The sequence below is a fragment of the Xiphophorus hellerii genome, chromosome 23 (assembly GCF_003331165.1).
Source record: "Xiphophorus hellerii strain 12219 chromosome 23, Xiphophorus_hellerii-4.1, whole genome shotgun sequence".
NCBI lineage: Eukaryota > Metazoa > Chordata > Actinopteri > Cyprinodontiformes > Poeciliidae > Xiphophorus > Xiphophorus hellerii.
The window spans coordinates 23436091-23579544 of NC_045694.1; the positions used below are offsets into that span (position 1 = coordinate 23436091).

General features: G+C 39.6%; 6 protein-coding genes across 9 annotated transcripts; 3 read left to right on the plus strand and 3 right to left on the minus strand.

The window, feature by feature from the left end:
- Positions 1 to 217: 217 nt before the first annotated feature.
- On the minus strand, positions 218 to 13935 carry lonrf4 (LON peptidase N-terminal domain and ring finger 4). Its single transcript, XM_032554719.1, has 12 exons — positions 12760 to 13935; positions 9089 to 9207; positions 7589 to 7711; positions 7305 to 7472; positions 7100 to 7217; positions 6894 to 6969; positions 6544 to 6658; positions 5066 to 5187; positions 4078 to 4236; positions 3489 to 3651; positions 3237 to 3386; positions 218 to 1989 (listed from the first exon to the last, which is right to left on the minus strand). Exons 1-12 carry the CDS (start codon positions 13055 to 13057, stop codon positions 1840 to 1842), a joined length of 1761 nt encoding a protein of 586 aa, XP_032410610.1. The 5' UTR covers positions 13058 to 13935; the 3' UTR covers positions 218 to 1839.
- A 708-nt stretch (positions 13936 to 14643) lies between these two features.
- med7 (mediator complex subunit 7) lies at positions 14644 to 16958 on the minus strand. 2 transcript variants are annotated; one of them, XM_032554720.1, is made up of 2 exons: positions 16807 to 16958; positions 14644 to 15621 (listed from the first exon to the last, which is right to left on the minus strand). In XM_032554720.1, the coding sequence occupies exon 2, from the start codon at positions 15610 to 15612 to the stop codon at positions 14848 to 14850; it is 765 nt and encodes a 254-aa protein (XP_032410611.1). In that variant the 5' UTR covers positions 15613 to 15621; positions 16807 to 16958; the 3' UTR covers positions 14644 to 14847. The 2 variants fall into 2 exon arrangements, with proteins under 2 accessions (XP_032410611.1, XP_032410612.1); XM_032554721.1 differs by having other exon boundaries at positions 16812 to 16945.
- Positions 16959 to 18873: 1915 nt separating this feature from the next.
- itk (IL2 inducible T cell kinase) lies at positions 18874 to 29804 on the plus strand. 2 transcript variants are annotated; one of them, XM_032554717.1, is made up of 17 exons: positions 18874 to 19102; positions 19248 to 19352; positions 19441 to 19522; positions 19636 to 19761; positions 22607 to 22644; positions 23075 to 23226; positions 23327 to 23392; positions 23507 to 23561; positions 24027 to 24106; positions 24661 to 24803; positions 24961 to 25035; positions 26590 to 26758; positions 26879 to 27095; positions 27180 to 27244; positions 27351 to 27469; positions 29285 to 29442; positions 29530 to 29804. In XM_032554717.1, the coding sequence occupies exons 1-17, from the start codon at positions 18965 to 18967 to the stop codon at positions 29593 to 29595; spliced, it is 1854 nt and encodes a 617-aa protein (XP_032410608.1). In that variant the 5' UTR covers positions 18874 to 18964; the 3' UTR covers positions 29596 to 29804. The 2 variants fall into 2 exon arrangements, with proteins under 2 accessions (XP_032410608.1, XP_032410609.1); XM_032554718.1 differs by having other exon boundaries at positions 19001 to 19106.
- A 1975-nt stretch (positions 29805 to 31779) lies between these two features.
- cyfip2 (cytoplasmic FMR1 interacting protein 2) lies at positions 31780 to 58131 on the plus strand. 2 transcript variants are annotated; one of them, XM_032554876.1, is made up of 30 exons: positions 31788 to 31996; positions 38341 to 38490; positions 38577 to 38666; positions 39979 to 40056; positions 40565 to 40666; positions 41445 to 41626; positions 41736 to 41832; positions 43340 to 43468; positions 44138 to 44242; positions 44361 to 44449; positions 44553 to 44790; positions 44973 to 45125; positions 46071 to 46210; positions 46309 to 46456; positions 46725 to 46878; positions 47037 to 47193; positions 47281 to 47377; positions 47459 to 47535; positions 47613 to 47721; positions 47813 to 47932; positions 48009 to 48208; positions 48295 to 48382; positions 48479 to 48622; positions 48778 to 48868; positions 51482 to 51612; positions 53799 to 53871; positions 53993 to 54087; positions 54201 to 54439; positions 56028 to 56175; positions 57086 to 58131. In XM_032554876.1, the coding sequence occupies exons 2-30, from the start codon at positions 38374 to 38376 to the stop codon at positions 57251 to 57253; spliced, it is 3759 nt and encodes a 1252-aa protein (XP_032410767.1). In that variant the 5' UTR covers positions 31788 to 31996; positions 38341 to 38373; the 3' UTR covers positions 57254 to 58131. The 2 variants fall into 2 exon arrangements, with proteins under 2 accessions (XP_032410768.1, XP_032410767.1); XM_032554877.1 differs by lacking the exons at positions 53799 to 53871; positions 53993 to 54087; positions 54201 to 54439; positions 56028 to 56175; positions 57086 to 58131 and adding an exon at positions 51884 to 53784 and having other exon boundaries at positions 31780 to 31996.
- Positions 58132 to 59432: 1301 nt separating this feature from the next.
- On the plus strand, positions 59433 to 68563 carry hmmr (hyaluronan-mediated motility receptor (RHAMM)). Its single transcript, XM_032555721.1, has 20 exons — positions 59433 to 59593; positions 59841 to 59939; positions 60034 to 60119; positions 60215 to 60292; positions 60431 to 60619; positions 60712 to 60798; positions 60911 to 61022; positions 61405 to 61470; positions 61638 to 61711; positions 61797 to 61867; positions 62406 to 62773; positions 62864 to 63012; positions 63100 to 63335; positions 63920 to 64033; positions 64163 to 64363; positions 65069 to 65782; positions 65894 to 65966; positions 66152 to 66328; positions 68008 to 68170; positions 68270 to 68563. The coding sequence occupies exons 1-20, from the start codon at positions 59548 to 59550 to the stop codon at positions 68284 to 68286; spliced, it is 3120 nt and encodes a 1039-aa protein (XP_032411612.1). The 5' UTR covers positions 59433 to 59547; the 3' UTR covers positions 68287 to 68563.
- Positions 68389 to 70281, minus strand: insb (preproinsulin b). The gene is made up of 2 exons (XM_032555722.1): positions 70083 to 70281; positions 68389 to 69004 (listed from the first exon to the last, which is right to left on the minus strand). Exons 1-2 carry the CDS (start codon positions 70270 to 70272, stop codon positions 68859 to 68861), a joined length of 336 nt encoding a protein of 111 aa, XP_032411613.1. The 5' UTR covers positions 70273 to 70281; the 3' UTR covers positions 68389 to 68858.
- Between the last annotated feature and the right edge of the window lie 73173 nt (positions 70282 to 143454).

A 143454-nucleotide genomic window follows, 5' to 3' on the forward strand; every position in this document is an offset into this window, starting at 1 on the left:
GAGTACTGAACTGAAGTACTGAAATAAATTTATATTTTGAAGATATTCTAACAAACTAAGATGCACCTGTTTAGTGAAACATCACAATACAAGTGGAGGAGACACAAAAAAGGACTTGTTTATCATTCTGAATATTTGAATTATCTGTCCCTTTTTGCATTAGATTAGCATTTATCAGGAAGATTTCCTAACACAGACATTAGAGATGAGACCCGAGTCACCACTGGTGGGCTCCATATCCATCAGTTTATCCTCCTGAGGAATATTTCAAGCAGCAAAGAACCCCCTTTTATCCACAGCTATAAATACATTACCATACAAGCTTAGCGCCACCTGTCAGTTGAAGAAACTGCCATCAATAAGAAAGTTAGCTGGACTTTGCCGGACTGCTTCAAGTGTTATGTCTGCCGTCATTCACTGCCCCACCATGCGAAAAGGCATCTTTACATGAGTCCGTGACACAATAACAACTTCGAAGCATTCAACACAGAAATTTCTATGGCACGTATATGAAAGTGAAAAAATAAGAATAAAACCCAGTTATGCCCGTAGTTGTTAGTAAATTAACTTAACAGCTTTAACATTCCATGGAATGTAGCACTAGAGCGAACAGAAAATACCAAACAGTTCACCTCTTAAGTATTGTAGACCCCCCCCTAAGACTTCATCCAGGTCTCCTGATAACGTGGAACTCAAAGGCACCACAGCTGGTGGTGGAGGATGAGCCGGACCAACGCAGAGGTCGGAGCAAAGGGCCAGAGGTAGGCGCCGCGTCCGTCGTGGGTGTCCCCTCGTCGTTGGGGACGCGGACTTCAACTGGAGCATTTTATCCAAACTGCTTGACGACTGTCCCTGCGCAAGATGTGTTGGCACAGTTTTGTGTGCTATAACAGTAGCTGATATCAGTGCTGACAACACGGTATGATGACTTAAGAACAAAGAGCGGGGGACAAAAAAAACCATATTTACACCTAATGCAAACACACACAAGGCTATTTTCTTGTCGACCTGTTCTCACACTAAAAAAAACACGCTTGTTACACTTTTTATTTGCCGATCCAATCTACACATTAGTAAATAAAAAAGGTTGTCTATGGTAAAATGCTGAGCAGCAGCAGTTTTTGTGGATTAGGAAACAAAATCGTCCACCTGCTGTTGTGTAAGAGAATCCGTTGTTATTGCGATATTTTCATGCAAATAGGTCTTTTTAAACTCTTTCTTTGTATAAAATTAGCCATGTTCAATGACTACCAAGGCCAATAGATCAGACAAGTATTGCCTGTTTCAAAGAACGATATTGGGTTATCAAAAACGATCATCATGGCCCTCAAAGAAATCCTCTCCAGATAATGTGTGCCATATACAGTATGTTCGTTATCTCCACCTGTAGCTAAGTTAATGCAAAGAGTCTTCTCCTAACAGGCTAAACAGGCTTTTTTTAGATTCTTTGTTTTTGTAGTGAGGAGAGAGAAAACTCACCCAGTCTCCATCTGTAGCACATTTGGAAACGTGACCTGGTTTAAACTCCCCATGTATAACAACCTTTAATGACCCGAAAAAAAAGAGTTGTCTTTGGTGAACCCCAAAGTTCTTACTGATACAAAAGTATTTAAAGATCTATTTGCAATATCAAACAGCAGAAATTCCAAGTCTGCAATGAGTTCTCTAGTCAAATCCTTAGGTTTCTCCTTATGGCCAGGTTGGACTTTAAAACCGTCCCCTTGTTTAGGTCAATTCCGAACCCCGTGGTGAGTTGTGCACTTGTGCGTGAATGCGCTGGTTTCACTTTACGTGCGTGTCATGTTGAACCCTAGGTAGGCTGCGGTTGTGCTCCGGGTTCTAGCTCTGAGAAAAGTACTCCAGGACGAGGCGGAGGTGTCCCAGGCGGTCCTTGAGAGAGGTCAGTGACAGGAAGGTGGTTTGATAGGCGGGGTCCAGCTGAAGCACCGACAGGAGCCACCAGCACCAGGCCGGACCGTTAGTCGAGACCTAAACAAAGATGATAACGTTAAAAAAAGATGTTTCCAAACATGATAGTTGTGGAATGAAATAAATACTAGAGATGCACCAAAGCGTTCGCTGGTGACCAGAACTGAGCAATTCACTCATAACCGATCTCGACGACGACAAGCCAAGCTAACTTTGTTGTCAAGCTCATCATTCCTAAATGGCAACACGTCATGCTAGCTATTCACCGTAGAAGATATTGTTGAAGAAAAAAAAACCTCTCACAATTGGAAAAGTGTTAATGAAGTCAGAAGAAAAGTAAAGATTTTAAGAAGCTATTCAAAAGGAAGCGACTTTCTGTAAATATGTCAGCTGTTCATAAAGAACCAACCATAAGTGGAAAACAGGAAGGCTAAATGTATAACAGCAAAGTTCTTCTGTTTGAATAACTAAATATACTGATTTTATAAATATTACAAAGTCAGAATCTACAATCTCTCAGATGCAAACATAGAAACTATTGTTCATGGTTACTAATTCTAGTTGAGATAAACGCTGATATTGGAACTTCATGATTAGAGTCAGTTTGAAAATATTATGACTTCTCTTTCTCACAAACACATAGTTTAAAGTCTTGAGAAAGGCTAGAGAAATATTTTATGCCGTGTGTAAAAAAAATATTTTCCCCAAATCTCAAAATGGGTGAAAAAAGTGGATTTTGTTCATCATAAAGTTCTGACATATCTTCAATATTTCACTTTAAAAGCAATCCGTGTTTTTAAATAGCGCATGTGTTTGAGGAACAAGGGTGTGGAATTCACAGTGTCAGGATGGAGGATATTGCTTTGACTGTGGCCTCAGTGTCTCATTTTATTTTTTTTTACATATTTAAGGATCAACTGATCAGCCAGAAATAACTATTCAATGCTCTTAAGAGTCTACAAATGTTCAGATAAATATTAGACAAATTATTTTTGAATTTAAGTGAAGTTTTTCTTTCCAGTTTCAAGCATGGCATTGAATGAATCTTTGTGTGCCTTGCCATGCACCTTGCGCAGTTGCTGCAATATTTGAGTAGCAGTTGCACATCTATCGTCCTCGTCAGAACATAATCAAAAGTCTATCACTTCTACCTCCTGTATATTTTAGCTTCATCATCTCTTCACTTGATGTTTGAGGTGTGTCACTGCCGGCGTGAGAAATTTTTAAATTCTTGCTCTTAGTGGGGTTTTTCTATACCCACCAGAAGCAGGTGAATTGATGTTTTAGAGCTGTGTTATGGCACAAACCTGAATGTCTGCCTCCTTATCTGGCATGCTGCCATGCTGTCTGTTTATGTGCTCGCGGCTGCGGCTGCCCACGCGCTGATACCAGTCCTGGGCCTGCTGGTACACACTGTCATGAAGACGCTGCAAAAGCTCCAGCTCGCTACCGTCCACCTGACGCACACAGAGAACACCGAAGATATTCAGCAGGAGCTGAGACAGAAATCCGGTTCTCAGTGTTTGAATTCACTTGCATGTCCGGGAGAATTTCCTGACCTTGACGTCCTCCAGGTACTCGATGTCGGCCGTGTGATAGCCGTCCCTCTGACCTCTTTTGAGCACTCTGAATCTGCTGCCGCCCACGGTTTCAACGTAAGATCGCCCGTCAGGCAGCCGCTCCATGTCGAGGATCTCCAGCATACAGCCGTAGTCGGCGAAACTGAGGAACATGTGCAGCTTTAAAATAAAATACATGTTTCTATCTCACACTGCATATCTAATCTAAGACTGGATACATAAAAACTAGATTAGATTTCATATTTATTGACGAAATGCGATTTATTCTTTTTCAACTTACTCAAAATGTAATAGTGAACTATGATGCAATACATGTAATATAAGTACTGTACATTCCAATCTAAATGACTGCTTCTTTCAATGATTTTCTTGTCCCTCATTGTGTTGATGGTGGGGGTTGTTGCCCGGTTACAATTTATATTTAACTAGATTCATGGAAAAGTGAACTATTTTTGTGTTTTCTTAACCATTTCATCAGATCAAGGTTTGAAGTGGTGGCATACAAGTAGGCTAGTGAAGGTAGCCATATTTTAACGCGGCTGAACTATGATAGCATGTGCTGTGATACCCTTTGCCATGCTCATAGCTGCACATCCCAAACTTCTTGGTGCCGGTCTCCATGCAGCGGCGCATCATCAGCCGGTAACGAGGCTCAAAGATGTGCAGTGGGCACGGCACTCCAGGGAAGGCCACCGTACAGACAAATATGGGGATGTCCTTGGTAAGGCTACAAGAGAGAAAGGGGAAAGGAGGGGAAACTTATTGAAAATTCTGAGTACGCGCTCTCTCAAAAGAATAGACCCAAGCCCCTAATAAAACGTCAGATTTTTACAAATGACAATCATTTAAAAACTTGTCATGCATTTAATTGGACAAATATTCTGTAATATTTGAATGAAAAAGAAACATTGAAAATGCACCAACCTGTTTGCAGAAGTAAGCACAATCGTAACCTAATGCTAATACTTTCTTAATCCACTTCATGATTGAAAATCCTAACTTATCCTTCTTCAGATGGAATCATCTAAAAGCATCTCTCATCTTTTGTTGATAACGAACTCTATATTACAAAAGTCATTCAAAGCTATCAATTTGTGTGTACATCTCATGGCTCCACGTGTTTTCTGTTACATTTAGTTCTGCACTCTTGCTAGGACTTTCTGTGCAGTTTAGGTATTCCTGAGCTTGTTGTTTGTGCAACAAGCTCAGTTTGATTGTTTGAATGTTTCGGCAAACTACGGCTTTAGCTAAACGATGTAAACAACTAAAGGTCGAAAGAGATGCTACAAGGAAAGCTGAAACTTCTTTCTGGTAAATCAGATTCAGTAGTCTTAATGGTAGGCGTGTACACAAGAAGATGCTTCAACAAAGAGCCAATAAGTGGAGCTACCAGATCGTCACAACATTTTATTTTTACTTTCTTTTTTTTTTTTAAATGTAAAAATAGATTTGGATATTTTTCAGTTGAATAACAGAATATGTCAAATTAAAAGTGGGAGTGGTTTTTATGGCAACAATGTAGTAATTTAATCAAACAATCTTAGCCAGTTGCCTACTTGGAAAGTTCAGCCATCTCTGCATCGTGAACCGTTTTCCTTTCAGCCAACTGAGAGGGGAAAAGTTGCTCCATGATCTCCTGCAGAAGAGTTGTGGGGTTGTACTTTCGGTTTTTTAAGTACTATGGAGAGAGAAAAAAAGAGACACAGTTATTGTTGATAAAACTGCAATGATACCATAAAACTATTACAATTAACTTTTTTTTCTTTGTTTTTCTAGCTTTAATAGGTACAATAAATCATTCTCATCATGTTTAACAGTGAGCAATTACTTTTGAATTGAATTCAGTTGACCTTTAACCTTTTTGTGACTTGGAAAATAGTGACTTTATTGCTACATTCACAATGACACTGAGCTGTTACTTATTTAAAGAAAAATAAAGACAATTCTAGACTTAGGGTTAGGATAATGCATGGTGACTTTCCTCATATTCCCACTAGGTGGCAGTATGCCATGTTGAACTTCAAATTTATTTTAGTTGAGAAAAAACTTGAGCTCTGCATGGCGTTAATCAAGGGTGGACTGAGTTATTTTCCATCTGTTAGAAACCAGTAATTTGTAGCACGCAAATGACAAATGTTGAAAGAATATTCATGTAAATTCTTCATCTGTCTATCTAAACTGAATATATTATGTATCTATTTTTTTTTCAAATATATTTGATCAGGGACAAGACAAAATAATATGACATTCAAAAAGTCCTTAGGCTAAAAGCTAGTCCACAGGCCCAGTCTGTAGGGTATAGAAGTTAACTTTTAAACTTTTAACACAAAGAACCCGTTTTAAGACTGATAAAAGGAAAATCCCATAAAATTAATGAAGTTAACAACCTCTATAAATAGCTGAGCAATGTGAGTTTTGCAAGTTTCATTGTTCACATGTTTGAATTTGGGTTTCTTTTAAAAGACTGTCCAAATGGGCGTGCTGTGGTGGCGTAGGGGATAGCGCGACCCACGTTTGGAGGCCTCGAGTCCTCGACGCGGGTTCGATTCCCACACCCGGCAACATTTGCCACATGTCTTCCCCCTTTCCTGTCAGCCTACTTTCATATAAGGGACAGTAAAGCCCACAAAAGACCCCCTGGAGGGAAAAAAAAAAAGACTGTCCAAATGATGTTTCATCTGTGATCTTACAGCATCTATGATCTATTTATGGATTTGCTTCAAAATTCCCTCTGGGACGAAATTATTAACACATTTAAAGGTCTGTTTCATGAAAAGCCAAATGTTGAAAAGGCATCCAAGCAGGAGAGAGTATACATTTTCTGGATTTTACAATTTTCTGGCTTTTTATGTGACTGTGTTTTCAAGCGATTGTGTGATTTTTACGAGTAAAGTACAGAGTGAGGCAAAAACCATGAGGAAATCTCATAAAGTAGAGATCTTTATGAGGTGCACATACAGGATATAAACACCATTTGGACTTAATTGCAAGAAGAAAAATAAAAAATAAAAACCATTTTTCATTCATTGGTTACCTCTTGCAACGGCTGTTTGCAGAGTGGACACCGTACGTTGTGGTCCAGACTCCTCTCGATGCAGTTTTTGCAGAAAGTGTGACCACAGGGTGTTGTGACAGGCTCAAAAAACAGCCTGCAAATGACAGAGTGGCAGACACAAGACCTAGTTAAATACAGCTCAGCAGAGGACGAAGGGTTACGCTACTAATACTATTGCTTTTACGTTTGTTTACAGACTGTGAGGTAGCCAAACATTAACCAGGGAGAGGGAGGGTGAGAACGGAATCAGCCGGAGGTAGGTCTCCAGGAGAGACAAACTACACGCAGAGATGCATTATGGATTACAGGTAGCTTAGGAGGACACTGACCTTATGCAGAGAGGGCACTCAAAGTCTGACACGGTGAGCACAGCCAGCGTTTCCTCTCTGTGCGCTTGACTTTCACCTAAGACCGACAGAAAGTTGTAAGAAGTTAATTTAAAGGATGAAAAATTTGTTCCACAGTTATTTCAAACCAACACTGACAAGAGGTCTAGTGAAAATCATCATACGTCTCTGGCTGTGCCTCAGCTTACCTCTACCTTGGCATTCGTCCTTCCTCATCATCATTTCCTCGTCTTCCTCGGCAGCAGGCAGGAAGGAAACAGCTTGGCAGAGGCTGAGGCAGCACTCGGTACCTGCGTCATGCTTCATCTTGGAGCCAGAAACGACACGCACTCTCATTAGGCCAGGGTTGATTTTAACATTTATTTTGTCTCAACAGCTAAATATCGCCTTCACCTTGTGTGCTTCTCTCCTGTCTACGTTTGGGTGCTTGGCTTCTCCTTGTGTCGGCGCCTGAGAGCCACTGAGGGTGGTGATGGGGCAGGGATCTGTCAAGAACTCGGAAACCAGCTGCAGAATGCATGGCACCTCCTCCGGCACGGCTATCCCCTCTACCTGCAGAACCTATCATTTTGGGTTAAATAGTAAAAACAGGGGTGCATTTCTATAGCACTGCAGTAGCTTAGAGATTTCACGTCTTTAGTTCCTTATGGAAAATCTAACTTGAAATGCAAGCGAACCTTCTTGATCTGGCTCTTTGCAGGAACAAAGTCAGCTTGGAGTTTTAGGCAACGGTGGAACTGGATCAGGGCTTCCTTCTGCTGACCCATTTCCAGCAGTACATTTCCTTTACGAAAAAAGCCCTGCGCAAACAGAGCAGAACAGAACAATCAGCGCAATCAGTTTTCTGGAGGAATTCACTTGTTTTTTGGTGGTGTTTTTTGGAAAAATGTCCTTGTATTTGTATGAGTTCAGCTCCCACGGCGCTTACTTTACAGTAAGCACGAGATAAGTCCCAGTAGAGTTGCTATGGTAGAACAGATTAATGTCATTAATGTTGTAGAGAAATAAATATGTGTCCTCACGCAACCATAGTGATACAGGAGTTAAAAGAAGTGATCCTTGTCCTAATTATCCACTAGAAAAACAGGAAGTCGTGGGTTAAAAATCTGAAGTTCCGACAAACTCAGATTCACTTTAACATGAAGTATAAATTGTAATAAAAAAAATAAAAAAAAGGTTGAATACCAACATTTTTACCTGTGTTACAATTATTTCTTAAATAAATGCATTCTTTTGTCCCACAGTGCAAATGCACTTAAATTAAAGGCTGGATTTTCATGTTACTACAAAGAAGTAAATGTTATTTTAAGCATATTTGTGCATCTTAACCATGACTGCTAACATTTTTTCTTTCTATCGGTATGTGTTATAATGCCCCAGATAAATGCACATTATTCAAGTTTATCGTAAAATGTTTTTCTTCCTGATCATAAGTCCTGTCTGATCTGCATTGCCCGACGCTGTCAGTTGAACTGCTGATGATGTGAAATCTAATGTGACATAACGAATAAAACCAAACAAGTTATATACCGCGTACGTAGTTTTCAGCGATTCTGCACACCAGCACAGAATTATTAAGTTATGACACAAGTAGCTGTTTGCATAACGCTGAGTGTGATGTAACCTTAATAAAAGCAGCAAAAAAATAAATGAAAAAAACGGCTCTCAATGGAATTGCTTAGAGCTCTGGGGTAAAAAGAGAAGAGGGAATGAGCACTTTTCTGGTTACGTGTCATTGCATTTATGTAACAAAACCAAATGTTTTGGGTTACATTCAGGAAACACACACTGTGGCAATTTTATCATGGATGGCTAGATACAAATGAGACGAAATTTCATAGAGGAATCTATTGTAAGCTGTTAAAACATTAACTATTATGATCAAATTAGTGTTGTTAGGCGCTTAGTGTGGAAGTGTAACTTCCTGCTGTGCATGCACATTAAGTTACGAGAATATAATCAAAATGCTGCCAGTTAAATATTTTAACTGGCAGCTACTAATTGACAGCAGGGGAACTGAACTCAGCGTAACACAACATAGTCAGATATGAGAATGTTCTTTACACTCTCACTCTGGTTAAGCCACAATAACCAGCTGTCTGGCTACTATTTCGTTACATAGACGAAACTGAAAACATCTGATGATAATGTGTGGAGAAAGAGGGCTTATTTCTCACTTCTGTCCAGTTGGGTTGAAGGCAGCAGAGGTAGTCGAGGTCCGTCAGAGCATCGGAGAACCGCAGCAGGCCCAGGTTAGCTTCAGCTCTGAACAACTTCAAACTCTGATTGTCCGGGACTAGGAGGGAGCGGGGAGGAAGCAGACAGGAGCATGCATCAGTCGGAACAAGTGGCAACAGATACTAGCAACATGAGTCATGCGGCAACATCTGCACAGTTCTTAAATTAGACTGCCAGATGTGACTTGTAAGCAAGTCAATTTACGCTCTATTAGTAGGAGGAATTTTTTTAAGGATTAAATCTGTTATCCAGCTGTGGATTTTCACAGTGATCTATTTTTCTTTAAACAAATCTACACTGTCAATAAAAACCCAGGCAGGCAGTGAATCGTGGATTTACACTGAAATATTTCAAATGATACATAAAGCAGACTAAGAAAAGAAGCTCAGAGCAATCTGGCTCATTTGCATATAGCTTCTGAAGCATTGAAGTTGCATTAGAACAACCTTACGTATTGTGTACGACTCCAAAGACACTCCGATGGCCCTATGAATTCAGTCATAAATGGCATTATTCTAATTCCCAGTACCGGTAGTCTAATTTTAGATTAATTATATTCAGCGGTAGTTGGTCCACAGGGAGCGCTAGGGCCCTCTCAAATGTGGAGAGAAAAAAAAAATCTAATAATGTATATACTTTTTAAAAAACAAATGCATTACCAAGGTCAGTTCTCCTTATTTACCCAGTAATTTCCACCAAGTGACTCTCATTCATTATTTATAGAGCTAAATAGCCAATTACTTCTGGTTGCTCTAGGAAAGTAATAAATATTCAGCCGATCAGCATATTTGAATTAAATGTCTTTGGGCCACTGGAAATTTTGCCCGTGCTACAGAAACTGCAGGAAAGTTCTGAATTGCTTTGGTGATAAAGTCGATGACGGCGAAAACGGCAGTCGAGGGGAAGTTGTTTCTGTTCATCAGCTGCTATCTTTCTTTTCTTGTTTTTTTTGTTGTTGTTGCTGATAATCAGTTATGAACATTGCTGTGGTTTACATCATTCTAAAGCTGCTCTGGATAAATATTCCTAAGATTCATTTATTTTTAATAGTTAAGAATGACAACGTTGCCCTTTTAGATTTTCTGCTGCTCTTACAATGTTAATGTTTGCTGGGTAAGATGACCATTCTGACGTGGTATTGTATAAGAAGGACCTGAAGTCCTGTTTGCTGACTCAGAATGTGTGAACGTAAATCTGAAAGAGTTCGCTGAGCGCCTCGCTATCAGAAAAATCCAGAGAGGTTATCTGGTGTTGTGGTTTCAACAGAATCCAAGTCCTTCTGATGTCTTTTTTCTTTTATTGTAGCTGTTACTATTTCATTCTATACCGGTGTGTTTTAGTTGTTTTAGGTGGGAAGACTTCTGCTATCTGGTGTCGTTGGCTGATTATCAGAAGTTCGCTTTTGATAGAATTTATTCTGTTGCTTGTTCAGAGTTATACTTCTAGACAATCGTACATTAGATTAGCTTCTTCACAAATATCACACGTTTTGCAAGTTACTGAACAGACTTTTCACTTACATAATGTAACCCTTCGGGTCATTTCATTCAGGATTCAAAACATTTTTGGTTTTTGCAGCAACCGATCACAGAATCCGACCAATGAGATGCTTGCTTGATAATTGACAAGTGATTGAAGGAAGAAAATTATAAGGTTGGCATTTACCATAAATTTAAAATTACATTTGAATTTAGGTTTGGCTTTAAAAAAAATGCAAAGCTGTTATTTGTTTGACATGTAAAGATCTTTTTTTTAAATAAAATGCAATGTTTTTATTGTCTTTGTTCGATTTCCTATTTTAAAAAATATTGGATTGCCTTGTGTATGAATGGTGCTATAATAATAAATTTGGCTTTTAAACATGGAGATCATTTTTAGGAATAGAGTTAGATACCAGGAGAGGAAGAAAACATCAATAAGACATGGAAATTGTAATCAAACATGCTGAACCTCAATAATTGAATAACTTTGCTTGAAATAATCACTAGAGCTCATTTCTCTGTAGATCAAATAATGAAATCTGACCATTTCCATTTTCTTCAACAAATATTTCTGACTGTTGCAGCTTATACATTTTTGTTGCAGCCATCCAAAATATAAGGAACTGCCTTTGAATGAGGAGTTAGGATAAAAACATTCACATAAAAAAATATGAGTACAAATGGACGTGTCAGAAGGACCTCTGCTCCGGAGCCTTGTGTAATCTCTCTACATGATCTTTCCCCTCCCAAGCATAATTTTGGGAGGGGAGGTTTTTAAGTTTGTTAAAAAATAATTAATAAAGCAGCAAAACAAATAGAAAAACTGACTGACTACTGCATAGTAGCTTTAATACACATGTTACACCAATTTGTAGAGTGTCTGTTACCTAAAACTGTTACACAAGTGCTGTTTATATAGAGCAGAGTGTCACAAACACTGACTCAGTGCATGGAAATGCCATTGCTTTTAAAAACAAAGAGAGAGAAACAGGTTCAACCATAAGCCTTCAAGAAACGATGCAAAACGATGCATGAATGTGAACAGGCATCATTGCATAACATTACATGATAGTGGACCATGTGTGGGAGATGTATTTAATAGGCCTGGCAGGGTCTGCATGGCACAGTGGCATGTAGACCCTGCCACAAACTATTGCTCTCCAATCCCTGGGTGCCCGACAGAAAGAAGATATCTGGGGCAGAAGTTGTCTATTTTAGATTTCATGTAGTCTCATGCACCAAATCAGGTCAACAGCAGAGGATGAGCAAGTGTACGCAGGATGGTGCAGGTTTTAGCAAAAAATATTCCACATCCTGTAGAAAAATGTCAACGTTGGATGTTTTTTGTTAGTTTTTGGTTTTGATGGAGGAAAATGGGAACAGATATGCCTCCTCAACTTGTGCCAAATGTTGTGATTGCAAGTCATCTGCTCTCTTCGCTTCTGACAGCATTTGTCACAGCGTGTGCGACTGACAAGGACAGATGGGAAGGGAAAAATGTTAAATGTGACTGCCGCATCAACACTTGAGCTAGACTAAAAGTTAAGAGTTTTTTTAATGTGCTTATTTCCTACATTAATAGTCTTTGACCTGTACACCGTTCAATTATTATACATTCGGCCTTAGCTTGCAAAAGACTCCAAGCCTAATTTGATTTAGAGCCCCACTTCCGATTTGTCGGCACATGAGCGTGTAAAGTAAAAAAATAAATAAATACATTTTAAAAGCAGCTGTATATGTTGGATTAGAGGTGTAGGCACCCCATATACAGAGGCCGCTAGTCCTCAACATGCGGGTTGTGTTTCTCTGCCTGTTTTCTGTCTAAATACTGGATATGAATGCTTAAAGTCTATAAAAAAATAAAACAAAATTGTGTTAATGAAACCAATCTTCAATGCCTATAGCAACAAATACAATTTTGCATAGGAAGCCAAGCGCTCTTGAGGGCCCTCTACTGGCTCGGAGTCCACAAGCAATGACTTATTTTGTTTATATTTGAGGCCGGCTCGTTATGTAGCTAAAAGTCTATCTCTGTGGTCCACATTCAGACACTTGACATGTACGTTATGCAGCAGTGATCTATAAAAAAAAACAAAAACGCGCATACCAGTCTCTATGCGTTCCCTTACCTAAGTGCAGCCCCTCATTGGCCATGCGTAAAGCTTCCGGGAACTCGTTCGCTTTGAGCTTCTCCTGGATGTGGCACTTCACTCTCGTCTCGTCGGGCCAGCACTTTTCGATGACCCCGATGAGCAGAACGTTGTTCTTGGTGCTCCTCGCCTCCTTTTGTTTCAGCCTCTCTTTGCACAGCGGGCATTTGGAGGGGAGGTAGCCCCCCACGCACCTCCGGCAGAACGTGTGGCCGCACGGAACGGTCACCGGCTCGCACATTGGGAAGAGGCAGTGCGGGCACTCCAGCAGATCCATGAGTCAAACCTGCGTTTCTGAACGATGCAGCGCGGGGAGAGTTTCAAGCTTTGTCCGTCAAAGCGAACCCAAAGGGGGCGGGAGACCAAGGAGGGGGTCAATATTGCACAGTGCTTTCAAGTAACATACCGACGACCAGCGAACAGACTGGTTTGTGAGTCCCCCCTCCTCAAGAGCTCACCTTTTAGATTCACTTTTCAAACCGAAGCTATTCATTGACATTGTCTTTTCGAACATTTGGCGAGTCTTTGGTTCGGCTCGAGCAGCATCTTCCCTTTCTCAGACAGTTTAAATGGACACCGCAACTCCCAGTGCGACGCACCGCTCGCCTCGACGCTCCAAACTCCAAACAGCACCGAGCCAACCGGACCGAACAGCTGGGTCAATAAAAGCGCACATTTACTGTTTCCTTCCCTTACTCAGGTGTCTCTGTCCGTTTGTAACCTCTGTAGCAACGTATCCACAGCCACGAAGCTCAGTTACTGTGTAACCCCATTACGTTACATAAATAAAAGTCACGTGACGCCGCAGCAGGCTTCGCGATTGGAGGAGAGCACCGCTTTCAGCCCTGTTGTGAAACCCAAGGATCCCGTGTTTCATAACCCGTTTTTTGCGACTAAAGTCCTTTTTTTTTTTTTCTAATTCGAAATACTATAAACTTCTGCTTTATAGAAGCGCCATGTCGCGTTTAAAGCCACTGTGGAGTTTCATGATTCAAAAAAAGCTCAGAATTGCTACATTAACTTGACATAGTGAAGGGAATCCCAGCAGAAGACAACGACATCCTGCCAGATCATGACATCAACCTACTTGTTTGCTCTTTGATTTTCTAAACACTCAGTAGACAGGAGAAAGCACAAATATCTATGATTAAGCATATCACGTGTATGTTCTTTTTTTCCATTGCATATTTTAGTCTTCATTCGATGATGAATAAAAATAGATTTTTTTTATATTTTACTGTGACTAATTTCTGATCTTTGTATCGTTTCACCTGGATCCAGATGTTGTCATATTTGGATTTTCTTGTAGGAACTACAGGGGTACAAAATCTCTGAGTTGATAAACATAAACTTTTTTTTGGTGTCACCGGTCAGGGTCATTGAAGCTTTAAATGCGAAAGTCAAAAGCAGATTTCTAACCTCTCCCCCGATTTATTTTCCCTCCATATTTGCAAAAGAGCACCAGAAAACCTCCTCGGTCACAATGCAACGTATTTGCACGATTGCAAAGCTTTCCGTTTTTATTCTCCACAGATTCAGACCCGTTATGACTCACCATGCAGATTCATCCTCTGAGATCTTTCTCCTGTGCGCGGTGTGATGAGTGCAAGCAACCTTTCATAACACATGAACACATGAAGAAAACTTGCAGTCGCTTTTCCAAAAAAACGAGCATTTCTCTCAACAGCGGCGGTGTGAAATAAACGCCGGGCCACACAGGCAGCAAGAAAAGCGAGTTGCACGCAATAGGCGTGCAGGAACTGACCTTAAGGTGACTTCACTGAATTACATGACATGCAAGTCATGGTAAGAGAGATAATACACCTTTATGTAGGTCGCTGTATCAAACTGTTGTGACAGGAGTGAACAGCAGTTGGGAATTTATTGAGTCTCACAGGAAAATAAACCTTGAAACTGAGAACATTAACTATCTATCTACAGATTCCAATTCTCTAAGTGAACATAATCTTTGCAAATAAAAACTAGAGAATGCAAGAAATATCTCACAGAAGTAAAGACATGATTCGAGAGTACAAAAAGAAACAAGAAAACTTAAAACTGTCTATTTTAAGCTATTTCATCGATTATACTACACATGGCGGCATCCTTGTCCCATGTTTTGTCCCTTTTTAAACTAGTAGTGTTTTTGTCCAGCATGCCGGCTGCCATGCAGCTGGAACCCGTTTCCTCCACGTCCATTGGTTCGCTTTTCAGCATGGGGGCCTGTCCAGAAGAACAACCAAAACTGGGCCCCGCAGACGAACTCTTAGTCCCGCCACAAGAGACATCCGGACCCTCCGACTGGGGCAAGTCGTCAGGTAGGGAGGCGAGGCACCCCTGGATCATCTCCACCACTCTTTCCAGATGTTTCTGGAACCTTTCGGCCGTCTCCAGCCTCTGCCTCTTCTGCACCTCCATCATCACCCTTAGCGTCTCCCTGGCTTGGTGGGGCCGGTACTCGTTAATCAGGTGGTGCATATGGACAAACAGAAGCTTTATGTCTTCCAGCTTCTCCTCCCGCTTTATGCTGCCCGGGCTTTTTATGAGGATGTCCAGCAAGTCCAGGAAGTTCACAAGAATGGACATGTTCAGCTTCTTGAGCTCCCGCTTGTGGTCAAACTGCATAGGGTGAAGCCTCTCGATGCCCTGGCTCTCCAGGGGACGGATGATGAGGTCGTCGCACTGGAACTGGTTGCCAAACATCATGTAATGGTCCCTGATGGGCGGCGGTGGCTTGGGGGCCAGGCCTTTGCGGATGTTTTCATCTGTGTACTCTTTGATGTACTGCGTCGGCGGCGGAGGAAGGGCGCTGACCTGCTGCGGTTCACCCATGATGTCAACCTGAACAACAAAGCCACAAAGACGACACGTGTCGATTCGAAAGGCTTATTTCAGACATTCCTTCCATTTTGTGTGAGCAGCTTCACTTGAAAGTATCGATGGATATTTTTGTCTTTTTGTCCCCATTTAACATGGATGTGTTTAAAATGCTTTTCTAATGCATTCTATTAAATTAATCCTCAAAGAAAGCCATTACTGCAACAATTTCACAAGCTGTTCTATTACTAACATGAATGTTTGTTGCAAAGAACATGACGTTGATTGCACTTTACTGTGGTTTTATGTAACAGATATAAAGTACCACATAATTAAGTCGAGCTAAAAAAATACAGAGTCTTCTACACACACACACATATATATATATATATATATATATGAACTTTTTGCACGAAGTACCATGTTGGGTTTTTTTTCAATTAAATGGGAGTTGTTTTTTTCCCTTTTTATCTGCTCAGCCATTAATTAGGCATTCAACATTTTTTTTTTTTTTTTTATCTAGTTTTAACCGTTTTTCCTTTGAGTTTTCATGAAACACAAACATAATATTTACACAAAATTAAAGCACATATAAGGAGTATATTTTTATAGTTAATAGTTTGCACAGGTGGTTTTTTGCAACTCAATGGATAGTAGTAGTTTTTCAAGTGGCTGTTAAAAATTTCATAAACAGATATTGTGGTTGCAAAACATGAACCATTTTAATTTCCCACATCTCTGAATTTCTAAAAAAAGATGCTAAATAAAAGTACAGCAGCAGTCTCACACTAACTAATCCATATTGCCAAGTAAGAAAAGCTTTCTAGTTTAGAGGTGCAATTACAGCTTTTCACATAGTACATAACAGTATAATGTACAAAATTTCTAATTACTTGCATTACCCGTCGGCGGTTTAATATTAGAATTACACAAAACTGCCTTATCTTCGATAACTGAAGCAAGCCACATGATCTACACGTTTTAACAAGAGTCTACAAAGCCATACTGTTGTTTATACATTAAAAGAAACTTGGTTGTAGAATATCATTGCGACCTCTCCGAGAGGATGCTAACATTAGACGCTAAAACTTTTGACTGAAACCCATCAAACGGTACAGTCACAACTAGCTTCGGCTAAATAGCTATATCCTTTAAGTAAAAATAAAGCGAACTACTTAAAAAGGTAAGTAAAAATATGTTTCTACGCACCTTACCAGCGACTCCTCAGTAGTGTGAGAGTTGAATACAGATTTTAAACGACCTAGAATATCTTTCAACCATTAGCCCTGAGCTAGCTAAGCTGCCTAGCTCCTAGCAGAGCACAACGGCCGTTTCGATTCACACTCTATTGGCTGAACTGAGCTCGTGACAGTTTCCAGAGCGCGGATTGGACAGTGGCTGAAGGAAGGGAGAAATGAACGTTGATTTGGATGGTTTGTGAATCAGAATCCATTACTGCAGTGCAAGCCGTGTGTTGTCATGTATTTATGAAGCTTATTTGACTTTTAAATAAAGTTATGAGGAAACCTCCTTCCGAGGAAGAATAAAAAGTACTGAGAAATGTATTTTTAGACCATGATTAGGAATAATAATTAAAAAAACAACTAATACTATATATAATTTTATTAGTTGAGTGCACTAAAAGCGTACGTTTCATTACAGTCTCTTTTCTTAATTAATTAAAAAATACAATGTATGATATTTACCTTAAAACCTCCTTTCTTGTTCACATAACACAAACGTCCATAGTGTGTTTTATATAACTTCCTTAATAATGTGTGTTTCTCACTCCAGAGAATAAATGCAAATATTGTTTATTTTTAGCCAGTGCAACAACACCAGCCACAGTGGTACCCTTGCAAAAAGTGTAAAAAGCATTTTATAAATCATATTTAATTCCAGAGGCATAATTTAAGACTAAAGAGTAAAGAAATGTTCAAATATATATTTTTTATCTGTGATTTGTCTCTGAATAAAAGAGAGCTCAAAAATAATTGCATAATGTTAACTTTGGCCTCTTATTAAACAAAAAAAAAATCAACAAAGATGTGGATTCTAAGGATTTCAAAGTGAGGGTTCAGACACCCTAGCCTCTTCTATGCTCTGAAACATATTCAGAATGCAGCTTATTGTAACTATCAGTCTGTCATTTTATTCTGAGGAAAGTTTGCCCCACTCATCACTTTTTGACATGCTCCAGTAAAGCATCCCCAAACCATGACACGCCCACCTCCATGCTTCACAGTTGGCATAAGATAGCTTTCCTGGAACGCTGCATCAAGTTTATACCAAGCACACTATGTCCAGATAATTCAGTTTTACACTCATCATTCCGAAGGACGTTATTCAAAAAGTCCTGGCACTTTTATTTACAAACTTGTATCTCAGATTCATCCAATTTTTTTTTTTTTTTTGCCATGATTGTCATTGTAAAGTTGAAAATCACTCGTGGGCCACAAAAATTCTTAGTATTGTCTTAAAATCAAAATGCAAAAATCATTTCAGTGTCCAATTTACTTTACTTTTATATTCTCCACAACAAACCAACGATGCCATATAGTAGTAAAATAAAGGTGTCTAATAGTTTAGGAAATTAATCTGTAAACCAAAACATTCAAAACATAAAAGTTTTGTACATTTGAGCTACCTAAAGAAATACATAATTTCTCAGATTTTTGCGGTGTCGGTTATTTTATATAGTGCTTTAGACAATTTTTTTAGTCTGTGCTTAGCAATAAGAATGCAACATGAATGACTCATATTTCTAAAACACTTGCAGAGCAGCACTGTCCCAATGATGTGATATGCCTCCTTTTTCCTACTTTGCAGGAAGTGTTATTGATTTATATAATTTTTTTGTTAGTTTTAAAATGATTTATTTACAACTATTTTTGCTGAAACTGATATTAAAATATCCAATGTCCAATTGTTATAATTTTTACACCCTGACAAACACGGACACAAACACACACAAATAGTTGTGTAACATGTGATTTACACAGACAAACTATTTCTGCCCTGCTTAAGAAATATCACCATTAACATGCTTGTTTTTTGGTGGTGATTATTCCCTAAATACATTTAAAGAGTTAGTTTTCGGTTTAGCATTTCAGAAAATATTTCCTTTCAACACATGTAAGTAAAAGTGCATGCGTATGTGTGTTGTGTGTCATTTTGTACAATCTATTTGATGCCGCAAGGATGTGGTTGACTGCGTGCTGCAGCTTCATGCCGGAAGCTCCACGCATCTAGAAAGTTATCATCCACAACTTTTTTTTTTTTCTCCTGTCGCTGCGAGGCACACTGAAACTCAAACCCATGACAAAACCATCCAGTGTTGCGCGCTGCGTTCTTCGAAGCTGTTAAAATGTTCCCCAGGGTGATTTTGAAGGGAACTATGATTAAAAAATCTCAACAAAAGAAAAGAACGTCACCGAGTAACTACAAAGAGAGGTTCTTTGTGCTAGATACTCAAGACCTGAAGTATTCTGAACGTCGTCCCGGGGTAAGTCCTCACTTGACTTCATTTTCACATTGACATCAAGGGGGCTTGGTGTGGAAATGTAGTATTTTGAATGCCAGTCGCGATTTCAATGGCTTGCACCAGACGATGTATGCTGCGCATAACGCGGAGAGCAATGTTCTTTCAGAAAAAACCCATGCTGAAAGGTTGCATCGAACTGTCCAGGATTAAGTGTGTGGAGATCGTGTTGAGTGACGCCCCTATACCATGCAACTACAAGTACCCCTTTCAGGTAAATGCAGTAATTTCACAAATATACACTGCGTGTATTATATGCAAAAGTTAAAAAAAAAGAAAAAAACACCCTGATGTCTTTGCAGGTTTTTCATGACAATTATTACCTCTACATATTTGCGCCAGACAACGACTGCCGTCAGCGATGGGTCCGAGCTCTTAAAGAGGGTAATTTATGTCTCCACTGACAAATAGTCACAAATTAGAATGGCACAAATTCATTCAAATTTGGTACTTGACAGCTGCTTGCAATGGGTTTTGTTTTTTCCTACTTAATGCAGAGACGAAGCACAACAGCTTGGTTCCAAAGTTCCACCCAAACTTCTGGATGGAAGGAAAATGGAGGTGCTGCCAGCAAAATGAGAAACTGGCGTCGGGCTGTCAACTCTACGACCCTGAGGGTTACGGTTCGTTTTTGTTTCTTTTTCACCTCCTTGTTAAATGCACGTTTTCGACAAGGCGTTACATAACTGTTTTAAACACGAACACATAAACAGATAATAAATAATAAGCTTCAGAAAAAATAATAACAATTTTCTGTGAGCTTTTGAACGTGTGATTAAATGCAGTGGCTTGAACTTTTCTCTACATTTTGCCCCATTACAACAACAAACCTCAACATTAGAACATTTGGCCGTGCGTGAAACCTATCTGAAGATCAAAATAAGCAGTAATCGATGATGCAAAGAGCTTCTGACATTCTGTCTCCAGGACATTTATGGCTACACAGTATGTAGGCTTTATAGAAATGAGGAAAGTAGAAAGTCGCTGTTGAAAAAAGGCCATGGGAAGTCATGTTTGCAGTTTGCCTCAGGTGATGTAGGTGAATCAGCAAAACATTTGGTCCCATGAGATCAGAAATACTGTTTTTGGTTGACATGCACAACGTAATGCATGTCGGAAAACTTAAGCTGGTTTGCAATGTCTGATTATGCCCCATCTTAGACATGATCTGTAATTGTGAAGGGAAATAATTTGTCATGAACTCGAATTGGTGGTCTCTGGTCAGTCTGCGACGAATATATCAACCCCTGATTTAGCTCTCTCTCCAATCAAAGGTGACTTATGGCAAATGTAAAAGCAGTGTCAAAAATGTTTTTGTAAAATTTTGCATTATAGAGGCTGCTTTAGCCAAGGTCTGTGCTCTTTTGCCCAGGCATGAGTTTTTGAATTGTCCTGCTTTTCAGAGTCCAAGTCTGGATTCATCTGTTTTCATTTACTGGTCACATCTGCACGTACATGATTTTCAATAATCACCTAAGCGCTGCCAACTTATCGACTTTGTTGATATATTTGGCAACTTTTAAGATAAAAAAAATGGGTATCAGCCAACATTGATCAGGCAGATCACAATCTCCAGGAAACTGCAATCATTGCACCCGTAATCATATCTAGCTTGCAAAATGTGACATGTTTATTTCCTGTACAACATTTGCTGGACTTAGCTCCCTAAGCTCTATATTTATTCTGTAAAAAAAATAAATAAATAAATAAAAAAATGGAGGTTGGAGCAGGATGCTGTAGGGGAAGTTCATTTGTTCCAGCACAGACTGGATAGCTGGTTAGTTTATCAGTAGAATAATACAAATAAATAAATGAAAACTTTTAGGAGTAGTTGTTCTGCACATGTGTAATAGTATCATAATATTACAGTATTATAATGTTAATTACAGTTCTGGCTCCTCAACCCACTGTGACAACTCCACTGAATGAAGAACAAGCTTGCTTTTAACAAAAAAAAAGCATCAGGTTGCAGATAGTTTAAGTGAGATTTGTCATTTGCATAAAAGGTTAATTGTTGGTAACGCTTTATTTGACGGGTTGTGAATAAGACTGTCGTGACACCGTCATAAACATAACATAACGCCTGTCACGTACATGAGTAAGTCTTCATGAATATTTATGACTGTTGTCATAAAGTGTCATTCGGTAAATCATGACACTTTTAGTACAAAGTTGACATTATTGAAAATGTCAACTTTGAATAATGTCAAATTTATGATCTGACATAAATTTGTTATAAAAGTATTACTGATTAAACTTTAGCTTTAATAACATAAAGCTACATAGTTTTTAAAGTTTAATCAGTAATACTTTTATAACAAAATTTATGTCAGATCATGATTTCTTGGTTAATGTCAAGTTGTCATAACAAAGACAGTTTGAATAATGTCAATTTTGTACTAAAAGTGTGATGATTTATTGAATGACACTTTATGACAACAGTCATAAATATTCATGAAGACTTACATGTTACATGTTCATGTCATGTTTATGACGTTGTCATGACAGTCTTATTCACAACCCGTCAAAGTGTTACCAAATTGTTATATTGTCATTTCCTATCTGCTGAGTCTGTTGGAGGTGAAGTGAAGATACAGCAAACATTACATATTCTCCCTGGAAGTACTTTACCTTGTTTTTGTTTTTTAAGGTTTTATTGGCTCTAGTGGCCTTTATTTGAAAGTAGTTTGACAGGAAACAGGGTAATGAGAGAGGGGGAAGAGATGCGGCAAATGTTGCCAGGCGGGGAATCGAACCTGCGACCACCCCCACGAGGACTGAAGCCTCAATACGTGGGTCGTATTGCAGCACCAATACCTTGTTTTAACATGTATACATTACTTAGTTTCATAAGTTTTAGATAAAATATATATATTGGAAAAATTGTTTCTTTTGCCTGAAATAGTTCATTTGTAATCACATCAATTATTTTTATTCTTTTAGTTTAATTTTTAAAAATAACTGAATTTAAACATAACTTTTTCTTTTTGTATGTCTAATTACATATTTTTTCAATATTGAATCAAACGTTCTGATCAGTTACTTAGTTTTTGAGTAGGCATTTTACCAGATACTTTATACTCTTAATTGGAGTAATTTCTCAAATGACTTCTTTTAACCTTTAGATGAATAATATATGTCGAACTAGCGTCACTCTTACTTAAGTACATTTCTTGAAGAGCAGCTGTGGGAGCCTGAGTGTAGCGTCGACGCATTAGGGTTTAGAATTTGGACTGTGATCTTTAAAAAAATAAAATAAAATAATTATCTGCCACTTTGTGTTCCTTTGTCATGAAAAAAATGTAAATTAAAGTTAGCAGAAGTATGTGGTTAAAATGTGACAAAGTAATTGCAAGAACTTCCGCAACAAAAATTCCATTAATTTGATCTTTCTTGCTTACATATTTCCTTTCCAGAAAGTCCTGTTTTGAATTTTCAGCTAATGTGAGATGTCTTGTGTCCCCACAGCTTCTAAAAAGCCTCTTCCTCAGCTACCGGATCCAGAGGTATCACTCTCTAAAGCTTACCTGTGCTCCGAATATTGTTCAAAAGGGTGTCGGGTCAAAAAAATAGTGCAGAACTTGTTGAGTTTTTTTTTCGTTTGTTTCTGTTAACTCTAGTTTGTCAGTTCACATTAGTTGTTTATAATCCAGCTATTTTCACATCTCATCTAATCAATGATAGGAGGGCACGCTCTGCAATGACTTTTACGTGTGCATGCTACTCAGTGAGTTATCTTTTATTGCTCGCATTATGTGATTGCTGGGCTTTTTCCTGTATGTACAGATCTAAAGTTCACCTCAGAAGTAGCGAATCAGTAGCTAAACAAACCTTCTTTCACTTCGAACTGTTTGATAAATTCTCGCTCATTTTACCAGAATTTTCTTTTGATTCGAAGGCACCGCGCTGACGCTTAGCTCGTCTTCTCTTGGGCAGATGGGGCTGAATGATTCAGGAGATCAGATGGTCATCGCTCTGCAAGACTACGCACCGCAGAGAGACGATGATTTGCCTCTTCAGAAAGACCAGGAGTATCGGCTGATCAACAGCTCCCACTCAGACTGGTGGACTGTGCAGGATGACAGGGGGTAGGGCTTCATCATGAGGCCACAGCCCTCTTGTGCGTGTGTTTGTTCTTTAAACTCAATTTTCATGGACTTCTTTTTGTTTCCTTGACCCCTGAAACAGAAACGCGGGGTTTGTGCCAAGCACGTTTGTAGCTGAGAAAAACGGCAAGAACTTTGAGCGATTTGAGTGAGTTCACTTTTCCTCCCTCTGCCCACTTTGGCCGCAAAATATGTCTGTGTAAGTCCTCGTTTGCTCTTTGTATAACCAGTTTGGGTCATATCATCCTGTCCTTTTCTGCAGATGGTACAATAAACACATCAGCAGATGGGAGGCAGAGGAATTGCTGTTGAAAGAGGTGAAAAGTTGGCAAAATTTGACGTCAGAAAAAAAGTCACTTGTTTTCTAAATAATACCTAATCTCGATAAGCAACATGTTGCTCCTGCTCGGTTTGGGGGAGAAGGGGGGGAATGCACTTTTGTTGTGACTGTGCCACCTACAGCAATTTTGCTTTTGCAAAATTAACGCACCTGCAAACTGACAGTCTGACAAGACAGTGGGACATGAAAAAATTCTCACAACCACAGTGTTTCCTCCAATGTTGAATTTCCTGCCGCCGATTGCTTCGCTGTGCTTTGCAAGCGGAAGGGGGGAACAAAAAAAAAACCAACAAAAAACTGTCCATCGCCATCTTCAACATCTGCTTCTCAAAGAACTGGAAGTGTCATCCGAGCTGGAGACAGAATTTAAAAAGCACGATTTGGACCGTTTTGGGTTGGGCATGGTGTGAACTTTCATGTGATTTTGATGTTTTGTGCTCAGGGAAAAGAAGGTGCGTTCATGGTGCGTGACTCAAGACAGGTGGGGGTCTACACGGTGTCAGTTTTCACAAAAGCTCCTGGGTAAATTAACTCTCTTGTTATTATTTATTCATTTTACTGTAGTTTCCAAATATGGCAATTTGTTCATTGAAGTGCTTTAAAATATATCTGCCTCCTTAGTTGTCAGACTTGGGGGGGTTTTTTGGTTTTGCTCAAATGTTTCAGATCATTAAACATTGTTTTGTTGTTGTTGAAGGTGAAACTATTGCATCTCAAATAGATGTAAGTCCAGACTTTGATTAGGCCAGTCTCAAACCTTACTATTTTTAAACCAGTCAGAGGTGGACTTGATACTTAAAGTCCTCAACTGTTGGTGGAGCATTGTAATTTAGGATGTTCTGGTGTTGAGATCAGGAAATGAATGAAATCATAATTTAAGCACTACTTTTTGTTCTCAATTTGTCACTGTATGACAATAAGATTTGTTTGATGATCTAAAACAATTTAAGTTTGGCAAAAAAAAAAATCCAGTAATGCAAGAAATTAGTGAAGGGGCAACTACTTTTTCATGGCACTATGCAGAAAGCATGGTAGGTGTATACTATCGTTTGTGTTGAAACGTTTGTCATGCTTAGGTCTAATGGAGAGAAGAACCCCAGAGTGAAACATTACCAAATAAGACGGACAGACACGGAGAAGAAAGCGTTTTACTTGGCAGAGAAGTACCTGTTCAGCACCATTCCTGAGCTGATCAATTACCACCAACACAATGCTGCTGGTAAGCATCTGCTCTGATATTCGTTGCTGACATACAAGGAGGAATTTGTCATTACATAAGTTAGCGAGGCAAAAATCTATGACTCAGGGTAAAATGTACATGCCTCTCAAAATTGTTGTTGCCTAACTCTGATGGGTGCAAATCGTTTCCCTGGCAGGTCTGATAACGAGACTGAGACACGCCGTCTCTAAAGGAGAGCACAGTTCACAGGAAACTGCTGGCCACTTAACAGGTTGGATGATGTGCCGTTGCATAAACTTAACCTGAACTCAGTGACCGTCCTCTACTGCCAAAATGTGTGGATTTTGCTGACCTCTTGTGGTTTATTCAAAGGACGGCACTCCAACAGTTGATCTGTGCTTGGGTTTTGCTAGATTTGCAGGCATGCTGGAGCAAAGTGGTCTTTCGTGTTCTCTACCAGATTTTATTTGTCTGCTCTTTCCTATTATTTCATTCTGACAAAATGAAAGCTTGTTCACTTAAATATGCGTGAACACGTATAAAACAATGAGGTACTTGTGGAGGGAAAATGACAAAAACTCTGTTTGAGATTTCCAAAATTTTCAACTCATAAGATCTGAATAGAAATAAAATTCAACAGGATTTTGCTGAACTACATTCATCTGAACCGGGTTTGTTGAAGCAGGGAGACATTTAAAACATGCAGGGCTGTGAGCCTTTGAAACCAGAGTTGAAGTCTGGCTTTATTGTGACTTCTAAATAGAAATAATTTTTTACATGTTTTTTTACATGTTCTCCTACTAAATTTAAGATCTAAAACACTAGAATCAAATCATATTTAGAGCTTAATTCAGCCATTTGCCTTTCTGGCCAATTTGTCATCTTTGTACCACCATTTCTTGACTATAAAAACACAATTTTGTCACAGTTTATCTATCATATTATTCCAACATATTTACCACTTTTTTACCTTGTATGTAAAAAACTGCAGTTAAAGCAATTTTTTTGCAGAAAGGTGAAGGACTGAAATGACCAAAACACACTTTCTTCATAATGTTTTTGTGTAAAACTATGTTACCGTTTAACTAGACAGCTGGGTAACTCATGACTTTTTTTTTTTTACTTGTGAGCAGGCTTTATAATGTCTCACCTATATAAACTTTGCATAGTTTAGTCATTTGCTATTATTTTGAAGTCTTGCTTTTTTTTTTTGTAAGACTTGAAAGTGGGCTTTTACACATAAAGACGAACTCAGACAAAAACATAATCTGTCCAGCCTTGGTTTAGGAGTACATGCAACTTGGTCTTAAAAAGTTACCTGGGCAAAAGCTTTCTTCTTGTGACATGTTCCACAAATGTGTTTTAAAATTAGTGTACTTAATACACCGGCAAATTCTGCGGTGGAAGTGGATTTCTCAAGAGTTCTTCGCCTGAGGTCTTGTGACGTATAAAATGTTGTAGCCAGAATCTGTTCTTGTTCTTTGCACCTGAAATGAAAAAATACATTTCTAGGGCCTCGTAATTTCTGTCCTCATAACGGACACTAAGTAATATGTATTTCCCCTGCTTCACTTTATAAAATTAGAAGAAAAAAAACAACCCCAAAGAAAGAAACATTGACCTTTAATCACTTTACAAGATCACACTGTTAAAGAAAAGCCTGACAACCTGGTAGGAAAGCGAAAATAAACCCCCAAAACTTACATTTAATTGTCGTCTAATGACTAGAAACAAGATTTTTGTAAACATACATGGAGTTATGCATTACGTACGTGAACAGCATCATTAGTGCAGTTCTTCATCACCTGTTTGGTGATCTCAACAGATCAATGGGAGATAGACCCGGAGGAGCTGAACCTGGGTCAGGAGATCGGCAGTGGCCAGTTCGGACTGGTGTTGGAGGGGAAATGGAAGGACAGGAAGGTGGCGGTGAAGATGGTTAGAGAGGACTGCATGACTGACGAGGACTTTAAAGAAGAGGCAAAGGTTATGATGTAAGTATAACCTTTGCTTGACTTGGGTGTGCCATTAAAGTAGTCATCTGACCTGTGTGCGTGCGTGCGTGTGTGTGTGTGTGGGGGGGGGTGTGGGTGTGTGTGTGTGTGCTTCAACAGGAGGTTGTCTCACTGTAAGCTCGTGCAGCTGTACGGCGTGTGCACCCAACGCTCCCCCATGTGTCTGGTGTTCGAATACATGGAGAGCGGCTGTTTGTCAGCTTATTTGCGGGAGAAGAAAGGCCGTTTGTCTCAGGATCTGATGCTGGGAATGTGCCTGGATGTCAGCGAGGGGATGGCTTACCTGGAGAGCTCCAACTTCATCCACAGAGATCTGGTGCGCCAAAGGAAAAATCGAGTTTTCTGGCTCTTTTGTATCCCATTGGCGTTTCAAGAATTTCTTATGTCTTTGCTTTTACAGGCTGCAAGGAACTGTCTTGTCACAAAAAACAACGAGGTGAAAGTGTCTGATTTTGGCATGACCAGGTGGGCTGCTGTCATAGTTGCTGAAACTCCTTTGCTGTATCATTGTACAGTGTGTGTATAATGCTGTCTTTTTTCTTTTTTTTTGTCCACCTATTGTGCGTTGAAGGTTTGTTCTTGATGATCAATACACGAGCTCCCAAGGCTCCAAGTTCCCTGTCAAGTGGTCAGCTCCAGAGGTCATCAAATACTCAAAGTTCAGCAGCAAGTCTGACATCTGGTCATTTGGTGTGTGGTCTATTGCTCAACCTTTCAGTTTTGTTCTTGTATTTTTTAGGCTGACTATTTTTAAGCGTCAGAACGTCTCTTCTACCACTTTTTGCAGCCTTCAAAGCAGTTTTGCAGGTTATTTGACTGTAGATCAAATTAACATCTTCTTTTTTTTTTTACTGGTTGCACATATTTTACATATTATTCAATGTAAGACCAAACTGCAAGTTAAATAGGACACAAGATACGTTTCCTTCGAAGGTCCATAAGAAAAGGTGAGTCAATAAAGCAATAGAAAGTACATTTCTTTCTGAAATACAAATAGTATTAATATTGTTAGCAATTTGGCATTTATCCTGCTAAAAGGTTAAGAAATCATAGAATCACTTTGGGAACATGAGAGCGTTTTTACCAATTCTATAAACCATTAATTTTAATTAATTAATTGAAACTCTACTAAAGGAAAACAGATTCATTCAGACTTTTTCTCCAGGTCTGGTGGTTCATTTAGTCAAAGCTTGGAATTATTTGTGGTAAACAGCTGTATTCTGTTTACCACAGAATACAGCTGTTATTCTTTAAAAAAGGGAAGTCTTCTATATGAACTCACATTTCCTAACATGCAAATTACAAAGATGAAAGTGTTGTGCAATGTCAGCAGGTTTTGTGGAATCAGCGGTAAAACTATTAGGACTTTACTTGTCATGCAGACCAACACAACTCTGGATCAGCATGGATGAAAAAAAGAATATGCAATAGCTCCCATTAAGACAGCCTGACTCCGGCATAACGAGGATTATTGGACAAATGTTCACACAGACATATGCGATCTTTCAAGATCATTGTACAAAATATTTGTTTGGAACATCGAGCATGTTTTTTTGTTTTGTTTTTTTTTTTATTAATGAAAGTTTGTTTCAAAATAGAAGGCATAAGATGTCCCCAATCTTGAAAGAAAATCATGACTGGTGTTTGGCAAAACACAAGTAGGGAAAATATAGAGCTTCTGGGGGAAGTTTTTAAAAAATATATATTTTCACGGTTTTTGCAAGAACAAATCTGAGTGCCTGTAATTGTTCTTGTTATGGTGTTTGTCAAGAGCTACTATATGACATATCCTAGCCCTTTACATTGCCTCAGAAAAAGAACAAAGATGTCCTAAAACAGGGGTCTTCAAATTTAGCCATTTGGTTTAAGTGTGTCCCTGATTCAACGCACTTAAATCAAATGGTTGAATTACCTCCTCATATGGAGTCAAGTTTTCCAAACTCCTATTAATGACATCGTTAATGACTTAGGTGTGTTGAAGCAGAGACACATGTAAAAGTTTGGAAAAGGCCTGGATTTGGAGATGCCTGTCCTTAAGTGCTAACAGGGGTTATGTCAGAAAAAGAAAATATTAAGTGCTCTGATGTCATTGCGACAAACTGATGCGAAGTGGGTAGAAGATTGCCAATGAGTCACCATTTGTAACATACGCTTCTCCTCTAGTCATGTAGCTCAGTGTTTCCAACGCAACACAGAATGCAATCTCTCCTTCCCACCGTCCATTTAGGATTTTGCCGTTTTCTGTTATATAATCAAGAACTGACAACTTCTCTAATAGAATTGAAATTATCCAAAAAAATAATAGTAATAATAATTGGGATGGACTAAATTAGGAAGACAGGAAGATAGACAACCACATCATCAGCATATAAGGATATCTTGTGAACCAAATGTCCCAACTGTACACAAACTTTGTGTTATAATTGTATTTGTTAGGGGATATGTGGCAAATATGAGTAACTTGAGTAACTTAACCCTTGACTGTGGCTGTTAAACCATTAACAGGTGTACTCATGTGGGAGATTTACAATGAAGGACGTCTTCCCTACGAGAACCGGACTAACGCAGAGGTCGTGGAGTCCCTAAATGCAGGCTTGAGGCTCCTGAAGCCCCGTCTGGCCCCAAACGCGGTCTATTCGCTGATGGAGTGGTGCTGGAAGGAGGTAGGAATGAGTCCAGTAAAACAACTGCCAAATCACACAAACCGTACAAGTTCAGAGCTCTCGTTGGTAATCGTTTGTGTTTTTCAGAAACCAGAAGATCGTCCGTCCTTTGCTGTTCTCCTGCATGAACTGGCTGCCTTGTCTGACCTCTGAACCAAGTGAAGATTTGAGAATATGTTTAAACACATTTGTTTTATTTATTTATTTATTTATTTTGTCCTGGGTTGCGAAAAGGTTTGTGACGTAAATGTAATTATGAATCAAAAATTTACTTTTGTAGATTTTGCACTTTATTTTCATTTTAACTTTGTAAACCACTCTGAGAAGTCTAATAAGGTTGACCAATAAAGATAAACATAATATTTATTCTGTGGTTACTGAACAGTCAGGATTATTTTGATAAAGAATTTAACATTGCCTTTGTTTCCATTAGTTTGTGGGTAAATTTTACACAAGGCACTCTATGGCCAGAAGGAATACATGATCCTTACAGAAACCGCTCCAGGGTCTCTCCTCCCAATGGGACATGACCAGAAATGGACATTTTCTGCCGTCGCGATCAGATGACTCCATTAAAGGAGCCTCTTGAGCTATTTCTTCACCACATGACCTTTTTTACATCAGTTCTGCATCTGTAACCACAAAAGGCTAGTTCAATTCAGCTTTGTCTGTTCCTATATGGAGAAACAGTGACAAGTCTAAATAAACAACAAGAAAAGAGGATATAGATTGCCACTGAATATTCAGTTTCATTCGTCATGTCAGGCAGGAAATTACTCACTTCTAACCCACTCACCTCTCTACAGTGTTCGCGGTCAAAGCTGGTTCTGTCCTGTGAACTGCACGCAGCGATAATGTGGCCCTGGCATTCAGCAAAAAAGAAAAAAATAATAATTAAAAACCAAGAGCTTAAAAACTGAAGCAGGAGCAAAAAAACAAAACAAAAGACAAAGGAACCAGGTGAAGTAATCAGAGGAAATGTGGAACAGCTGTGGCAGAATGAAAGCAGGGAAGCTGAGGCTGAGACTCAAAGGGGCAAAAGGTTGGAAACTGAAACGTGCAAGGAACAAAACACGGGAGTGAGCAAAGCGACACAAAGGACTTAAGTGATATTGCAGCACCTTAGAGACAAAAAAAAAAAAATCTATCAAAGGGTTTCTGTTTACTTCTAACAAAATTTCGGTCAACAAAATAAAAAAAAGATAAAAGAAATAAAAACAAGTAAAAGAGAAAACAAGATGTACCAGAATCAATTCAAAAAGGAGCAGGAAGAAGTTTCAAGTTATTAACTCAGATCCCCTTACCCTATAAATCATCTGTGCATTATATGGTTCTGTATAAAGAAAATCCTAATATACAATGTATATTGATACACAATCACTAAACTGCAGCAATATACATTATAATGACACTATATACATAATCAACATTACAATAAATATATCATTACCTAACAAATGATTGTTGTAGATAAGCTTTATATATATATATATATATATATATATATATATATATATATATATATATATATATATATATATATATATATATATATATACTGTTATATATATAAAAAACACTACACCTTTGTGAGCTCGCCCTCCCATGTGGACCAACTTCCATAAGAGAGGTACTTTAGCTTATTAGAGGCAATTGTTGGCTGCCTGGAAACCACCGAGATGACTTCAGATGACTGTAAAACATGTAACCGCTTCTTTAGATTTATATATATATGTATGTGTGTGTGTGTGTGGGGGGGGGGGGGGGGGGGGGGTGAGAAAAATGCACTTTGGATGTAGAAAGCTATCTTAATCCTAATTTTTCTTTGAAAGAGGAGAGGTCTGGTTTATTTGGGAACTTTGTTGGGTTTGCATGTTTATTTTTTTTTGGTGGTTTGTTTTTACCGCAATCATTAGATATTTCTAATTTTCGTAGCCGACAGAAGGTGTAAGTTAACCCCAATTTAATTGCATTTAGCAGAAGAGGGTCAGAGGGCGTTAGATATGAGTTAACAGTCATAAATAAATGTCAGTCAGATTCTGCTCCAGGTTCTATACAATGTTGAGTCAGCTTCGGACATCAGTAACACCATAAAACCTTTAGTGTTATATCTACTTCTAGATTGAAGGTAACCACAAGCCAAAAACAACTAGAGAAGAATGTGAACCAGTATGGGGGGAGGGAACGTGTCTTCATTTCCTCTTTAACAAATGTTCAAACAGTCAGACTTTATATTTTTGCGATGAAAACTAAATGTTCCCACAAACGAGAGTGAGAACGCGAGATCAGCGTGTCTGGGGCCCCTCATCATCCATCGCCCCACTGTGACTGTCCCTTTAAGAATATGCACTTGCAGCCATTTTCTGCTCTTTGTGTAGGGTGGATTAGCACTGGGGCTGGTACTGAGCGAAACTAGAGCATCAATCGGCACAGAAAACGGAGGAGCAGGAACAGAATCGCAAACCCAGGAATCGTCGGCTTGCCGTCGCAGACCGCGACACCGCCCGCCCGCTCGCCCGCCTGTTCGTCGGCCAGACGGACATGCAATTTTCAGGTACGTGAGAAACGGAGCGATGGATGCAGAGGAAGATGAACGGGGGCTGGGGATGTGCGCTGGGTAGTGATGATGGCTGGAGACTGGAGTGGCTGTTTTTCAACACACCCCACCACCACCACCAACCCCTCACTCCGTGTTTGCTTTCTGCTTCTTCCTCGCCGCTCCGTGCGCGGAGGGAAAACATAAACCGACCCGCAGCCGGAGATGGAGGCGCGGATTTTTACGGTTACATGAACGGGATCCCCCCCCCACACACACACACACTCTCCTCTCTCTCCGTTAGCCTACATCGGCATCGTAGCTCTCACGCTGAGATGGGTGGGGTGAGGAGAGGGTTCCCGTGCAGCAAGTGCGCTCATGAATGATGGAGCACGTAAAGGCTAAACGACACCCTCCAGAGCTGGAAACAGCTCGAAGCGTTATGGAGTCCTCCGGATGTCTCGATTACGCATTCTCTACTCTCGATCACCTTTTAAATTTGATATCATTTCATGAATATTACATGCAATTGTAATGGCTTTACATGCAAACTCTGGCTTGTTCCCTCCACCCTCCTCCTCCTCCTCCGGCTGATCTCTTCAACCACCAGGCCGTACAATGCAGATGCTTTCAGGGCCATCACGCCCGGTGTTCGGGCCTGTGAACAGACAAGGTTCACCTGGCCTACTTCCGTATCATATAAACGCGTACATGAACTCGGCTGCTGCTTTTTACTTTATTTTAATTTTTTCATCCTACTGCCTGTGAATCTGCCTCTTATGCAAACCCTCCGAGCTGTAAACAAGCACTGTGTAAAGAGAGAGGAGCTGCAAATGCTTCTAGGCTTATTGTGGTGCATGCAAAAAAAAACACTCATGAGCTTTTCTTATTGATTCCAGTGGGGAAATTTAATCGCCATGGCAACACAAACAGGTAAAATAACGAGGAAAGTAGTAAAACACAATACTGAGAACAGCTCAGTATAATTGACATTGCATGTAAAATTACTCTTTTGTTGGTAAAATGGCTAACTGTGGGCAATGCTATGATGATATTTATCATATTAATAATAATAAAAACTCTAGTGATAGTAAGAATAATAAACAAAATTTATAATAGCTGGTCAAACAACCAGTTAGATTGCAACAGCCCATTCAATTTAGCTGCACAGATGTGATGGCGTTAACTTTCTGAGGTTCAAACCGAGCATAGGAATGTCAAAGAATGGAGATTGAAGTGACTTTAAACGTGTGATGATTGTTAACCCGTCACCCTACGATACCAGAATTTGGTGTTAAAAACATGAACGCTTGGATTCCTCGTTCCTTGTATCTGTCCTGGCGGTATAATGGTGCAAAGGATATTTTTTCTGCCATATTTTAGGGGACTTTGTACCATTAACAATTATTTAAATGTCACAATCTACCTGAGTGCTTATGCTGGTCGTATATTTGGCTGATCTCCATCCAAGTCCATGTATTAATTTAATTATAAAATAAATTTACCTCTCAGTCCAAATGTTATTTTAGCAGCAACAGGGCTAATTTCTGGTTTTTGATTAAAATCAAAATCAATGTGACTGAGATATTTTTATCTTTAACCTTTGTAAGACTACAATCACATTATCACGTTTCTACTCAAAATTATCATGCATTACTGACAATAATCAGTATTAGTGATTTTAGGTAAATTGAGAGGCAAAATGGATAAGTGATATGTCATTGATATGAAAACTATCCAAAATAAAAGGGAAGGAGACGTGTATATATATATATATATCATCGGTTGTAGTTGTTCCTGTTCCTGCTACTGTAAATAGAGCAAGTGGAACAAATTAAAAAACTTCTGCAAAATGACTGTGAGGATCAAATGTTTTAATGTCACCGTACCAGTTTTACGAAGCGGACCGTCACGGAGGCTGAGCTTATCCCGGTTACTCAAGTGATGTTCATCGATCGGAAAATGGCAGATCATGACAACATGGGGGCGCAGCTTGTCTTTCCCATGTCAGTGGGGCATGTGAAACATCCGGGGCAGACCAGAGTCCTGTACCTGCTTCCACTCTGCACACCACTCAGATGTTGATGTGATATGAGGAATCATCTGCTGGTTTTTCTTAAATACTCACTTCCTTTCAGGACGATGGGGTCATGCTCTGTTTAGTGCATGACTGCGTGTATATGCAGAGCTAGCCTTGAGGCGAGCGGGGTATCCCATTAAGGGGAGTGACACTACTGGCACTGACACACTTTTTCCCAGCAAAGCAGATGACTGTCAAATAGTCAACCAGAACATACAGCGGAGTTCCTTTCCCACCCCGACTCGTATTCAGTCTCTCGCTCTTTTTTTTGTGTGTGTTACTGTTACCTTACACAAGGTCTTGATATAACCTTAGTCACAGCGTCAGCTTGTCTGTGGTTGAAGAAATGGTGTTACTTTTACACCATTTTAAACATCAATCTAGTCGGTGAGATTTCTGGTTAGAAACTCGCTCTTTCTGTTGTCTGCTTTAGCTGTTCTTGCGTGATGCAGGCTGAGTTTTGTTACCAAGAGCCTGGAGGGGAATGAAGGGGCCCTTCTTCTTTTATAGGAATGTACATGCACACTGAGATGCACAGACACTAACTATTGAGCACAGTCTGGTATAGGGTGGGAAAGTTTATTCAGCCAAGCCAGGGTTTAGGCTGTGTCTGAATCCCCAAGCACAGATGGGACTTTGGTATCACTGAGGGTGTTTGTCAGCTGGACAAATAGTGCCTGGAGCTAGCTGCATGATACATGCTTTACTTTGTGTAATCTGTGGATAGTCAAATATAACTATGTAAAGTCTTAAAAGACACTGACAGTCTCTTTTAGTTTGCGTTAAAGGAGGAGTATTTTGTAAAAACAACCTTTTTGGACTTTACTTCATGTTGTATTGGTATTCCCTCCTCAAAAATATACCTGGAGTGTTGCCTTGATTCTTTCATGTCATGTGTGAGAAATCCTTTAATCTCCCGTCGGAACCATTCAGCTGTGCAAAACGCCTGGGTGGGCCAAGCGGCGGCTTCGAGGTCAAAGCTCCTCCTCGGAGCTGCAGTTTTCACGCTACAGAGTGTCCACCTCACAGAACAGCCCCCCCCCCTGCGACTCCCACACTCGGCTCCTGCAGACTAGCCAGCAGCAATTAGCAAACACCAGGTGGAACTGTGCATCAGCTGAGCTCATCATACGAGCTACTTACAGCTAAAACGGGCTGTCAAAGGGCTCATGGAGGAGCAATGTTTTGATACTTCCTGAAGGCAGAGTTTTTTAAAGAGACGGAGGCCCAATTTTAAGGCGTTAAATTACAAATCTAAATGTCTCTTAAGTGATATTTGATAGTCACTCCATCCTCAATTCTCACTCCTACAGTGAGATTAGAGACTGCCTTCAAAATGTGGGAGGGTGGAATGGCCTGCCCCCACTCCTGCCCTGACCCCCACTGAACAAGTGTTGATTGATTTGGATGTCGTCCCACAGCAGTGTGCGACCAAGCTGGTGACCAGCATGAGGAGAAGATCATCCCAAGCTATTGAAGGTCTGTGCAGATCTCCAACAGGCCGCAAAGGCAATTGTTTGTTAAATGGATAAACTGTTAATTTGCTCATTAAGACTTTAGTCGTCTGAACCAATAATCTACAGACCAAAAGAATCAAGCAGAATAAGCTTGATGGCGATAACCCCAACATCAACTGTGCTCCTTTAAAATTCACACACAGACATTTATATTTTTGTGTGTGTGTGATTCAAAAGATAAAACGAAGACATAGACGTTAGCTTACATCACAATCTACTCCCATCCCTGTAATGTTGGGCCTAATCTTTATGCAAATGAGCGCATCTCTCCCACTGGTACTTGAATGACTCAGTCATCTGGTTTTCGGCTCTGAACCACGTGGTTTACTTTGGCGTTTTACCCTTTGTGTTTGTGAGGTTTGACAGTTTGACTTGACAGGAAACTCCACCTACCTCCCATTAGCTTCGCTTGCCGATCATTCGTAGACATGCGCATAAGGGCGCGACCGACAACGTTGGCCACAGTGTGATGTAATATTCTCGTTGAGAAACACATCAAAAGACCTTCTTGAATATTTTCTGGGTCCTGTAAAGTTGCTTGTCAGCTGACTTTGATCTTTTTTTTTTTTGCCCTTCCTCTTTTTCTTTTCTTTGTGGTTTACCTCCTGACCCTCTGGCTCTCTTTGGACCCGGCCTTGAATATTAAGCTGATTATCAGCACTGTCTGCTCGGTCAGGCAAAAAAAAAAAAAAAAACCCACAGTGACATGTGATAAATGTGGGATGATTGCCAGAATGATAATTTGTTTCTTTTGTTGTACTTGGTTTTGTAGATGCTAAGAGTTAACTATAGCTGTGTGAAGACATGGTTATGTTTCCATATTTGTATAACACTCAATATTTACTGTAGGTGACAGAAACGCAGCTTGCTAAGGGTTTCAAACAAAAGAAAAAAAACCCCCACATTTGTCAGCGGGTCCGAAGAGCTTTGTGCGATGGGTGCGTTCAAATGTCATTCGTTGTCAGAGCCTTCCTCGCCTCTGTCAGATTATTGACATTTCCAGGTTCTGGCATTTCAAGAAGGACTTTATTTAACCACACAAGCCCAACGGGTAGGCATAAAAGGAAACGGCGAGGGGCCTCTTCCCCTTTTCTTGCTGCCCTGGCATGTTTGTCTGGTGTTGCCATAAAGTCAGGGAGGAAGGCGTGCAGGTGCAGGATGAACAGACAGCTGGAGGCCTGCGCAGTGCGTGAACGTCTCACAAAACGGAAATGAAGCCGTCTAGACATGTCAGGGGGAAATCTTGTGTGACTGAGAAGCGTCGTCTCTGCATATCTTCAGAACGGGAATAATGTTGTCCTTTTGATCCGTCAATCAAATGCCTCCAGTCTTGTTTTAAACAGTTTGAACAGCGGATGTGTGTTTTTAACTTTGTGTGTTTATAAAGCAATACTTAGAACCGCTTCATAACCATGAAGCTTCACTTCATGGTTATGAAGTAAAGATTAAGAGAGTTGCTCTTAATTTTGATTTTTAATCATTTGCGCTTTTGATAGTCTTCCAAATATAACCTACAATTTTCCCCTTCCTTATCAGAAGGGAGATGAGACGCAGGAAGTGAGCTAATCAGTAAACATTGTGGTGGATGAGAGACTTTTGACTAATTTTGATATGGATTCTAAATAGAGACAGACTGATCAGAATGGCCAGTAGTTTCTGATCTCCACTGTTTACTAGACCTATCAATTATTTTAGCAATCAACCTATCAGTTTGGTTTTTTTTGGCCGTGTGTGCTCCGGTGGCCAAGCGATGACATTTCATTGCCAATTTCACTTATGTGTCTTTGTGCAATTACAATATAATAAGTCTAAGTTTGATGATTAATTGATTAATCTGATTTTAAGAAATGGGCACATTCTGCTGATTTGTCATTTAGCCACATAATCCTCCTTTATATAATATTAGAAAGACATTAAACAATGCAAATAAGCAGTTCAGTTTTCTTTTAAATAAGAAAATAAACATTCTACTGTCTAAATTGCAACCGCATAGCATTTCTTTGGATTTGTAGGAGAGTATGCAGCTAAAAAAGCACTTCTGACATCAGCGTGTGAACACCTCAACCCTTTCTGCTTGACTTAACATCAGCACTGTTCAGACAGTTTAATCCTTTGATTGTTTTTTTGGATTAACCAATTAATAACCAAATTGCGAAAAATGCTGAATTTGAACCATTTGAATCTAATTCTATCTTGAATGTAAAATGTATATATTTATTTGCAACTTTGTGGGCGAATATTTCAAAAATTGATTCGACTTGATTTTTTTCGATTAGTCTGATTAATCAAACTCTACTTTCCTACCCTTCTTCAGATGAGCCATCATTATTTTTTTTTTACATTAGGAGCTTGCTGCATGTCGTGTGAGAGAGTAGTTGCTGTTAAAATCTGTTTTACTCAAGACCAGCAGATGCGAAATGCCATGTTAAATTGGCTGGAGAATCTTGTATTGGAAACTGATTGGTGCGGGTAGCATTACAAAATCACCTCTCTCTGTGTTTTTCCTAGCAAATGCAGACTCTTACTTTTTGATAATAAAGCCGCCAGAGGTTTGAGAGTGTGGAAGTTTGCTTTCTGGAGGGTGGATTTTATCCAGATTAAATTACAATTTACAACAAAAATGGACAACGAGTGGAAAAGCCGACTGCGACACGATGTTCCGTCTGAAGCTAGCTTGACTTTACACACTTGCTTTAAAGTACATCTGCTTCCCCAATTCGTCTTTGCAGTCCGCTCACATACCTACTTCAGTGTTTCCCTCTCAGACCTAGGTGTTGTTTGAGTGACGCCTTGTTACCATGACAACCCACGTGACGTTGGAGGATGCTCTGTCCAACGTGGACCTGCTGGAGGAGCTGCCTCTGCCGGACCAGCAGCCATGCATCGAGCCGCCCCCCTCCTCCATCATGTACCAGGTACTCCCTCGACTGTTTCTCGCTATGATCCTCCTGCTACTTCACACCGTGTCTATAACTCGACTCCGTTGTCTTCTTTTCTGCAGGCTAACTTTGACACCAACTTTGAAGACAGGAATGCCTTTGTGACCGGCATAGCCCGTTACATAGAGCAAGCCACAGTCCACTCCAGCATGGTGAGTTTAAGTGTTCTGCTACAAAAAATAATTTAGGGTGTCCACACTGCCTTACAAAGTCTGACATTTGTGTGTCCAAAATTTAGGTCTTAAAACGTCTTAAATTCGTTAAGAAAATGCACGTTGGCCTTAAATTTGATAATCACAGTTCTTAAATTTTGTTGTGGCAGGACTATTTGTTTAATGTAGGATTTAAAAAAAAAATTTTGTGGGACTTCTCTGTCAGGCAAAAGTTTGAGCTGCACGCAAACATCTTTCTGTCGCTCGAAGCGGTTGAGGCTAACTGCAACCAGCTGCTAATGTACCCCAGCTAGCTAGTTTTTTTTGCCTCAATCTTGGGCACAAAGCTGGGTTCACAGCTTTTGTTATGCTTGATTGTATTGCAGCGAGTTCCCCCAACTATTCCCAAACTGACAGTTTTTTCTGTCTTAAATTGAAAGTGGCATTAAAAAGTCTTAAATTTTATTTGTTGAACCCTGCAGATACCCTGTAATAACAGAAACAGGTTCTGACCTGCTGGCAGCCTTATTTCTTTTTTAAAAAATATTAAAATAACTGTGCTTCAGATTTAATAGTTTCTGTTCCTGTTTTCATGAACACAAAGCCCTCTGTGGGAAACAGCCTCACACTCGCAAAGGGAGCCTTGGTTTACTTGAACTGAGCATCATTTGGCACGTTTGTCCTCCTTTGGCTCATCCTGTTTCAGAACACACATGCACAAAACACACAGACGCTCACAAAGACACACTTCCCACTCACAAGTTGGTGAATTAGTAGTGCAACGGACCGCTAAGGCTCTCCCACCCCCCAATTGCAGAATGAATGGAGAATGTGATTTGACTAGCAATGAGGAGAGAAGTGGAGATTTATTTAACTTTACTTACTTGATCAGGAAGTGGAAATGAGGTTGAAGACTGTCAGGATGTGAAAACCCACGTACTTTTAAGAGAGGAAGCGATCTAACCTTGTTAAAATATTCATTACGAATGGGAACAAGTGACTCAGCTGATGGGTTTGACATAATGCCAAGTTGTTTGGTAGCTTTGTAGACAAATTGTTAAAAGTAAAATCACAAAAAACAACACATTCTATCGGGACTTTATGTGATACGCCAACGGAATGTGGTTTATAATTGCAAAGCAAATGGGAAAACTTCAGATTTCTATTTAAATAAATAAATAAGAATATGGACATTTTTGCAAGGCAGTGTAACCAGCCTTGCGCCGTCACTTATTTAATCAGAAGTGACGGTGCGGTTGCTTTGTATTAAATTAAATTTGCTGTTTTCTTTCTTTTTCCTCTGTTTGTGCAGAATGAGATGCTGGAGGAAGGGCATGAATATGCGGTGATGCTTTACACCTGGAGAAGCTGTTCCAGAGCCATTCCTCAGGTAAAAAAAAAAGATAAGAAAAAAAAAGAAAGTGAGCTCACTTCACACGATGAACCTCCAGAACCACATTTGGTCTGCAAAAATAAAAACAAAGCACGTGTTGCTGGGCTTATTGGGCACTCAAAACATTATTAAATCATGTCGTAACATGAGCATTCACCTTTCACACTTTGTACCATTTGGTGGCTGAATCAGAAACTTAGTTGCCAGCTGTGAGCTCAGGATCGGCCTTAACATATTTTGGGACAACACACCAGTGTTGAAAACCGGCGTATTGGCTTTTGGAAAGAAAACACTTTCCACATCACAGTTTACAGATACTTGAAAGACATTATTAAATATGAACATAATTGTATTTTAATCACAGAAAACCCCCCATAAATGTTTAACTAATGTTTACTAGAGAATAGTTTCGCTTTTTTCTTCTTTTCTTTTTAGATTTAAAGGAAGCTGCTTACCTGAACTCTGAAGCCAAGCTTGAATAATGGCGCCATCTTGTGTTTGTTAGGTGAAATGCAACGAGCAGCCCAACAGAGTGGAGATCTATGAGAAAACGGTGGAGGTGCTGGAGCCTGAAGTGACCAAGCTCATGAAGTTCATGTACTTCCAGGTGAGTTAGAGGCTCCGGTCTGATGTTCACATGAACCAATACAGAACAGTGGAGATAGTGTTGTTGTTAATTTAAAGGGAAACTGTCTCCCAAATGTATTAAAATAGTAATAAAAGAGAGTTATTTTGAACGGATGTTTTTACAGATTGATCCAGGTCAGGGGTGGCCTCACCTTTTTGCAGATTTTCAAAAAGCAGCACAGAAGTGTAAACAGTTGCACATCCAAATAAGTTTTTATCAACTGCTGGTGACATTAGTCGTTGCCGCCGAACAATAAAATGCGGCACACCAGAAATGCAATCTGTTCTACACAAACAGAGCACAGTAATGAAAACTGGATTGTCATAATATTGCATCCCACGCTCTCTGTGACTTTTCAGCCTCTCTGGGATGATTGTCTGTGTTGGACTCTACTGCAGTGATTAGCATATAAAGTGTGCATTCAGGAGCGTTGTCAATAAATGACAGATATTGCTTTCCAAACTGTTCGTGGCAGTATAATTGTTCCTCAGACTGATATTTTGATTATGCTGCATTGTGCAGTCTTTATTTAGAGTTCAATATATTCTTAAAAGTCAATATACTCTCTCAGTGGCTCTTTTTAGCATCAGCCTGCATTGCTGAACACACAAAATGCTAATGGAGCTGCCCAAGCTGCTGCTGCCGTTTCAAAATAAAAGCGCTGTTTTCCGGTTTTGTGTGCAGAATTAAAACTGAATGCATGTTTAAGTTCAAAACTCCCCTTCGGGACGCAGGCTGATGTTTTGTGTTTTCACAGCGGAAAGCCATAGAGCGCTTCTGCAGCGAGGTGAAGCGTCTGTGCCACGCTGAGCGGAGGAAAGACTTCGTGTCAGAGGCCTACCTGCTCACGCTGGGGAAATTTATCAACATGTTTGCGGTGCTGGACGAACTCAAGAACATGAAGTGTAGCGTGAAGAACGATCACTCTGCCTACAAACGGTACCGTCTGACGTATAACTGTCGTTATGTTAGCCGTGGGTCTGTTTTAGAGTGGTTTTTCTTTCAGTGAAAAAAAAAACGACGTTGTTCTCTTTTGCTGCCACTTAAGGGCAGCTCAGTTCTTGAGGAAGATGGCCGACCCTCAGTCCATCCAGGAGTCCCAGAATCTCTCCATGTTTTTAGCCAACCACAACAGGATCACTCAGGTTAGTGAGCGGCCTTTATTCATCATCTTCTGGGTGTCGATTTAAAAAATACAACTGGGGTTTTGGTGCAAAAGAAATGCTGTTGTTCAATACTACAAGAACATAAAATCTCACCAAGTCGTTTTGGCCTAGTTTCTAGTGGAAATATATCACTATACTTTAAAAAAAAAAAAAATCCAAAACTTAACTTGCAAGACATTTTTCAACAAAAATATTGGAGCTTGTTTTAAGTCAAGAATTATTTAATATCAATGAAAAAGTTTTAGATCCACTGGCAGAGACTTTGTGTTTTTGCAGCAACATTTGGCCTAGAGCGTACTCCAGATGGGGAAAAAACAATCTTTATTTAAATCTGTCATAATAATAAACCATCTGACCTGCTAAAACTTAAATTTAATAATGTCGAAACCCACTGGCAATAGAAAGCAGATAAAGGAAGACCTCATATTGGTGCTCTGCACTATAGCAGGTCTGAAAATTAAACAGCGCTCCGCAAATCAAGTTATCCTCTGCCTAAAAACTAGAAGAAAGCAGAGAAAAGGTCTTCAGGTCCTCACTCCAGAAGTTTATTATTTAATTTGAAAAGTTCAGGTCTGAAAAATAAATCTATGTTAAATTAGTTTTTACTTTCCCTCCAACCATTCTCAGCTGTACAAGAGTGGAAATAAGTAGTGTCTGTTGAACAATATTTGGGATTTGGAATAATAATATCTTAATTCAACAACCTTAAGCATCGGATGAATGAATAAAACTTGGAGGCGTGTGTAGAAATTTTGGTGAAGCGCTATTGCATAGTAACGACTGTGTCAGGTCATCTTTGAGTTTAATGATAGGATGAACGAGGTTGAGTATAAGTAGCAAAAGGGCAGATATTTTATAGTTTGCTGGAAATGCAGATTCAGAAACTTCAAATCATTCGAGAAGCCATGACAAGTGGTACATAGGGCCCCCAGGTACCAAGACGTGAACAAACATGGGTCCCTAAAAACGTTCAGGGTTTGATAAATGTCAAAACAGCAAAAGAAGGTTTCTGGTTGTATTGCCATTTTGGGAAAGGGGAATTCTGTGACTAGGTGAGCGAAGAATAGATCGATTTCTGAAAGTTTAAAAACAACCACCTTCTGTAAGGAAACACAAAATGTATTTTAGATCTCAACTTTACCTAAAACAAAAAATGATATCATTCGCTAAGCGGTTCATATGTATGAACTGTTTTTCATTCCATACATATAATATGTATTATATACATATTTGACTGTGGACTGACCTCTAAAACAGCAGGACTTGCGAAACGATGCAGTGACGTCACAGAAGTCGCTTAGTGAGTTTAAAGGTTCCTCAAAATGAGAAACACATCAACGTTTTGTGCATTTATTTCATTTCCCTTTGAGATCAATAAAATTCTTCTGCACAAGAAAATAAATACTTGTTCTGGGAATTAGCCTGTTTTTTTTTCTGGTTAGCATCTGATGCCTTTTCTGCTGTTTTTTTTTTTTCCTCCCCATAGTGCCTGCACCAACAGCTGGAGGTGATTCCAGGTTACGAGGAGCTTCTGGCCGACATCGTCAACATCTGCGTGGACTATTACGAAAACAAAATGTATTTGACGCCCAGTGAGAAACACATGCTGCTAAAGGTACTTCTTCATCTGCTTCCAACTAGGGCTGCGACTTACCATTATTATAGCCATTGATTATTCTATCGATTATTCTGTCAATTATTCTTTCAGTTATTCTGATGATTAATCGGATAAAAAGAAAACACGGCACATTTTACAGATTTTTCAGCTCAGCCCTTTCTGCTTAACTAGACATCAATACAGCGCAGAGCTAATCTGATTATTTTTTGATTATTGTTATTTTTTAAATAATTGGATAGCACAAGATGCTTAATGGAAGATTTGTTTTTACTGGATTTGAATCAGTTGAAGCTAAAACTGCCACATGAGGATTTCTTTTTATTCAATTTTACTTTTATTCTTTTTTTTTATTTACAGACAAAGTTATTATTATTGTTATTATTATTTTAAATGCAAGATATATGTGTAGTGCAGTTTTGACTTAATTACTGCTCTGAGTGTGTTCTTTCACAAAACAGCCTTTTTTGAGTCTACAGACTCCAGTAAATCATTTATCTATTACGAAATTAGTTGACGATTATTTCAATAATCGATTGATCCGATTAACTGTTTCGGCCCTGTTTCAAGCCTGTAACAAACATCATGAAACCGTCTAATCTCAAGCCTTCTGAGGCTTTTTTTTTTTTTCTTTGCATTTTGAACACGTCTCTTCCTAATGTTTGCCAGGTTATGGGTTTTGGCCTCTACCTGATGGACGGGAATGTCAGTAATATCTACAAACTAGACGCCAAAAAGAGGATCAACCTGAGCAAGATCGACAAGTTCTTCAAAGTAAGAATGTTTGGTGTTTTTGCTGGGGGTTTTTTTTTTTAGCTCGTCTCAGATGCAGAAACATGTCCAAATGTCTGTGTGGCAGAGGGTAAGATGTTCACTTGATGTGTTTACTCAGCTTCAAGTCGTGCCTCTATTTGGAGACATGCAGATCGAGTTGTCACGCTACATAGAGACGAGCGCTCACTACGAAGAAAACAAGTCCAGGCAAGACCGTACCGCCAACGAAACGAGACAAAAGTTACAGCTTCCCGTTGGCCTCGTTCAAAAATCCCATCTGCTCTTGCGTTTCCTTTTCCTCCATGCCCAGGTGGACGTGTACCCAGAGCAGCATCTCGCCGCAGTACAACCTGTGCGAGCAGATGGTGCAGATCAGGGACGACCACATCCGCTTCATCTCGGAGCTGGCGCGCTACAGCAACAGCGAGGTGGTGACGGGCTCGGGCCTGGACAGCCAGAAGTCGGACGAGGAGTACAGGGAGCTATTCGACCTGGCTCTGAGGGGCCTGCAGCTGCTGTCCAAGTGGAGCACGCACGTCATGGAAGTCGTGAGTGAAGAACCGGGAGGGGGGGGAATCGATGGCGTGTTCCACCGCAGGCAGAGAGAATTGCTTTTTTCTACCCAAATGTCGATATGTGTGTATTTTGAGACATTAGCTTCGTTTTGGTGGGGTTTTTTTTACCATTGATCTTTCCGACTTTGACAAAAGCATGGTTTTGTCTCCCGCAGTACTCCTGGAAGCTGGTGCACCCCACAGACAAGTTCTGCAACAAGGACTGTCCTGGCACGGCGGAGGAGTACGAGCGAGCCACACGCTACAATTACACCAGTGAGGAGAAGTTTGCCCTGGTTGAGGTTATTGCCATGATCAAAGGGCTGCAGGTAAATGTTTGGAAATCATATCTGTAAGCCAGGGGTCTGCAACCTGCAGTTCAGGAGACACAACTGGCTCTTTGGACCTTCTGCAGCTTAGAACTTAAAAACTTTGACTAAAAATGATGAAGAAAAGCTTAAAAAAATAGATCTAATAACACATGCATATTTCTGCTATTCCATGGAACTATAAACACCAGTCATTTTTCTTTAGGCCTATTTTTCTTGTTGCCAGGCTGGGAACTATGCAATTATCAACAACCCATATAAGAAAATGTAGGCATCATCTTTTTGAGAAAGCTTTATGTTATTCTTTATGAAAAACTAAGCTTGTGAATAAAATGGTTGCTCTTTAAAGTTTACAGCAGATTTCCTGAAGTAGATATTTATCAAAAACCATAAAATGTCTTTTTTCTAAAAGATTCGGTAATATTTGCAGCTCTAAAATCGGTTTATTTAGCTGGACTGAGGGCAAAAATGACTCCTTGGATTGTTAAGGAACCAGATCCCTGCTATAAAAAGTGCCTTGCAAAACTACTCATCCCCATTGAATGTTGTTGCATTTTGTCAAGTTGCAACCACAAAGCAACCTGTTTTGCTGGGTGCTTTTGCAATGCACTGTCTTTCAAGACATACAAATAAAAATATTACTAAATCAGCATTTTTGTTTATCCTCTCTGAGTAGATCATTTGTAAAACCAGCTTTCACATACAAGCTAATTCCACACACAAATAGCCAATATTCTGCATATTTCAGTTTGATTCTTAATTTAAAAAAAAAACGTATATCTTTTACTCCACTTCATAATCATGCATTACTTTGCTCAGAAAATCCCAGAAAAATACTCCAAAATTTGTGGTTGTTATGACAACAAGCCAAAACAGATCAAATAAGCTGAGTTTGGGGTCAGGAGTCTTCAGCGGCAATATGATTCTGTGTCTTGTACTGTGCAGGTTCTGATGGGTCGCATGGAGTCCGTCTTCAATCAGGCCATCAGGAACACGATCTACGCGGCGCTGCAGGACTTCGCTCAGGTTACCCTCCGGGAGCCGCTGCGCCAAGCCGTACGCAAGAAGAAGAATGTTCTCATCAGGTTCCTGAAACGACAAAATCAATACCTCTTCTAACGACTCTGAACAATAATTCAGCAAATAAACTGTTCTATCTGCACCAACTCCTTTTTTTCCGTAGTGTCCTGCAGGCCATTCGAAAGACTGTCTGTGACTGGGAGGGAGGAAGAGAGCCGCCAAATGACCCCTGCTTGAGGGGAGAGAAAGACCCGAAGGGTGGGTTTGACATCAAGGTGCCTCGTCGAGCAGTGGGACCCTCCAGTACACAGGTGAAGAAGATTCGTCTCTATTATTTTTTTGGAACGTCTTTATCTGCTGGCTCTACCCTGCGATAAAACAAAGCATTCTCAGAAGATCAGTAGGATGTAGGATGTCACTTGCTAGATTATTCTTGGCCCAATTTGGGAATTCCTCAAAGCTCTAAGAACTGCAGTGCCGTGTGCATGGCAGAAGGCAAGACAAGCTTTTTTATCTGAATCAAGAGGAAAAAAAAACATAGTTGGACAGATTTTTTTTAAATGTGTGTTTTTTCTGCAGCTCTACATGGTACGCACCATGCTGGAGTCATTAATAGCTGACAAGAGTGGATCTAAGAAAACTCTTCGCAGCAGCCTTGATGGACCCATAGTGGTGGCCATAGAGGACTTCCACAAGCATTCCTTCTTCTTCACACACCTGCTTAACTTCAGTGGTGAGTTGAAAGCACAGTGTAGACTTTAAACAGGCCATTATTTTAGGACGTATGTCTTTGCTCTTTTATATTTTTGACAAAAGTTTCCACCAAAGGTTTTTTCGGCCAACATTTAGTAACCCCTCTCTGTTCTGTCGTCTTCTCCTTCTGCTGAACAGAGGCCCTGCAGCAGTGCTGTGACCTGTCCCAGCTGTGGTTCAGGGAGTTCTTCCTGGAGCTCACCATGGGCCGCAGAATCCAGTTCCCCATCGAGATGTCCATGCCCTGGATCCTAACCGACCACATCCTGGAGACCAAGGAGCCCTCCATGATGGAGTAAGACGAGCTCACTGTTGCACTCAGCTCCAGCCTGTCTTTTGGAAATAAGCCGGTAATAACAACTTCCACCCCTTCCTCTTCTAGATACGTTCTGTATCCTCTAGACTTGTACAACGACAGTGGCTATTATGCTCTGACCAAGTTCAAGAAGCAGTTCCTGTACGACGAAATCGAAGCCGAGGTAAGGGGCAACGGCAAAAGATCTAAATCCAGACAAATCGGTAAAGACTCCAAACCTTCATTGACTTTTGCCTCTTCTTAGGTAAACCTCTGCTTTGATCAGTTTGTGTACAAGTTGGCAGACCAGATATTTGCCTACTACAAAGCAATGGCCGGAAGGTAATATTAACAGCACTTCATAAAGATCCGACAATCTTTGTAAGCTTCCCCTAAATACATTTAGGTCTTCTCTACAGTGTCCTCCTAGACAAGCGCTTCAGAGCGGAGTGTAAAAACTACGGCGTCATCATTCCGTACCCACCGTCGAACCGCTACGAGACGCTGCTCAAGCAGAGACACGTACAGGTACGTGGAAATCGAAGATGCGTTGCTCTTACGTCGGACGGCAATTGTTCATTTTGAGCCTGATTTACCAGTTTGACTGTGCATCTTTCAGCTTTTGGGCCGATCAATTGATCTGAACCGCCTGATCACCCAGAGGATCTCAGCCGCCATGTACAAGTCGTTAGACCATGCCATCAGCCGCTTTGAGAGTGAGGACCTCACGTCCATAGTGGTAAGAAAGCTGAGAGAAGTTTGCTCGTTGCTCTTGCATCATGCCTTCTCACGCCACTCCCTTAACATCTGGCCAGGAGTTGGAATGGCTGCTGGAGATCAACAGGCTGACCCACCGGCTGCTGTCCAAGCACATGACCCTGGACAGCTTCGACGCCATGTTCCGCGAGGCCAACCACAACGTTTCGGCCCCCTACGGACGAATCACTCTCCACGTCTTCTGGGAGCTCAACTTTGATTTCCTCCCGAACTACTGCTACAACGGATCCACGAATCGGTCGGTTTACTCGCACATCTCTTCAGATTTCTTATTGGCTTCCACCTCTCTGTGTTTAACTTTTTTTTCCCCCCCTCTCTTCTCAGCTTTGTACGCACAGCTATTCCCTTCACCCAGGAGCCTCAAAGAGACAAACCAGCCAATGTGCAGCCTTATTACCTGTATGGGTCCAAGGTAGGTTGACGTTCCGTTTTGTTTTGGCTGTGTTCAGAAGAAAGTAGCTGAGACTTACATTGTCTTTTGTCTCTCTCTCTTTGCTTTTCTTCTCAGCCTCTGAACATTGCCTACTCCCACATATACAGCTCCTACAGAAACTTTGTCGGCCCGCCTCATTTTAAGACCATCTGCCGCCTCCTCGGTTACCAAGGCATCGCTGTAGTGATGGAGGAGCTACTCAAGATTGTCAAAAGCCTGGTATTTTATCTTCTTTGTTTTTTCTCCACGCTTACAAACACATCTCTTCCCCCTCAATGTTCTGGGTTCTAAAGCTTATTACCCTCTTCTTTCTGTGCACTCTCTGTATTCTTTTTCCTGCTGTCGTCTATAAATCTCCTCTTGTCACTTTGCAGTTACAGGGCACCATTCTGCAGTATGTAAAAACTTTGATAGAAGTCATGCCCAAGATCTGCCGTCTGCCACGCCATGAGTATGGCTCCCCAGGTGAGCTGAATTAGCTGTAACCAGTGGCGGTTTTTGATGAGGGCAATATGGCTCACCGTCCAGGGCGCCACCCCATCAGGGGGAGGCGTGTGTACTTGAGTGTTCAGTCAACAGGGAGTGGGACTCTGTGTTGTCACAAAAAATATGGTCAGACACAACTTCAGTTTTATGAAAACTTTCTTAAACAGACTGTTCCCTGCGGACAATTATAAAAATTGAAAAAAATGCTTTATCCTTAGAGTTTCTTTCTGGAGCATAATTGGATAATTTGTTACATAACTACATTTTTTATGTAGTTATGTAACAACTACATAAAAAAGCAGTTGTTACTACATTTTTAAACCTGCTTAAACCATACTTTAAACCTGCAAAGTACTTGCAGGTTTACTTTGCAAACCTGCAAGTATTCCCAAGTGTCAAAGAGGTAAACAAACTTAAAATAAGCAATGAAAACAAGACGTTTTAAAGCTTTATGAAGCGAGTGCCTGGTTTATTGTGAAACGTGCAGACAGTGAATGGAAGCAGCTGAAAGTCTCTATTTTATAAATATATAATAAATCCAGGTGGTTTACTGTTGAGAGTTTAATTGCATAATTGTAATATTGTAGTTGTCAAATGTTTATTCCAAAGACACATGCTACTTGAACTCTATAAGGTTGTATTGTGGTCTCACTCCAACTTATTATCATCCGCTACATGTGTAACATGTGTACCTATCATCCGCTACATGTGTAACATGTAGCGGATGATAGGTAGGTAAATAGGTAATAGGTAAAATGCTCCTGCTGCCGTCAAACTCTCTTGTTCACTCATATTATCTCATTGTCTCGGCTACCTACTTTTGCATAACCAACATCCACATCTACCTTGGTGGTTTGACTGCTGACTTCTCGAGAGCTAGCTGCCCTCCCAGTGACTGTATTTATATTTTTGATCCATCATCACTACACATATGATTGTGCTACTTTTGTAAAGACCCGAGGCCTGCCTCTGAAGTTCTTTTCTGTCAGATGAGTTCACTTTGAAACCTGCTTTTACAAACAGAAAAGGTTTATTGTGATCAAATCTAAATCTAAGGATTTGGCCCCAAAGTATGACAGAATTTGCTACTTAGGCGATACTCTTATGAGATTAGGTCGTTACTTTGACAAACATAATATCCATTGAAGTAAAAAATAATTTAGTCTTTTTTGTTCAGCACAAAACCATATGCATATGCTTACTCAGAATGTGTTATTCAACATCTCCTGGTGTTACATCTTAGTATTATTCCTGACCTGCTTCCATGTCTTTATCTAGACTTCTAGTGCAGATGTCAGTCAGATGGATTATCCGTATAAGGATTTAGTAATCTGTAGATTACTGATGTTCCTCACCTCGAGCTCCTGAACTTACCTCACAGCTTATGATGTTATTGCCATTTGTTAATGATCCTTTTGCCTCTGATGCTCTCTCTAAATGTGGGTCAGAACAGCCGTACGAACCGGTTGACATCATCCCGATTTAACCCGGAAATACCTGATTAACAGGCGGCTCGTGAGGTTACACTAGACACATCATGATTAGAAATACCTTATAGTGTTGAGTAATATACGGTGCTGCAAAAAAACATATTTGGCCTCTTAGATATTTCTTCTACTTTTCTCTTTTAGTCCTACTACAATATTTCAGATGAAAATAAATAATGGAGACAGAGATAAATGGACCAAATACAAAACCCAGTGTTTCAGTGATCATCTCAGTTAAGAGAAAAAAGTTTTCAAACAAAACCTGGAATTATCTTTAATTAGTCATACTTTTTGATTCGGTTTCACTAATTATTCCGAGATCTGCAGAATCAGTACATCTGTTAAAAAGAGCCAGCTTACAACATGAAGTAGGCAAAAAGACCTAAAAAGAAAATCAATTTTCTACAACTTGATACAAAAACAAAATCAGTAACAGGTGAATAACAAAGTAATTGAAGTATATATTATTTTGGAAGAAGTTTTGAAGCAATTTTGGGTTCAAAATTTTGAACCCAAGACTTTGTTGCTGCAAGGCACCAGCCCTGATGTTTTATTTTTGATATTTTATTCATGAAATTTATTTTTTATTGACACTTAGGAGAATTTAGAGACCATTTGACCTAACAGTCATATGAATTCAGACAGAGCACCAGAGAACAAAGGAGATGATTGTTGATTTTAGGAGGAACAGGATTAAATCAAACCCAATTTCCATCATGGGAGAAGAAGTGGAGGTGGTTGAAGAATATAAACACCTCAGTGTTCATCTGGACAACAGACTGGACCGAGACGCAACAGTGAAGCGTCTATAAGAATGGACAGAGCAGACTGGAGGAAGCTAAGATCCTTCAAGGTTTGACAGTCATTGTGGTTGATGGCTGATATCCATCGCCTGTATCTTTCCTTATTAAAAATTAGCAATAAAATTACAAGTTTGGTTTCTATCCTTGTTTGTTTATGCAGCCAACCACGCAGCATCCCATGACCATTTTTAAATTGAAATCAACTAAATAGAAGCGATTTTAGACAGGTTGTTTTTTGACTGGCTTTAATGCAGATTTCCTAAAGGTTTCGTGAATGCATTTTCTCCTTCCTGCCATTTCAGGCATCCTGGAGTTCTTCCACCACCAGCTCAAGGACATCATTGAATACGCCGAGCTGAAGACGGATGTCTTCCAGAGCTTAAGGGAGGTCGGAAACGCCATCCTCTTCTGCCTGCTCATCGAGCAAGCTCTGGTAAGGCATTTCCGTCGCCTGCCTCCACCTCCCTCTAGCTAATCTGCTGTAATGACTTCCTCGTGTGCTCTCCCCAACTCTTCTTGTGATTACCTGTGCCGGGTGCCTGGAGGTTTCTGCTCGGTTTATAACGTCGACTGTCTCCGTGTAAATCAAATGATGCGATCGAAAACTGTCAGGCTTCTGGGTGTGTTTGCTGTTTGATCTTTGATGGGGGTTTTTTGTCTGAAACACAACTCTATTTTTCATTACACGCTGGCAACTACCACAGGTGGTAAGGATTTAGATTTTGTTGATATTAAAATAACACAGAGACCATTTTTGTTTAATTTATTAATCACTTATTATTTTTTTAACATATTAATTAATTTGATTCATTTTATTGCACATATAACTTCATTTCCAATCAGCCATGGAAAAAAAAGGACTGAGATTTTCATAATCTACAACAAAGTGAAAATGTTTAGGGCATGCATCATGACCTTGTTTGTCCTTGTAAACGGGCTTATAATCACAAGGCTTAAAATCTCAATGTCTTTGTCTTCCATGGAGGAGGTGACTCCATTCTTCTGGTTGGTTGTTGACTCAGTCTTGTGTTTTAATTCTTCAGTCCTTTCATGCCTTGTTACTCATGTTTTTCTCAGTATGATTTCACCCCTTCTGTGTGACCGCACTGACTCAGTGTGTGTGTGTGTGTGTGTTGCTTTGGATGGTATCCGAGTGAGTTGGTTTGTTTGTGTGGGTGTCTGATTTTCATCGTTGCATGACTCTCTTCTCATCCACTACAAGATGTCACTTTGTCGCATTTAGTTTAATTGCCGTCACTAACAGTCACCTTCACTTTAGTGTTGTCTTACGTATTGTTGTAACCTCACATTGAGTATTACAATAAATCATTGTATATTCATTTAGTGGTTAAAAATTACAGCTTTTTAGGGTGTTTTCGGTAGACTCTGTTTGACTGAGGAACAAAATTGCAAACAGCTGTTACATTTTTTTCAGCTGGTGCGGTTCGGTTTCACACTGCACCATGTCAAACGAGCTGAACCAATTGAAAAACCTGTTCACCCTCTCGCCTGTAGTGGCGCTGCCCCAAGAACCACTGGGAAAAAAAGAACAACATAAAAACCTCTGAGCAAGACACTGAGCACAACACCAAAAAGTATCATTTTTACAAAATGACCTATGTCACAAATATTGGCACCCCTGCTATCGAATGTGTACAAATCTACTTTTGCCAACAGGGCAGCACTTAGGATGTTAAGTCCATTTGAATCGAACTCCAGTTTGTTTGCCTAGAAAGCCTGGCTGCTTTGGGGAGGTGTGACTGAGTAATCGAACTCTGATGCAGACCAGAAAAACAAACTCTGGTCTGCCTACAAACCTTGGTCTCGACTTGGTTGAAGTGACCTCTGGAACTGGAAACTAACATAAGCAGAAAGTGGACAATAGCACAGGGTATTATGGGCAAATATAACCAAAATAAACGCAAGAGTCTGGCGCTAGCAGAAATCATAGGTTGTGGTCTTTTGCTAAAGACTACAAAGAAATCCTAAAAACTCTAAAATATGACGCCACTACATTTTTGTTACCATCTTGTGAAGAGGGAAGTTGTCTTCTTTCGAGGTTTACGTGTCGTTTTTTTCAGTAGTTCTTGTAGCGCTACCACAGGCGAGATGGAGAAAAGGTAGAAAGCGAATTGCACCAGATGTAAGTATAATATGTGTTTCAATGTTGGTCCCCAATCAAAGCGAGTCTGCCCGATTACCGGGTATGAAAACACCCTTAGTCTCTTATGGCCTTTCACAAGGATAAAAGTAGAGAAGAGCAATTTGGATTTGCAATACTATCTGCATGTTTTCAGTAAGTGACAATAAAAAGTATTTTAAGAAAATAATCAGTCATTTTGGCATTACATCTATCACTACATAGAGATACAAACTCATAATTCTCTAAAAAGAAAGCATACACATTATCAAATAACCTGACTGCAAATAACCTGTTAAAAAACATGAGTTATTGGGGGGAAAAAAACATCCACATGTAGTATATGTTAATAATTTAGTTAAACTAAAATACATTTTAAAAAACGTTGGCTGTCTGGATCCAGGGTAAGGCTGTCAGAGAAGCAAAGTGAGTTTAATTTGTGGCTTAAAATTTCCTATTACATTTTGCTTGACCCTTAGTCCCAGGAGGAAGTGTGTGACCTGCTTCATGCTGCCCCCTTCCAGAACATTCTTCCTAGAGTCTACATCAAAGGTAGACTGAAATTTCAGATGACTCACGGTTTTCCAAATTTGGGGAGATTACTCCTGCAGTGTGTGGATGGCCACTCAGAGCTCTACTTCTTCTGTAACTTTCGGTGCTCTGTGACACTCAGAGGGGGAGCGACTGGAGGTGAGGATGAAGAGGCTGGAAGCGAAGTACGCCCCTCTTCACCTTGTGCCTCTCATCGAGAGGCTGGGAACTCCTCAGGTCAGTGTAATCCCTTTTTGTCTGGGCTGAAACAAATTTTTTTTTTCTACAAATGTGTGTATTTCCATCCATTTTTTAAAAAGAAAGTTCTTTTTCTTCTCTTTAAACTCTAGCAAATAGCCATCGCGAGGGAGGGGGACCTGCTGACCAAAGAGCGCCTCTGCTGCGGCCTCTCCATGTTCGAGGTCATCCTGACGCGCATTCGCAGCTTCCTGCAGGACGCCGTATGGCGCGGACCCCCGCCCACCAACGGCGTGATGCACGTGGACGAGTGCATGGAGTTCCATCGCCTGTGGAGCGCCATGCAGTTTGTCTACTGCATCCCCGTCGGCACACACGAGTTCACAGCGGAGTGAGTAGCATCTGGCCGACATCTGCGCAGCACTTTGAAGAGTTTTGCTTCCAGGTGGGAGCTGTCAGGAACATGAGCTGCTAATTGTGATAATGTGAAGGAACTTTAATGGTAGAAGTTGTTGCATAAAGATCAAGGGCGCGGTTTTTCACGCTGACATAGCAGTCGGCCTGCTGTGTGTGCCCAAAGTAGGAGCAGAGGTCCAGACAATTGGAAGATTCAGTCAAAAATGACAGATTGTTGTCAGACTGTATTAGAGGGAAAATCTAAGGCAAAGTTTATTCTGAGCAATCAAATTATCTGCATTAACAGCTAGAAATTAGATTTAAATTTAGATGAAAGATCATTTTGTAAGGGTGGCTTCCAGCGTGAATCCTGCAGTAAACATGTTGCGAATGCATAAAAATAAATAAATTCTAAAGTCTCTTTATTCTGTTTTCGCAAACACTCACTTAAGCTTCATCATGGCATCAAGTCATGGCATTTTAATATAGAGCAATCTCGCATCATTAGATTACATTACTAAACAGGAGAGCACAGCTGAAAGCTGAGAAAATAGATTGATTTTACTAGCTCCATAGTACCTTCTGTTTGGAAGAAAATGCTCTGATAATAGTATTTACATAAATTGTTTAAAATCTGCATAGCTTTTTTTTTAAGTTACAATGTCCACGTAAAGATTTTTTTTTTTTTCCATGATATGTCTTTGTATAATTGTTTTAATTGATTTAGCTGGATATCTTTATTGCTCCAGAAGTGGGATTTCTTTTAACAAGCTGTCTTCTTGCTCTGCCAAATCCTGTGACAGTTACAAGAACATCCTGTCTCTAAAAAAAAAAGCACGCTTGTAGCTGTATTTTTTTAAAGATGTAAAAAAATAAATAAATAATTTATAATAAGTTAACCTGGAACTTTTAAATCCAACTCTGTTAGCTGTGAAGCAGTGTGTTGCTGTGTGTTGAGAGAACATGCATCTGCTATATGACTAAGAATGTAACACTTTTTGCTTAGCTTTATAAAACTGAGGTAGTCCGAAGAAGCTTTCTGCATGGCACTGGTTAACTCAGAGGACTTGCCTAATAGTCTAAGCACTGGTATGTTTCTCTGTAATCTAAATGATACCAGACGTCCTTAACTACTGCGTTTAAAATGTCTGTCCTTGTACAAAGAGCTCTAACTCCCCAGAGGGTGAACTATAACAAACCATCTGGTGTGCCAGGTTAGGAAGACGGGTCTCAGGCTGTGCTGAGAATGAATGTTTTTAGAGCCACTTTTGTTTTTGATGCATTTTCCCTCCTTCCTTCCTTCAGTTATGTGCTTTCTTTGGTCTATTTCATGAAACAGAGAAAGTAAAGTACTGATTGATGTGCATCAGAGAGCGGATCAGCCCGAGGCGAGCGGATGTGTTCAAACAGGCCTTCAAAAATCCATTCAAACCGGTCAATGCAGAAATGCTGGCGAAATATTTTTATTCATAGGCAACTGTCAGGCTCAGAGGCGAGACGTTGTGAACACAGTTTGTACGCACTCGGGATCGCATTAGTTTGCAGAAACTCATCTTGTGTTTTGTGTGCACCTTTCCTTCCAGGCAATGCTTCGGGGATGGGCTGAACTGGGCGGGCTGCGCCATCATCGTGCTGCTCGGACAGCAGCGCCGCTTCGACCTCTTCGACTTTTGCTACCACCTGCTCAAAGTCCAAAGGCAGGACGGCAAAGACGAGATCATCAAGAATGTGGTGAGTGCACGCCATCCACGGCTTTAGAGGGCTTGTAAATGCACACTGTATTCTTCAGATTTTATTTGTTAGATATTTTTTTAAATCATGTATCCTTTACCATCCTCTTCACTATTATTCTCCACATAGTTGTGATGTATCACATAAAATTGCAAACATAAAATAAAATTGCCCGCCTTGTATCTATCTATCTTCAGGGTTTGCAAATTATTAAACTACCAAACAGTGATTTTAGTTGCCTGGAATTCCTACTTAATAACTGTATTATGTATTATGCTGTATTATAAAAGAAAAACAGTGAGAATGTGTTTTTTTTTCTTGTCTTTATGTTGGGAACCTTCAGCTTTTTTATAATAACAGCAGAGACGATGTGCAAGAGAGCAGTAGCTGAAAAACAGCATCTTATTAATACTTAGGCAAATGTTCTTAACTTCTTCTTTCACATTAGCTTTAGTATCTTACATTAGCGATTAGCGCTGCTAGCATTACATCACCGTCAGTCTCCACGTGTCTATAGATACTTACCTTAATTTTGTTTCCAAGGCTGCCAGAATTTCCAAATCCAGCCTGACCTGCTCAGAACATAAAGAAGAGCAACTTTACAGCCTTCCTGTTATTTGATCAAAGTATTGCTCTCTCTCACCCTCTCGAAGCCTGACTTATAGCTTGACATGTCTTAGAAAATATAGTTTACTTTTAAAAAACTTATTTCATCTCTGTGTTTCCTCTGACTTCATATTTAAACACCTTGCTAATTCTCAAAAACATTTAACTTTGAGACTTCTTGGATTGTAAAATAAATAATACAATTTTCTCCCATTATTAGTGACAAAAAGCAAAAAAGTTCCAAGGGATATAAATGCTTTATTATTCAAGACCACCACTTGTGCTTTATTGTTTTCCTCCGCAGCCACTGAAGAAGATGGCAGACCGCATCAGAAAGTACCAGATCCTCAACAATGAGATATTCGCCATCCTCAATAAGTACATGAAGGCGGTGGAGACAGACAGTTCCACTGTGGAGCACGTTCGCTGTTTCCAGCCCCCTATACACCAGTCCCTAGCTACCACCTGTTGAAAAGGAAGAGCCTTGAAAAGATAGACATACTCTAAAAACATACTCTCTCCCATACGCACATACGTACATGCATACATTCCCTCCTTCAGCTGTGATGCTAAACTCTGCCTCACCACAGCAGCTTTCAGAATCCACTGACAAATTCATTTAAAATGCGACTGTCTTTACATGCTGAGGTGAAGTGGACCAGAGCAGAAGTTGAACTGTACATTCACATCTTTTTTTTTTTTTATTTTATTTTAGATTATTTTTCGTGTGGCTCTCACTCTCGGATTCATGCATGCCTTCTATTATTTTAGCTGCTGAGTTTTGCATTGGACCACCGACGTATTGGATGGATTAAAGTAAAAAAAGAAAAAAAAAAAACTGAATCTGAAACAAAAAAATCTGCAATGAAATTTAAACGCAGTGCTTATTCAAACTAGATTGCTAAACTAAACCGGTCTGAATCCATTCACTCATCTGTCTGCATCCATCTCACGGGGTCTACCGGGATTCTTCTACCGGGATTCTTCTGATCGACCCAATCATTACTCCTTTCACACTTTGCCTGCCTTCTTTGATTTGCAGTATTCACCTTTGCCTCCTAACAATCCAGCTTTGTTTGCTGCAAGTTCCACTGTAAAATTTCACTGTTTGGAGAAAAAAAAAAAAAGAAAAAGACAAGTGAAGTGTTGAGTGTTGTAATAGTCCTTGTTTTAAACTGTTATTAATACTTTTAGTTGACACATTCTTGGTATAATACTTGCCTATCTGCTATTGACTGGAAACCTCAATTGTTATTTTAACCCCTTCCTTTGTTAGTTGGAAAGATTTTTTATATTCTGTAAATGAACTTGGTGATATTATTTACAATTTTGAAAAGAGATATTCATCTGAAAAAAAAAAAAGGTTTGCGTTTTTTAATGAAAAAATACTGAAGAAACAAGACCAGACAAATACCTCTAGGCTGTATGAAGATCAACCTGTTTTAAGTGTGAGTGGATGAGCAGACGCATTAAATACACTGTTACAATAAAGGAAAAATAAAATCTTAACTAAAACTGAATTAAAGGGCAGTCTTCTATATAGAGTCAGTATTTACTATTGTTGAACTTTTGGTTTACCTTAGCAGTGTTATTAAAATATGCAAATTCCCACTTTTGTTTCATATAAAGGAAAAAGACAAATGATTCAGAATGACCACTTCTCAAACAGCCATGTGATCTGTTTCTGCTCCGTTTTGACAGAAGAAAGTTTCTTTTGTAAAACCCAGTGTCTTTTTATTCTATTTATTCAACTTATTGTTCATTTAAAGGTTAATCTAGTTAAAAATTAAGGTACCAATGTATCATGTCTAAACTTCAGCATGGCAGATGTAATTTATTGTCATCGGTGGCTCCATTTGTGACATGAGGCTTTGTTTATGATATGGTTGTACAAGTGAAAATGTTTTGAAGTAAAACAACAACAAAAAAAAATGGATAAAGGAATATAAAGTGTACAACAATGGTCCTGCAAAAGGATTTGAACTTATGTTGTATTTCCATGAAATAAAAATGTTTAACTTAAAAAAAAATCTTTAAGTGTGCTTTTTTGTTCTGTACGGCTTTACATGTCAGAAAATATGACACTGACATTTGTCTTTGCGTTGGAAAAGTGTTCAGACAAATTTAATTTGTGGTTAAAAAAAAAAACAAAGGACATATATCAACTATTTTATTTAACAGCTGAACATTCTGGCTTTTTAACACTGTGTAGATAAAGTAAAAAGGAATACATTAGGACCGGTTTAATTGTGCAAGTTTGGTTTCAGCTGAAAATGCTTGCACCACTTTCTAAGTGGTGCAAGAAAAATCAATAGAAAAATCAATCAATAAAAAATCACCTGGGATCAGTCAACTGCTGTGTTATGTTACTATGACATACTTTATGTCACAGTGTAGCTGATTTCAAAGTTCTAAAACGACAGAGATACTAAAAACACTCGGTGAATCTATAATGTTTTCTACTATATTTAATTTATTACGGTATGTTTAAAATGCCAGTTTGTTTTGTTTTGAGTTGTTCCGTTCGTTGAGCCAGTTTTTCCTTCCGAGGATTTGGGACCGATTGGCTGTTGACCAACGTGCGTCATCCAGTAGTTTAATTCCTATTGGACACGCAGGCGGAGGCTTACGTCCGACGTCGTTTTGAAAATTCAGCGGCGGAGCTGTGGCGTCTGTTGTTTATTTTGCCGCTGTCGGAGCTGCTCGGCGTTGTTTTTCGAGGGCTGTTTGAATTTTCTAAGCTCTAACACAAAGTGGAATAAAAACATGTCATTTTCAAGAGCCCCTTTGAAGAGATTCAACGAGCACATAGGTGAGTGACTTAAAAAAAAAAACCCTCAAAGTGCTAGCAGCGGCTGGTGGGGGAATTATCCACTTAGGTTGTTTAATGCTAAGTAGCTTAGCTGAAATACGTAGCTAAGGGTTAGCGTTAGGGTAGTAGGGCTAATCAAATATTAAAATGATCCGGGTATGCGTGCTGTCTTGTTAAGTTAATTGTTGGATTAAAACGAAACTCCGATTCAAGGCTTACAGCAGCTAAACTGTAATGTTGTTTGTAGGGTGCGCCCCTCCACCGGGGTCCTATGATATTAAGTCGGAGGATGTGAAAGGAGCTGCTTCCTTTAACAAATCTGACAGATTCAGAGCCACCAGGGCAGGTATGTTGATCTCGTGCACACACTTTGACCATAGATGGTGTATCTGAAGCTGAAAGATTATTTTGTGACACTTATTTTCTTCATTTGTGTCCAGCTGCTGGAGCTGATCTACTGCCTCCATCGCCTTCCAGAGGCGTCTTCATCTCTCCTGTCCGCAGGACTTTGTCAGTCGATGGACTTGTAAGTTTAGTTACTTGAACTTCTTCTACTGAAACTGAGAGGGATCTTTACTGTCTTTAGAATATAATTTCGTGCTCTTTTCTAATTTTACACAGACTACAGGGTCAAGTGACAAAAGAGAGGGGAATGGCATGACATTTGAGAAGAAGCAGCTGAAACTGTTGGAAAAAGAGGTACGCTTTATGAACTAAGCATTTCTGAATGAATGTAAAAGTGTTTCAGTGGTTTTTCTTTTTTGTTTTTGTTTTTTTTGGCCTCTAGCATACCATCAGTACTGTCCAAATCAAAACTTTAGACAAATCTGTTTACAGATCCGCTCGCTGGTTCAGCAGCGAGGAGAGCAGGACCGCCGTTTGCTGGCCCTGGAAGATGACCTGAAGAAGTCTGAGGCCAAGCTGCTTGCTGCGGTTAGAGAGAAGACGGGGCTCTCTGCCAGCGTCGTCACGCTGGCAAGACAACGAGCCGAGCTCAAGAAAGTCAACGAGTTCCTGAAAAACAAGGTGCGGTTTTTGCCTCGGCACTTGTAACTCCTCAAGTTGTGAGGAATTTTTAAACGCTGCTGCATGAAAGATGTCATCTCATCTTTATTTAGGTTTCCGCTGATGCTACTAAAAAGAGAATAAATTCCCTCACAATGGAGCTGATGGAAGCTAGGAATAACCTGGATGTTAAAAATCAAGTATTGCCACGTTCTATACTGGTTTTAATGGCAGTAAAAGCTGCTGAATGTTTTTTTTTTGACTACATGTAGGTGCACTGATACATTTTTTTAAAATTTTGGTTACATCCAGGAGTTAAGTCTTCTACAAGTTAACACTGAAGGCCAGCTGAAGGTGATGGAAACTGACCTCCAAGCTGCTAGGACTACAGTCTCTACTTTGCAGGATAGGAATAAAGATCTGGGTAAGATCTATTACCATGGAGACAGATGCATCAATCAGAAGCCACTTTCTGATAGCTGGTTTTTGCAAAGCTTTGATCTGTTGATGAACATTTTTGCCTCTTTCATTTTCCTTTTAAGTACAATATTATGAGAATGTCTAAAAATGCGTTAATTTTTTTTCCCTGCTATTAATTATTCATATTAGGAATCACACCACATGTCTGAGAGACATATGGTGTGAACAATATGATTGTGGAGTTGACAACTTTACTTAGCTTTAGCGTCTAGCAATCTGTTTGGTTAGCAAGGCTAGCATTCAGGTTCTTTCTACATCCCTAAGTGTTGCTGGAATTTCCAACATTTTTCGGTTAAACTTTTTCTTTTCTTTTTTTTTTTAAATAGAGGATCTGCATGAAGTGACAAAAAGCCGGAACGTGGAGCTTGAGAATGAAAAGGAGAGGTTAAATGGTAAGTGTCCCTCCATCTGGAAAAAAAAAAAAAATCATTTTGTCAACAATGCAAGGCGGTTTAAGATGCATATTAACACTTTAGTTGCAAAGATAACATAAGCTGCATGCACTATTTTGTTCAGAGTTTTCTGTGCAAACTCTGTAAGCACTAACTTTGTTTTTCAGGTGAGATTCAGGAGCTGAGAGAGGAGGTCAGGGTACTCCAGGAGTACTTGGATGCAGCTAATGACCAGATTCAGGTTTGATCTATAGATACAAGAGGAAGTCTGACTTTATCACATCTGTGTTGTAAAAGGCATAAAGACAATGTTCATGTGTTTGCAGGACCTCCGTTTGCAGATACAAGAGAAGACACAAGAAGATGATGTCGTTGGTTCCAAAGGAGAGAAACTTAAGTAATTAAAAATTCCTTTCATTTTCTCTTTTTAAAAAAAAATCTATATTGTAAGACTTCAACAGCACATTCCTTACTAGGCCTGTGGTTAAAAAAAAAACAATATATATATTTTTTAACCACAATAAATCATTTAATCGCATGATGAACTAGAAGCGCGATAATTTCCAGTTGGACAACAGTTGTTAAGGAGATGCTCCCCTTTAATGTCATTGAAAAGCCAGCTTTTTGAGAAACGCTGCAAACAATTGACACCCAACACAAAGTAGTTAGCTTCCACTGCCTGTCAATTTTGCTTGTTTTCCCCAAGACAAATGATTATTTTCTGAAATGCCATTTTAGTTAAGAAGACTTCATAATCTATTTTAATTGTTGTCGTTTTAGTTCTGTTGGTTATGTAAAATGGTTTGCAGTTCCAGTGTTAAATGAAAATAGTCTTAAAATGATAGTATTATCATTGCCACAATAATTCCTGGGACAATTTATCGTCCAGCAAAATTGCTCTTGACAAGCCTCCTCATGGCACTTGCCCCCCACAGGCATCTAGAGACGGAATTGGAGCAGAGAACAGGAGCGCTTCAAACCACGCAAGATTTGCTGAAGCAAAAGGAGGAGGAGGCTAACAAATTCCAGCAGGAGCTGCAGACATCCAAGGATGCTTTGTGGGATGTGGAAAAGATGTTGGAGTACGAAAATCTGGAGCTCCAATCTGCACAAAAGTCGGTCATTGACATGGAGAAGCAAATGAAGTTGGCCCGCCAAGAAGTTGAGGACTCTCAGACGACCGTCCGTCAGCAAGAGGCCGAGCTTACCCGGCTGAGGGAGGTGCTCAGGAGGACGGAGAGGGAACTCGACGAGAGGGTAGCGCATCTTGAACAGAAGTGTCTGCTCTCTGATGAAGAGAGAAGTACGTTCATCTCCTCCTGATGCCCAATGTCTCGTAGGGTTATACAAAGCTTCGCAGTTTGTGTGAGAGGAATATCTTATTTGGTTTCAGGTAAGGCTCAGGAGGAAGGGTTCAGGAAAGTAGAGCAGCTGAAGAACGAGCTGATCGTCTTACAGCAAGCTAAACGAGATGAAAGGAAGAGACAGATCCAGCTTGAGCAAGAACACACAGCACTCACAGAGGAGCTGGCCAAAGAAAAGGTTATATAAACATTAACCTCTTATATAGATCATACACCGAATGACTGCTAGCTCTGTAGTAAACGTCTGTTCTGTTGACATCTGCAGGCTCTGGTGGACTCTCTGACTGTGCTCGTGGAGAAGGAAAGGGAAGAGACTGAAGAGCAAATGAGACAGCTAAAAGAGGAAATGGAGGAGGTGCTGGGGGAGCTGGCTGTGATGGAGGAGCAGGAGCAGATACGGCTGGAGGGGGCTCAGAAGAGTCAGGAGGCCCTTCAGAGCCTGCAGCGGGACAAAGAGGAGCTGGCGAATCAGCTGAGGGATGCAGAAGCCCTTCTGGAAGGGTGGGTGAACAACAGCCAGAGACGATGCTATGATATAAGCCAAAGATCTGTAGCACAGGTTAGACATGAAAAGTTTGAAAATCAAAAGTAGGGTTGAGCAAAGGGTACCTGAGGCTATTTCCACTAACTGCAGCAATTTTTAAACTGATCATTTTCATAGTTTCCAGAGCATTAGTCGCATGGAGAGAACAAAAATAAGTCGCAGGATCAAACAAAATATGAAAAAAGTGCAACTTATCAGTCAGAAAATGTGGTAACTTCCCTTTTCTGTTTTGCCAATAATCGTCCACATATCCATTCTATTTATTATCTTTGAAAGAGCGTTTTGTTTTTTTGTGCCAAGAAATCAATCCGTTTCGCGGTTCGACTCAGCATGTCGTCCACATATGGGCGTTCATTTCTGTTTTAGAGAGTCGAGGCTTAAAAAGTCTTATCATAAAAGTGCGTTTTTATCTGCTCTGCCGCTTTGAAACTGTTGGAAATCTTTGATTGTGATTTAGTTTCATACTTTCTTGGGTTTTTCCTGCACTCTGGCTTGATTAAGATTTACTCCTTAACAATCTATTCCCCTCTGCCTTTGCTAGGAGCAGTGATGTGGCAGCGATGAAAGCGATGCATCTTGCAGCAGTGAGTGAACTCCAAGAGGCATGTAACAACTCACAGAGAAAGATCGAGGATTTTGTCACGGAGCTGGAAAGGTGAGCTCCTCCCGAGTGTCGGCATTTCCTGGTGTTCCTTTGCTTTAAAGTCACTTTGATTTATGTTGCCTTTAAACTTTAAGTTCTGTCGGCATCCCGGCTTCACAGAGTGCTTGTCTTCCTTTTCAGCACCAGAGAGGCTCTAAAGGAAGCTAAAGGAAGACAGAGAGAACTGGAAGCGGAGGTGGGGAGAGTGACCTGCCAGCTGAAGGAGGCGATGGACAAAATGGTTGAACAGAAAGAGGAAGAGATCAATAGAGTGAGGGGGTGGACGGACGAGCAACAGGAGAGACTGCAGGCTGAAGCAAAATCAAAGGAAGAGAGTTTAAGGTATACTCAAAACTACGGCTTGGCAACATTGCGTAAAAATAAAATCTCCGATTTTTTTCCATGCCAGATATATATATTTTTGCTTTCCTTTCTAAAAGTTAGAAGAGACAAATGCTTTCAAAAAGTGGCTTTTATTTCAGTCATCCCTTCTGTGAGCTGTACGACTCAGTCTTGGGGCCAGACTACAAGAATTTGTAATTATGAGAATATATATGAGCAGAATAAAGACGCAGTTTTGCCAGAAGAAAGTCTTAAAATTGCAAGAAAAATCTTGTTTTGATTAGTGGGGGAAAAAAGCTTCTGGAATTATTAAAATGTGACGTAAACAGCTCAGTTCATGTGAATCTTTCTTCAAAATAAACTCAGTCGTTTGTACAATCATTTCAACATACCGTACTACTACAGATAATAATTTGACGCGTTAAAAGATGACATATTTCCTTGTCTGTAAACCATTACCAAAGTGTGACTTCATTTTGATTTCTTTATGTTGGAGTTCTCCTAAAATTACAACTTCATCCTCCTAATATCACTCTGAACTATGAAAACCTAAGGAGTGCATTGGGAGAAAAAACAATTGCCTTCAAAAATTTGACTGACAAAATCAATTTATCGCCCAGCCCTACTTACCACATTGCTATGGTTCTGCTAAACTGACTAGTACCAACTCTTTTTTTTTTTTACTTGATTTGTTTCATCTTTTAGGGTGTTGCATGAGGTTCAAACTTGCCTTGCTCAAAAAGAAGAGGAGGTGAAGGCCGCGCAGGCAAGCCATGCAGCTCAACTCGACCTGCTTCAGAAGGAGCTACAGGCGCAGATAAGCGCAAAGGAAGACGCGCTGAGACTTTTAGAGGAACAGAGACTGAGTTTTTCTGAGAGGGAGAAGTCCCAGAAACTGTTGGAAGACCTTAGTTGGCAAAAAGAAGAAATGTCTCAGCAACTCCAAAAGGAAAGAGAAGAGAAATTAAAAATCCACGTGGCCCTTCAGGAGGAAAAACTAGTGTTTGAGGCTGAGCGGAACAACCACGAGCAGGTCAGGTCAGAGGTGCTTAAACTACAAGCTGACTTGGAGATGCTAGACCAGGAAAGGAGGACTCTGCTGTCGGAAGTAGAACTTAAAAAGGACTTCAGCCATGCGCTCGAGAATCGGCTGAGCGCCGCTGAGCGGGACAGAGATCAGTTTCAGTCTCGCCTGGACGACGTCGAACGAGAAAACGCCGGCCTGCGGGCCCAATTAGACCGCTCGCGGGAGAAAGCGGCGGCTCTGGAGCACGAGTTGGACAAGCAGCAGCAGCAGGACGGCGGCGCTCTGAGGGAGCAGCTGGAGGTACTGACTCAGGAGAAGGTCACTCTGCAGTGGGAAATGGAGGAGCAGCGACAGGAACTCCAAAGACAATTAGCAGAAGCGCAGGAGAAGAGGTGAGCGGTAATGAATATTTCTCTCTGATGTGGAGCTTTTTTTTTCTTTTCTTTTTCTTTTTTTTTTTTTTAAATCTGCAGTTTTGTAGCTAATCACGCCTATCTTTGAAGCTCCCCGCGCTCCGAGATGGAGCGCTGGAAGAAACAATATGAGGAACTGTTCGTCAAAGTCAAGCCCTTCCAGGTCAGCTGATTTTTTTTTAATATATAATTTTTTCATTTAGCAAAAGAACCGTTCTGGACGTACGCAAAAACAGACAAGAAAAACTTGCCGTTTTCGTGGCACGGGGGTTACTCCTCGTCAGTTTTTGTATCTGCAGATGTTAATTTGTCAAACTAAATAATACTTGTGTTGGCGCGTTCCCACAGGAGCAGCTTAACGCATTTGCAGCGGAGCGAGATGCGCTGCTTAATGAGAACGGAGCGAACCAGGAAGAATTAAACAAATTAGCCGACGCTTACGCTTCCCTCCTGGGGCACCAGAACCAGAAGCAGAAGATCAAACATGTGATGAAGCTCAAAGATGAAAATATCTCTCTGAAACAGGTAAAATGGTAGAGCAGCGCTGCCTCTCCCAAAAAGGGCATTTTTTTATTCCCTTTGGTCTGTTTTTTGATCATAAAGGGGCATTTAAAAATTCAGAATATTGCTGAAAAGCTTATCGTTCAACTTAAGAGCTTAAACTCTTGTTACATTGATCGATTCAAAGGCTATATCTGGGGGTAAGTGTTTATTTCTCCTGATTTATACATTTGTTTCATAGAGGAAACTTTGTATATCTGCGATATACTCAAGTTTTGGTTTGGATGGCATCACTAATTTTTATTCGGGAATGGTTAATTCGGTGAAATCAACAGCTGTGACCCATAGAATTAATGCATCTGTCCCTGCAGATATGCTGGTGTATCAGATTTTTCTTCCACTCAACTTTCAATTAATGTTCTTGGATACAGCACATTGTAATCTTGCCATATCTGGCTTACCCTCCTATTGGTGATAACATCCTGTCACCAATTGGTGCGGTCAAGGGTGGCAAGTGAGGCAGAGCCTCACCTGTCATAATGGAAAAATGATCATTTATGTTGTTATTTTCACCCTGTAGTTTGTACTGTAAAGTATTCTTTTTATTTAGATTAACCAATTTTGATTATTCTTTCTTCAAAATTGTTGAATTTTCTTAATTTTCCATTCAAATGCTCGGAAGCGCAGCAGGCGAGCTGAGCCTCACCGGGGATTGAGCAACTGCCATTATATGAAAGCATGTTCCTCCTGTTTGTACGTCGCCAATAAAGTGGTTAAAAACATTTACTATATGAACTGATTTTCCATAATTTAGCTTATGTATATAATGTACAGAGTTTTTTGTCACTAACTGTGTGTATACCGTGTATCGTGTGCTGAGGAGCGATCAGAAACGGCAGAGAACTTATTCGAGGTGAGGCAGGCAGTTCTCCTGCCTCATGGCAGGGGGCGCTCATAATCACAGACATCGTGACTCCACAACTGCAGAGTAAGAGGCAGTAACGGCGAGCTAGCCGTACAGTAAAGTCAAGTGCAGCGATATATTTATAGTTTTCTCCTCGTACCACAGCAGACACTTATTAATAAAAGCAAAAATAAGCATTAAGCCTTAAAACCATACTACTGCAACAGACTGAACGTTCTGCTCTTTGTATGGAAGATATTTCAGTTTTTTTAGGAGCGTTGTTGTCAGTTGCTATGGCAACGAGTCTGCGTGTAGCCTGACCAATGCAAAGAATTAGAAAGACGTGGTTTTGAGTTGTACTTTAACTTTGAGTTGTACAGCGCAAAATTAATAATGCCTACATTTCCAAGTTTCATTGAGTTAACAGAATTATTCTACGGCGGCCGCGCTGCTATCCATGACGTAAGCTTTTTGCCCTCCAGCTGTTGTCCGCAGGCGCGAAATTTCCTTCTGTAAACGATAACATGTTTACATAAGGTGGTCCACATTTGTATATCTAATTATGATTAAGTCAGTGCCTCACCGCACGTCACTGGTGTATAAATTTCTGAGAAACTCCGTTTATTAGCTAGAATCCATAAATCATAAAAATCTAAAGTAATGTATGCTTAAAATGCATTACTCTTACTTAATGAGTTGCTTTAAAAGAGTTCTCTTTTGATTTGAAATGATGGGAATCAACTTTTCAATGGTATTTTGACACATCGAGCCGCATCTACATGCCTCTCCTGTTTTGTAGGAAGTTTCCAAGCTTCGTTCCCTTGTGAGCCGCCAGAAGAGCGATGTGGACCAGCTGAGAGCAAAGCTGCCCGGCGCTCGTCGTCACAGGTTTGATCCCAGCAAGGCCTTCCAGAACAACAAGGAAAACATTCAGACTGAAACAAATGATCCTCTTGGAGAAGGTGAGCTCCAAGCTGCTCTCTACTCGCTCGGTTTTTGTTTTGCCGTGACTGCTGGTTTCTGATCCTAAGTTTTTTTTTTGTTTGTTTGTTTCGTCTTAGGAAACCACAAAGAATAGTGGAGTTGAAGAATGGAAAGCGAAAAGGAAAGACATGTTACTAGTTTTGTTTCTCTGCAATGTTCTTAAAATGTAATCATAGTTTCAACAGGTTTTTTGTTCAAGTGGATGCAAGATGTGTCTGAATTGGATAACCGAGCTCCAAACATAAATGAAATGTACATAAAATGTATCTTTTTATGTACATATGTAGTTTTTATTGTAGCGGGGTCCTCTTTAAATATGGTGGCTGTAAATGTTTACTTTGTAAATAAAGATTTTTTTTTTTTAATCCTTCGCACCATTGTATTTGTGATTCATTCACTTCAGGGTTTTTGCTTGCCTCATCTTTGCCATGTCGCTCCTCAGCCAGTAGAGGGCACTCCAGGACCGCAGCCGTCGGCTGCAGCCCGCTTTTCACCGACACCAGCTGACATAGAACACACATTCCATCATTGCAGAGAGGAGCCTCGGGTTATGGGTCATGACGCTTTATTTCCTTCACTTGATAAGACATAGCCAGCGAGAGTCGGGGACAGAAATTGACTTCCGGACCTCTTTACAAGCTATGAGTAGTGCTAGTTGCGGAGTGGTCAGTTGCAGTAGTCCTCCAGGTGGTGAATGCTGCACGGCTTGTGGCAGCACTGCTCCACGATGCCTCTCTTCACCTTGGGCTCGTCACGGGCAGACAGAACCCTCCACAGCCGCTCCTCCACTCTGGCCCTTTTCGCCAGGAACCCTTTGAAGTAGAGAAAGTTCCCATACCTCCGCATTAAAATCCCGCTGCGCTCGAGCCAAAAAAAAAAGAAGCTGAAAACACTATTACTGTTAAGACTCTCATGGAAAGTCGACATGTAGAAAAATATTGATTGCAGCAATCCATTTAGCCTTGTTAGTTTCTGCCTCAACAGTGAGGGGGGGGGGGCGTATGAGAAAAAACGATGACGCACCAGCAGAAGCATAGCATAACTGATGCACCCTGATGTTAGCTTCAAAGCATCAGCAGAACGTTTGAGGTGGAAGATCTAAATAATGTGTTTAGGGAATAGCTTAATGAGGAATGTTGGGATTTCACAGGATTTGTGATGAATGGATTTGTCACATAACAGAAGTTTAAAGCGATCCTAAACCAATTGCATGTCTTTATAAAAGAAGCTGCAGAATGACTTAATGATGGCCTGGACCATTGGTTACATTCAGTTCAGTGAAGTTTTCTGCATGTTGTCGCCTTCAAAAATAAAATAAAGAAACATCTTTCCTCCAGCCATCAAATGTGGCCCTTTCTTACTATTAAGCTTCAGCTTTTCAATACAGTGTGGGTGAACAAAGCCAGACTGGGGGGTCGTAAGGCAAAGTCGTGCTGTTAATTTCCGAACTCCCGCCACGAAAGGAAGCAGACAAACTTACTTTCTGCAAATCAGAAGTAATACTTTAAAAAAGAAAAGAAAAAAAAATCTTCCCAGAGTTGAGGGGTAGTTTTCAAGTGAGATTCTGTGACCAGGTACCTTCCCTGGTGAAGGTATTGACCTTACATGCCACACCTTTCAGATTTATACTTGTATAGCATTTTAAAGATTGCATCCTTTTAAAATGCCGATCTTTGTTTATGTTTTATTATTTATTAAAGTTTATTGTGAAGTTAAATACAAAAACTGCTCTTGGAGTAAAAATGATCATTTAAATTTTAAATGTTTAAATGAAGAAACTTACAGCAACATGACATCTTTCTGCTGCACATAAGGGAACTTTACATTGGAACTAACTATTACATAACCGAACCTCACTACAACCAAACCACCTCTTAGATGCGTCCGTACCAAGCAGATTTTCCAGGTCCCGCTTGTGGGCTCGGTTCGGACTGTAGTAAAATCCTCGCTCCCCACAAATGAAGTAGAGGGCGTCGACCAGGTGAGAGCCACACAGGTGCTGGTTTGGGGCCAACGAGGCCCCTGGAGAGTGGAGCACAAGCAGAAACAGCATGGAGAATATCCATGGTATCCTGGCCATAGAGGAGGGGGGACCACTTGGACAGAGAACAAAAAGGAAATAATTAAAACAATAGAAATTAGGTTTCAACAGTGCAATAGTGAATCCACATATCCACTTATAATTCATGGGCTGAAGAGAAAATAAAGTGTTGATTAAACCTAATTATAGTTTTTTTTCACTCACTTTATTCCTCGCGAAACTGAAAAATATTTTGCCAGGAGTCTGTCACATTCTTTCAGGTTAACCAGGCTTCTAGCAGAGCATAATAGCACACAAAAAACAGAATGGCATGCCAATGCAAATACCACACTTCAAAGCGGGCAGAGAACAATGTAAGCATAGTTTTTGTTAGCTGATATCAAAGGAATGCTTTAATGAGATCTTAGAGACCAGCTATTGCATCGCATTAGTCAAAAATCTTATTGTGCATGCTAATGGAAGATCTTCAAAAGTTCAGACAAAAGCAGCATTTTAGGCACACCTGCTTTTTATGAGTATTGTCATAAATGGAAACGGTACTAAATATAAATCACCTGGGGGAAAAATGGTATTTTTACTTTCGATATATAAAAAAGGAGAAAATAAAGTATTCTGAATGACTCCAGACTTTTAAATTTAGGATGATTTTATTTTTCCAGCATCACAGTGAATCTGAGCACATGTCTTAGCTAAAGAGTGACTTCATGTTTGGGTAACAGAAAAGTGTGGGCAGTTATCTCAAATCATTTTGAGATTTGGAGGTCTGTGGTCAAGACAAATATTTTCCACACGTGGAATGTTGAAACTTCATCTAAAGATTTTAAAGCTGCGCGAGAAAGAAATCTCAATTTTGTGAATGTCCATAGCCCGTCATATTGACGGTGTAGATTTTTGATAGTTTTGAAGTCAAATGTCCAAAAAATGTGTTAGGAGATGTCATATTGATACAAAAAAATATATATAATTAAAAAAGATTAAGGAATTTGAGTCTGGAAACGCATAAGAACCATGTAATGTCTTTGAATAGGGAATTTTTTGCATCAAGAAAAGAATTTATTAAATTGCCAAAAAAGACTGTATTAAAGTCACATAAAAAAAATCATCTTTTTTTTCTACCTTTCTTTCTTTTACTTCCTTGGTTTTTCTTTCTTTTTCATGCCATTTAGATCACTTTTATTAACATCTAAAAATAAAAAAAAAACATAACATCATCAAAATTCTCCATGTCTCATTTGTTTCTTAAGGTTGGTACCCTCAGTGCCGTCTGGCTGTTTTAGTGGTCATTAGTTGAAATGGTTTGTCAAAAAATCCACAAAAATGCAATTGAAGTTCTTAGTTAAATGCCACGTGTGATTGATTTGTCTCACAGGTTTAAAGTTCGGCTCCTTTTTCAAGGTGAAAACCGTATCCAGCAGTCATTTAGAAACTATATAGACCTTTTGTGGACATCTTGTAGTATGCTGCAGATTATTGGATGTAAAATGAATCAATTTTAGTGTCTTTAACAATGTACTTGTGCCAGGCATTAGAAAATTGGCGGAGCACTTTATCAGGTCCGCCACTCCTCTATTCCTTTTGGCTGCGCGCCATTCTCCTTGGCACAGCAGATTGGTTGAATTATAGATCCCGTCCATGCTCCGCTTTTATGTTCATCCTGGTTATTATAAGTATAAATCTTGACAGCTAAAATCTTGAGGGAACAGAGGGAAAGCTCTCTTACCTGTGTTGTAGGAGGCGGTAGAGCAGCTGGTGGTCACGGATGAAAAGGGCCTGGATTGCAAGGTGCAGAGAACATCTCTACTTGGCCACCTTCCCCCTTTTTAACGCTCCACCTCCACCTGGCCTTTGCTAACCACAGCAAAAAGTCAAAGGTCATCTCATTAACACCTTGACCTGTAAGCACTCTTGATCTGCTCTGCTCTGCTCTGGCACCACGTCATTTAATTGACTTGCGGACCAACTGGATCACCTCGAGGACCCAGCCACACAGAATGATACCCATCTCACATCCCCTGCTGCGTAGTGGCCTCACTGGCACTGTTCAAAAGCTCACAAACACCATATGTCACACTGTGATCACACAGAGTAGATTAGAAGACTTTGAAGCTTATCATTGATCAGCGGTGTTGTGTTTAATCAGTCGATTTATTTTGTTTTCCTTATGTTTCGTAGGGGGGATCAAGCTGTGGTGAACAATTTCAACATTGTTAACTCACCGGTATTATAATCTGTCAAAATCAGTCACAGTGATCTTTATCATACGTTGAAGTTTTTTTTTTTCTTTTCTTTTTTTTTTAAGTTATCATGATTAACATTTTACAATGACCACTGCTGAAATGACTATAGTTTAGTTACTTGTACATAGAAAAACACTTTTTGAATAAAGCAAGATAAAAACAGAGATGGCGATGCCACCTAGAACTATAACCACAGGCTAAAAGGAGAAAATTAATGACTAGTGAATTGAACTCTTAAAACACTAATTAAAAATCTAACATTTATTAAAAGTTTAATAGCCTCCCTGCAGATTACAGGGTTTAACACAGTAAGTCTGAGTTCTACTGCCAGATTAACATTCAAACATTAATTTGATAAGTTTAACAAAGAAAGGAGAAAAATTCAAAGTTTCTTCCACCTTTGGTCCTTTAACTTTTGACACTAGAACCACTGCATAGAACGGAGGGGGAAAAAAAGCATGGCTCACAAGATCAGTTTTCCCGCTCACTGAACTAACTGGATCATTTCATGTGCTCGTTTCTCACAGTACCATCTCTGAGCTCTACTAACAGGGAAATTTTAACCATAAACCATCCAGTTTTTCCACATGTCAAGTGTAAACTTTGAGACAGCAAGACTTGCATTGGAACACCATTCCAATGCAAGTCTTGTTGGTTTATCACTTTGGAATAAGAACACGGTTCAATGTAACTAAGGAAAGTTACAAAGTGACACACACAAATCCCAGATTGTATAGAAAAAAAAATCTTTCACAAGCTTTAAAGGAAATTTCTTTGGATATAGCGCACAACGCGAGGAGTCATGGCGAGTGGCTGGTCAAAAAAACTAAGGTGGACTTGGAGTAACATGAGAGATATGTCAAATTAGAAAAACTAACTATAATACACTATTATGGTAGCCAGTGTGCTATCTCATCCCTAGGGATATGTTGTTACATTCAAAGTTTTAAACATGTAACCATTCTGTCGAATAAAAAAACCAGCCCATAATATTTTTTTTTCCTTTTTAACTAATCCATATTTAAAATTTAGATTGTCAGTTATTTTCAATACTTTCATCAATACTTTTTTAAGCTAGAACCCGACAACATTTTCAAGTGACCTGGGGGACTAAATGGTTTCTTCAATGCAACAGGCTGCTTTGAGGAAGGCATTACATAATTGTCAGTGTGGGCTGTAATGATGTGCTATATGATAATCATTATATAGCACATTTTCCCTTCAGATAATGCCTGATGCATCCCTCAGAGCTGCGAGCGCTGACCATAGAGAGCCTGGATTTAACATGCAACAGGAACACTACAGAAGAAAAAAAATGGAGTTCTTAATTGCGTATCTTTTTAACTCAGCTTCCAGGCAGCAGCTGCTCTTGATAATTTCAGCGCATCTCCTGGTGGGTGAGCAAATTTAGATGAAAGTTGACATACTGTATAATTTCTTGCAAATGATGAGTCAATCCCTGAGGTAAGGCGCTGCAGCACTGCATTGTACCAATATTTCTTTGCCTTTGACTTTTAGTGGAACTTTTTTGAGAACAGAACCTGGAGGGCACTCCGGAAACAGAATTGTGTTTATTTGTATAATTAAAAAAGCAGAGTTAATATTGAAAAGTTTGTATTTTAAAAAAAAAAAAAAAAATCACAAGTCAGCAGGAAACTACTTTCTTAATCAATGAGACAAATGGACAAGTTGTCTCAGGGATGCGCTTTATGGCCTAAGGCAGTGAGAGTGAACACTACAACTCATCCGAAACAACTAAATCTGTAACATTGCAAAACAACTGTTTATTTGCACTTAGTTTTTTTTATTGTTCTTAGCTTTATTTCATTTTATCTATGCCCATTAGTTTAGCCATGTTGTCTTTTGATACTCATTTTCCTGTTATTATATTATACCAAAGGATAATTGATTAAATAAAGATTCTTAATCTTGATCTGGACAATGTTTTTTAAAATTTTTTATCAATCTGGAATGTTCCAGCCCAGGTTTGACAAGTCTATATATTTTAGGTTTTTTGCTTGTCTAATTCTAAGTTGGTTGTAATGAAGAAAAAAAAACATAAGACAAAAACATAAAGGAGCCCTCTCATTTTATCAATTCATAAACAAAACAATAAATACATCTCAAACAGCATTTTAAAGACTCAACATATTTCAGATCTGGAGCAAGAGGTGAATAAAGACAATCCAGGTACATTGAAAACCTGTGAAACAACACTATCTATTTTTGTGAGTCGCTAACTTTAGCTCATTAGCAGCTAATGGGTAGTACAGAAAAAGTAATAGTGGTAGAGGCTAAAATTAAATGTTGCCTGACTGCCAAATAGGAAGTCTTTATTGGTCTAGTCTGTCAACACAATAGGAACACTTAAGAACTACTGAAAAATATGAGTATAGAAGACAAATATAGGGTCTTCAAACACTTTTATGTCAGGAAATCATGATAGCTCACACTCCATCAGACAAAGTGAAAGGCTGGCAGTAACTAGAGATGTTGTTTCGTGAGACAGACTGTACTTTTCCAAAACAAATTGTGCTTAATATTGCAAAATCTTGAGCCACGAGATCTTGTTACACTCCTTCTGTTGTTATATAGACTGGCTAAAAATGATACACCTCCTTTAGCTTTTTCAAGCAGTCAAATAGGCTATGCTAAAGGCCGAGTTCAATTTCCTTCATAGAAAATTCTGCTTACATTGCTAACAGTGACCCTGTAGTCTCTGCTGGACCATCTGGTGAATTAAACAATGACGGTGGCTGGAGTGAGTGACAACAATTCCCTTCAGTCCATACAAATGTTGTCAGACTCGATAGGAAAATTATGTCAGGCCCCGTCTTGTATTCTCAGTACTGAAATCTAACTGCTCCCGCCTGCCTGTGTTGTTGTTTTTTTTTTTTAGAATAATGTGACTTGCATGATTTTCTTGAATTTGTTTGTTCTATTATTCAGCTGGATAAGTATGCTCCAAGCAAAATTTCCTCTGTTGAGACATTTGAATCTCATTTGCTCTCGATAAAATAGCCTCTCTTACATTTTTTACATTTATTATTTTTTTCCATTGAATATTGGGGGGAGGTCGGTGGAAAATCAGTGCTCGCTCTTTCCCCAGACACTTATACTCCAGCGGTTCTCAGGGTCTTTCTACAAGGGAAAAAAAAAATCCAGGTCTTCACAAGGGGCATCCTCAGGGTTTGGCATTTAGGTTGCCTGGAAGGCATCCTACTCAAACGCTCGAAGTACCTCAGCTGACTCCCAGAGCTATGGCCGCTATGGTCTTCAAGTGCTTTTGGCTAACTAAATTGTACTTTCTTAAGGGTTAGACCAAACATCCATTGCAGAAAACCCCTTTTAAACACTACAATTCCAATTACCACAAAGAAACTAACAGCAAACCATAGGCTAGTTAGCTGTCCGGGGGTACACTTTGCAACTGACTCAATCCTACATGCACAAAGTGACTGTTGAAAACTGAAGAATGAAAGTTCTGGACGCAACAAAGAATTACATTACAATCACCAGTTCATCACAGGACAACAGGGAGACACATGGCGGCTGTTCATGCACGATACAGTCATATGCATAATTTTGATTCGCCAGTTGACTTAATGATTAGGTTTTGTACTGTGAGAGGAGGCTGGAGTGCCTGAAGAAACCTCAGCATGCATCAAGACAAAATGTATAAGGCCCAAGCCAGTATTTGAACCCAGGACCTTCTTGCTGCTAGGCTATAGTTCTCAGGTGATTTTTGGAAAAAGAATAAATGTGGTTAAAATAGAGCTTCCTCTGTAGGCTGAATTTATAATTAGGGTGAAAAAGTCATTTTGAACATTTAAGACTCTCCAGTATTCCTTAAGCCATAATCTCTAAAACCTTTTATGTTGGCCATTGCTGTCCTGTGGGTACAGCTCAGTTAGGGAGTGTGATTGGTCTGCAAGAATTGCTTAAGTTCGTGACAAAGTGAAACATTAATCTGAAAGTGAGAATGCAAAGCAGAACATTAAAGTTTGGACTCCATAAAGAAGCTTTAGCTCACCGCAGAAGGCAGGTGAAGCAGTTTGTCTATCCTGCAGCAGGTAAACGACAGCGGGAGGCAGGGAGGTCTATCAGAACCAGCTAATGACATAGCATCCTCAGAGGAAAAAATAAAAGAAGTAGGTGGGAAAGAGGAGGCTAACCACCACCACCACCACCATCTTGACACTCTGATTTCAGAAGGTGTTAAATGTAGAACCAGAAAAGAAAAAAGAGAAAAAGCCCGACCTTGCTGTGCTTTTAAACACATTTCTTAGGGAATTGGGGCAAAGCGGCGAGAGATGCGAACAACAGGCACATCCTTTCAGGCTGGGTCACGTGGCTGCTTCAAACATGCACATCAAATAGCACAGAACAGGCAGCCACCCTAGTCACGCCGAGACAGACAGGCGTTGGGTGGAAAGTCGGATGGCTCCCTAAGGTGAGAGTTACGTAACTCCTCTTCCAACTGCAGTCGAGGAGATAAAAGAGAGTGCGGAGTTCAGTCTGCAGAGGTGGTGTTAATCTGCACTGATAGAGGGCCTTTTTACCCTTGTAATTATCCAAGACTTTCCGAGGGTAGAAACTGAAGAGACTTAGAACATCAAAAAAGAAAAAAAAGAAATCATTGACTGACAGTGCATGCAACAGAAACAGCCCGGGTCATTATGTTTTGATGTGAGAGTTTGAACTGTAGGAAGGCAGAAGTAATGAGACTGATTTCCATAAGCCAACTCCGAGAAGCAGATGCTGATACAAAGACTCAGAGAGGATTCATCTGTTCCTTAGACTGGGAAAATCTATGCATGCGGAATGATTGCTGGCCTAAAAGAAAAAGAGAAATCATCATAAAAGAGTATCAAAAAAAACAAAAAAAAACCAAGTCGGAGATTTATTTCTTTATGCTAATCTTTGGCAAGGGCAAACAATATGAAATCTGGCAGGTCAAACGCCCCTGTCATATATAAACACTATGCCATGCATCTGTGCGCATAAGCACAAAAGACAGACTGGACGTGTCCTCCTGTTCCAGACGCTGCCCTCCATGTGTGTCACGGCCTGCTGGCTCATATCCGTGACAGAACGCCTTGAACTTTCAGAATTTGTTGGTCTGCATGTGTTGTGTGTGTGGGGGTGTGTGTGGGCGTGTGTGACTGTGAGTGAGGAGGAGTGGACTGCCCTGTTGTCTGCTCTCCTCTGTACCCGCAGTGACAGTCGCTAATGCAGTACTAACCTCTGTCATGACCTACTTTGCTATGGTGCCTCAATCCCGACCCTTATGGAGCGCACATACTTATTAATAATAAATAAAACGAAACGAATCTCTTTAGAATCCCAAACACGTCTTTTTTTTTTTTTTTTTGAAACTGTACACACAGGGCCATCTTAGCAGATTGGGATTTGAAGCTGACTGCATGGGTACGGGGACAGAGCTTGGTGAGAGCATTATTTGACAGCTGAGAAAATGACTGAGTGTTATATATCTGACACGTTCCCAAGAGAGAGGTGAGGAAGGACAGAATGATAGCCAGTTTGATTTTCAGCCCAGAAAATAGATTTCCATTTAAACCCTCATGCGACCAGCCTTTTCAAGCTGAGCTCTGGCCAAGACAAGAGAATTTCATTTAAAAGTGCCATTTCTCTAGTTTTTAGCGTGATTGATTGATCCAAGAGCATCTTGCTTTCTCTCTAAAGGGATTTGTTTTGTTGTTTTTTTCCTCAACGCCCCATCTGAAGAGACAGAAAAAAAGGGAAACTAAATTCAATTGTTAACCTTGAACGTACCAATAAGACGTAGCGTGAGCTTAAAATGCGGTTGATCTCTCCCATTCCTCACCAAAACAGGGCGTTCACACTCAGCTTTGGGACTGATGGGATGAAATCTTTATCTTGTTGACGGCGACAGCGTTTAAAATCTGTTGGGTTTTTTTTTTAAGCTTTATCGGTCCAAAGACAAAGTGTCTGGATCTGTGTGAAGCTGGATGAACAGAAACAGTGGAGGTCTGAAATAAGTGTACATCAATACAAAACATCATGTGGCGCAGGCTCACCACTGCCAAATTCACCCCTGCCAAGTAACACCTCCACTTAGTGGCCACATATCCAAGTTATTTCTGTTATTATTAAGTATTTTTTGAAGAACTGGGAGAGATACATACTCAAATCAATACCCAGGTCAAAAAAACACAAGAGTTCAATTTATTGATTTTTTGTTTGCTATTCAGTTTTACATCTTCTTTCTGAAACAAGACATGAATTGGAATGTAAATGTGTAAATTATGTCACCGTATTAAAACAGCAGAATTTTACTATTATTATTACAACTATAATGCTGTTTTAATTCATTGTAGTGTTTCATTAAAATATAGGCATGGTGACCAGCACTGGTGTTCCACTTTCAGGTTTTTGTGACTACAGATGAATTGCCAAACCGAACGGAGGTGAATTAATGACAAAGACGAGATTTCAAGTAAATGAAAAGCAGTTTATTTTACAAAAAAAAAAAAAGAACAAAAAAATAATATCTTTGATGCTGCACGCCCAGTCCAGAGTCTGTTCCCCCATATTTTTGGCCACCACACTTCAGAGCAACTTTTTTCCCTCAGGCAGCGAGAATGACACCATCTTCCGGCCTTTTCCTTGACAACATATCTATTTTTCACACTTGTTCTTTTACTAATTCATATATAACTTCCATCTGACGAGAATAAAGGAACCACATCTATAATTACTGACTGAATCTCGGGCTGCATATTGATAATTAAATTGATTCCTGAATCTTGAATGCTCCCCCACTTCGTTCCTACACTTATTTTACGTTACGACTCCATGTACGGGTTTGGCAACTGAGGAAACCATTTGCCGCAGTTTTGAAAGCAAAACCTGTTTCATGCCAAAAGGTGTTTGCAGGTCAGTGTAGCTCCTAAATTATCTCACCAAGGAGCTATATAGTTTGGATTTCTCATGTTGAGATACTCAAGTCATTTACTGTTGTTGCACAATTTATATATTTGATTTGCAACTACCAACTAATCAACAGATGTTTGCTTCTGTTGGACTGTCCACGTTTCACGAAAATAATAAAATCTTAATTCCTTAATTTTCTTTTCATCATAATAAACTCAAAAAGTGCACAAGTGACAGCTTTTCTTCGTCATACAGTTGACAACTCAGGCAGAAGCGTTTCAATAATAAAAAAAAAAAATTAAAGTAATTAATGATGCCAGTTAATGCCAATACGTTGAGGATTGTAATGTTTAGTTTTTCCTGTTGGAATATTCCATCTCCATGCTGTTGGCTGCTTCTCTAATAAAATCCTCCTTACCTGCCCTGTCAGCCTAAGTGGACAACCATGTCTCAGTGGGCTTTCTATTTTGAATTATTTCCATTTCTGGATGATGGATCGAACAGAGCTCTCTAGGATTGGATATTATTTTATAACCCAGCCTTGCTTTAATATGCTTTGCCAACTTTCTCGCTGAACTCTTCAATGTGTTCCTTGGTTTTCATCATTCTGTTTGTTCATTATTTTCCTCTAACAAATGTCTGAGGTTAAACTCATTAGATATAAAGGTAATTTGTTGCACAGCCTTTTATTTAGGAGTTAACAGCAAGTGCAGCTTCCTTTTTTATTTTTCTGAATTTTACATCCAAAAATTTGGAGAACATCTTCTCCCTTTCCCTCCACTACCCAATTTGACCTTTCTTTGTGTTGGTTTATGTCATAAAAAGCACAATAAGTCATATTTAGACTTGTTGTTACAACGTCAAATATCTATAAAAACACAAATGGTCCTTTTTTAAAAAGATCATTTAAGTCATCTACATCTCATGTGGCTGCTCTTCTATATCTGCATGACCTTGTTAATGTTACTTTCGAAAGTTTTCATGTGTTTTTCTTGAACAAGGTGATGTGAGGCAGTCACCATGCGTCATGCACATCAGACTCTCTCATGATCGTCATTACATAATGTTGTATGAAGTCTTATGAAACTTATGTATTAATGAAATGCATTTAGTGCTAAAGCTACAGGTTTGTCTAGCCTTTATGCGGAGCTGTTGTGCACTGGAAGATTTAATATTCTTCACCTGAGGATAATTAGCTGCTTTGAACTGACAGAGTTCTGCTACTTTTTTTTCCCTTTTGTGTTTTTGTTGGAGCTTAACAATAGAAACCATTCCATAATTATTTTTTTTTCTGTCTTAAATATTTCTTTGAATGCCTCTATTTTCTTCTCTTTTTGTAAAATTGCTTCTTTTTTTCTTTTAAATTCCTTCGTTGTAGCATTTGTTTAATGTAACTGCAAATTGCCTAAGCAGCAACCTAAAAGTCGACCTCCTAAATCCAGCCACCTAAACTGGAAAGGGTGGAGGAAGGGAGAGCATCAATCAGAAAATAACAAAAAAAAAAAAACATCTATGCATTTATAACAAACCTCATTTACAACAAATCAACAAGTAGCTTTGGTGTGGGATGACTGGGCTTCAGACTTGAGGGCTGCAGCTTAGTTGGACTGCCGCAACTGAATGTGTTGTGTGAGTATGTTTGCACAAATCGATATGACCGGTATCACCTCACTGAGTCTGCCTCCCCCTGCTCCGGGAGATAAAGCACAGGGAGCAGACCTACAGCCAGACGTATGAGTGGGATTAACAACCAGCACTTATTTGGGAGAAGAAAAGAGGCAGAAGCTAAAGATATAAGGATCCCAACACTTTTCATTATTTTGTGGAGTAGGTGTACAGCAGGTACTGTCGAGGAAAAGGTCAAAATCAATCAATCCGGTGCTATCTATCTGCCTTCCTCAAATTGCATATTGACTCCATGTAACAGTCTCCAAACTGGTGGATTAGATGCATGTTGACAAGGGTCTAAGGCTGGAGAGGAGCTATTTTGCTACAGTATCTATGCTTTCAGAGAGCTCTGAGTTGATGTTACTGAGCCAGAGTTGTTCATTTCTCTCCTCTCTGCTCTATTTCTTCCTCCATAGTGTGGGTGTTTATGTGAGGCGAGAGAGAGAGAGAGATAAAGAGAGAGAGAAGTGCTTGTGCTCATGGAGCAGAATGCCAAATGTGCTCTGGTTTGTATACTGGTGTGTGTGTGTGTGTGTGCGCGCGGGTGTGCTTGTATATGTGACACCTGAAAGTTATCTTGATCGTTAAATGTCCACTTCCTGCGGGAGCTGTCAGAGTGCCGGTGTGTTTCTTCAGTGTGTGGCTGCAGAAACGGGCTGCATGTCGCCTAAACTGGAAGCCGCCCGGTTCACTTAAGCAGGGGTGTCAAATTCCAGTCCTCAAGGGCCGGCGTCCTGCAACTTTTAGATGTGCCTCTGCTGCACCACACCTGAAAAGAATAATTAGGTCATTAAGACTCTGGAGAACTGATCTACACAAGGAGGAGGTAATTAAGCCATTTCATTCCAGTGTTTTGTACCTGTGGCACATCTAAAAACTGCAGGACAGCGGCTCTTAAGCCTGGAGTTTGACACCTGTGACTGTTGAACGGGAAGTATTAGCTTTGATGTGTTGATGAGAGCCTTTCAGGTGTTCTCTATGTGCCTCACAAAAATACGTGCCTTTTCCTCAACAGAAGCATTGCAAAGTTTTAAAGTTTACATGAGTGCCATTCAGATTTGTTGAATTTTGTCATATCACAACCACAGTTTTTGTTAGTATTTTAGATTAACACAAAGTAGTACATACTTGAATGAACATCATACTTCAGGTAAACTTCTGTGGAACCACCATAAGATGCTATTACAGTATTTTAGCTAATATGTCTACCGTCTTTACACATCCAGACCAATTTCCTGCTGTTCATTACAGAAACGCTAAATCTCGGTAACTGACTGGTTTGAGAGCAAATGTCACCGTTTGCTAATTTGATTTAAACAAGTTCTTCGCGACAGGTGGGTCAGAACCCAAAATTGGGTCCCAGAGCCATTTTCAGGTGGGTTTACGGCCTTTTTCTTGGGCAAAACAATAAAAAAGAAAAGTAAAAATGACCAGAAGGTTGTCTTTTCAGGTTGTGAAATATTGCCCTCCAAAAGCAATATAGCACCCGTGGTCTCACACCAAATAAGCAAACTTTCTTTACGTCTTTTCAAACTACTTTTAAGTAGTTGAACAGTCTTGATTTAACGTATGACATGGCAGCGAATGACATGGCAGCGTATGGCATAGAGCGTCATATTTTCTGCTCTTGAGATTAGGGATTGTTGTTTTGGTTTGTCATTAAATGGTTAATTGTATTCAGATTTACTGTGATGCAGTTTCACTTTTCATTCAATAAACTGGAATGTGGAAACTTGTCTCAATTTGGGACACAGCTTTAAGGCAAGATCGTAGGTCTGGTCAGTACCACTTTTTTCAGATTTTTTTTTTTTTCAACCGTTTAGTTTTTTTCTTCCACTTCTGAATACGTCACTACTTTATGATAGTATGTAACAAAAAACACAATAAAATCCGTTAAAATGAGTTGTAGCGTTGTGATAGAAAGTAAAAAAAGTTGACGGGTTATGAGTATTTATGCAAGTCACGGTAATTGGTAAGAGAAATTAATTCCTTTCTTCTTAATATTCAAAAGCAGTGGTGTATTTGTAGTTGGGACTTTATTGAAAGGCTTTGGCAGTGGAGCTGCTTAATACTGTTCTTGTTGTGCATAACTCCAAATGTCATTATTTTTCTCTCTCACAAACCGGTTTACCTTCCGTTCACAACAAATCATACGTGATGATCAGACATGTTACTGACTCATGAGCGGTAGAGTGTTACCGGGTGTCAGAGGAAACTCAGAGAGACACAATTCTTTGAAGAGATTTCCCTCCGAGTAGCCACAACGACAAAATTCGGGGAACAGAAGTTTGGGATAAAGGATAAAGGTGAAAACAGAAAGACTCAGAGGTTTTTGTTGAAGCAGTGCTGGAATGCTTAATTTTTCTTTCCCGGCAAGGGTTGCTCCATAATTCAGCAGTATCTGGACCCGAGCTTCTCTTCCGCACGACTTCTCTACTATACACACAAGCACACATGCTCAATCACCTTGGATACTCTGTTCTTGGCCTTTGCCCCTGCTTGGAAGATAGCTGCCTTGAGATGTGAAGCGTCTTGAATGCCGATTGTGCATCTTGATCTTTATTTAACATGAAAACGTAACAAAGTGTGGAGACGTCTAATACAGTTTGGCACTTTCGCCTCTAGATGAGGTTAAAAGGGCTTCCTTTACTCCTTTATTTCGCAGTTGATGGGTCTCTGGGTAACAAGGCAACAGTTCACGGTTTTGTAGAGATAAAACTGTTCAGCGTGGCTTTCAAAGAAAAAGATTGTCATGTCATTTACTTTCCTTTTGAGCAAACAATAACCAAACCTTGCTCCTATGTAAACAGAGACATGTACTTTTGGAATGAGTTCATGTTTAATTTGTCTCATACACGCATACAGGATATTATTACCTCACATATGGGTAGAGTGATAAAGACACACTCAGTGGTTTCACACTGTTGCTCTGATTGACAGACGACAGAAAAACTCCCTCCATGAAAAACTAAGGCGAAAACTAGCCTGTTTTCTTGCCCAAACAAAAATACTGAAGCAAGGAAAGGAGGTGAAATAATTCAACAAAATATTTTTTGATTTAAATACACTTTGGCTGCGATTGCATTGGTGCATGATGCGGTGCGGTAGGTACGGTATTTCATATACAAAGGAAAAAACAAAATAATGCTGAAAGGTAATCCTGTACGGCTGAAAGACTGACTGAATTTATCAAATTCGACCACATGGCTTCAGACTAGGTGAACATGGCAGGCTTTGGGTTTAGTACATGTTAGGTTCTTGTTCTGCATTAGTCTTAAGTTTTTTGTTGTTGTGTTTTGCAGCTTTTAACTTCTTTTAATGATTATCCTGATTTCAGGTCATTTTATCTTACTGTCAACTCTGATCAGCTTCCCTGTCTCTGCTGAAGAAAATTACCACACATGATAGTAATACCATCATGTTTCATGATTTCCATACTTATATTTGCATGATATGTTTTTGAAAAATCATCTATTCTTTTTCTTATAGGAAGGTAGAGATGTAATGCTTTTGAAAGGTGATGTAGATCAAACTAGATCAGGTCCGGGTATTAGTTTGTTTCCTTTCATAGTTGTTCAGGATTTTCATCCCCTTGCTGCATGTGACACTACATATCTGTGTTTGTGAGCATACTTTGGAAAAGAGAGCACTAAGAAAGTTAATTTTCATGAACACTGGAAAAATCCTTGTGCTGTTACAGTGTTTGATTTAAAAAGTTCCTCGGAATAAATCAGGTAAAACCTGAAGACCAGGTTATCTATTAGTTAGATGTCTGCACACAAACACTGAAATGACCAAACTAGTGACTCACAACATGTGGAAAGTGAAACTTTTCCAATGTCGTACATCAAACATAAAAAAGGAGCTTTTATGTAGCAAATAGCACTGATGATTTACCATGGCTTACCTGATTTGTGACAGAGGCAATTCTTCTAATAGAGCCACTCTAATTTATCACCGAGACTCTCTACAATAGTGATTTTAATGGGCTTTATTCATATTTTTATTTTATGAAACACGATGAAAGGGGTCATGGTGGCCATTAAGTGGATTAATGGTATGTGTTGGTTAAAGAAGATGCCATAAAGGCTTAAAAGTTAATGCTGTCATCTGCAGACTGCTGTCCTGATGGAGGAGGAGGGGCCAACCTGAAGCTAATAGACATAACTCAGCCAGGTAGCTTCGAATCCCCTGGGGGACAAGACGGATATCTCTTGGCAGCGTTGCGGGATGTGTTGTGGTGTGCCGTCACATTTACACAGGTTATTTATGCTACTTAATGAAGGCCGTAATGAAAATCGGACACAACGATAAATATGAGCATGGAAAAGCGCAATGTGGAGGAATAATCATTGGCTCAATTAAGATGTCGAACACAGGCGGTGTGAACCCTGACTTTTTCCTCTCCTTTTGCAGCAAAGTTGTAACTTACCTTAATAGATCACATTTAATCAGCTAGAAGCTATTTCCACAAATCCCTCCCCAAACCCCTAACCTTGCACATCGAGACTGGCGTGTTAAATATGTTAGTGGCAAAAGCAATGAAGTCTTTGGTTGATCTATTGTTGAGGTTATTGATGGCTGTCTGACCGTTGGGGGCATTTCTGTGCCTTAATCGGTGACTAGCTGTGTCCTCGAAGGCACTGCGAGGGCTGTGAGCGAAGTCCAGACCACGCTGGCTACACGATAGGCAGGGGGGGAGGGATTAAATATATAATGGATCCTACATTAAAGTGCCAAATTAAGTAGGCTCCCATCAATATTGCAAGCACTGTGTGACACACCCAGTGTTCAAATGGCAAAGGTTCTGCAGTAACTGCGTTTCAGTGTCAGTTTCTGCACAGCAGCGCTCACACAGCACAGAGTTACATAAGAGTGGCTGGTAAGGGTGACGCTCAGGCAGGCGGTGTTAAGAGTAGAGTTAAAAACTATGCAAACAAATTAAGGCTGTAGTCATGCCTACAACGACTAAAACTCTCCCGCCGACAAACCATTTGTAAGCCTGGCTGCAGGATCAGAACTGTACTGTGGGGAAGGTGCAGCAGCAGGAACTCCCAAACATCTAAAGTTTAATAGAGGATACAGATGAAATACCCAAACATCCCCTTAAAAAACTATTTTAATAGTTCACCAATTATAAATGAATATACATTAAGGTACAAATGTAGTTGCTTAAACTGATTAGAAACATATTTAAGAATCAGCAGTATTAACAGAAGGTAAGGTCATTTTATCTATATAGCACCTTTTCAGCAACAAGGCAATTCAAAGTGCTTTACATGAATTAGAAGGAAATACAAAGAAAACAACAAACCGAAGGAAAGAGGGAAAGAAGAAAAAAGAAAACACAAAAGTATAATCCCGTGTTTAAGAATAAGTAGTCCATAATTTCTAAACTAGTAGGGGTTTCTCTTGATTCCTGTTCTGATAATGTTGATCTAAGGTATTGAGTAGTTTCTCTAGTCAATACCTAGACTAGAGAAACTAGACTACTAGACTACAATACCTAGACAATACTTTAGTCTAGGTATTGACCTTTAGTCAATACCTAGACCTTTAGTCTAGTCAATACCTAGAGGTCACTAGGTATTGACCTTTAGTCAATACCTAGTCAATACCTAGACTAAAAGTCTAGGTATTGACCTCTACTCTAGGTCTAGGCAATAGATAAACTAATACAAGTTTCTCTGGATACCAAGTTTGTTCTAATTCCTGCTCTGGATTGAGTGAAATCCTCTGGATCTTAAAGATGAGTAACTCTATAAAGCATGAAGTGATGCTATATGAATGACTATATGGACAATGTAGAATTTTATAAAGTGTTGCACATAATAGAGCACACGAGTTCACAAGTGTAACATTCCCCCATTTGTATTTATCTACTGGCTATTAGGCCAGAAGAGTAGCCTTATTTATCTTGTCACTATGGCTCACTGAACTGCAGTGAGCCATAGTGGAACCAAGTTTCCAAAAACAACTATTATACGCTATCATGTCAGGAAAGAGCATTTTCTGTCCCTTAGTTACACATGTGGAGTTTGCAAACTACTTTGACTTTAACCTGAGTCTGTGTTCTGGTCCAACAGATGTAAGATGTCAGATGGGTTTGGCACAAAACAAAAAGGATGAATATTTGAATGCGTTTGGAAAGCATAGCATCATAAGCTCTTTAAAACATCAGAACATAAACAGTTGCTGCTTAATCTTTTGGCAGGATACTGAGCTAAAGCATTTCGCCAAGCTAACACGTAATTGGTTGATCAGGAAAAAACATCAACCTTCTTCTTCGGTCGTTACGGTTCTCAGATCTGAGTCCTGTGGAAAACGCGTGGAGTGAGCTAAAGAGAAAGGAGCACAAGAGGGGTCTGAAGACTCGGGAGGCTCTTGAGAAATTCATCTCTCAGATATCTGGAATTGGGATTTAGCTTCTGTCCAACTTTAGATCAAGATCGCCGCAAAGAAAAACTTGGACTGAAAACATACTCCAAAAGTATGTGACCAAGTTCATATTTGTCCAGAGATTTAATTGTTGTGAAAGAAAGACAAATTCAGCCGTAAGACGTCTTGAAAAGGGCAAAATCCCCTCTAAAAAGCACAGGGTAATAACCAAGTGAGTCAAATTGTAGAGAAAATCATCAAAGAAGATATAATATTCATTTTTGAATCAAAAACTTTTGAATGATAGCCTGACCATTGCCTTCCTATGCAATTGTGCTCAATTCTCATCTCCCTCTGCATGAAGCAAAATGTAGAACATTGGCTAACAGAACAAAGGATGTTGTGTAAAAACTACAACATAATTACTGCACTTGACTTTATGTGGTTGCGTCAGACTTGAACCCATTTTCTGATGACATCTACACAAAGTTTTTGATGCTGATGTAACGTCACTCAAAGGAGAAAAACTTTTCGTTGTTTTGAACTCGAATTCACACTACGGGCCGCAATGTGGATTTGTCAAAACAAATGCTATGTGTGGGAGAATGAAAAGAAAGAGAACGGGAAGGGCATTTTCAGCACATTCTGGTTCTCTGTCAGAGCTGTCACTTTCTGACAGTGGGAGGAATAGAGAGGAAGTGGGGTCAGGAGATATGGGAGGCAGTAAGATGGAGACAGTTAAAGAAAAGGAAGCCAGAAGCTGAAGCGACCCTGCAGACCAGATGCTTAGAAAGCACCATCACTGAGCGCTCTGTCAGCTCTGGCTCTCATCTGTCACTGTCATCCCGGTGAATTTCGCTCCTCTCCTCGTCTTTCCATTTCTTTTGACCCACATGCTGAAGAGCTCACACCGCTTTTTAAATTTTTTTTTTTTTAACAATATTCACACTCACGCTATATGTCGTCTTTTCTGCCTCCTAACATCTTTCCGCACAGCTTGAGGCTGCTAATAAAATGTTTATGTAACATATGAATATACATCAGGTTTTCATGATGAACATATCAAGAGGAGCGAGCGTGAGTTCAGGAGCGCAAAGCGACAAGAGACAGACACGGATGATTGTAGTTGAAATTTTTTTTTTTTTATTTCCCATGGCGTTCAAGGTCGAAAACTTTTGCTTCTTGCCAGGAAGAAGTTGATCTAACTTCTTCGGAAGGTTGCAAAAAGGATCTTACAATCAAAGCTTGATTAAAAAAAAAAAAAAATTCACAGGCAAAACACAATATGTGGCAGAAAACTAGTTTCAGCAAACTACCATAAAATCTAGTTTATTTCATTTATTTGACAGAAAGCATGCGCAGACGTTTTAATCAAGAAAATATGAAAAAAATGCTTTTCACCAGACTTTAGCTTTTGAAGCAATGTTCCCTCTACATGATGATCTCCGATGATCATTCTGCATTTAAATATGGCGGTGGCAGCATCAGACTGTGTATGTGGTGTTTTTCTTCAGCAGGAATAAGGAAGCTTGTCAGTTGACGGGAAGACAAATGGAGCCAACTTCAGATTAAACCCAGCAAGAACACCTATTGTATTAACTGTGACATCCTCTGTGAGTGTAACACATCGCAAACGTAAGGTGAACGGTTTTTGTGTAAGAATATTGTTTTCTTCATCAACGCAGCGATCTGACAAACATGACATGAAGCAGATGTTTCAGGACGTTTTGTCAGCATGAACGTTTCGCTGTGGGTGGCGCGGCATGTGGGCGTACAACTGTTTGAGCGTGACGTATGAAAAGCAATTAAAAGAATGACTGACAGTTTTGACAAAACATATATACTTAATGAAGAGCCTTTCCCTCTGAATTTACCACGAAATAAAATATTCACAGACAAGAGCTTTGAAATATTTATTTTGATTAAAGACGTGTGCCACCAAAGAGACTGCGAGAGCGTTGACCTTGCTCAGCTGGGGGCAGAAACCCGGGTGAGTTTATCTGTCTAAAAGCAATGATTCAATGAAGAGGCACTTGCTGTTTCAGATGACATTGTTTTTGCCCCCGCCTGAGTGAGAACCAATTTGATTTATAGACCTCGAGAATGTGTCGAAGGGGTAAAGACACACGCCAAGAGCCGGCTAAGGTTGCGTCAAGCTGAGGATCAGGGTCTTGCATTTATATATCATCATGCAGAGTCGGTTAAGGGGGTGCAAAAGGTGTAAAATCTGATTGTCTCCTTGCGTTTGTAAAATAAAGGTGTGTGTCAACAATAAATCAGAGGGGAACTTGATCTCTGTTTGCTGTTTTTGGCTTTTCACATCCAGCAGGCATGATTTATATAAGAAAAATACCTGGTTGGAATTTTAAGCGTGGCGGCTGGGAAAAGAAAAGAAGAAGAAGAAGAAGAAAAAAGGAATAGCAAGGAAAGCACCAAAAGCAGATGCAAATGAGGATAAGTAAGAAAATATTTACTGACATTTTCTTTGAAAAATCCCATTTTGAATATTTTCACAAGATTCAAGGAAATCTATAAGTGACTAAAATTTGGTGTTATTCAAGCCAACTTTTCTTTTTGAGGTTTGTTTAGATTAGTATGTTTTTTCGGTAACGTTTTATTTGAAGGGGGTGAGCATAGGACTGGCATAATACTGTCATAAACATGACATAACACCACTTATGAACATGAAGGATCATTCATGAATGTTTATGACTGTTGTCATGAAGTGTCATTCAGTAAATAATACTTTTAAAGCAAGGTTGTACTAAGACTTCCATTAAAAGTTAATTAAAAATGTCAACGTTGCATTAAAAGTGTCATTATTTACCCGATGACATTTCATGACAACATAAACATTCATGAAGACTCCTTTATGTTCATAACAAGTGTTATGACAGTATTATGCCAGTCTTATGCACACCCCTTCAAAAGGAGTGTTACCGTTTTTTCTAGATGCTGCCTCAGTTGGTGGGATCGCTCAGCTAAAATTCAGAACTAAAGCCGATTGAGAATCTATGCCAAAGCTTAAACAGTAATATCCATGGATGCTCTTTGTTCAGTCTAAGCTAAAGCTTTACTGTAAAAAAAATAAATGTCTCAGATTCTGTTTTGAACTTATATAGACGTGCCCCAACTAACTGCAATTGCAGTGAAAAGAAAAAATGTATATAAATAAACAGAAAAGACATTTTAAGATTTTGAATCTTTGTAAAAATGAAAACAAATTCAAAACCCATGCAGAATTTCCCGTCACTTGAAGCACAAACTACCGTAGTAAAAGCATCGATTGAGGTGATCGTTTCTCTCACTACTTTTCTTCAATATACTGCATGGCTTCCTAATAGAAAACACTAATGTTTGAACGTAGTACAAAATATAAAAAAGTTGAATGTGTGCGAATACACACAGTATATATAGAAAACACCGCACTGAATCAAACTACCTGTTGGATAACCCTGGTTGTTAGTTATTCTGAATAAAAAAACTAACATACTGAGAAATCTCCTTGTGCTTAGAGTGCCAATGTATTCACATGTGAGTTTGTTGTACCTTCAACATCACATCCCAGTTTTTGGCCTACATCTTGTCATTTGTTATTTATATTATGTTCCAAAGCCTATAACACCCCATTTCTACAAAAATCTTTTCTCTAACCATGTCCAACTTACTGTGCTGCAGTACAAAACCAAATAGCCTGTTCTTAAAACTGCAAACATTGAAATTGAAACAGAATATACTGAATCAAATTTAGGACAGAACTAATTATGCATAGAGCAAATAAAGCAAATGTGCCTGTAAATAGTAAATGACTTTTCACAGGAAGAAAGAGGGATAATGTAGAGATGAGAGGGAGAGAGGAGATAAAACTGAAACATCATCATGCTTGAGCCACACGTACGTTCATTTCAATGCATGGAATGGAACTGACAAAGGAATGAAGCAAAATGATGTAAAAAATTGCATAAATAAAATTGTGCAGGTGCTCTTCCTGTGCTCTGATGTTATTACAATTATTGTGCTGTAAGACTTTAATCACTTGATGTAGGGAAAGAGAAAAGAAAAATAAATCATCCTGGTCTGTTTTGAGTAGATCCTGCTCGCCGTGAATTACTTTCTGACGCTTTCTGCATTATCATTTTAATTTCATTATGTTTTTGTACGGCCATAGTCCTTTTGTGTTATTTAATAATGTTTGAAATAAACAGACTTTAAATAAATAAATAAGTTCCCACATTTCCCCAGTGTCAACCCAGAAACTCATAAACAGACCGTCTCAAAACAGAATCCAATTCATTACACCTCAGTGCACAAGAGGAAAACAGAGAAGCACATACACATTTTTCTATAACGGCAACACAAACACAGGAGGTCCTCAAAAGTTAGTTTCCTGTCAGCTTGTGGCCCTGATAATAACATATAAACAAACTCACACGGAACTCACACGCACAAACAACAGCAGGTTGTGGAAACTGGGCAAATCCTGAGCTTAATTTATGACTCAACTAGCTTAGTTTGTAGTTAACAGGCTTGTAACATGCAAGTTGACATGCAACAAGAAATAAGCAAACACCGACTACATTGAATGTTCATGATTTGCTTATACTATTTTGTGTGTGTTTTGGGGAGAGTTAATGAATACACGCAATTTCTAAAACAAAGCATATAGGCGTAGATTTATTTTAGACACCCATCCATCTGTCCGTCTGTTCGCCCGTCTGCTGTTGTACTTTATGTCCTTTCTGCAGATCGGGATGTCTGAGGTCTTTCAAACTCGAGACGACAGAAGGTCAACAGTCTATTGACCCAAATTATAATGGACCTTTCGATCTCTACAACACAGAGAAGGCCTTCTGCTCTGAGTCCCGGACCATTCTTTGAAATGAGCCACAATGAAAACGAAGTCCAGAACACTTTCCGGCCTTGTTCACAGAAAAAAGCCAATCAGTTTGAATCTAGGATGACTGAATATTTTCAAAGCCTGAACTGAACACCTGCCACACCATTTTACAGATGCTTCAACATAAATAATGCTGGACTGACCCCTTTGTTGCTGCTTGCCATCTTTTTACCTCTTGTACATTTTAAAGGGGCCAGTATTATGCAAAATCGACTGTTTTGAGCTTTACATTGTGTTATAATGTTAGTCCCTCATCAAAAATGTACCTGGAGGGTTGCCTTGATTCTTTCATGCATGTTTGAGAAATCATTTAATCTCCCATGGCAACCAGTCGGGGGTGCCTAAATGTTTGCTGTCACCAAGCTCCGCCTTTCTCACACAGCTCCTCCTCAGAGCTGCAGTCTCCCTGCTCCTTCCCCACTGAGCTCCAAACACCTAGTGGAACCATGCATCTGTTGAGCTCATCATATGAACTACTTCTCATTGCAATGCTGGTAAGAACGTTGATAAAAGCTCAATGGAGAAACATTGTTGTGTTGACGTGCTGAAGACAGAGTGTCGGAAAGAGTAGGAGCTTCTTAAAGAGACACAGACCCAATTTCAAGGCGCTATTTGCAAAGTTTGGTAACACTTTATTTGACGGGTTGTGAATAAGGCTGTCATGACAACGTCATGAACATGACATAACACCTGTCATGAACATGAGTAAGTCTTCATGAATATTTATGACTGTTGTCATAAAGTGTCATTTGGTAAATCATGACACTTTTAGTACATAGTTGACATTATTCAAAATATCTTCGTTATGACAACTTGACATTAACCAAGAAATCATGATCTGACATAAATTTGTTATAAAAGTATTACTGATTAAACTTTAGCTTTAATATCATAAAGCTACATCATTTTTTGAAGTGTTACCCACAGTTAAATTTTCTTCAAGTAATCTTTGATATATACAGCATTTTCATAAAAACTTAAGGTAACATGACTTACTTGACTGTGCTATAAAATGTCACTATATAACTAGAAAATGCATAATACTCCCTATTTAATGAATACAACACTAACATACAAGACACTTCCAAGTAGTGTCTAGTGCCATTTCTAAATTTAGGTTCACTCCCAACAAATGATAGTTTGTGAATGAAAACAAGACAGAAAAAAAATCACTCATCATTTTTGTGCGGAGTTGAAAAGGATGTTATTTTGTCAATTAACCCCTTGTTGAAACACAATGGTGCCACACCACTGGGAACGGATGGTGTGCTTCCTTGCTAAGTACTGTGCGACAGCATGCCGTGATTTGCAAAGCCACTTTCTGTGCATGCGGCTCAGCTGCCGATGAAGGAGCAGGCAGCAGCGCTCTGAGTATTCTGCTCCGAGGAGCTTCACCTCACTGTCGGGCAAAGTTATTAGATAGGGCATAGTTACAGTACACATTGGTGCCTGGAGTCAGAGGAAATGAAGGGGGTGGACGGGCCACTGGAGATTTGTCTGGGATCGGTCTTGGTGGATTCTGTCTCACCCACAGGGAAGAGGGACAGATATTACTTTTATAACGGAGCCGTCACTGCGCTACAAGAGAAATCTTCCAGGAAAAGTTCTGACATTGCTGTCAGAGCAAAGAGGACAAGTAGCTGCTGTACTCCAGCTTGTAACTTCTAGCTAGTTTAAAACAAGTGACTTGTTTGTTGTCATTTTTTCCCCCACTATGAGAATCAAAAGCAGTTAGTTGCTAAGCAAAAAAAAAAAAAGAGAAAAAAAAGGCAGTTAGCAGTAGTTTTGGCACATTTTTGTTTTCTGAAAAATGTTTACAAAATGCACAGCTATTAATGCCTCTGCAAAGCCCTATGTCAATATAGTGAAAACTGGAGTTTCAAGATAACTACGCATATAATCGGCACAAGGGGAAAATGAAATTTCTTTGATTAATAGAGTGACTTTCTGTTTGTCATTGCCGGGTGCTGTAGGACACAAACCCCTTCCAGCTGCCTCTGTTCTGTGACACTGATGCATGAATTCATGCCAGGGCTCAGGATAAACTAAACATATAGAACTATTTATATAGATATATGTACATTTTGTGGTTTGCTGGTTTTATGATGACACAGGGCTGTAAACACCAACAAACGCTTTGAGGATTTGAAAGCAATCACATCATCATTGTTGATAAAAGTGTGTGACATACGCTGAAGTTTCTTTCCCCTCCAGCTTGATGAGGCACACGGGGTGCGCACAAAGTTCCCACTGATCTTTAATCAATTTATCGTGCAATGAGCTGCAGACGTAGGTGGAGGCTGGTGCCGCATTAATATTCAGTTTCATTTCACTTCAAAAGGCCTTTTTAATGTCTGACATATTTACCTTTGAAAGTGGAAGTCTTTGAATGATTCCTTCATTGGGATTTCCAGCTGTATAGCCTCCTCGATTATGCAGAGGAATACTGAGTAGGTGCCCTGAAGTTAAAAGTGAGCCTTTGTTTGATTACTCTTGAATCACTTTTAATTTGATATTTAACGGGAAAGATTAATAAGAACCCAAGTAGAACATACACTTTAGCATTTCATCAGAACAAATTTTTTTTCCCTCCCCTCCCAATCTTTTATGTTAGAGGCTGAAAAAAAAAAAAGTATTAACACTCAATACGGCAAAGATATGTGGCTTCAAATAATGTTTCAAAACTTACAAAGGGATGGAACATCACAAGCAAGAAGCTCTCTAATTTTAATTGTGAGTTAAAATTTCATTTGGTTTATACTAAATCAGTTGCATATTGCTTTTTGAGACTGCCTTTTATGTAATTCCTGTTTTAAAAAAAAAAACAATAAAAAAACCAACTAAAAAAATCCTTCCTTGTGTTTTCTTTAATTCCACTAACAGATTGCTGCAACGATTACTGGCAAATGATTGCCGAACTACATGCAGGGTTTAATCCATGTACCCTGCATAAATCACACACTAACCTTGAAGACTGCCTGAGCCAGACATTTTATCTCCATTAAATCTGTAAATTATAATTAACATCCTCGACGAGTCCTGTTTCAGCCGCTACGGCCATATGCTCATCTCCCTCAGTTGAATCGGTGGTGGTTGCCTATTTTGACCAGATAATGCAATATGACAGTGTTTGGCAAAGCCTGCTGTCTTCTCTTAATGCCACTCTGGGTGCCAAAGCTTCCCCTCATGAACCGGATAGGAGGCACAGTAGGTGGCAGTGTTGCACTTCTGCAGTTTTCCTGCAGGCTTTCTTGGCCTTTGCCCAGGTCCAGCATTGATTAATTATCTTAAAAAATGCCGTGCAGACTTTGGTGCATTGCCTCTTGTCTGTTTTTGCTCTCCAACTCTGGCTGCAGACTGATTAACAGATAACTGGATCACCATGTAGGACTCCAACGGTGCAGCTGGAATCCATATCTGTTGTGGCATCAAGGAAGAGACAAGAATCTCTCGTTCTTCACATGTTCAAACACGAGGATATGCGACGTTCTCTTGTTGTGAGCTAAAGCACGCCACAATCGCACCCAAAAACAACGCATGATTCATAGTGAATAAGTATTTAATAATTCATACATCAAGTGATAGAAGAAGGAAGGAAAAAAGAACAAACTTTCAAGCTTTTTCAAATTGCCAGTAGTTGCTAAGCACACTGTTAATTTCAGTGAAAATTAATTTCCTTTCATTTTAATTTTGTAAGGTCAGCTAACTCTGAATAGCTAAAGTGAGAGTCCACCATTATCATTAAATGTGTCTTGATTGGGATTGGTCTCGAATGAGCAGTTTGTGTGCTTGAAATAGAACAGGAAATTGTGGGTGCAAGCCTCCTGGGAAAATGATAAGGAGAATCCTCTCTCTCTCTTTTTTTTAATGAATCAATTGTGTTTCCAGCAAAAGAAATTAATTACATACCTAAATATCGCCTATTGAAACAGACAAAGAAGCTAAACACTTGGCAATCAGCTGAGACAGAAAGACACTTCATTTGTCATATAAATGAAATAGCGAATGAAACATCATTAATTAGGGAGAACAATAAGAGTGGTTGTTTGAAGGATGCAGCGAAGGGTGAAGGCACAAGCTAGTGATCAAAAGCCCGAGAGCGGAGAAAAACGTTGGTCTTTTGAGATCAGATGAAAACATTCAAATGAGCACTGCGCACAACAATGGCCATAAACTATAGAACCTCTTCGTGCGGTTGTTTGGAAGACAACTAAGCAGTTGGTCATAGTCCCTTGCAAAATTATTCCTACCGCTTCAGCTTTTTCTCATTCATTTTCAAGCTACAACCACCAATTTCCATGGGATTCTTTGTGATAGACCAACACAAAGCAGAGCATAATTTATGAAGAGGATTGGACATTTTATATCTCACCAGTCATCATCATTTATGCCCACTTATCCTTGTAGAATCAGGGGGAGATGGTGTCTATTTCCAGTAGTCATTAGGTAAGAGGCTGCCTGCCCATTACAGAGACAAACAGAGCAAACACCATAGTAAAGGCAACCACTTAACCAAACAGGCAGGTTTTTGGACAGTGGGGGGAAGATGGAGTACCCAGGGAGAACCCATGCCTGTATGGGGAGAGCGTGTAAACTCCAAGCAGACCTCGGCCTGAGAATCAAACCCAGGACCTTCTTGTTGCAAGACAATAGGGCTGCTAATTGTACCACAGCATAACCTAGAAAGTGATAGTTTACAATATGAAAAGTAAGATGTGTCTATGTTCACACGTCGCCACCCTTATCCTGATAACCCCAAAACGACAAACCTTCAGAAATGGCCTAATTTGTACATTAAATGTTTGTTAGAGAACATCAGTGAACAAACAGTCCCACGAAGACCAAGGATCAGGACGCATTAGGAAAAAGGTTGTGAAGAAGAGTTGGGTTAAACCATATACTAAGCCCTGAACATCACAGAGCACTGTGATTGATCTGTCATCTGAAAATAGAGTATTGTACAAGTGCCAATCCACCAAGACATGGCTGTTCACCAAAACTGAGAAGTTGGGACTTTGGTGGTTCTATCCAGAGCACAGATCCACAGCCCGAGACCACGGGATCTGTTTGCCTGGACAACAATTAATCAGTGCTCCACTAATATGGCTTTTGCGGGGGAGTGTGAAGAAGAAACTATTGCTACAATAAACGTATGAACATCTGCTTTTGGGTCAAGGAATGTATGGGATACTAGGATAATGTGAAAAAAGGTCCTGTTGTCAGACTGGATAAAAAAACAACAAAAGACTTAAAAACTTTTTGGCCCAGAAGCATAATACTATGTTTTATTTAAACCTGATGTGGAAAACAAACTGTCAATGCAGATCACCCTTAACACGCCGTCTCCATGTTGATGTGGCCCTGGCAAAAATCATGCCTCGAGCTGGAGTGGGGGAAAACTAGTCAAAGAAAAATATGAAAGATGGTTGGGGTTGAGAACAGGACAATCCCAGAAGAAAACCAGCAAAAGAACTGAGATTGGGTGGAGATTCACAACCACAGACATAAACCAAAGCGACAACACAATTGTTTGGTCAAGGTACAAGGTAAATTTATGTGTTAGAGTATCCCGAAGTCCAGACCTAAACCCATTTGAGAGCTAAAATTAGTGTTCACTGAAGCTCTCCATCCAATCTGGCTGAGCTTGAGCTATTGTGCAAAGATGAATGGGCAAAAGTGTTGTTCAACAAAAGGTTGACATAACACAGTCTTTCCATATTTGTATTTATAAAAATCATGCATAATCTTCCTCCCACATTATAACTATGCCCTTTTTTTGTGATGGTCTACAACATAAAAGCCTCAGATATGCCAAAAATATACTATATTTTATGTCTGTAGTGGGATAAAAGGTGTAAAAGTTTGAGTGGTATAAAAACGTTTTAAGACACTGTAAGCAACGTTCATGTGGTTTTATTAAAATAATATTTGGTGTTTTTCCAGTTTCGTATCATGTCAGAAACTTTAAGTTTCTCTGGTTTTATACATTTGTTCCTTTCCCTCCTTGTCAGGGTGTTATGATATAAAGATGTCAAGATTTGGCAAGTATCATGGACCGCTGAGTTTATCCCTCCTATTCCACAAAGAAAAAAATATATTATGACAGACACTGAGACTGTGTTTTTGTTGCTGACAACACGCCGTGCATTCTTATGTATAAACTCCTCGTCAAGTGGAACAGCAACACTTGCCTTGTCTACAAATCTTTTAAGAACCCAGTCCTTGAGTTTGATTGCTGAATAATTGTCGAAGCGCAATTTGCAATTGCAGCACAGGGTGCCCTCGTAACCCAACACGCTGACTTTTAGACAGCCTCTTTTAAAGAGGCGCGTTTACGAAAGGCCATCACTAATTCAACACCCGGTGCTCTGACCGGGCAACAAAAAACTTCAACATGTCCCCAAGACAGAAAAGAAAGCCGCCGTTTAACATATCTAATGCCGGCCATGTATGAATACAATCATAACCATTCTCTTTGAAACCCTTAAAAATGGTAATTAAATTTTCATGGTGTGAATTAGAATCCTAATTTGGAAACGTAGGATCAAAAGAAACTATTTCAATAGCTGGCAAGTAGAAATAATCCTCTGTGGCCAAGGACAAGAGGCTGCAGTGGTCAGGACGTTCCCGGTGGTAACTACACCACTTATAAAAAAGAACAATCTGGACAAATCACTAATGCAGAATTACAGGCCGATCTCCAACCTCCCATTCATCAGCAAAGTTATTGAAAAAGCTGTGTGTAAACAATTAACTAGCTTCCTAACTATAACCAACCTCTTTGACTCCTTCCAGTCTGGTTTTCGTGCTCACCACAGCACAGAGACCGCCCTCGTAAAAGTGTTCAATGACATCCATATAAATACGGACTGTGGCAGAACCACAGTGCTGGTTCTGTTGGATCTCAGTGCAGCTTTTGACACTGTTGACCATGACATATTACTGAATCGACTGGAGAGTTGGGTCGGACTCTCCGGTCCAGTGCTTAACTGGTTTGAATCCTACATAAAGAACAGGGATTTCTTTGTTTCAATTGAAAACTTTTCATCAAAGAGGTCAAAGGTCACATGCGGGGTACCCCAAGGTTCAATCCTAGGACCCCTTTTATTCAATATTTATATGCTCCCACTAGCTCAGGTTATAACAGGAAATAATATTAGCTACCATAACTATGCAGATGACACACAGCTCTACATTACGATGTCACCAGGTGACTCAGAGCCCATCCAATCACTGAACAGATGCTTAGAACAGATAAATGTGTGGATGTGCCAAAACTTTCTCCAGCTGAACAGAAACAAAACTGAAGTTATTATTTTTGGACCTAAAGAGGAACGATCTAGAGTCAATGCACAGCTTCAGTTATTACAACTGAAAACTAGCGATCAGGCCCGAAACCTGGGAGTAGTGATGGACTCTGACCTGAACCTCCAGAGCCACATAAAGACAGTTACAAAGTCGGCCTTCTATCACCTGAAGAACATTTCCAGGATTAAAGGACTAATGTCTCAGCCAGATCTAGAGAAACTCGTCCATGCGTTCATCTTCAGTCGTATTGATTATTGCAACAGCGTCTTCACAGGTCTGTCCAACAAATTAATCAAACAGCTGCAGCTGATCCAGAATGCTGCTGCTCGCGTTCTCACTAAAACCAGGAAGATAGAGCACATAACACCAGTTCTAAAGTCCCTCCACTGGCTCCCTGTAGCTCAAAGAATAGACTTTAAAATACTGTTGTTAGTTTATAAATCACTGAACGGCTTAGCACCACAATACATTAAAGATCTGCTTTTATTGTATCAACCTTCCAGACCTCTCAGGTCTTCCGGTTCTGGTCTGCTCTGCATCCCCAGAACCAGAACCAAACGAGGAGAAGCAGCTTTCAGCATCTATGCACCACAAATTTGGAACAAACTTCCAGAAAACTGTAAAACAGCTGAAACACTGACTTCTTTTAAATCTCAACTGAAAACCCACCTGTTTAGAATTGTATTTGAAATGTAATCAATTACAAATTTCTATATTGCATTGTGATTCTGTGTTTGTTATGATGTAAAGCACTTTGAAATGCCTTGCTGCTGAAATGTGCTATACAAATAAAATTTGATTGATTGATTGATTGATACACAGCAGAAAGCAAAGAACTGACTGTTTCTTTTTTCTTTTTTCTTTAAGTCCCATTAATAAACCATGTACCAATTAAATCATAGCAATAGTCACATTAGAAATGAGTCATGCCCTTTTTTCAATTACGTCCTGCACTTCTAAACAGCAGTAATTCTGTGCCCTCTGTGATTGGTTCATGGGTACTGCAACCCATACGTTGTGGAATGCATGTCTGACAAGCGGCTTAATGAGCTTCACATGCACATTTGATGCACAAAATAAATAAATAAATAAATAGGAAGCAATCGCGTCGGGTTTGGATCAGTGCTGAGAGCTGGATGAAAAAACGGCCAGACTGCAGAATCACTGAAAAATCCCGATCTTGGTCTAGTTGCAGTTTTAATTAATTAGAGCCCAGAGGGTAAGAGATCATAGAAGGACCCACAGCAGAGTGCACTTGCAAATACTGACATGAAAAGGAAAATTATGTCCTCGGATTGGTGTGCACCTATCAGTCAGTTTGCTCGCGAGTACTTAATTTAGCATATACTTCACTGCCACTTTCCTTCAGCTCGTCGCCTCAGGTAGACTCAAAGAGTCACAGTTCCCATTTTACAGAAATCAATTCAGACACTGTTGTCAGTTTCTCTCACTGTGATTTTCTCTAGGTAAAATAGAGACTCACAAAGTAATCTGCTGATACATTTTGAGGAACAGACATGAAAACTTGTTTCACGATGCAGAAATCTTATAGGGATAATGTAAGACACTCCGGGGCAAAACAGACCCAAAAAAAACCAAAAAAAAAAACCCACTTGGATTTGAGACTATGCTTGATTGACGGCATACTTTACAATAACGTGGCTCGGTGAATTTAAAGTGTGTATGCGTTTTTCAATGTTTTTCATGGCTGTAATGAAATTAAGTTTAGATAGAACTATTTATGCTGATGACGTCTTCCTTTCATTTCCTCTCTTCCCTTGTTCTTTCAATTTTTTTCGTTCCTTCTTTCTTGAAATCACAGATAATTTCAGTGCTTCTCGGTAAACATTTCAGCAACCTGCACAAAAGCGTGCCTTATCAGCCTACACACAGACTTACTTTTGAGGGGTAATGGTGGAGCAAGTCATTGGGCCTCCTGCTGGGATCAGAGCTGAAAAGCTTTTTTTTTTTTTTTTCCCTCACTTGTTTTTACCTTGGAAGCATTTTTGTTCTTACTTTGATTAACTTTAGGAATTACAAAGGCTCAGTTGGGGTGGGGAAAAAAAAAAAAAAGATAAACGCAGCCTTTCATAACCCTGAATGTATGATGAATTGATGGTGTGAGTTATGCCAAACTCTTTCTGCTGGAAAGCATAAATATTTAAATCAGTCAGTCAAAACATTTTAAGATCACCATTGACCCTACAGAGTCCAACTAGAACAAAAAAAAGACCCTCACAGTTTTTAGGGGCACCAAATGAGTTCCTGTAGGAAATGTGTGACTAGAATAATGTCGTGTGTGGTGTCATCCTCAGCCTAAATTAGAACGTTTTCACTAATCTCAGAGATATTTATTTTTAGAATAGCAACCCCTGCTCCTTAAAGACAACTTAAATATAATTTATGAAATACTAAGTGGAATGTTTGAGGCCATTTTTGTGAGTTTGTAGTTTATCCAGTCAGTGTTTGCTGCAATGATATATTTCATGTCTATGCAACAAAAACACAACAGAACGGCTAAACATACCCTTTTGTGCCCACGTATGAAGCGAAAGCGTGACAGCTTCTATATTCTTTGTTTTAAAAATTAAGGATTGTCCAAATGTCCTAAAGGCATGCAATAAAGTTTGTTTTAATAATTTTGAACCAGTTGGTATGAATGTCTCTCTAGATGTGGCTCCTTTTTTTGTATTAAAAAAGTCGAGTACGAAACGACCAAAAGTTCAGAAGCAATGAAAGTACAAAATGGCCAGCACCTAAAAAAAACCCCAGCAGGAGTAAAACCTCAATTTTTAAAACAAAAATGTGAAAAAAATTTGCCAACTGCATTTTGATAATGTTGTTAAATTAAGCCCAAACCAATTAAAAGCAAATTTATGGAGATCATGGAAGATCTCAAGGTGTTAAAGAAAGAAACGAGCGCCTCGGGTGAGAACATCATAGGATCCTCCTTGCTCTTTGAGGATGATATGCTTTATTCTAAATCCTACAGCCATCCTTTTCAATATGACTTGGAGCAGTTCCCAGTTGAGTGTCAAATGGCCTAAATGAGAGTCAACTCCTCCAGGTCTGAGGCCATGGACCTCTTTTGATGAAAGTAGCATTACTCTCTCCAGATCGGGAGTCAGTCCTCAAGTGGAGTAATTCAAACATATTGATGTCTTGTTCACAACTACACTGAACTGAAGAAATAGCCGAGCCAAAAATCTTCATGACTTGCTGTGCTGCGTTCTGACACTCAGCTATGCTCTTAAAATATGACTGCATACATTTTGTTAGTAGTCTCTTGAGGTGTTTGGGGCATCTGATCGGGATGCTTCATGAGTGCGTCCCTTTTCAAAGTTTTTCTTTGAATATATCCTAACTCACAGGAGGATTTGCTTATGACTTCTTTTTTCCTCAACGACAGTAGATCCCACAATTAGCTGAAAAGCGTTGCGGTGAAACGTCCAGGTTTCCACCCTGGATCTGTCACTCCCTGACCTGATGTCTGGACAACTGGAAGACAATGGACCAAATGTTGGGTTGTAATTCAAAGGTCGCTTTGGACAAACTGATCCTTTGCGAAGACTTAGAAGATGAATAATTACTTTATCCAACTGTCAAACTGTAAAATCCTTGGATCTCTTTGAGATGTAATGAAAGAAATCTGAATAAATGTCTGCCTTTGTGACAAGCTGCAACTAGCAAAGCTTATAAATACAACTAGAATTTATTTATTTATTTTTGCTGCCTTGCCGGCTGCGTACAGAAATAACATGCCTGAATGTCAGTGCTGAGTGGCTCAATAAACAAAGTGCTGTTCTTCAGAAAAGGTGAAATAAACTAAAAGTGAGTTTGAAAGTAGCCAGTGTTCCTGAGTAAAAGTTTGAAAGTCTTTCACAAACTCTTTTGAGGCACTTCTTAAAAATTCACACAAAATGAAACCTTTTCTATTGTGCCATTATTGATATGCTATTACATTTTTCACATAACAGTATGGTATGCCTTTAATAGGTATGCCTTTTTAGTTCAGGTTTTGTTAAATGCACATTCATGAAGTTCATATCTCCCATTTCACCTACATCCCACAAGGTGCTGCATTGGAGATACAGTAGTGTCAAGAACACTGAGGGATGTGAAAATATAAATTAATCAAATTTAAGTCAGCTGATAATTCAATTAAATCTTATAAACAAAACATATAAGGCACTAATTTCTGACATTTAGATCAACTAAAAATTAAAGCGAAGCAGGCAACATCGGAACAAGTGAGGTCTGCCTTTAATGACATGCAGAAGCATAAGAGAAATGCACATACATAAGATTTGTGTATTTTTTCCCCCCTAATTAGATGTATTACAAAGAAAACACAGTCTTTAATCTTAAAAACTGTCTAATCATATTGTTCATGTAATCAGTTTCAACAGTTCAATAGAAAAATAACTTCACGTTTATTTGAAATTTGATGTATTTGTAAAACTGCAAAAATCCCACTTATCTTTAAGTGTTATTGTCAGAAAATAGTTGCACGTTTCATACAAAGGTTATGGAACTTGAATCTTTAGATGTTTACCATACCAAATGCACAAACTACCAAATTATACATTCCCCAATTTTACATGTCAAATTTCCAAACAGCGGCCCGTACTTTGAGAAAGGCTGTCCCACACATCCGCACCACCAACAGATTGATCTGTCGATTAAACACAGGATTCCTTCTTTTACTTTGTTCTGACCTTAACGTTCGAATCTTGCAGCTATAATGAGGAGTCATCGTACCAAGGTTTTCCAATCTGTTATTGTCAAATTTTGCTATTGTAGCCCCGTCTTCTTCAAGGCTAGACATGTTACAAGTTCAGACACGGTAACCTGCACACCCGGCTTGTAACGGGCGTGCAGGATACACCCGTTACCAGCCGGGTGTGTCCTGGGTGTATCATTTCCAAACTGTCTACTGTGTTTTCCTTTGCTTCCAGCACCAATCATAAATCTTTTTCAGAACATTCTTTACATTCCCAAGATGGTTGTGTGTAAAAATGCTAATACACAACCTGCTTCTGAAATACTCAAAATAGTTGCCCAGCACCAATAACCATAAATAACCAATAAAGTAACTTAAACCCCATTTCCTCCTCATTCTGATGCTCATCTAAAACCTCAACAAGTCATTTTCACCAAACCCCAATGAAGAAGGACATTGAGTTCCTCCCATGTGATTGGCTGACGACTTGACGGGACAATCGACCAGAGGTATTTTGAAATTTATTTTAAAGAACTTGTTGACTGTTTTAATGTTGCCCTTGTGTTTGTGGCAGCAGCAGCATTAGTGTGTGGGAGCCCCTGATTAGCAGTGAAGAGGCGAGCCAGAGGCTTCTAGCGCAGCTATGTTTGCAAACAGTGAAAGAGGCAAGGGCAATCCATAGCAGGGAATCACAGGGTTGTGTATCTCTGTGAACCAGTACGTGTGCATGCATAATGGAATGCCTCTAAATTAAACAATGATAAGTAGAGCTTTGCTAACTCAAACTTTGCACATTATTGCCAGATTATCATTTGCCGTAAAACATTGAGATCTCTGGGAATGCCGAGATTAAAGTAGACCGATCAGATGAAGAAAATTGAAGATGAACTGAAAGGGGGAGACAGTTTAAGTAACCTAAACCCAGAGTTTAGCATTTTTCTTAATGTGCTGAGTAGCTGGGGGAAAAAAAAGAAAAGAAAAAAGCTTGGACTATGGTAATGTTGATTTCTCATCCTGATGGAGAGTACATATTTTTATAATCGATTTGGGGTGCAAATCCTCCGATAAAGGCAAACAGGGCTTTAGTATTCATGGGGGCCTCTGAGCCTCCCTCTGTGTTAATAATGGTGTCCTCAGATGGATTCGAGTTATAATGAGGACTTGCAAATTCAAATCACAGTCTGCTACATATGTCAATGCCGTCAATATATCCGAACTCAGCTCGGCAGTTACCTTTGCATTTCTTTAAAAAGGGTTAACTCATTGACCCCTACAATGTCAGTAGTGAAAATCCTATCGGTTCTTGCATCAGACAATGTCAAGATAATGACTGGCCTCTGGCCCAAGCCTAAAAAGAACAGGGGAAGCGATTTTGAAGCAAGAGACACAAAAGTTAAAGAAAGGCTTTCTAAGAACTATTCATATTTACTACTTCTTGGTACTACACAGGGTTTCAGCAAGAAGAGATGACTAACGTTGAGGCATTTTAATCCAGTTTATTAAACTGTCGTTTGACCTTTTATGCCTATTTTGTTTTTTCTGCATGACTTTCAACAAGAAAAGTTTACCCTATCTATGTTTTGTACCTGCACCTCATACAGTTCATCCGTTTCTCTTCATAGCTGTAGGAAGAACTGGATTCGGGATTTTTTTTTGAAGTATCACAACATAGCAGAGCTCCTCCCAGACTACTCCTCGCTTTCTTATGTTAACTTTCCTAGTAGTTTCTTTGAAGAATTTCAGGTCATTAAAGCCAAAGTAGTTGATTAATTAAGCAGCTAAAAGTGAAATCACAAAGCAGTTGTTTGCTGCCTTTTGTTCAACACTTGTCTGCTGCTGTTTCCTAAACAGAGTCCTTTGGGTGAATGGACCTCCTTAAAGGGTTATGGCTTGTTGAAAGCAGCATTTGGTGGTGAATAATTGGATTACAGCCTTGAGCATGAGTTTAAATGCTGAAGTTGAATGGTGCCTGGAGTCTGTTTACCTTAAAAAGCTCTGTCTCACTTTCTCTCATGTTTTTTTTATTCCCATCCTTTTCTCTTTCTCTTTCATTGAGTACTGGTAAGGATACCCATTACCCCATCATCTTACAGACAGCCTCATTGTATGTACACACATTATCTTTGTCCCACTGGGTGGACTGGACAAGCTATGTTGAGAGGCAGCTGGGAATGCATTGAGTTAGATAGCGTGACCATATTTTGATTTCCAAAAAGAGGGCACTTGGCTCAGTCCTGAAAGAGACTGACAGGGATAATTATTAGGAATGCAGAATATATCAGTATCAACAGCAGAATTCGCTGGTTTTGGTTATTTTTTAACTTCATAAGCAGAACTGCAGCTGATATTACATTTATCTTCTCCATTGCGTCCAAACCAATCACTAATCATCTGCTCAGGGAGGATGTCAATTTAAGTATGACTATTGGTTCCCAGAGAATCAATAGAAATCCAGACACTTTCCCCAATCTCTAATAAACACCTGGAGAACAGAGCATAAATAATATATTTAAGTTTGTGTCCAGATTTAGGGAATGCACTGATGCTAAAGTTAAACTTGTTATCAAGCTGAGCTTCTTAACCCTGAGTCAGTTGTTACCAATGATTGACATCTTTTAGCTGCAGGATGTGAGAGCAGTTTATATGCCACCTTGTTGGAATAGATTCAAAATAGTTATGACTACAATTACAGATTAGGATCTAGTCCCAAAGCAGTTAAAGAAAAACTGGATAATTAAGTAAAAGAACAAAAACATAAAGATGGTTGTTAGACACTCATTATGCGCACTAATGAGTGAAGTTATAAAACTCTTCCTATTAATCAGGTGTATCCTAGTTTGTGGGTTTAAATGTGATTTTTTTTTTAAGGAAAATAACTGAGAGGTTTCACTATTTTGTTATTTATGAAGACAGATCGTGAGCCAGGTCCTCCTTTGCTCAGACATGGCCAGTTTTATCTCTATGAACACTTTTAATGCTCATAGAGATCGTGCCATTTTATTTTTAAGCCAGCAATAATGCTTGATGAGTGATGTCAAAATACTGTAGTGTAAATTACACTGCATGCTTCTCTGCTGCGCTGCGCACTTTGCCGGTGGATCGCATGTGTTCCTGACCACCCTGATTTACACTTCTTGCATCTCCACATCGCCATGGAATGGACTCCGCCAATTACCAATTATAGTCAGTGAGATTATTTACAAAGTGTTCACATAGTGGCGCACAGCTGCGTCTCCACAGCACCTCCATGGTCAAAATTAGAACTGGTCCGATTTTTGCCAAACGCCAGAGCAAGAGCGTGGTCGATCTTCTCAAATCAAACCATTCTGACACAAAAATGCACATTGCAACATCAGGGTTTTCAAAATAATTCACAAAGACCGACTTCAGTTTCTCAAAATACTAGTTAAATTTATGAATATATGAATGTGTTTATACGTATATGCAGTCAACATGTATCATTTGTGGCTATGAATACATGTAGTTTTAATTCTGAAAACTGTTTAAATCAAGTTCTCTCGCTCAAGTCCTAGTAGGAGCATCGGTCAAGGCAAACTAATTGAGAGAGCAATGGAGGGGAAAAGGTACATTATGGCGCAATCTCTCATTTCCCACACATGAGCACCTCATATTCTGCTAAAAACAAACAAAAAACATACATTTTATTTATTTATTGCTGATCCTGTAGTTCTAAGCCAAGTGATCTATTTGTTTCACATTTAGATTTTTCTCTACAAAATGTTTAAGCTCTTGCAATAATGTTATTCCAAACCGCTCACAATGACAATTAAGTGGGGCTCCACTGACTGAAAATGTTTTCCCCGACATTGAAAAAGTACTATTTGAAGTGGTCCCTTGAGTTTCGGATTCTTGAAACAGCTGTGTCTCATAGGTACAAACAGATGATCTCTTCCCTCTTGCTTCGCTTCACTTTTAATAATTTCAACTATTATTAAACAATTTTGTTCCCTGATTGAAAAAAAACAAAACAAAACTTGGATCTTCAAGCTTCTCAGCAGATGAGAACGAGAACGGAGAAAACGTGACGTGCAGATCTGCGATGCGCATCATGAGTCACCCACCTTTTTCTGCAAGTTGAAAGCTACATGTATGTCTGCTCAGTAGTTCCAGTAGGAGAATGCAAAGCTCACAACTCACATTTCCAGGATCTTTTCTTTATTATGCAGGAAATACGGTATGACTCTGATAAAATAGCACTTTCACCGACTAATTGTTTTTAGATTCACATTACACAAAAAGTGAAAAAAGTAAGAATCTGGTTTTAAATTGTAGGGACCTTACGAAGAAAATGTGTAGCATCAGTTAACAACCTAGCAAGTCAACAATGGAAAAGATGATACTTGTTAGTCACATTAAGTTGTCTTCATGCAGGTTAATCAAGATAATTGTACAAACATGATTACACGTTTAATCCATTAAAACGAAATACACAATTAATTTTGAACTGTGACAAGTCTTGCAAGAAGGGATCTTTTAATTACTATTTGGGGAGGAACCACAGCAGCGTTCCCTGTGCAGCACCATTTTCTTTCATGTTCAGAGGTTTCCTTCTTTGCTTTGACAGAATGTCAAACTCCTCTCCTGCAGGCATCTGTAGTGCCTGTTTGACGTTTTAGAAAAATGACTTCAAGGCCAAGTACTTTTAAGACAACCACTTCATTTAGTGAATCCGGAATAAATCTGGTTGGAGTTGGTATGGAGCCTAAAACCTTTTCTCTTTGTGATGTGTTGTCCAGTGCTGGACAGCAGGATCAAAGTATTGTGGTAATATATCTGTATCTGATGCAATGTATCAACTGTGCCAAGCCTTTCATAAAGATCTCTTAACGTCTTTGCCTCCGGAGAAATGCAGCTTCGATGACATTTCAGTTTATCTACAGTGTTAAGAATGGGCCATATGCCTCACCGCTCAAAAAAACTTTAGAAGCCTTTTTATGTATGACATAGCATGATTCTACAAGTATTTTTTGTTTGACATTTTTTATAGTTATATAAGCCTTCTCAGAAAATTCTGCCCTAGTTTGACAAGCTTCCTACTTGCAGAAATGGTCTTGATTATTGTTGAGTGTTCTGCAGCTTTTGTCGATATAGGGGCAAACAATCTAATGTTCTAAGGTTTGATTTAAGGATCATAAACTATGTTTTTTTATGGCAATGAAGCACAGCCATGCAGTGGTTGTGGGAGTAGTGGTCTGTCACAGGCTATGAATTTTAGCTAGGGCCTTCATCTGGCAGGAACCAGTTTGCGACCAGGAATGGGGCAGGAAATGAAAGTTTCAAATTGGAAAAATTCCAGATGGTAAATGCTTTATGAAGTTATGTTTGCGAATGTGCGGTTATCACAAGTACCCTGGACATGCCAAACAAATGATAGTAATTCTGATTTGGCGCATCGAAGTTCTCCACTTAAGGACCAATTCGTATCACTACAAATTGTATGTTTTTGTAACCTCTTAGTGGCTGTCAAACGTGTAAAAAAAAAGTCCTGTTTGACCAGCTAAGAGCTGCTCCTTGCTGGGTCTTTCTATGGAAAGATGCTGAAAAAATAATCGCACAACCTTGAAGGTTTATGAGACCAAACGAAAAAACTCAGGGATTATCTTCGGGTCATCTAAATTCCTTGTCCTGCCTCAAAATGTTATTCTGCCCCCATCGCCTCGAAAGCCCAAAGTTTCTTTGTGAACTTGCTAGTAAATCATTATGACCTCATTTAGGCACCCTAATGCCGAACAGCAGCTGTTACGAGCCCAGAGTCTTCGCGACCTTGATTGTTGTGACACTCGGCTTAAATCATGTATTTTTATTATCCCGTTTCCCCCCACAACAGATGAGACCAAAGAAAGATTGCAGGCTCAGTAACTGGAAAAGAGTCACCTCGTAGCACTGTGCTTGGTTTTAGATTTACTGTTGTTAGACTTATTAAAGGGCAAGACCGTGGTGCCTTTTATGTAAGTTCCCTTTTTTGTTTTGAGGGGGCCCCTATTACAACATGACACAGGGGATTAAACACTTCTTCACTGTAAAGGTCACTGATCAATGATCTTTGCTTTGCAATTTATTAAAGCAATAAATAAGTGCTATGCCTTATTGAAAGTAGTTTATTGCTTTATTCAAAAGTTATCTTGAAACAAAATGGCAGATGATTAAATTTTCCGAAAGTTTGCAAAGGGGTATTGTTGGTGTTGTCCGTCTACACTTGCAAAATTGAATATAATTGCTGGATCAGGCAGGAAAATTGTGTTTAATAAGGTCCTGAACTTCATCAAGACACACAGCGTGGTGCCATTATCTTCACCCAGAGAGCCATGCCAGGCTCCGGTGGCTGATGGGATTAGGGAACAAAGAGAATCACGGGATTGGCTGTTTGCGCTAGTGGTCCCGAAGTCTGGAAAACAAGCATTTTGTTTACTTTTGTTTTCATCCTTTTATTCCATTTTCTTAGCAAACTTCCTGACAGGAGGGAGGGAGCGGTGGCTCAGAGTGATATCTTGTTTGGCTCCTGACAGCATCACTCGGAGAGGAAAATGAAAAGAGTTGGTGATAACGCAGTAACTGGTGCATTCACACACATCTCCTGCTGGCCCCGTCCAACCCCACGCTGCTCATAGGGACAATCCAGGCCCCGGCAATTTAGGGCCACGTGAAAGTGGGAGGTAAAGCTTAAAATAGTGAGGCAGGACCAGAAAGAGAGAGAGCGAGAGAGAGAGAGAGAGAGGGGTAGGGGTAAAAGCAAGGAAATAAAGGAGACCCATGGAGTGATTGGTGCAACAGTGGGGGACAGATGTAATTTTCAGACAACGGCGGGGAAGTGATGTAATTTTCTGAATGCAATTTGTGTGCGCGAGTGTTTGTACACATGCATATGTCTGCATGCTGCGTATTGTCAGACAATGCAGATGGCAGCTCTTGGATGGAGGGCTCATCAGCCGAGGGAAACAAAACATGTCATTTTGGCACTTAGATGTTTTTTTTGAGAGATTCAAATTGCCACAAGTTTTTACAGTACAATGGGCATTTTTGAAATCAAAAGAAAGTTCTTATTTTCTGAATAGAAAGGTGTCAGGCCCATTTGTCTTCAGACTGCATTAAATGTTATTAAGCTTAATAACTGTTGCTCTCAAGCAGCAAATATTCCCCCCCTTTTTGATCTCAAATGTAAAAAAACAAAACACAACAACAAAAATGGAAAGCACATAAAACACTACTTTGCAAAGAAGCTTTAAGATTTTGACAGCGATTTTAGGCTACACCGCTTATAGTTATAGTTATAGCACCAGGACACAAATCTTTAATCCATTATGATTTTGGCTGTCAATTAGCCTGACAAATGAATGAAACAGTATGAGGCAATTTTCCGCAGGAGATTGATCCCCCCCCCCCCTGTGTAAGCAAATTTTCATTCACAGGCGAGTAGGGTGTCACTTTTGTGTCAAAATAAAGAGAAACAAAACATGACGGTTAGGCAATTGAATGCCCTAATGTTACATATCCCAAAGTAAGGATACAGATACTTTTAGGTCTCTGCTAGATGTGGGGAATGTGTCCTCAAAGCTATAATTTGGGAAAAGGGTATGGGTCAGAAGCTGGGGTAAAGTGTCCTGTTGGGTTATGAGAGAGCATTAATGCTCCAAGACAGCCCTCAACTGGTCAAGTCATTCTTATCCAACATCCAGCAAGGGATTAATTTCACATCTAATTAATTACAGCCTCTAAACCTCATTCTGTGAGATAAAGTCCTGTTATCCGTTGGTCGTTGGTGTTTAACTTGCATTTGGGTCGAATCTATAGCTGAGGTACAGATGCATGGTTTATGCATAGCATCAGAAGGCTGCAACATTTGTACATGCTAATTTTGTGACATTTCAAAAATAATAATAATAAAAAAAAACTATTTGTGGCAGTATGGTTTACCTGGTGATCAACTTGTGTACCACAGTTTTTACAAAGACAAATGGAGTCATAGTTAGTAGTATTTTATTTGTTGTAGCTCAATGCTTCTCAAACTTCTTCAAGCCAAAACCACTGTGCTGTTCCAGATGTGGGCAGTAATTAGTTAACATTTACTGAGTTTGGTTTACTTGTGCGACTTTAAAGAAAAAAAAAAAACAGACACGGTTAAATAGTTTGGTGTATGGTCCTTCTTGCCTTGCAGTTCGATGGAGCCTCGAGGACACGCTGATCTGTGTGTATACAAAACAACGTCTCAAAGAAGGTTATCTTCTGTGGGTAAGATAATAACTGCTCCCAACGTTTTGACAGAACCTTCTGACCCGTCCTTCTCAAAGCACAACATCGCTCCGTTTTCACAGATGTGAAGCACAGCAGATAAACAACGTGACTGCTTCCAAACCTACACTTTAAGCAACTTTGACAGATAATTGTGATAAAGCTAATGATGTAATTTAATCACTAAAAACATGACTGAGCCGGTTCCTGGTTGTTAAATTGTTATCCCCCCCCCAATATTTCCAACGTAATGTTGACAGACAGAATACTTAAGTGATTTTAAAATGGTGAGAATTTGCAATTGAAACCTATTGATGTTGCATGCATTAAACGCGCCTGATCAGCTTTATTGGGCTGTGTCATCATGTGACTAAGTAGTTGATTCAGTAAATCTTACAGCCGGAGGTCACAGAAAGGCATATGCATTAACAAATCGTCTCATAATCTGCCCACATAATTGGGTGGCTTAAAAATAAAAAGCCTATAACCAGTCAGGGATGGCATTAAAGGCATAAACACACAGGTCACGACCTCATGAAATCACAAAATCTTTGCGGCCGAGCAGATTTTATTTGCGCATTCACCTGCAAAAAGAATGAAAACGAAAAAAAAGACGATGTTTATTGGCTCAACGTGCGACCTCCTTGTCCTTGCAGTACCTCAGTAGGGCTGTTAGCATCTTGATGGAGGGTTACCAACTAATATAAAACACTCAGCCTTTGCAACAACAACTTTACGGAACACCTGTGGGAGCTGGATTTTTATGAGCTCATTGGCTGCATGATTTTACATTTTCCGGCTGACAAGGTGACATATGCTGCTGGATACAAACACACCGTCCTGAAAAACCTTCCGGCAAACTTGACGAACAGCACAGTTTGCACCGGAACCCTGGCTGTTCCCCGCTCGCTGTTATGCTAACGGAAAAAAACAAACAATCAAAAAAAAAATCCTGATTAGTCGGCATTAACGACAAACGGGTCTCCGTTTAAGTATGATCAAAGTCAAAACAACGAGTCAGCAGCAGTTTGATGCTCATTTAGCGCTCCCTCTTTTAAAGGGCCTCCTGTAACTATTTCCCATTTGCATTTCATTTGCATAACCAAGCTGGCAGAGGCAGACGTAGGGAAGCTCTTGCTATATATCTCCTTGCAGACGAGTGCTTCGATTCTTCTGGGGGCAGTTGAAATTCTGCAGGAGCCCACTTTTCCTTTTCATGGTTACATTTACATGCTCTCATCCAGCCTGCCCCTCTTGAGTTATATCGGGGCGGGGCTTTATCACCTGAAATAAGCAGAGATAAATGTTGCTGAGAAAACACATAACCCGGCCCCCCCTACTCCAGTGTGTGTGTGTGTCTCATGAGTCTCCGTGGAGGCAGGGGTGTTTGCGCGCGTGTGTGTGTGTGTGTGTGTGTAGGGGGGGGGGGAATGTGTAATTTAGTGCTCTAAATCTTAAGCCAGAACGTGTGTGGAAGCCATGAGCTTTCTGCAGACTCGGCTTCTCGTGGCATTCTTGGGGTTCTGCTGAAGGGGCACTTTCAGCTCGGGGATGCAGGAGGTCACTGTCTTACAAAGCACACCCACTCTTGGCGCGTGTGCCCAGGCGCGGTTGTATGTTTCTTGACATTTAACCCCAATATGGATCCAGCTGCCACTAAAAGACAGCCGTTCTCTGGTGACATTTACGTGGGGTTACCAGAAATGATTAGTTAAGGCCGCTTTCATAATTCCTAACTGGGAGCGAGGACTTTATCCGTGGTAGTCCACTGAGCAGTATAGCTCATGGTGCAGCCATGAAGATGCTGAGTAAAATGAGTAATAAATATGTGTTGATTTTTTTTTTTTAAACACAAATGATGAATTGCTAACTAATTATTTACCATAATTGTTAAGCAGAAGGAAAATGACTCATTGTTTTTCACAGTGTGGCCTGCATCTGCATTAACTGCCCCTTATTATAGGATCCAGGAGAAAAGAGTGCAACTATTACCATTAGAACTCACCTAATTAGTAAATATAGAGCAGCTGATTTGATTTTAATCTTACAATAAACGCAGCTCTGCTTTCAAGGCCTTTCTTAGTGAGCAGCAGCGAACAATCAGTGTACAGCACCCAAACCACGCCGTCCTCAGGGTGAAGTCACAGAGAGTTCAGTCGTCAATGTCAAATTTTATGCAACTGCTCATTTTCATCATATGTGTCTTAAAATGCTGCTCTTTTTTTTCAAACAGTCACAAATAAGTACTGAAATATTTGATTAAATATTTTTCATTTGTGAGTAACACTCACCTGAACTCCAGTAAAGAACTTAATAGGTTTGTTTTTATTCCCTTAAGCTTTTTAAAGCCTTTAAATAAGAGCAGCTTCCCAAACAGAGCGAATGTACAATGGAATAAATATCCAAAGAGAATAAACCCAATAAATACTGCAAATTGTACATGAATATTGTTTAGGTGTTTGGTTAGAGTTTAAATCCCTGTAAGATCAATAAAATGTGGAGTTACTTTTTACATATATATATATATATATATATATATATATATATATAATAAAATAAGAAAAATCTTTGTCCCGTTCCCAAGTTATGAATAACATTACATTGGTTTAACAAATAGACATATAAGGAGGTTTGTCATTGCTAGAAGATGTGAAGTTCAAGGGCTATCAATACTTTTTCCAGACACTGAAACTACTGATAAGCAGCGTGGAAAATCCTGAAGACCATGCTTATCAAAGCCTGCCTTCATTTTGTCTTTCCTGTCTTGAGTTTTTGTTTGTTCGTTAGTTTTTGCACCACATAATCAAATCTTTACAGTTTTCCAAGTCATGTGCTGTATTATTATGGGCTGTTATAGACCTCTCCTGAGATTGTTTTCTATGAAAACCCAGCTCAAGAGAATATCATCCGAAAATAAAAGTTGAATGTCAAAACAAAAAGAAAAATGTAGCATAAACACAAGCAGAGGTTTGCTGCTGGTAGCTAACGTGAGCCAGCTGGGAATTTAAAAACAGATAGATGTGCCAAAACCTCGCTTCGATGATTGCTTTTCTCACTAATTTGTTCCTCGCAAAATCACCTAATACCCCCACATTCGACACACAAATTTGATCCACCGCAATATATATATATATATATATATATATATATATATATATATATATATATATCTACTTAGAGCATTGATTGACTTGGGATTCAGTGAAGGCTGGTGCAGCACTGCGAGAAGAAAGTCCCCAGACGAAACGAGAACCTTTACATCTCACAAATGCAAATAGATCCACGAGAAACCAATCTCACAGACGCAGCGAGAAACTGTGAAGGACAGAAATATTCCGATCATGTAGCTCTGGCGTAAAGTTGTTTCTTTTCTTCTCCCATTTATTTCTTTTCCACTGATCCCCCCCCCGCGCCCCCCTCAACCACCCCACCTCGCCAGTCTCAGCTGGGCCAGCAGTCGTGGGTCTGCATGCACTCATAAGTGGTTAACCGAGGACTGCGGCGGATCACCAATCATTTAATGACATGACATGAAACAATACTCGGATGTAATGTAATATCACAGTGCAATCCAATTTCATTATTCCTAGGGGGTAATTGATGGAGTGGGCAGAGGGGGCAGTGACACAGCTAAAACCCAATAAAGGAAGCAGAAGTAACAAATTCTGCAGGTGCAGTGATATAAGATGAAGCACCAACACTTTAAATCATCTCGCAGTGTCAAAAAGTTTCATCTGCAGAAGTGTTTGCAGGTGAAAAAAGGATGAGGGCAGGAACAGAAATTTCTGCCCATGTGGTAAACTCTTCTCCACTCTCTACAAACACAACCCCAACCTCCACCCCCTTCGCCAAGCTGTGCAGAGTACGGCCCCCTTACCAAGCCATGCAAGACAAAAACAGGACCAGACTGGACTGGATTCCCCTGGAGGGTGCAGCGGCGAATCTAAGAACATTGTTTGGAAAACAAGAAATAGATGGAGACAGGTACAGTAAGATGCTGGCGATGCACGGTTTCGGCAGAGAGGCATCTTTTTTTCTTTTTCTTTTTTTTTCCCATGAACTCAGCAATTCCCATTGCGATGTGGAAACAAACTTTGTGCCAGTCCGACACAAAAGAGATTTTCTTTCTGTCAGCATAATTTTCTTTGTTGGATCTGAAGTAGCCCTACAACGGATACGCGCACAGAGTGGAATTCTATTATCTCCCCTGCCTCCCAGAGCACATCGCCGCCAGTGTTATTGTTAGTGTATACACGGTGCGAGGTGGAGACATGTTACAGAAAATGAAACTACATTTTCAATTGAGAATCAACACACGACAGCAGTCTGAGGAGCCCACCCTTTGGACACAGAAGAAACGGCGAAGGCTCAGGGAGGTTATGAGGAGGATGATTGAGGATTTTAGGAGGCTTTCTAAGTGTGTGCTCGCCTGCAATCTCCCAGCACTGAGAGGAATAAAAACTAGTCTTAAATAGATTTATAATTATTGACTTAGACCCACATTTGAGATAAGGAATCCTGATTTTTTTTTTTTACTTTTAGAAGGAATTTTTTAACATGTCAAAACGGAGAACGCTGGGCATGTCTTTGACAGCGAGTTCACAAGTTTGTGTTGTTCCACTCGTGAGGTAGACCGTCCACAACGACTAAATAGATAATAATCCAAATGCTTCTGCTGCAATGTGAAATGGATAAATTAGATTTTTTTTGGATGGCGTTTTTGTTAAAAGTCTATAAATGTTTAATATCTTAACTACAGTAGATAACTTTCCTGGTGTGCATATAAAGCCCTGTTGGCTCTTGCAAGAGGGGCCGAGACCAAAGTGGGATTCTGTTTTCACATCTCCAATCTCAAAAACATCACGACAGTCTGAGGGAATGTGAAAAGCTAAACTATTACTGCATTTTAGGCAAATGATTTTTACACTGCCTCAACATGGAAAACATGGAACGAGCATCACACACGACACCGTGGCAAAACTTATTTGCAAGTTTCAGGAAACTGGAAATGTTGCAGATCAACGACAAAGTGGTCCAAGATGTGCACAGAGTCCCACAAAAATAAAAACTGCGATGCTCGACATGGTTCTTTCTCAGTAAATACTTTGCGGAGGGAAAGTTACTGGCGGTGCACCACCTCCAATCTTCATTCTTTGCGTCTTAGCAAATAGTTGCCATCCAAACTCATGATGGAAGTTTAACAATTCATAAAATAGTATTTTCTGGAATCACTACGTCGCTTTGAGACTGGTGTCTTAATTTTAGGATGGTAGAGGTCGGGGAAGACACTTAAACTCTTTCAGGGTCCAGAAACAACTCATCTGAATTAGTAGTAAATGAAAGCACTATCACAATGAAGTCTACTGGAGGAAAGCTATAAGTATTTGTATAAATAAGAAGAAATAAAACATCATTCGCAATGAGTCTAGTACTATGTAGTCACTCAGTGGTCTGTCTGTCATTTTAAATCTGAGCTTAAAACTTGCTTTGCTTCCTGACAACATTGTTGTTTGCAGAGCTGGCTGTAGTAAAACTGTAAATTGCTGTTATACAGGGTGGGCCATAAGTTTCCATACATAGGAGAATGTAAAATGTATATTTCTTTTATATTTCAGACACCCAAGAAGATGCGTTTGACAAAAGAGCAAAGAATTGAAATTATACTGATGGCTGGATCGGGAAGCAGTCGCATGGTCGCACGAAACTTTAACAGAAAACATGGAACGAGCATCACACACGACATCGTGGCAAAACTTATTTGCAAGTTTCAGGAAACTGGAAATGTTGCAGATCAACGACGAAGTGGTCCAAGATGTGCACAGAGTCCCACAAAAATAAAAACGGTTGTCCAATATAAAATGTTTATATATATATGTATATACAGAAAATAAGATCCAGCACCAGATCGCAACTATTATCCAAATTCAAATAAATTGCTAATTGATCAGCGACTTCAGCTATGAGCATTTAACCAATTGTGAAAAATCTGGACAAATGAATAAGGAAAGTGAATCACTTCTTGTGGCAGTGTAAGTTTAGATCAGATGTCTTAAGTGGTGAACAATAAGCTAGATTAGATTCAGTTTGAATCAGTGTGAACAGAATTTAGATGGAGTCATTGTGAATGATGGCAGTGCACAGCACCCAGTTGTTGCCATATGTTTTCAATTTTCCATCTAAAATTAGACAATGTCAGCTTGTTGTTTTTGTTTAATCCTGTTTGTTTTAAAGGGAGGCAATTAGCAAAGGACGTGTTGTAAACGACGTGTCAAAATATTCTGAGGACAGAAGATTGTATGCGTCTCTCTTAAGTTTGTCATTGTACATAGGGCCCGTCCTTGGAGCTCTCGCAGAGCTTCCAATGTCACCCTGATAAATTAATTATCTAATTTCTTATGCAGAGGTGCAGGAAAATACAGAAGTGGAGGAATTCAGTGAACAGTGGGGGACAGTAATTGAATCCCTGAGTTATTGATTCAGCCAAAGTATCACCATGGGAAACCTGCGGCCAAGACAAGTTAAGACTCTGATTAGCATTTACTGTAATGGTAGAGCTCCTGTAATTATGTTTGGGTATTCTTACTTTATATCTGTCATTTTTTTTCCTGCCCCTGCAGGTTTTCTTTCACAGCTGTGAAATGTATCGTGTAATCACAATTATACTCCATTTCACCCCCCTGCCACATTTGCTTTCTGTTATTTTCCCAACTTTGAATAAAAGGGGTCGTCAGGAGGCTTTGAAATATTTTCTGTAAAATTAAGTGCGAGTAAACATCTTGAGATTTTACTGAGCAGCATCACCTTTGGAAATGTTTGCCGTTAATGCAAAATATTAGGTTGATTTTCTCCTAAGCAAGTTGTTTGGTACTGCCCTTTCAGTGTTGCGCAAACAAATGCATACGGTGTTTTTAAAAATCTGAACTAAAGTGCAGAATTTTAATGTTTGCAACTTTAAAAAGCAGCGCAACAACAAAATGGTGTCAAGCTGACTTAGTCAATATTGATGTGAAGAAAAATCTGCGAAGGTGCAAATCCAGCTGCCTGTAGCTTTAAACATGCCTCAAATGCCAAGACAGATATTCGCAACAGCTAACATGCAGACACACTTGTATGTTGTCCACAGGAGTCCATTGGCTGGGCAGAAGAAGCATTGAAATACAACTTGCATGCTTGTGGTTATATATATATATGTATCCAAGTAAAACCAACGCAACGTGATATAGAGATGTTCTTACTATGAAATGTCGACTCATTGCAGTTTTGCTCATTTTCAAATGGTTTTATTGTTGTAAAATGATCCTACTAATTGATAAAATTACCAAAACTCCAGTCAGTTCAATAAAGTCCATTCTTTGAAATGCAAAATATGAATATATATATATATATATATATATATATATATATATATATATATATATGTAAAATTTGTTCACTGTTTTATTAAAATGTTCTGCAAATGTGCTTTGAAGCCAAGGCTACCACCAGCCTGTCATTCTTGTGTTGCCTCCAAACAATTCATGTTACTCTCAGTCCATGGGAACCCCTTAGGATGGATAACAAAATGTCTTTAAGAAACAAGAACTAAACAAATTGCAGATAAAAACTAAATTTCTGTTTTAACTTCATCCATTTGGTTTTCATTTCCTTTATGTTCTTGTGCAACCTTACCTTGGTGAGCCTCATTAAGTACGTGACTCTAACTTTACAAAATGTGGCAGAGGCATTTTACGTTTGCAAGGCACTGTACATAATAATCAGTTTTACCTCTTAATCCCTCCCGTTTGGATCATAAAATTAAAGAGTGTCTGCACTCAAAGACTGAGATCACGTGAGTGAAAATATTTTAGAGATCTGCTAAAATAACAAAAACTATATATATATACAGTATATATATATATATATATACAGTATATATATATGGATGTATGTAGGGGTATGAGTGTGTGTTTGTGTGGGGGGGGTGACCTAAATTTGCACACACACAAAGCTTGCTCATTTATTTCTCATAGCAGTAAAAGTATGCATCTGCTCCTGGGCCCCGAGCCAAGGGCCGGCACTGGTGTTTTACAACGGGTGGAACTGCAGCGATGGCACTTCCTCGGTTCTCTGCTTCCTCACCACTCTCCCTCCGCCCCCCTGCCCCCTGGGGATCCATGAAGATAAGGACTGAATATCTCCAGATTCCACTTTGCATATATGTTTAATAGCAGCGAAAACATTAGCATCAGTAATTAAAGCAGTAATTTAACGCCATCAACAGGCAAGCTACTTGCACGCTGGAATAACACCACTGAAACACAGTAATTAGCTTGGCTTTGATTGGATGTGAGACCAAGTTCAGGGGATGTGTGTGTGTGTGTGTGCACCTTCGCGCGTCTAAATGCTCATTACAAAGGTGGACATGCTTTTTAATATTCGTCGAGGGAGAATTTTACAAATGGCTCATGCTTTCACAAGAGTCAGGATTGATTCGCTGCAGCCCACATGGTTACAATCAACATCGATCGCATATGAGGTTGTGTACATACACTCTGTGTGCACGTGTGTTGAATGGGATTTGACATCAGTGTGGACAGTGTTAGACATTGGCCAGAGGAGGTCAAATATTGTCAAAGACTTCCCCGAGGAAGCTAATATTGTCCTGTGTTATCATCCGTACGCTGTAAGCCTTTCTTTCCCTCTAATTCTCCCTAAACTCCAGACTGTAACCTTTCTATCTGTCTGGGACCTCTGGGACAGTAGCCCGCATTCTTTTTCATTAAAGTGCTATGATAGCAATATGGCTGTGAGGAGGTATGATATGTTTTGCTTTTTTCCACTGGCATCAAAAATCGTTAGGAGTGCAAGGAGGTCACTCCGGCTTGTATTTGGCTTTTAATGGCTCCTTAAAGCGAGGCCCCGGGGATGGATGAGCGTGTGTGGACGCGCGCACACGCACACACACACGCACATGTGAACAGAGAAACTGTTCAGGATGTCTGAAACCAAGCCAAGACCTTGTTTTTGTCTCTCTTTATTTTACTTTTTTTTTTTGCCCAATCATTCTCCTACCTTATCTGGCCAAATAGCTGCAGCCTTTGATGTATTACGGAGCACTTTTGCTGGAGCATCAGCGTTATTCTATGATTCTAACTCCTTCTGCTTTTATGGTCATCTCTTTCAGCACTCGGTTCAGTCTTTTTATTGACATTTCAAGGCACGCCCACCCGCCCCCATTTTTCAAGCTTTGTCTCTATATGGTAGCTATAAGAATTTTTAATCCCCGTTGCGTCACTGCTCAAACTCCACCTCTGACCTCTTTCCAAAGAGCACTCGGCTCATGTGGCACCCTGCTGATTCTTCTTGGTATGCTGATAGCGTCTCTGTGCAGAATAATTAAGCATATTGAGTTTGCATCAGCAGTGGGTTGTTATATAGCCAGCTGGGCGCACGCACGGCCCGCATAAACACTCGCGCACAAAGTCACGAGGCACACTTTCCCGTGCTACCATATGTACTTCTATCCATCCCAGCTGACAGCTTGGTAATTGCCCAAGGGTTAACTGGAAGTGGTGGTGTAATTGCATCAGAGTTTTAATTCACCCTGGCCTTCTTATTTATTTACCAAGCCATAGATTTTAAAACGGCATTAATCGTCTCTGTGCATTGGGACAAAGTGGGCTTTGACTTGTTGGGTTTTAGTCTATATTTAGTCCAGATAACCTGCAGATAGTTCATTCAGTTGACGCAGGAAGATCTGCGCTTTGATTACATCCAACTGTGTAGTGCAAAAAAGAAGAAAAAAACAAACATTTGAAGTGTCTTGTTAAAATATTTAGACTGAATTTTCACATTTTGCATCTTTACACCAAGTACTAAATAAAAAATTGGAAGGATATTAAAAATAGGTTATGAGTAAAAATCTTAAGGCTTTAACCAGATAATTACATGGACTGTATAAAAAGTCGCATAACCAGTTTTCATACTGACACTAAAAAAAGATTTAAAAAAATATTCTGGTTTTCAATCAGTTGGATGATCATTATTAATGTATTTTTGCTGGATGTCAATATACTAATATGTAACATTCCATTGTATAGCAGAAATGCCTTTTCATAATTTCACTGACTAATGCTCAATACGTCACTTGAACATCGAAACAATACTGCACAGAAGAAAACCGGCCATTAACCTGGACTGACAAGCCCATGCACTCACTGTGGCTGACCTTTCGGGAGAGTGGCAAGAGGAAAACTATTTGTGAAAGAAAGTCATGCAGAGTCGTGGCTTGCACTTCGCCACAAAATAAGATGCAGGAAGAACAAACACGTAAACTGCACACTTCTGAGTTGTGTCAAAAATGCGATTTTTTTTAGTCTACATGCAAAACACTTTGTGACACAAAACTAACACTACACGTCACTCTGAACATGCTTCACCATGTAAGGTGGTTCATGTAACCCGCAATTAGTCAGGGACTTTTATTTTTGAGGGCCCACTTCCTGTGTTGCCCCAAACTCTGCTAACTTATTTAAAGCCCCGCCTCCAGCGCGCAGTTTGAACTTCCTCACCTGTTTACTCTGTGACTGTGGCTTGCTGTTGGCGTCTTCCATTCAAATTGATCCAAATATTTGCATCTACTGATCTGATTGCTTGTTGGGTTTGTCATCTGACAGCAGTATTGCTTTTAGGTATGAAACTTCTGCTCGATTGCTCATTGGAGCGCTGTTTTGCCAGAATTGTTTACCTGGAGCGTCACCGGGATTCTGTCGCCTCATCGTGGCGCTAAGTGCGCCCCACTCTCTTTGAAAAGGTAACTAGTTTGGTGCATCAAGGATGTTGTGCGAGTTCTGGCAGTGAAGTTTAAAATGACGGTGAAATCGATGAGAATAGAATGTAGCTACAATTTTAAGTTTGATTTTGCGCAGTACATTTATTTATGTATTTATTTTTCTGTCTCTCACTCTGCTTGAGTATTTGAGAATTAATTTTATTTTTCTTGATTGATGTTTTGAAAGTGCCCTCTAAATTGATAACTTTAAATTGATTAGCTTGAAATATGACTGATACTGTTTTTGTTTTATTTAAATTATGGTTAATTTAACTTGATTATTGAAATGTTTGCTCTTGTCAAAATTATTAGAAATGTAATAATTGCATTTGCATTTAATATGCATAAACCAATTTTTTTTTTCTTGGACCAGATCCTCATCTGGATCTGAAGATGGTGAGCTAGAAAAAGGACAATGGACTTTATGATTTTCAATTATCATGTCTCTCTTCGTTCTGCTGCAATTGTCTGTTTTTATCCAAATCACTGAATATACCAAAACTAAAAGCACTGCCTCCTGTTTTTCATTCACAACTCGGCCTCATTTAAAGAGCAATCTCCTGATGCTGCTTTTGTAGCCACAGTTAGCTGCCTAGCCCATAAATGTTACGTTGGCATGGTGAAGCCTGATGATGGCAGCATCATAATGAGCAGAGGTTTCAAAAACCCAAAACGTAGACCCCAAACTACAATTTGTGCGTTAAAATGGCCCAATTAAAGTCAAGACCTAAGTATTGAAACGACTTCAAATGATGTCTACAGCCATCTTGAGTAATATTTTGTGAAGGAAAATGGTCATAATTATATATTTTTGAAATACAAACTTGAAAGGCAACCCAAAAGACAAAAGGTGGTTCTACAAAGAACGACTCAGGGAAACATATTTCCTCCCATTTCACAAATATGGGTCAGTTTGTATTGGCATATGACAAAATACGACAAAGTCATGTTTGTAGTTGTGAATATACAAAGGTTTTTAGTTTTGTTTTGTTTTTTAAGTTTTAAGGGGTAAAGATATTTTTGCAAGGCACACTCTTTGATAAGAAAAGAGCTGTGCAGCCACACAGTAATAAGAATTAATGGTCTTACCTTATTTAACTGGGTACCGTTATATGCAGTTACATGCAGTTATCGGTTGTATAAACTATGACAGGAAAAATGATTATTGTCTACATAACTGTCCTATAGTAAAAATAGATTGTCTCACATTTTTCAAAACACTGAATATTACAGCCTGTGAGACCTTGATGCTTGAATGCATTGCATTTTATGACTTCATTTTGTTTATCTTGTTGGAACTTTTTCTTCTTTTTTTTTTTTTTTACTTGCGACCTCGAGAAAGCAGCAAAGCAAGAAAGCCTTGGTAATCAAATTTATTTGACAGAAAGGCAACTTAAAAGCTCAGCTGCAGACTAGCCTTTATAGTTCAAGGCTTTGGAGAGACAAAATGGACCAGACACCAAAATACCTGTATGAGCCATCCTTTTTTTTTTGTAAATGTAATTTTCTTCATCTATCTTACAAAGATGGCATTGAGAAACATCTTGATTAATTGGAAAACGGTGAAATCTGTTTAAGAATGCCTTGTCTTTTGTGTGTGTGTAGATGGGGAGGTTTGCTCACACTCTGCACCAGAATGACACAGGGTGAATAGGGCTGGGAAATGGGATAAATTCCCAGAAGCAATAGACATCTACGGCTTGATGCTTCTTGCTTTTTATCTATCCAACTGTCTACCAGCCCATCTACCGACACCGAGACGCGCGCGCGCACGCCCCTACTACTTCACTCACTCCTGAGTCCATCCATCCATCTCTTTGACATGATTGTTCCTCTCTTGTTACTTTATGTTCTAATCCATCAGCTCTGAGTAAAAACGGCAATTACACCAAGCCACTGATGCAGCTAACAGACAGAGTCAGAATTACGGCACGGCGCATTACGGCAAATTGCTATTAAAGTTCCTCTTTTTTTACTAAACCAAGCAGAGCAAGTGGAGAGTAATGGACACTCAGTATAAGGAACATCATTAGAAAAGATCTAGTCATCTGAGCTTTTTAATTGCAGATGGCAAATTACCAGACGCTCAGCAGTGTCAGAATCCCGCTTCGGGTTTTCACTTTGTTCTGACAGCCCTTACTGTTGAGATGTGGTTTCAAATTTCTATGCGATTGTTACCACAGACCTGCAGCCAGTAACCTATAAACTGGTAGTGAGCAGCACTGGTTATCTACTGGTTTCACATGAACAAATGTGCACTACGAGGTGAGTCTGCATACGACAGACTCATACATGAAACCCTACAATAACAGTCCCAAACTGGATTACTTAATGCTTAACTGAATAACCTACAAGCACCATTCATAAAAGGGGGTTTGGGGGAAAGACAGAGTACCAGACCCACAAACAGCGTGTTGGAGGAAAGATGAGGGGAAAGGTAACGTGATGAGTGGTGTCCTATATGCCGATGCTCAAGGAGATAGATTGTTCGCGTGGGTGGCGTTGTCCTTGGTGTGGTACTGATTGTGTATGAGGTTGGTGCTCAGCAGGACAGATGGTGCTAGTGGGCAGATGAGTGAATAATGATGTTTCACCACAGTGCAGTAATTACCTGCTTCTAGGCCTACTCTGCAATCCTCACAGGCTGCATGCCCGTGCTCCTGTAGACGGCTTTGCACACAAATTCCTCCACACGTTCATGAATCTTCAAATGCAAATAAACACATAAAGCGCGCATGAACAAACAAAAAAATGGCTCAAAACATTTCTTTTCCGCTTTTTTCACCTTCACTTCTTGAAGATGCAACACGATATGACGTAACCATTCATGATGCGGATTGATCAAAGTACAAACCGGGTTGATTGAACTAATATCCCAAATGGTTAATTGAATCCCTGAAATAAATGTCCAGAGTTTGATTCCCAACTTTGACACCCATGCTGCATGTCATCCCCACTTGCTTTCTCACTACTTCCTGTTAAAGCTGCTGTATATAACTTTTACAAAATGTATGGTTTTTACATATCTGTTAAAACTTTTGCTGCATAGCAAGACAGTATAATAGAAGACAGATAATCTGTGAAGAGATTGATCTCCTCCACCTGCTCTCCAGACTACTATTGCAGTCTGGAGAAATGGACCAAGAGGAAGGTCTTAGGGCTGTCAATCATCCTTGTGTACTACATGTGCTAATGGCGGAGGAAAAAAAAACTTACCAATCCTGGAAAACCGTTTATCCGCCATAATCGGTGGCTATGCTAACTTGCCTGAGCATTCATGGCAATGTCTGTTGAGGTGAACCAGCTGTAGGACAGCAGAGAGCAACGGGGAAGTCGTGCGCTGTCGCGTACGCAAGAGTGATTGACGGCGCTAAAACCCTCCTTCTGGCTCTGATTGGTTGTTACTGACGCAGCAGTGTCTTTGTCTCATGTTATGCTATCACAACATAGTGACACTTTTAACGTATTTAAAAACTATATTTTAAATATGTTAAATTACTTCAGCTTTAAGGGAGCGGATTTGGTGTAATGTTGGTTTTCTACAACTCAGAACTTTGAATTGTTGCGCATGAAAACTTTTGCATAACACAGTTTGTTTGATTGATTGATCATACCCTAAAAGCGTTGACTATCAAGCACAATTAAATACAACATGAAAAATCTTATTTGCCTGCTTATGTAAGAACTGGAAAGTTTTAATGAAAACAATTTGCATGTGGTTGACAATAGCTACTGAAGCAGAAAGTATTTTCTAGTAAGTATCTGTGGCACTGTAGACGGGGACAAAATTATGCTTTGTGTCCCTTTAAGCTAGCTTGATGGAAGATGGAAACAGATCTGGATCCTAAACTCACGTTCGGTACACATGGAGCCAATACTGCACTGAAAATGTTTGGGATTTATTCGTGAAGCCCACCGTTGCGTTTGCTTTTCAAATATTGTTTTGGTAAGAAGGCCAATGGTAGCTGGCAGCTCTCAGTCCCTCTGGCAGCTTGGCAACCATGTGAGGTGAAGGTGACAGAGATTAACTGATAAAATTCAGGTAATGAAATTGTACCTGAATGGAGAAAATGTGCCGCAAAAATAGTAAATGAAATAAGAAATGGAGCAATTAATTATCAAGGGATTTGACTGATATAAAGCCAATTTCATTAAAATAGTCACGATACGATGAAAACAGAGCTATGTTTCATTTTTCCTGTCTCGCAATTTCCATTTCTCATCCACTGCAAAGTTCCCATTCATCATTTCAGGGCAGTGGCCTAAAGGAGAAGTGATAAAAAAAAAAAAAAGTGAATTTAAGTGATATGTACAAGAAAAACATCTTTTGTTTTCCCCACATTAAGTTTATTTATCACTGGTTTGTCTTGGTGAAATGCCACTTTAATTTTCCATCTAATTTCTTCTGCTCTGCAATACAATAACAATTAAAACCAAATATATACAGGAGAAAAAAATCCCTCTGCATGTGTGCAGGTCAGATGTTTCATTAGTTGATCCATTTAGTAAACATCTTGCACCTGGTTATGAATTTGTCTTCAAATTACAAAATTACATACTTAATGATTGCTTACAGCAAACTTTACAAACTGCTCCCAGACCTCGCCACTTTATTCTCTCTTCATTTAACAACGTGCACTGTTTGGGAATTTCAGGAACATCTTCCGGAGTAGAAGGTTGGTTTAATATCCGTTGAATGTTTTAACGTCAGCTGCCTGGGTGTTCACATTGACATGGGCATACATGCTTTTACAAGGTGATCAGTTAGCTATTTTGCGCTGGTTCAAAGGTTTACATTTTGGCATGTTGTATTCTGTGGCAGCAGGTCCCCTCAATCAATATTATCTGATGCAAAGTCTCAGAAATTGCACACAGGATCTTACTTCAGAGCTTGTAACAGCAATCAAATTCACTTCTGTCACAGCTAATGACATGTATGGTAAACATGGCTTATGCTGATGAGCCGGGAGGGGGGTGGATGATTCGATGTTGTAATCTTAAATTGCAGTTCAGTAGCAAATGTTGCGAAGTGAAAGGTGCAAATGAACATTTCTCTTTGAACATAATTTTATGCTTCATATATTTGACTATAACTATCATTATGTAACACAAATCCCTTAACGATTTTCGGATAAAGCATCCAACAGTATGATTCCTTCTCAATTATTGTCACCTTTGATAAAGATACGTCAAATGCTTTCGTGTTCAAAAGAAATGGTTGTTATGGCGACTTGGTGACGCTAAGATGCCACTCTTTGCTGCAGGTCTCTAACGGAGAGCTTCAGTAGATTTTTGCCTTATTTATAATTTCTTCACTGTAAAGGTGAACCAGGGAAGTAGTTTAGGTGAGCAGATATTTTCTTACAGTTATTTCTTGACTATAGAGCAAAGGCAGAAACAGTTGATGTTTAGTAGCATGTTATCAGTTCACGTGGTTCACAGAGTGTGCAATGCTATTTTCAAACACCACATATAACTAATAAGACTAATTTAGGACAAGAAACAACCCCTCTTTTCTCTATATTGGATTTTCTATGACTATCCAAATTGTCAACTGTGCACTGCAATTTTGGTATTCCAAGTGGAAAAGGAGATATTATGGTTTAGAAATTATTTTTTGGCCAAATGTTTCACATTGTTCACATAAATTCTTCATAAAAATTGTTACGGCCTTCCACAAAACATAAACAGGTGCAGATGAGTGTAGATTTGTAGGTTCTCTCTGGCAAGGTCTGCATTATTGGGGATCATCTAAAATCCAAGCAAAAATAATTAATAACCTTTATTGTTTTGGTTGTAGAGGCACGGTGGTTAACGCTGTTGTATTGGAATAAGAATGGCCTGAGTTGGACTCCTGGCCTGAGGCCTTTCTGAATGAAGTTTGACTCTGATTGCATAATATTTACAGGAAGGGACTGCCAAAAGTCCCAATTTACTAATTGAAAAGCCTTAAAACATTTTGATGTAAAAAGGTGGGGCTATGGAGAATTTGACACAAAAAAAGATTTTGAAATTGATGCTTAAAAAGATGTATCTCTACTCAATAAATGTACTCAAATACAAGTTTGTATCTCTGTTATTCAGTGTGAAGACAATGAAGGAATCTTGCATTAACAAAAGGCTTTTTAAACATCCTTACCAGGGCTGCTAATCATTCATCGGAATGCTGTGCAAGATCACTTTCCCAATTAACCAGCTCTGTTTTTTTTTTTCCTTCCTAGTTTTAATTGCCATTGTGGCCGATGAGAATCTGAATGAAACAGAATATCTCATCATTATGATTGTTATATTAAACAGTTGCGCAATCAACCATTAATTAGTATTTGACAAGTTTGTTTGCTATAGAAACTTTAATAGGATCTTTAGTGAAAACGGGTTTTAGATAAAGGACTGAGGGAGATAAGATGGGCATTGTTTCTTTTTGGAAGTGAGAAAATGCAATCATCCGGCAGGATCTTTGTGATTAGGCCTAACTATGGATGAAACAATGTGCAGTTCTGAGCCTGCCAAGGCACTGGCCTGTCAACAAGCTCGGCTTAAGGTGGAAATCTGCACCCTCCTCTGATCCCCCTCTCCCTCTCTGGGGGGGGAGCTATCCACATCTCAAAAGCCACTGAGTCACTCACTCAAACCCAAGCTACTTTCAGATGGAAGCCGAGTTGCAAACTTCTCCGTCCTTTTGATTTCCACCTCTTTTCATCTCGACTCCCTCATCCCCCTCCCAAAGGGTATGAGATGTTGGCAGACTTGTAGATATACCGTAGGCTCTCATCAACACAACAGAGCTAAGTCATATCTGTTAGGAGCATCACAGAAAGCTCCCCAAAGCAGGGTGCTACTGTTGCTGCAGAGCTGTCTGAGCAAACTGCTGCACTGGTTTGAAAGTAAGTGGACCACCTGTGTTAAAAGCAAACGCTGCAGCAGTTGAAAGTACATTCACTTTCAACTGTGTCCGACCGCAAGTCCTTGAATACATATTTTACGATCAGCGAGACCAGGACTTGTAGCAGATATGAATTTCAGTTTCTGATTTTCTTTAGCGCTAAGTGATTGAAAATCCAACAGCGCGGTGCAGAAGTTCAGACTCACCTGTTCAATATGAATGAATGAATGAATGAATGAGGGGACTCTGCTTTCACTATTTCTGTTATTGTCGGTCATTGTGTTACACCAACATCAAAAAACTCCGTGGCGACTTTTGCACTATGTTTACTTTCAATCAAATGTGTGTTATGAACTTAAATGTATAATTTGTTGGAACTAAACTGAAAAAAATAAAGATGACAGTCAATTAAATGATGCATGTTTGGAGAAATTAGATTTTCATATTAATTGGTGCATTTTAAGTTTTATTTACTGGGCCATTAATATTTATATATATATATATGTGTGTGTTTCTGCTTTTGTCAGTTTCATTCTGATAAGTGTCTGATAAAGGAGTTTATTAAATGAGAGCTTTTCACGTTCCTTATACATTTTTAAGTCGTGTCTCATTTAATGCCTAAAGGAATTTCCTTTTTTCCATCCTGTTATGTTTGTTGGTTTATGCAGTCAACTCCCTGCATAAACCCACAACAAATTCCCTCCAGTTTTGGCAGTGCAAAGACTCCTGGGACAAAGTCTGCTATCGAGTGTTTCACCACAAAACAACTAAAAAACATAATGGCAGAAATATTAGCATTTAGTCTAATTTAAATGCAAAAAATTGTATCTGTAGGCAAATCGACTAACTGATTTGCTTACTGTGAAACTGTTAGTAACATATTTACAGTAATTTGAAGTAAAGAGAATGACAGTAGCCTCAGCAGCAAATTTAACTCGCACTTTCAAGTAGACAAAGGGAAACTTTTCTAAGATTAGGTTTTCAATATATCTTAGGACTAATGTCTCAGCCAGATCTAGAGAAACTCATCCATGCGTTCATCTTCAGTCGTATTGATTATTGCAACAGCGTCTTCACAGGTCTGTCCAACAAATTAATCAAACAGCTGCAGCTGATCCAGAATGCTGCTGCTCGCGTTCTGACTAAAACCAGGAAGATAGAGCACATAACACCAGTTTTAAAGTCCCTCCACTGGCTCCCTGTAGCTCAAAGAATAGACTTTAAAATACTGTTGTTAGTTTACAAATCACTGAACGGCTCAGCACCACAATACATTAAAGATCTGCTGTTGTTGTATCAACCTTCCAGACCTCTCAGGTCTTCCGGTTCTGGTCTGCTCTGCATCCCCAGAACCAGAACCAAACGAGGAGAAGCAGCTTTCAGTATCTATGCACCACGAATTTGGAACAAACTTCCAGAAAACTGTAAAACAGCTGAAACACTGACTTCTTTTAAATCTCAACTGAAAACCCACCTGTTTAGAATTGTATTTGAAATGTAATCAATTGCAAATTTATTGATGTAACTTGACTTAATGATTGATTCTATATTGCATTGTGATTCTGTGTTTGTTATGATGTAAAGCACTTTGAAATGCCTTGCTGCTGAAATGTGCTATACAAATAAAATTTGATTGATTGATTAATAGTGATTTGACCATTATTAAGATAATGAAAATATGTGGACTGAGCCCAAAAAGATCAGTAAAAGCATGATGCCAAGAGGACCTTGTGGAACCTTCAAGGACAATTAGCTGAAATAAAGAAAACAAAACAAAAAAACTTCATGTTTGCCAGATAAAATGTTTCTAACGAGTGTCAATTGGCACTAACCATTTTATTTAATAGCTGTTTAATATATTTCTTAAATGGTACTTAACACATTAGAAAAATTGTTGTTTTGTTCTTGACTGTACTGATTCATAAAGCCATTTTGACCCAAACTTTATTACTTTACCCATGGAAGAAGCAACTGTATGGAAAAAAAAAAAAAATTATGATGCTGTAGTTTCAGGTTTCTTTCAACCCACTAAGTGCATAACTTTTTAAATCATTTTTTTTTTTTTTTTGCCTTTTTTGCTAATAAATTGAGCCTCTGCATGCCACTGGAAAGTGAAGCTAAAGAGTTTTGCTTCAAAGCAAGCACAGGTGAGCCTTGTACTTTGAAGAGCTGAAAGGTACACATCAGTGTAAGAGCGCTTCTGGGCTTCCTTCTGGACTGATCGGTAGCTAAAGTGGCAGGTCTGATCCTCTAAAGGTCATCCATGACATCAGGACTTTGCTGTTTTATGCTTGATGTATATTCGTACTGATAGCTGCATCTCTGCTGAAAACTCTGTCCGCTCTCCGTGGCCGTAATTTCTAGACTGCACTTACTTGGATGAGGAGATGAGCCTGTTCGGAATGAAACCTCAGGTATTTAGTGCGTCTCAAAGGTCAGTCTCCCCTCACTCAGTCTTTTTACTGCTGACCTGTCTTGAGTGAGCAATAAAAGCTTTCAGGCTGTCCTGCTATGCAGCTGGGAATATGTATGTATTTATGGTTATGACAGCTTATGCAGAAGGTGTCCTTCCACCGGATGTAGAGCAGGGACGAGAGAAGCCAAAAGTCAATGCCGGCCACAACTCTTCTCATACTGATTACAGGCCACATTCTTCTCTGCATTTTAGTCACTCAAGGGTTGTTGAAAAGTGCTGGAAACATTCTTGTCAGTTTCATAACAACTTTGAAATACAGACATTCTTCTCACCGACTCTTTTGGGACTCGTCTTTATCAGGTTTGCAGATTGACAGGAAGACACCGATGCCAGTTTTTCCTTGCATTACAGCTTCATCAGATTAGTATTCATCAGTATCTACGAACACCAGCTTAAATTTCTTGCTGTACATTCTCAGTTGGATTGTGGGCTTAACTTCAACTGGTTCGACTAAAACATGAATATGCTTTGATCAAAACCGTTCCAAGGTAGCTCTGTCTTTATAGTTACTGTATGTTTGAGCTGCTGCAAGGTGAACCCCTGACCCGGTCTCAAATCTTTTGAAGCCTATGCCAGGTTTCCTGTGTGTTTAGCTCCATCCATCATCCCATCAACTCTAATCAGGTTCCCTTGCCAAAGACAAAAACAAGAAAAACATCCCGCAGCACGATGTTGCCACTACCATGTTTCGTCACGGGGATGATCTGCTCAGAGTGATGGGTGCAGTTTTAGTTTTAACCACACGTCACCTTTGGACCAGTGCTAATTCATAAACTGAGACTAATTCTGGCTGTCCCTTCAACATCCTGTTTTTGTTCTTGCCACTCTACCATAAAGATCACATTTTTTCCACTTGAACTATAAATCTGTATGGAGATTCTCTGCGGCATCTTTGATTAAAATTCTCCCTTCTTGGCCTCTCAGTTTAGGTCAAAGGTCATGTCCAAGTAGGTGTGCGGTCATAATGTACCTTTAATATTCTCAGGGATGACTGAACATCTCAGTCATCCCTTGGGGTGTTGTTTTTAAATAAACTTTATTGGACTTTATTTACTAAATTATGGGACTTTTGAAGGGAACAGGTCACATTGTATTTTGTTAGAGTATGTAAACTTTGAGAGGACTGAAAACAAATGTACTAAGGCTGTTATATTATTAAAGCGCAGCTTTGCAGGCCTTCCCTTCAAATTCAACAACAGCTCCTCTTTTTTTTTGTTTTAGTCAATACATTTTATTGAGCAAATGCCAAATATAAGTTTGAGTGAAAGATTTGTTCCAAAGGATCAGTTCCTAAAACAGAACACATGCAAATAAATGTGCACTAATAAATTTGGCCCTGCTGAAGACAATGTCCTATGTTACGCCACATGTCAATGACACTTGGTGGAAATAAATATGGTTGAGTTTTGCACATTACTTTGCACATTGTTTTTAGTGGTCAGCATGTGTTTTGCATGTTCATGAAGGAAGACACACCTGCTGTTCTTCTCATTTGACAGGTGCAATTCTGTTTGCGTGTTGTTTGTAGATTGAGTTTGCAAACCTTTAGAAAATCAGGTCCTAAAACTTCTACAAGCTGGTCGGCTGAATTAACGACTGTTCATGCTCTGCATCCACAACCATTCTTAGAAGATATTTGGATGAAATGAGTTACGACAACATTAAGTTTCCCTTTGTAACCAATAAAGTTTCTTCAAATTGAATTGAAGCAAAACGTGGCATTGCATAACAGTGCAGTCATTGCGAGAGTCCATACCTGGCCCATCTTTACTACCAAAGTGGAAACTCAAAAATGTTGGTTTTGTGTTCTGAGAAATGTTTGAAACGTGTGAGGAAGGGTGTTGAAGTGCTGGGTGGATACTTTTTGGACATAAAACATTGTTGTTTTCCTGAAAACCAAGGTTCTCAGGAGGAATGTTTTAGTTTTAATTCACCCCTCATTTCATTTTCCAACAACTGTTTGAACCTTTTATATATATATATATATATATACATACACAGTACAGACCAAAAGTTTGGACACACCTTTTATTTTCATGACTATTGACATTGTAGATTCACACTGAAGGCATCAAAACTATGAATAACATGTGGAAATATGCACTAAACAAAAATGTGTAAAACAACTGAAAATACCCCTTATATTCTAGTTTCTTCAAAGTAGCAACCTTTTGCTGTGATTACTGCTTTGCACACACTCTGCATTTTCTTGATGAGCTTCAAGAGGTAGTCACCTGAAATGGTTTTCACTTCATAGGTGTGCCCTGTCAGGTTAATAAGTGGGATTTCTTGCCTTATAAATAGTCATGAAAATAAAGAAAACCCATTGAATTAGAAGGTGTGTCCAACACAACTGTGTGTCCAAACTTTTGGTCTGTACTCAATACAGACCAAAAGTTTGGACACTGTACTGTAGATATACAGTATATATCAAACAAAAGTTTTTTTTAAACATCTGACAGGAAACAAGGGGATCCACTTCAAAAAGTATACATGCCTGTCTAGTCATGCATCAAAAATCTTAAACATGGTCATTTATAATGCTTTCACTAATATTTTTCAGAATCTCAACCTTCTCACAACAAAAGAGTGACATAAAAAAGAAGTGACAAAGCATTTCTTCAATGCAGAAGTCACATGCTCTCAATGATTCGAAAGATATTTTTTGGCCTTCAGTTTCTTTTAGTCTTGCTTTCTGGTTATCAGGAAAAGAAAGGAATGGAAAAGGGTGAGCGCTGTTTGTTTTCCTTTTCTTTTCGCTGTCCATTTTTCTCTAATGGGTTGTGGGTAAAGGGTCTTTAGAGGGGATGTACAAACACATAAAAATTTTTCCCTCTATAAGCCCAAAATAGCCCCATGCTCAGCCTCCCTGCCTGCAGGTATGTACACACCGCATCCGTCCAGTGTGCTTCAGCAAACAACAGGATGCCACTCTGTCAAGCTAAAGAGTAAAGCAGCCTGGCCACTCTCAGGGCCTTCTGTTGATGTTAACATTTTTTTTCTGTAATTGTTGGATGGGAGGTGGAGGGAGGGGCTCAAAGCTCTGAGTGCTCTAATGTCGGCTGCGGGTACAGCAACGACTTGATGGACTTCACCACTACAGCCGTGGTAATCAAGAATTACAGAGGATTCTTATTGCTCCGGTGTGACTTCACTTCTGTACCGCTGTTTCTCTTTGCTTTGTATATAATTTCCACTTTCTACTCGGAAGGTTGGAATTCGGTGGCACTTTTGCTTCAACCTTTGCAAACTACGATGCAGGGAACTGCTGCTGCCGCCCTGTTTCAGCGAAACCAGCGCACAAACACAAAATCCGTCTCTTTTACCTCACCGCCGGCTCCGTGTTGTGATGAAGGCTCTCTCTCCCTCCATCCTTATTACCAGAAGAAAGAGGTCGGTGCAAGTTCATGCTTGCATCACTCAGACCCTGACAGCTGCGGCACTTTCTGTGAAGAAAACGGAACAGACGTACGAGGAGAGGGGATGAGAGAAAGAAAAGACATGATTCTAGTTTATGGGGATGTGGGTGTGTGTGGGGGGGGATTTCATCCAAAGGAGCAGCCTGGTCTGCTGCTGCAAGCTGTTGTTGGCATCAACTGGAGCAGTCAGTCAGGCAGCCAGCTGAGTCTTGTCTGCCTTTACTTGCCATTTAGATGTGGAGGCATGGGAGAGGGGAGGTATGAGATGTGTTTCACCAGAGGAAGTCTTGGACTTATACCCCATGTCAAGAATGTAAAAGGAAATGTGTAGTTTGTAATAAGCCATATACAGCTCTGGAAAAACATTGAGAGACCACTTAAAATGATCAATTTCTCTTATTTTATTTTTCATAGGTATATGTCTGAGTAAAATCAACATTGTTCTTTTATTCTATAAACTTCAGACATCATTTGTCTGAAATTCCAACCAAAAATTTGTATTTATTTGCAGGAAATGAGAAATTATCAAAATAAGTGCTTTCATACCTCAAATAATGCAAAGAAAACAAGTTCGCATTCATCTAGAAACAACAATACTAATGTTTTAACTCAGGAATCAGTATTTGATGGAATAACCGGGAGGTTTTCGATGGGGTTCAGTGCAGTGGTCTTTTATTTTCTTCCAGAGTTGCATGTGACACGGAAAACATGTCACATGCAATGTGACATGAAGGCACCTTCTTCAAGGCACCTTGAAGAAGGCGCCTTGGTGAGTTAACTATAAATAACTAAAATGCACATCTGACATTACCTTTAAGACATTGTCACCGCAAAAACAAATGGTAAGGGAAGCATCATGCTGCGGACACGTTTCCTACAACAGGACAAAAGAAAAGTTGGTTAGTGTGACGTTGATTAGAGCTAAAAACGGGGCGATCCTGAAAGAATAACTGTTGGTGGAGGCTGCAAAACGTTTGAGAGAAAGGCAGAAATCAGGACAGCAGGACAACAAACAACCGTTCAGCTGCAATATTCATGTGTTTGAATTTCTCAAAGTCCTAAATAAAACATCAACATTTACAGATGTTCTTCATTAAATCTCAGTTTGAGTCATCTTGCAATATTTTGCCTCCAAACATGCATAGCTGGTAGAGACATGTCTTCCACCTCTGACTGCAGCGAAAAGTGATCACTCCACAAAGTATTTATCCAGGAGTGCTGAATGCAAATGAATAAAACATATATATATATATATATATATATATATATATATATATATATATATATATATATATATATATATATATATATATTAAAGGAAGTGCTTCCCATTCCCCAGCTGCATGCAAATGGACTTGGTAGATGTGTTACACAGGATACTGCTCCTTACACAACCCGCCTCTCTGTGATTATTGAAGGAACAGGATTTAAACTCAGACCCTTCAGCTCCACAGTCACCTGCTCCCCTGCTTATGCCACTAACATCTCTACGAATACAAAAACATGTAAAAAAAACAAAAACAAAACATCTATCCAAGTTAATGGTTCCAACAAGACACAATATGACAAAGCTCAAATATGTGTGATCATTTATTTCAGTGAAAGCCATTACATAAACACACAGACTGACATGTTTTCAAGCTTTTTTTCTGTTAAATATGATTTTTTTTTTTGCTTACAGCCAATAAAAACACAGCATTTAAGGTTCAAATATGATATCAGAGCAATAAAAAACATATGATAATATAGAAATTTGGGCTTAATGAAAAGTATATTAAAAGGTTATTTTCAAAAAGAACTTTAAATCGGATCCGGGGAGATATTCTGGTTAATTAAATATGAATACCTTACTCACTGTTCAACATTACAGAGCGTAGAAGCTGGACATGAGAAGTTGTATTTTTTTATTTTTTGCCCACTTACCTTTAAAGTATTTGAGCATTGAGTATTGAGATTCTGCCTCTGCTGCTCTATTCTCAGCACACCTGCAGGGCATCTGGCTTGCTGCTGAACATATGTAAGCTGTTATCCCTTCCACATTCGATCAATCACTTCCTTATTCAGCAAGACCTCTGTTTTCGCTCGTCTCTCCAGGACTTTGCCCTCCATCCTTTCCACTCTTGACTTCCTTTCCCCGTCAGTTAGCTCAGCTCACCCCCGTTCTTTCACACCCTGCAGGACGCGGGTGTTTCTGCTGAGATACCCAGGCCTGTGTTGCTTTTTAAAAATCTTTCATCCACCCCCAGGTAACCACACCTTCCCCTCTCGCCTACCCTTGGCTGTTGTCCTCCTCCTCTTCTGCTGAAAGGTATCGGCCACAAAGAGAGTCGCGGAGCAACACAGAAGTCCTCTGCTCGCCTGAAGAGACGCGCAGATGGGGAAAGGCCAAACTTTGTTTTATTATTGACGTAATCCTAAAAGCTTGTGCCTGCGAAGCCAGATCAATTTTCTCCACCTTATTCTGTTATTAAAAGCTGGCCTGAGGGCTAAGGAGGCCTTATCCCTCCCCCCCAAAAAATAAAAATAGATAAAAAAATATAGACAGAGGCAGACAGAGACACACAAATGCAACCCAGTTTCTGGAATCATCTCTTTCTGATAAAACATGCACCAGGTATGAATTAGATTTTCCAGTGCTGTCATTAATAGATGAGCTTGCCGGGGCCCGGGACTGAGGCCTGTGGAGCAGGCAGGCGCGCCGTAATATCCATGGACAGGAGCAAAGATAGAGACAATCACGGCTGCTATGAGCAACACTTCATCACTGTCACGTTTGGGCAGAATTCAATTTGCGGATGTCGAACTCGCCCCCTCTGTCTTTGCGTCATGTCTGAGGAAAAAAAGACACCGGCGTGCACACATGTGCCGCTGCGACCCCCCTGCCTCAAAACGCATTTGCAAACATCGCACGGTTGTTTATTATGTATTTGTTTTACAGTGAAAAGCATATCAACTAAAGATAACGGTGTTGGTCGGAACACTGAGGGAGCTGGGGAGTAAATGCACTCTGAATACCTGCGACTCCATATGTGCTATCAGCAGGAACTGTTCAGGCTTAGAGCTGCTGCACTGTATCCTACATACAGTACAGACCAAAAGTTTGGACACACAGTTGTGTCCAAACTTTTGGTCTATACTGTACATCGAGAGAAGGAACAACAAGCTTATACTTGGAAGAAGAAAAAAGTAAAGTAACCAAGTGAGCAAGCAAATGAGTAGATGAATAAATAAAACCAAGGAGAGATGCTTTTTTCCCCCCCAAGTACATTATGCACAATGTGCAATCAGCAATCAGAAGGATCTTTCATTTCGAGATAAGGCTTTGAAAGAAGCTTAATGTTCATTTTCTCACAAACAATAAAAAAAATGTGTATAATTTGAAAAAGAAAATTACAGGCCAGAAACTTGTTGATTAAAAATATTACCAAAAAAATATATATCAGCAGTTGTAATATCAAGCATCGTTTTTGTTTAAGATATGCCATTTGCATTTTTTTTTACAATATTTTTTTTTTTTTAAAGTGTTTGCCATACTGGCAATATTTGCTGTGTTGCCAGTGCGTGGGTTGACTATTGCTGAAAGAAAGCAAATATACAGGTTCATTTAAAACGAGGCACGTCGGAGAAAGACACAACAAACAAACCAGCAGAGAAACAAACAATTTCCGGCTTTAAATGGACATTACAAACTTTTAAAATCAGGTTTCCAGGAGTTTCTAACAGTAATGGTTCACACACCGGTTGTCATATCAGAACAATATGTCCTAATATACAATTTTACCTTCAATTGTAACATTTGTATTTTAATCTCTCTCTTTCTTTCTCCCTCTCTCTGAAGCACATACAGAATAAATATTTCTAACTAGATAAGCCAGATAAAACCTTGCTTTTGTCAGTACACCTTATCAATTCTACCTGGTGGGGTAATTGGAGAGTAAATTAAGTTAAGAAAACAAACTTTGAGACTTGTTTTCTTACTCATCTTGTGCCAACATTTAAATGGCCATATCTTCATTTATTTATTTATTTATTTATTTGTTATTTCTATGTGTTTGACATCATTAGAAAGCTCAGAATCCACACGGTCAGAATCTGAAAATAACTCAAAACGCCCCCGGAGACGTGCTCCTAGTTTTGTCTAGCTGGTCACATAAGTAGACATCTATACTCGTTACTATTAAATATGCCAGTGTGACAGCAAAGAGCCAATAATTACATTACAGGGTCTAATCTCCTGCTGAACTGTGCACTGATGAAGATGGAATCATCTCGACTCCACCTGACAGCAACGTTTTGTGATTATTTTAACTAATAATCATTTGACCATGTATTTAGAAGGCTGCCATAAAATATATACCATTGAGGTTTGAGCTGGGGACTGTTTGGCCATTATTGATTATTTAAAAAGGAGAAAAAAAACACAACATGGTTGAGTCGTAGCAAATTGAATTCTGTCCTGATGCACTGCTGTGCTTTAAATGACTCAACCCTCACCATTATATTCACAATCTGCAAAGCGGGGGCGCATCATTAGTGTCACAGAAACGTTACATGACCTCACATGTAGAGCTGAGTTATAAGATGTTTTATGTAAGCCAACATGAACTGCAAAATCAGAAAAATGGCAACTTAAATTTTTTTTTATTAGTATTTTAAATTACCTAGCATGGATGAAGAGATTGAAATTCTTAACAGCTCACATACATGCCATCTGGTATAGGTCATTTGATACGACTCTTCCCTTGTACTATAAAGCTGCTAAGCTGTTTTGGTAGAGGTTGCATTTTCACTGATGTTTTCTTTCATGTACAGGCCACATTTTTGAATAAGGTATGGCGAGTAAGGAAATGATTACTCGTAGTTACTAACAATGAGACACAATCTCCGTGACTTGCATTCGAAAGAAAGTTGGACAAACTTAGCAAAAAGATGTTCTCCACGACGTAATTACTCTCCCTGGTGGGCTTTCGTACACCTGGACTCCCAAGAACCTTCCGAACAGGAAGCCTCTGGGCTGTAGTTGTAATTTGACAGCGTACCATTTCCCCGTTACGCCAGAGCACGTTCTTTCCACCTGCCTCGCGTCTCGGCTGAGCCTTCCAAATCAACAAGCTGAGAAGCGCTCACGCTGCTTAGTCTGTGTTTATAATTTATTGCATGCAATGGATTGTTTTTCTGTCCGTGAATTGACACAATAACGGCCGCCTGTGATGTATTCGACCACTTTGCTTCTTACTTTCAAATCAGCTAACATAATAGGTGGTGATTACGCCAACTGAGCAGCGCTGCTGCGGCAAATATTTCCTCTAAAGAATGGGACTGTTTGTGGCTTTTCAGCCCAACACAAATGGAATCGATTAATAATTGCCTTTTCTTCCCCCCAACAATGATTAGTTATTTTATGCTGCCTGTTTGATTTGTGTGACTGTTGACGCAACGCTTATGTCGGTGTGTGCGCACCCAGAGACTCAAGCCCTTGATTTGTTGCGTTGGTGGCTGGGAAATGTATTCTTAATTGCGCTGAAACCTTGTTACACCCGCAGACTGGCAGGTCACAAATAACTAGCCAGCTGCTCTCTGGCTTGTTCGCACACGGGGAGACAGAAATAAGAGATGGATGCATGAGAAAATGTCTGAGCACAAAGGGAAAGGAGAATTTCAGGCTCACACCAGTGAGGCTGCAGGTGTTGTGAAGTCGGGCCCCAAATGGGCAGGTGTGTGATTTGAACTTTTTTTTTTTTTTTTTTTTGACAAAGGAGAGTCCATGTTCAGGTCTTTCGTTTTAGATTTATCAACTGTGGAGCATTGCAGCATATTGCCGTGGCCAAACACAACTGGAGGATGATTTAGTACATTTTAAATTACCATAAAATAATTGACTTTGTCGTACTTTTCCTGGGTAGAATGCTACCCAGCTCTGGCCGGTTGATATTGCGGTATTAAACAAGTGAAAAGGCGTTTTCCTTCCAACAAACGCTAATGGGATGCGTTTGACTTTTAGTGACGGCATATTAGATTATACAAACAAATTAGCTAAAGCGCAGCCATATTGGACGTCGATTTTAAATCTTGAAACAGATTCAAAGTTGGATTGCCAAATCTTCAGCTTTTCTATCCCAGGGAAAAAAAACTCTCAAAGCATGATGCTACCACTACCGTGTTTCACATTGTACGTGTTTAGCGACATAATGATATTTGCTAGGCACGTGCTTATGTTTCATTTGTAAACTCTGTAACACTGTGAAAGTAATATGGCTACTTGTTTTAGCAGTCTTCCACTATTATACACTCAATAAGGTAAAGAATTAGACTTCCACTTTCCTCTATGGAAATATGTACGTCTTCCACTGGCACAAGGAAAAGCTGGGAAAACATAATAATAAAAAAAATTATGTATTTCTTCCACTTTATTTATTTTTTATGTTTTCCTAGCCTTTCCTTGTGCCAGTGGGAGTTATTCCTTTGTGTTGGTGCATTCACTAACTAAAAAAATAAAATCATCCTATGTCTGTTAAAAAAAGGAAAACAAATGTCAGGAGTTTGTTTCTGATTCTTATAGCGGTATAGTTTTACAGTGTTGCAGCGTTGAAACAAATGTAAAGATGGAGCAGGCAGGAACAGTTTTCCCCATGAAAACAATAAGTAGTGCACTGAATTGTAGTGGTCAATCCAGTACTGAAGAAACAAAACAAAACAAAAAAAACCCACACAAGTTGAAGCTTGTTTAAAGTTTGCTGCAGACGATTTTGGGCAGGCCAGTGAAATACAGTCTGCTCCAATGAGGCCAAAGCAGAGGTCTTTGGGTGCCATTGCACACACCGCATTTGGAGGAATGCTGCTTCTGTATATCATCCCAGGAAAATCAATGTCAAAACCATCAAGGTGCTGGGTCTCTGAGAGTATAAGTTACTGGCAGACTTCAAATAACCGAGAAAAGGATGAATGGGGAACTGCACCAGGATGTTCTTCATAAGAATTTGAAGAAACAAGTGGGAATTTCTTAGCAAGACAATAGTCCCAAACAGACAGTAAGGCAAACTTTTAATTGGTTTGTGGGAAAGAAAATCTATTCCTCTGGAATGGACCAGTCAATGACCTATCCTGTATCCAGCTGGATATTGTGGAAGTGCATTAAAAGGACTTCCTCGATTATTGAAGACCGGTTATATGCAAAAACTGAGATACGCAAGTGACTCCATACGGGAGATGTCTTTAAGTTGGAATTAATAAAAAATGGTTTTCATACAGTAGGCTGGT

What these genes read in the sequence shown, in the direction of transcription:
- lonrf4 (XM_032554719.1), bottom strand. Translation starts at nt 13,057, where the DNA reads ATGGATCTGCTGGAGTGCCCGCACTGCCTCTTCCCAATGTGCGAGCCG. An exon ending in TTCAACCCAACTGGACAGAA is followed by an intron (nt 7,712 to 9,088) that starts GTGAGAAATAAG and finishes CTGTTTGCGCAG; the next exon opens with GGCTTTTTTCGTAAAGGAAA. An exon ending in AGCTATGAGCATGGCAAAGG is followed by an intron (nt 3,652 to 4,077) that starts GTATCACAGCAC and finishes CATGTTCCTCAG; the next exon opens with TTTCGCCGACTACGGCTGTA.
- med7 (XM_032554720.1), bottom strand. Translation starts at nt 15,612, where the DNA reads ATGGGTGAACCGCAGCAGGTCAGCGCCCTTCCTCCGCCGCCGACGCAG.
- itk (XM_032554717.1), top strand. Translation starts at nt 18,965, where the DNA reads ATGTTCCCCAGGGTGATTTTGAAGGGAACTATGATTAAAAAATCTCAA. An exon ending in CTCAGCTACCGGATCCAGAG is followed by an intron (nt 22,645 to 23,074) that starts GTATCACTCTCT and finishes TCTCTTGGGCAG; the next exon opens with ATGGGGCTGAATGATTCAGG. An exon ending in AGGAATTGCTGTTGAAAGAG is followed by an intron (nt 23,562 to 24,026) that starts GTGAAAAGTTGG and finishes TTTTGTGCTCAG; the next exon opens with GGAAAAGAAGGTGCGTTCAT.
- cyfip2 (XM_032554876.1), top strand. Translation starts at nt 38,374, where the DNA reads ATGACAACCCACGTGACGTTGGAGGATGCTCTGTCCAACGTGGACCTG. An exon ending in TCAAGCAGAGACACGTACAG is followed by an intron (nt 47,722 to 47,812) that starts GTACGTGGAAAT and finishes TGCATCTTTCAG; the next exon opens with CTTTTGGGCCGATCAATTGA. An exon ending in TACAACGGATCCACGAATCG is followed by an intron (nt 48,209 to 48,294) that starts GTCGGTTTACTC and finishes CTCTCTTCTCAG; the next exon opens with CTTTGTACGCACAGCTATTC.
- hmmr (XM_032555721.1), top strand. Translation starts at nt 59,548, where the DNA reads ATGTCATTTTCAAGAGCCCCTTTGAAGAGATTCAACGAGCACATAG. An exon ending in ACGAGTTCCTGAAAAACAAG is followed by an intron (nt 60,620 to 60,711) that starts GTGCGGTTTTTG and finishes ATCTTTATTTAG; the next exon opens with GTTTCCGCTGATGCTACTAA. An exon ending in GCTCTCTGATGAAGAGAGAA is followed by an intron (nt 62,774 to 62,863) that starts GTACGTTCATCT and finishes ATTTGGTTTCAG; the next exon opens with GTAAGGCTCAGGAGGAAGGG.
- insb (XM_032555722.1), bottom strand. Translation starts at nt 70,272, where the DNA reads ATGGCCAGGATACCATGGATATTCTCCATGCTGTTTCTGCTTGTGCTC. An exon ending in GGACCTGGAAAATCTGCTTG is followed by an intron (nt 69,005 to 70,082) that starts GTACGGACGCAT and finishes TCTACTTCAAAG; the next exon opens with GGTTCCTGGCGAAAAGGGCC.